Raw genomic sequence first — 123,264 nt, 5'->3', positions numbered from 1 at the left:
ATGAAATATGTGGTATGTATAATTATCATATGGTGAATTGGGGTGATAATACATAAAAAGATGAATCTGTTCAGAAGATGACAAGTTCCTCCCAACAGAGAAAATCAATAATTCACACAGAAAGTATGCTCAAGTGTATAAATCCATAAAAAAATTTTTTTATTATAATCCACATTTTATTGAAGTAAATACTACCATAAACTGTTCATTTGTGGTATTGTGAATACAGACAGATGGATTGATAGATGGATAAAACATAAAAAGACTCTGAGTTATTTCACACTTTTGTGTTCACTACACAATTTCATATGATGTAAAATCATTTAAATGTCTTCAGTGAGAAGCTCCAATGTAAACAGTCTTGAAAATAAAGAGAGAACATTGAATGGGAAGGTGTGTTCAAACCTTAGACTGGTAGTATAGGTCCTCTCAGTGAACGAACCTTGAAAGAAAGATAAATGTGCTTTATTGTTTTGCATTACATCATCCTCTGAGGTCGTTTGTGTGCAGATACATCAGTGAGCCACTAGGGGGAGACTGCTAATAACATACAGATTAAAACAATTCAAATGGCCTGAATTGAAATTAATTCATGGATCTAAATCATGTGTCTTTGCTGAGGAAAATGAGCGCTGCTTAACTGATCCTCGTGAGGCTGGAGATAAACGAGCGCATCTTTAAATCCTACACAAGGTTCACTGAAAGGTTGAAAACTGAGATACATGAAAATGATCTTGCTGTTTCCTTTTGCATTTCTGATTATCCTCTGTATCAAAAGAAACCAAGTAGATAAAACCACAGGCCAGCTTTCTGTTTTTGAACAAAAGCCTCAAAAGTATGAAGACCTCAGATATATATTTCTTTTTAATATGATTTCATATTGTTACAAGTCATTAAAGATGGCAACAAATCTTCTACAACAGAAGGTTCTGATTGGATGAGAGAGTTTCCAAGAGGACCAATATACAGCAAAAACAACCTGAAAAATCTCAGCTGTATCAATCCGTCTCATATCTACCTAAAATAAATAAATAAAATAAAAATAATGACACCAATAATACCAGTTCCCAAACACAAATGACATGTTTGTTTTCAATGGAGATAGAAACATGTGAGTGAATGTATCTCATCCAGAGCAGCAGAACCTATAGAGATGTGGAAATAAAGTCTTGTATGAGAAGATAAATGGTGATTTAAAGGGTGATGCCACAGTGAAAATACTTAACAAGTGGCAGGAAACTAAAGAAAAAAAACATGTTTGTTAGATCATCCAACCAAATGAAGTGTTTCTGCAACTAGTGTATGAAAACAATATCACACTTGAGGGCGTGCTGCTGTATGTATATATATCAACACTGCTCTTAACGTCTTCAGCACTGGTCTGGGGTTTTGCGTCGATGACTGGATAACAGCTGTGCTGATATTCGGTACATCAGCACTCACTTAGGTGCCAAATGAACATAAACTTAAAGAGACGATGGGGTAACTTGCGATGAACTATTTCAGGGTGCGTCTACTAATTTTACCTGCAGATGGTCAGCAAATTCACTTCTCCGCCTAATTTCCAAAGAGTGCTTATCATCACAATTCATTAGGAGAAGTATTCACACAACAATGGGGTTGTTAGTTGTCCCAGCAGGGCCTAACGAGGTGCTGACCTTTGCTGGAGGACCAGTAGTCGACGGGGATGAGTGAAACCAAATACCCACGGCCAGAGGGGAGCAACCGTACGTGTCTGCCATTACTGGCATAATTCATCACAGCTCTGCCTCTTGCATTGCTGTTTTTAGGCTAGAGTATCCTTAAACACTCTGGACGCGGGCAAGCTGACACCAGATGACGCACAGCAAACATCTCATTGCTATTTCTTTCTAGACAACCATCATGATGCGATTAAGGAGCAGCACAGATCTCACTTAAGTGAGAGTAAGCAGTGTAACTTTAGGTGTGTTTTTCATCTGTAACTATTCAGCACAACTAAGCTTCACAATAAAAGCAGTGAGCATCACCAGCAGAGAGTCAGTGTTTACATGAGGTTTATTGCCAAATATATTGTCACCAAGTAGATTAGCTCTTTTTACTTATTTCAATAACGAAGCCACTTTTGTTAAAAATATTTTATTGAGAAATAGTGTTTTCTTTCTTTATTATTCTTATTCTTATTCTTATTCTTATTCTTATTCTTATTCTTATTCTTATTCTTATCATAACAACACATTATTTTGTATATTCTAATGAATTTATTTAGCAAATTGCCAATCAGTTATTGCACTACATACATAATTATGATTGATTGTTAGAGAAATTTGCTAAAAGTCATACTTATTAAAACACATCCCCAGTAAATTCCTCTAAACTGACCTTTACTCTATGGGCTCACATTTGAGTTTCATTTTGAAAAAAATCAATATTCTCTTTTTGAAAGTAGAAAAAACACCAATTTAATGCTATGTTTTCTCATGTCATAAAATGCATGAGAAATTGAATCATTATCATGAATGAGGTTCTTTATTGTCAGCTTTATGACAATAAAGCTGACAATAAAGAACCTTCCCCAGGAGTTCACTGAAAATGACCTGAATACTCTGATGCTCATTAATCCTGCCTAAGTGAAATGTCATTATAAGTGTTTTAGGGAAACACTCTAATCCCTTATATCCACTGAACCAGCTCACATGCGACACTTTCAAATCCACAGGTGACCTTTGAACCATGAAATCGGTGAAAGATGTCGGGTAACCTGGAGAAGAGCGGTGTCTGGCTTCCTGTGACTGCTTCACAGCAGGTGTTCAGCCTCTCAAACTTCTCCAGTTCCCCCTCAGGAGCTGCAGAGAGCCCAGCGGTCAGTGTCAGGGAGTCACAACTGCTGCTGCATGGACGAGCAAACACATGTCAGCATGTTGTATAAGATTAATGACTTTGAAAAAGAAGCTGCAAAAAAATTATATCAATTTTCACACTCGAATTTTTAACCTTTATTTTCATTTCATTGGGTTCTTGTTTGTAGAGATACTCACGTTTTCGAAAAACATTCAAACCACTAATATGCTCCAGAGTAATTTGTGGTTTTAAGTTCGTCCTTTTTGTGTGTCTTTTATATATATATATATATATATATATATATATATATATATATATATATATATATATATATATATATGTATTGTTTATTAATGCCAACTTAACATGTCGATTGTATCTGAAGTCTGAGTTTTATCACTGCCTTCTCATGTGTTCTTATAGTTTTTAGGAATGTGCCTGTAGGTATTTCCTTTCTGATTGTAACTACTTACATTTTAAAGATTTAATACCAACTAAATTAATATTTTCTGTCTTGTTTATCTTGTGTTGCCAACATTGCATATTTTACATTGCAAACTGTCATTTTATGTTCACACTTAGCTTCATTTGCGCCATTTCGTCAGCTGTTATGTCTGGCAGAGGTTTAAAGTTTCAGCTGTACATATTAGTGAGATTCCAATGATTATTACTGCAAAGACCACGAACATCTACCCAAAATAAACATTTCAGGAAAAATCCATTGGCCACTTTCAGGGGTTCTTACAGAACTGTAGTGGACAGACAACCAACAACCCTGCAAGTCTGTCACTGTAAAATCAGCACTTGTTAACACATTAAATTTTTGTACATTCATGTTCAAACTATCCTTTACAGTTTATTTAGTGCATGGTGTGGTTCATTCCTTCCTGTTTTGCATCAACATCCTCCTGCGTGTGGCTGAGAGCGAGGGGGTTGAAAAGGTCTCTGCATGGTCTGTTCATAACTTTGATTAATGGTACCCATGATTTAACACCTGCTGTTTTAATGTAGCCACTCTAAGAAACTGATCTCAGCATGCTTGCGTGAGCGGTGTCCCTATTTTAAATAGATACCTAAATTTACCAGCTTTGTGTAGGTCAGTTCAACCTGTGTGCGGCGTGAAATTTTTAATAGCTCAGACTTGAGATGATTCGGGGGAAAAGAAGACCACAAGCTGCTTTTGCTGATCACTTTTAATAGGCTAATATAAACACCTTTCCAAAGGTTTATGGAGGTGATCGTCCAATAAGTTTAGATAATTCTGATTACTTCTGAAATTTGATTCAATGCTGTGGAGGTGTAATGATTCCTCAAAATCCAAACAAGGGAAAACAAAGAAAGTAAAGAAGAAAAGTACTCCAATCCTATCAGAATGTAATTTAAATAGTTTAAAAAATATTGAAAAATATTAACTGATACTGACACAAACTCGAAGAATCAACTGAATTTGTTCATTTTGCTTCTTGAAAAATTCTAACCAATCAGGAAATGGGTTCTCAAAGTGACATTTCAAAGTAAAATGCAAATGCATATGAGTGAGTTAAAGTTGAACCTCTGAAATCAAATAGAAGTATGAATCACATGTGAAGAATAGAAGTGCAAAGTGATATAAGTCGTGCTTCCAGTCTGCTTTCAGTGACAGCGACAGTAAAAGTGGGGTTTGAGGGTGACAAGAGCTTTATGCTGGTGGCCTCTGTCCTTGATAGGGCTGTCAGTGTGCCCTCCACACTGAGCAACTGTTGGCCCGCCCCCTCCCCGCTGCATACCACAAACCTGGGTGCCTGTCCAGAAACAACACTTGTGCCTTAAACACTTTGACAGACTTTTAATAACTAGATCATTATTATGCAAGACAGTTTTCTCCTGCTTGTCACAGGTGAGAAACTAACAACACAGGTATAAAATATAAACTATACATGTAAACACTGTTTCTGTTTTATCTACACAGTGTTAAAGTGTCATCAGATTTAAATTTGATTCTTTCTCTGAATATGACCTTCCATCCATTTTCACAAAACTACAAGCCTCTACAAGCTCTGGGCGGGAGGCTGGATGAGCTCAACACTTAGGACCAAAACAAATCTCACGCTGCGTCTGTGGATGAATGGATAAATTTAATTCTTTTAGCTGACTGGCACCAGCTGATGGTGACTATTTCTCCCCACTGACTACACAGCTGCTCCAGTGGGCGTACGAAGCAGTGACGCGGTTCTTGAGTCCACAAATGTTGGTGGAGGGAATGCGGCCTGCTTAATCTTCAACACAAACTAATGCAGCTGTGAAAAAATATGACTGATCTGTCCAGATGATCATCCATCTTTTATTTCTTTTGATGATATGTTGCCTTTTCATTATTTGACGACCAAAGTACCGACAATAATATTTATCATTCTGAGCAAACTGAGCTGTGTGGCTTATTTATAACTTGATCTAATCTCAGAGGGCCTCCTTATTCGTAGTAATTACGTAACAGCATTTATGAGGAAATGTGACCACTGACTTAAAAAGGAATGATGATTAAGCCTGAAGATGTTTTGTTGCATTGCATCATATTACTGACTTGCAAGTCTGAGCATTTCTCTAAGCTGTAGATTATATTAAAGTATTTGTGTTTTCATGCAAAATTACATACAAATTATATGTTTTAAATACTTTGTGAACTTTCACTGAGTTGGCTCAGTTTACTGGAATTTTAATTCAAATTCAGATTCACATATTGATGTATTATTATTATTATTATTATTATTATTATTATTTTTATTAGTAGTAGTAGTATTATAAAGGAAGGGGTGGAATCAAAACATTAAGCTATGTTTAGAATTTCTATTAATTTGTCATTTGCATCTGCATTAATGACTTTAGCTCAGTCCATCTTCTATGCCACTATATTCTGTCTGGGGTGGCAGACCAGTGGAGCCATCCCAACTGATTACAGGACAAATTACTGACAACACAGGACAGGTCACTGCGCCATTACAGGGCAGACACAGAAAAAGACACTGATAGGGTCACCAAATAAACCTGGAGACTGTATCCTGCCTGCATGTAAAGTCATCTCGCTTATTATTATATTGAATAAGATGAATGGAGATACAAAATTCAATGCATTTCTGTAAATTACGCAAAGAAATCAAAACAAATCAAATCGCCTTGTCTGTGTGCGTGCGTGTGTGGTGGAAAAAGTGACTTTACTGGAGAGGAGCTGTTCTCAGTGGAAAGGTGCTGAAATCTCACTTTTTGGGTTCAGGAGGGGAAAAACTGGAGAACGGAATGAACGCTGCAGTCTGACACACCGTGGTGGGATTTTCCCTGGGACTCCCCCGTCCGTCTCTCTCTCTCTCTCTCTCTCTCTCTCTCTCTCTCTCTCTCTCTCTCTCTCTCTCTCTCTCTCTCTCTCTCTCTCTCTCTCTCTCTCTCTCTCCTCTCTCTCTTCCCTCCTCGCGCTCACCGTGCGCCCTCGCGGCAGCCCGCAGAGTTTTCCGTCCCGTGTCAGGATAACATCGTAAAGAGGACCACCTGACGGTAAGACCGGACTAAATGGAAGCAGCGGAGAAAACTCTCACTTACCGAGATGACACCGGACTTCACGGGAAGCTGCTCACGGACGACAAGGAGAAGAAGCCGGCGGACAGTAAGGACCACCACCACCCCGCCGGGACGAACAGCGACGAGTCCAACTATGTGGACCTGGACATGAAACCCGAAGGCCCCAAGACCGTGAAGGTGTCTTTCACGGGCGAGGGGAACCAGCTGTCGGTGAAGAAGCAGGATGAGAGGGAGCGTCAGATCATCTCAGAGGAGTTTATTGAGGAGCAGGAGGAGCAGGAGGAGGAGGAGGAGGACCCCGGGCCCGTGTCGGGCGAGCCTCCCCTGGAGACCAAACTTTCCGGCTCCGATCAGGACTCTGAGACCGACAAGCAGCGGCGGGCCGAGCTCGAACCCAGCGACTGCAGCGAGCATGTGGGCACCGAGAGCGGGGACGAGCTCCGCTACACGGACATGTACCTCAACAGCAAGACGGAGTCGGACGACGGCGCCAGCGCGGTGCTGTCCGACCACTGCGGCTCCGACACCGTGGAGGACGAGTCGCACTATATCACCACGCACGAGATCCAGCTGACCGAGCTCGACCACGACGTGGACTACGACCTGGGCCGCGGGACCTGCTGGGAGTTCGAGGACGACAATCTGGTCTACTCCTTTGTGGATTACGCCTCTTTCGAAAGCGATGAAACCCAGGAGGGGACTCTGATACTGGAGGGCAGGAGCCAGGCGAAAGTGCAGTCTAATCTTGGTGGAGCGGTTGTCAGCACCGAGCAGGAGGAGAGTGATCTCTGCGACTCGGACAAATGCGCCAGCTCAGACGAAAGCGTCGGCAAAAACCAAGGCGAAGACCCCAAGTCGGGGAAAATTCACTTATCCATACAAACCTCCTCCAGGGCCGTGAACGACCTGGCCAGTGTTTTTGACAACGCCGCCTGTGAGTACGCGAAACACACGGCAGACAGCAGCCACTACTCCTTTGTGAGCTCTGGCGCCAGAGCGGGCCCCCTGTGCGACAGAGCCCAATATTTCATCCCTGCTCCGGGCCGTCAGCACCTCGCAACCAAACTGAGACGGAAAGATATTAATGAGTATTCCAGTGGAGCTTCCAGCTCCATCAGTGAATTGGACGACGCTGATAAAGAGGTGCGTAATTTGACCGCCAAGTCTTTCCGGAGCTTGGCGTGTCCATATTTCGATGCCATCAATCTTAGCACCTCCAGCGAATCCTCCGTGTCGGAATATGGGCTAAATAAATGGTCGGCTTATGTAGACTGGAACTATGGAAACATATCGCGGGGAGGAGAGCGCAGCGTAATTGCGCACAAGACTTCCAGCGCCACGCTGGAAATGAACAGGACGGTGGACAGTACGACGCACGGGCAGTCTATTACTGGAATAAAAGCGCCTCAAACCAAAATGTACGCCTTAAACAAGACGACTTCACAGCAGGCGACGTCGTCCAGTAAAAACATCCAGCTGAGAGATCCTGCTCAGACGGCGCAGCGCGGAGTCACCTTAAATTTCCGTTGTAATGTTGAAGAAGGAAGCAGGGGTCCAAAAGGCTCCAGGAAGGCACGGACTGGTGAGGTTGCGGGCACTTTTTTGGCCAGATCAGGGTGTGAAATGCAATATCACACAGACAGCATGGGAGACACTCACAAAAGGGCCATTTTTGCATCAAGTCTTCTGAAAAATGTTATTTCCAAAAAGATGCAGTTTGAGCAGGAGCGCAAAATGGAGAGAGGTGAAATCTGTGACACATATCCAGCAATCGGTCAAGGGAGAGGACTTCAGCGCCAAATCTCAGAATCGGGCTCGGGTTTCACAGTTAATTCTGCTGATGACCAGCGGCCGGAGGGGGGGAGACCTGGTTCCTCCGCCTCTGCAGAGGAGACAAAGCCCAGCAGGGTGCCCGAGGATTCAGAGAAGGGACAAGGTGAGCCTCAAAAAGCGCTGCTCGTCCACAGTGAAAGCAGTGCCTTCAATGCTTTGAAAGAAGACGGGCCGCAATCCGGAAAGGAGGCTGAGCTGACGCCCGGCGGTGACGTGCGGACTGCTGCAAAGGAGGGATTAGACACCAACAGCATGCTGACAAAACTGCTTTTTGTCCCAAGTTACCAGATTGTTCCCAAGGAAAAGGATTTTACAGAAGATCTAACTGCTGCTGGCTCCCAGAAGTGTGACAAGGATTTAAAATCAAACATCAATGGAAACGTAGTTGGCAAAGAGGGGATTGAGAAGGGAGGTAAAGCACCCGAGATTAAAATATGCCTGAGAAGCGTGAAAGAAAATAAAGGCTGTACACTTAACATTGCCAGCCTGCTGACCCCCAAAATAAGTTACAATGTCAACACTTTCAGGACACCAGACGAAACCAGGTGCCACATTTTGTCCGCAGCAGAAAGGGTTCCAAATTTCACCGTAAGAGATATCAGAGAAACTAAATGCAAGTTTCAGACACCAATTTATCATGTCAGGGACGTGCGGAAACTGGTCAAAAGCTCGTATCGCTTTGTCTCTTTGGATAACAGTGAGAATAAATGTTCAGCAACAGCTGATAAGCTTGAAGAAAAGGCTAAAATGGAACCCGTTAAACATGTTTTACCTTCTCCCATTGTGATTAAATGCAACTCTGTTAAAACCAAAAATAACTCACAGAAACAAGCAGAGGCCGACACTCCATCTGAAACTCCCCAGAGTGAGCATGCACCTTCACAGTGCCTGACTAGCAGGGTGCCGGCCGTCGCAGCCAAGCAGGGTCAGTCTGAGCAATCAGAAATCCAAGCCAACCTTGAGAGCAAACTTGCAAAACAGAGGCAGGAAAAGTTTGCAGGTGAGACGGCAGACAGGAGGAACGACCCTGCTATTCCAAAGCAGGATGCACTTGAGAAACTGAAAGCCGCAGTCAAAACAATGGAGCAGCTTTATGTTTTCGATAGAAATGAGTGGAAACGGAAAACTCAGGCTCCACACCCGATCACGGGCAGCCACGTCCTGTCACTCATTGCCAAGGAGGAGCAGGGAGCAGAGGAGCTGGAGGTGACAAACACTGACAGGATTCCTCAGTCTTTAACAAATACCACAGGCATCGGCAGACCGCAGGGAGACAAACAAGCAACTAATATCATACATGTTCCCTATAGCAGTGACACTTTTAAAATACAGTCTCAACAAGGTAAAACATTTACTAACAAAAGCGTCCTTCATTTCGGCAATAAAGCCCCCGTCAGTGTTAGTTCAGAGCACTCTGTTGCACAGAGCTCTGCGCTGCAGCCGTCATCGACCGTGAAAAGCTCTAAAGCGCCGCTGCCTCCTCTGTCAGTGAAAATAGAGCCACCAAAACATGGCCAGGTGGAGCAGGGAAAGGTCAAAATCAGTCCCACTAATCCCGCCGTCGCACAGGGCTGCCCAGACTCGGAGAACTACCTGACTATACCAGGCCTGGGCTACTCCAACGAAATCAAAGTGCTGCAGCGAGAGCCGGCGTCTCGGGAGGGAAGCTCGCATGTTAGTGAGGACAAAGCGGCCGACAGCAAAGGGCCTGAGCTGAAAAGATCCCCTGTAAGCGCGGAGTATCCAGCTACAACCATTTACCATCACTTGTCTGCAGCGGCAGGGCCTCCAAAACAACAGCAGGTGTTACGCTTCTCCCCCTCGGTCCCCTCCGTGTCCCCCACGTCCTCCTCTGGAGACACTGTCCTACAGATGCAGCGGAAGATGCTTTTAGACCCCACGACAGGACATTATTACCTGGTGGACACTCCGGTACAGGCCACCACCAAGAGACTGTTTGACCCTGAGACGGGCCAGTACGTGGACGTGCCCATGTCTCATTCACCGGTGGCTCCCGTCACTCCCATCACCCCCGTGACCCCCGTCACCCCCGTCACCCCGGTGCCTCTCTCTTTGTCCCCCCTGGCACTGAACCCCGGAGCGTACGCCCCCACCTACATGATCTACCCGGGCTTCATCACATCTCCCCCTTTAGCGGCCCAGCCGGTGCTACCGCCGTCGCCCTGTCACTTGGAGGAAAACGCCAAATTCACCAAAGGTGTGGAAAACAGCACGGCGGGAGCAGAAAGCGCTTATTACAGCGCGACGAGGGAAGCTCCGCCGGCGCCGCCGCCGAAGCTCCCCGTGAGCCTGGGTCACGTGACCGCCAGAGGAGGCGTGGCGGGCTCCGAGAGGAAGCCCGTCATCAGCATCACCACGCAACAAGGTCCAAGAATCATCGCCCCTCCCTCCTTCGACGGAACAACTATGAGCTTTGTGGTGGAGCATCGGTGACCAAGAGGACATCTTCATACATGTAAGTCTGCGCAAAACTCCACCCAACGATTCTGTGTGAAGTAAGGACATGCTGTCACAGTCCTCTTTGAAAGAAACATTTCTGTCCTTTATGCACTTTGGTTTTCTCTTCTTCTTTGTGTCTGTGAATGTAAATGCTCAACCTGGGAATTCATTAGTCTGTGAAGCAGATAAAATACAACTTCAGCTGACTGTCACAGTAATCTGAGCGCTCAGAAGTTGTTGTTTATGCCAATTACAATGCTGGTTTAGTTTACATCATCCTGAAGCAACCTGAAAATACCTTATTAGCCCGATATCTTTATTGAGATGTGTACTAACACAAACATCAGTCAAAATCTAGCTTCATTGCTTAATTTAGACAGAAACTCAGAGGAAGTGATTCAGCTGCTTTGGTTCATAAAAACATGAGAGTTGATGATACTAACACTTCATTATGACTGTATTTTATTATGTACGCAAGTTCAATTTGTCTGTTTTTAGTTGTCAAATGTGATGATTTGCTCATTTTCTTTGTTTGTGATAGTAAACAGAGTATCTCAAAGGTTTTCGCAGTGTTTCCTTTTTTTTTTTTTACAAAACATCATAACACATTTTTTAAACGATGCTCTGGGCATAATGTAGAATTTACAGTTCCAGGCACAAACAATTAATTATATCAACTCATCCATCAAGGAAAAATAATATTATAATGCAATCATGATATTGTACATGCTAGTAAACCACCGGCCTTCAGCTGCAAATTAACTTAATTTAATCAATTCTTGAATTTACTTAAGATCAATATATTGATTTAAATCAGGAGAATCTGTGTAATTTTAGAGAATTTTTTGGGAAAATCATTGGCTAAAGATTCTCAAACACAATATAAAGTCACAGAGAGCTGTTGTTAGAGGGGAGCCTAATCCACGAATCCACAATTAGGTTTTTCCAGTTCTATTTTCTCACAATTTTTCACTTAGAACAAAGTGAGCTATTGTCTAGAAGTCATCAGAATCAGTGTGAAATCTTCTTATTATTATTTTTTGGGTAAACACTGCTAAAAGAGGAGGCCTGCTAGGCTGCTCTCCTGGTGTCAAGTCAGTGTTAATAGACATGCAGTAGCTCCATGACAGGTAACCTGACTCGGCCGAGCTCGGCCGTGAGATTAGATTTTCAGCTCCGGCTCACAGCTTTTCTCTGCATTACACATCGTCGGGCTATTTTGATGGTGTGAGACGAGTTTGTTTACACGGTTTATTCTCAGGGTTGGAAAGTGCCACAGGAAACTGTTCCCGTTAGTGACACCTTACATTAAGTTATTCTTAATCACTTATACATGTTTTCATTGCTACTATAGTGTTGCAGTTCTTCAGTGTTGTTCGTACCTCATATGAACAAGAGCGAGATAGAAAAATATTGCTCAAATTTTTACAGTAATGATCGCAAATCTATGAAATTGATGAGCTGCAACAATTTGATTTCTGAAATGACAGAAGCTTATGAAAAAGCGAAGAAGCAAATGAAATCAAATTTTAGTTAGTAAAATATATTTTTATATATTTACTGTCAGTGATCCATGTTTTTGCTCTTTGCAAAAATCCAACAAGGACCATTTCAGCAGGATTGTGTAATGCGCTTTGAGTCATTTATTTAAATAACACAGGAAGAAACGTATGTGTGGCACACAAACTTGCATATAGTTTTGTGACTGGGGAAATGGGGCAAAAAAATGTTCGTTCAAATGCAAATTTCTACACCACTGCATCACCATAAACTAAGAAGAAGAACGTCTGCACCATGTTGGCAGCGTCTTTAGGACATGTCAGGCCTATAGTATGCCAAGCTCAGCTCTATGTTGTCAGATTTAACCGGCTGTACATTCTCATCATCCATCATCTTCAACTTCAGCTGCACTGTGTCATGTATTACTTACCATTAGCTTGTTAGCACAGATTCATCTGCAGCATCGCGGCGTTAATGGTGCTGTCTGACAGAGCTGCACTGACTGATCCACTGGCATTTCCTGCGATTTTCAACATGTGCAACCCAGACAAATAGATGCATTCTTTCAAAAACAGATGAATATGTGGATCAGGACACAGAATAAATAATACCAGAGTCTTTTCATTCGTTCATTCATTCATTCATTCATTCATTCATTCATTCATTCATTCATTCATCCTGCACAACTCAGGAGATTTAAGATTTTATTGGTCACTTGAATTTTCCTCATTTCTCACAAGAGGCCCTCACAGCACATCAGTGCAATAAAACAACATATTCAAGATAAATTGAAAGCATTTTCTATACAATAAAGATATATCAAATTAATAATAAAAAAAAATTCAAAAACAGATTCGAACAATTTTAACATCCCGATGAGCTGCAGCTCACTCTTTCATAGAGAAGAAAATGAAAGTTCATTCTTCAGTCCCGATGCAGTCACACACATGCGGACACGTACAACTAGCTCGAGTCAATTCTCAGCTAATGTGTCAAAGCAACGACACAACTGCATGAGCCTGAGGGATACATGTCAGCTGGGTGGGTGCGTGGCAGGCGGAGGTCTCACATAGGGTTTAGTAGTAGTGTGAAGAGAACACAGTGTGTGTGTGTGTGTGTGTGTGTGTGTGTGTGTGTGTGTGTGTGTGTGTGTGTGTGTGTGTGTGTGTGTGTGTGTGTGTGTGTGTGTCTTGGGGTGGAGGAACATAGGGGCATGGCTGGGATGGTGATGCAGGAGGAAAAGGTCAGGCAATGTAAAGTATTTGTTGTGCTGATGCAGGCGGAGGACAGCTGTTCGGAGAGATCAGATGCTGCTGCAGCTCCAGCTTGGAAGCAAGTCGGCGGGACTGAGACGGGGTCAACTTTTTATAGCCCCCTCCCCCCCCTCTGCTTATTCCTAAACGGGGAGAAGGAGGTGGAGAGCGCTGCCGACCTCCATAACTTCTATGTAAACAAAACGAGCAGCGTGGCTCTGGCGCCGATCTGGGTGAATTTGGTCAGCTGGTTCAGGACCAGGAAACTTCATGACTGAAACATTGATGCATTTCTAATGGAAGCTTCTGTCAAACTTTGAGCTCCGGTCCTCTCCAAACTCCTATTATTTACACCTGGTTTTCAGTGGGTTCACCAGTTTAACGCTCATGCTGTGTCTTCTTTGTCCCCTCCAGATATCTCTGCCGAGAAATCGGCCTTCGCCCACCCAGTTGTCCCTCCTCATCATCGACTCCCAGGACTTCCACCGACCCTCGCCGTCATCCTTCAACCCCTTCACTGTTAAGTTCTTCATCCTTGCAGCCGACATTACTGCAGTCTGTACATCATGGCACGATGTAGAGTTAACACGTCCATCCATGCTCTGCATAAATCAGCTTTGTTTTTTTTTTGTTTTTGTTTTTGTTTTTTCCATTCAGCTGTTGTCTAGATTTCCCATTTCTGTTTAGATGATGTATATGCCATGCAACATGTCTTTTCAAAAGGAAACAAGGCAGGCCACATGTTATTTATTATTGGTCAATCCCATTTTTACAAGGTTTAATTTACCAAATGTCTAAAATAACACTGTGTAACTTTTGCTCTTTTAAATAAAATATTTAATTAATAAGGAATAAAATGCAGCCGCACTAAAGGCAATGCGCTCAAAGGTTTCAACAAACTCTCAGGCCTAGTGGCTATTACTATGTAACTTATCCTCCTGGGCCTACTTTCTGGCATTATGACTTCAGTTGGGCTTCCATGTTATCCCTCCATCCATCCTCCTTCTATTCCTCTTTTTTTAACTTCACACTGGTGGCTGGAGCCATTCCCAGCTGACTCAGGGCAAAGGCAGGGTACACCCTGGACTGGTCACTTGTCCATCAAACACTAACGCTGAACATTAACGTCATGGAGGCGAAACTAAGACCTCAAAACGATACAAGTGTATTATATATCAGTGGCCCAAAACAGAAATCAAACAACAAATGGTTGAAGGCTAAAAATGAAAGTTTACTTCTTTTTGAGTCATGCTTTATGACCTGGATGGCAAGAATCTGGTCAATGTGACCTTTTATTGACCTGCTGAGACCAGCTGAGCTGCCCCCGTGTTTGAGTGGCCAATCGGGCCTTTTCCTCTGCAGCGTCTGAACCGGAGGTCTACTGTCAAGGCATCACTCAGCCTCTCTGGTAAACAGGACTCATGATGCTGGAAAGCTCACCCTGGAAAAATACACTCGCTGTTTCATTTTGCAGCAATGCCGGAGGGATCACGGGAGTTTGCCAATCCGGTCGTTAATAGCTCAGGGAATTAGAGCCAGCTTATGGTGTGGAGTATCTTGTGTTGTACGGTGGAGCACCGGGGCCAGTGTAATGAGCCTCCTAGTGCTTGTATAACTGCAGTGAAAGCAGGACATGAAGGATGCTCTTGGTCGGTTTTGGGCTCCTAAAACTTATTCAGTTTTCCATATTTTAAGTCACAGTGTTTGGGATGCAACCTGCATGGTTTGTTTGGATCATAGGTTTGTGTTTAGGTGCCGTTGTGTTGAAGTTCAGGACACACACTCATGGTTTCCTGTGCAAAGTGATGCAATTAATGTCAATCTGCAAAGACTTTCTACTCTTGATCTCTCATGTTGAAAAGAGTCAGCGGAGGAGGTTCGGACGTGTGATTTCTCTGGAGGTATTCCAGGCACATCCAACTGAGAGGAGATCACAGGGCAGACCAGAATACCCTGGAGGGATTACATACCCCTATCGGGCCTGGGAATGCCTCAGGGTCCTCCAGGAAAAATGGAGGATGTCTTTAAGTGCGGAAGACATGTGGACCACCTCGCTCAGTCTGGTCCCATGCAGCGGAAAGTGGATGGATGTCGGTAAAATAATCAACAAGATGCCAGAGGCAACATTTTTAGAGTGCTATAAGAAAATTTATGAGGACCGGTCGGGATGCTGCCTTTAAAGCAAGTGGCTGCAAATTTAAGAAAATGTATTTATTTTTATTTTTATTTTTTTTATCAAAAATGTGCTGTTCAACAAGAGTTACACAGTCTTAGCTTAAAACACACAATCCAGCTTTTATCTGAAATGTTTTTTCATGCAGTGTTACGCAGTGTTTCGGGGACAGGGACCATTTACGTGCACTGAAGTGAAAAAAATGTAAATGAAAGTTAAAACGTGAACCTTGAAAGAAATTGCAGTGAGAAGTAAGACTGCCTTCTTTGAAACCATCACTGAAAACATCTTCCTGTTATGATTTTTTTTTACCTTTGATAGCAGTTTTCCACATTCACTAACATTTTGCTGGTTTTGTACGCCGTTTAACATCTGTCACTCACATAAAAAGCTGCCGATGCCTGTAAAACTGATAGAGTGTGAAGTGCTGAATGTTCATGTTTTTAAAGTGTGCTCCTTCAGGAAAGAGAAACACACTGTGTGTGTTGCTCAGATAAAACAGAGCTGGGACTCGGGTTCAACACAGTACTTACGTCACTAAGTAGCGTTGGGCCTAATGAGTCGGACCCAGCCGAGACGTTTAGAGGATAACTTCCTCTATTTGCACAGGTTCATTTTACACATTTGTGTAATGAGATGGGAGCTGATGCGTGTGTGTCTGAATGTGTGTTTGAGGCCATGAGTTATGTCAGGCATTCGAGCATTTTGTGAGTACAACGAGGCGTTGTGTTACATCCCCGCGACGGGAGCGTACCGACTTAACACGTGCCCGGTGTGTCTTTACACCTCGCTGCAATTTCTCATATCAACGCAAACCGTCCGAAGTCAAGTTTTGTTATAGATGATAAACTAGTTTCACCTGATATATATTTGCTTGACTGTTTCTGCCTTGTTTCCATTTGAACATGCAGTCAGGCATCATGCGTTGTGTGTGATTTGGCTCAGCTGTTCCAGCAGTTGTGTAGAAATGATGCAAAGTGTAGGTGGCGATTTTTAGCACGTTTAAAACAGAAACATCCATTGAAGGTATTTGGAGCTGCTGGTCAGTCTATGTACCTTCCTGTAAAGTAAATATGTTGTATTAATTCTGGGACAACACACTTATTATGAACTGCCCCATGAACTGATTTCATTATATGCAAGCAATTCAATGTTGCAGATTTTTTTATGCAAATTGAGGTTAAAAGTAACTTAAATTTATAAATTCAGTACACTTTGTATTTTTTTTAAAGTAGCATCAACTGTTTTGTCCCTGAGTGAGCAATGCAAATAAAACTGATGCTTCAGAATTTTGATTTACTTTAAAATGTGCAACAACTAACTAGCAAAAAAAAATATTTTGTTTTGTCAATCGAATGGAGAAACATGTTGTGCTGCATAAAACTTTTGAAATATATCTTTGTGCAGCAGCTTGTCCAAAGGTGAAAGTTGACAGAATTCATATTTTCTATTTATGACTTTTTATTTTGTCTTATTTAAACTAACTAAAGGCCATAAGAAATTAAAATTTATTAAAAAAAAAAAAACACTTTAAAGTTCCATTTTACCAAAAAATATTTTGTTATTCATTTCATTTACATCTTTTTTGAATTTTATCTGTGAATAATTCTACTTAATGCACTTGGATTGTTGCTGTTTTCATCAACAAAGGCAGCAACAGCAGGCTGTACACACTGGGTGGTTGATGTTAACATGTTACCTTTCAAAGATTGAGGAATTCAGCCAAAAGTTGCACTGTAAACAAACAAGTTATTTAAAACATTCTTCAAGATGTCTTTCAGAAGCGAAAAGCAAAAAAAAAAAAACCTTGATTTTGAGGTTAAATATGGGAAACTGACTGAATCAGTGCTGAATTTTGTATGAAACGCGACGGATCGGGTCAAGTGTGATGAGAGGTCTGAGATAAGTGCTTACAGTAAGTGAATGGTTACTAAAAAGAGGGCACGCGTTCAGCTGCAACACGCCGTTGGCTCCAAAGACATCAGCTCATCTGTTTTCTGCATGATGTGAAGTGTGTTGCGTGGCTGCCCCAGAAAAAGCCAGAGGTCGGGATGACAGCAGAGGGATGCCTTGAAAGGAGAAGTGAGTGCTGTGTTTGCACTTACCGGCTTGAAAGTTTGGAATATGATGAATGAGTGTAATGTAGACCGAGGAGCCTACATACGTCTGCAATAAATTCAAAAATACAAGCGACTGAACATGAGTCTGTGTGTTTGAATCGCTTTAATGTCTTCTTATGGGTGACAGAAGCACGACTCGCCACTGTTTCTGGAAGGTGTGTGCTTTTCACTGACGAAAAACAAAAACAACGATGGACTGAAAACATTTTCTGCATTATAGACAAACTGCATCTGGAAATAATAATTGAATAATAAAAACAAATAAGAAGAAAAAGGAAGATTTTTTTCATGATATTCACATATTTGTTCTTTAAAGATTTTTACAGATCATCATTATCAACACTGTAAATTACTGTATATAAGACAAGATGCTACTATTCATCTTGTGGCTCCTGCAGCTGCCCAAAAACATTCACCTGAAGGTGTGTGCAGTGACAAATTGATATCCGTCTACATCGATCTACAATTCAAAATTCTTTATATATATAAGTGCAATGAAGAAATATTTGCATATGAAAGTATCTTTCAATTGTCCAAATACTACAGGCTGATCGAATTTTGAGTGATTTTTGCTCGTAAACCATCCAGTTAAGGAGAAGAAAAAGACTTTCTTTGACACGCCCTCACTAAAACTCACCAATACGATAATCAGAAAAAAAGACAGCAATCGAACAGATTTATGCCAACAGAAGTGCACATTTGGCATCTGTAAGCGTGCAAGATTAGCTTTCTGGTGACACTGAAACATCACCCGGCGAGGCTTAAGTTTAACCTGACAGTTTGCCGCGCTGTTTACTTGGTTGCCATGGACGCAGCGAGACTGGCAGACACTGGTTTGCCCACAGCTGTTCTCGGCGGTTCCTAAAGAATCTCCATTAAGGCCCAGTTGTTGTGTTTGAATGCCAGGAGCGGCTCTGATGTCACAGCTGCGACACAGGAAGACACAAGATTTATGGCCTCACCTGGATCAACAAGTGTGTGTGTATGTGTGTGTTGCATTTAAACAGCAAAACAGTAACGTGTGTGTGTGTGTCTCGTAGTGGAAAAACTGAAGTTTACAGGGCTCATTTATTGCATTTTAATTTCAAAGCCAACATCTTTTTTAACTCGGAAACAAAAAGTTCAGAGTTGTTTACCACCCATTTTTAGAAAAAAAAAAAAAAAAAACACAGCCATATACAAAAGCTCACATTCAAGTGTTGATGGATTGATTTTAAATTATCAGTTTAAAAGTACAAGGAAAGTACAAAGTAATAATGAACGCACACACTTTATTTTTTTTTTTTTCATTTTTGTAAGAGCAAAAACAGCTGAATTACTAAAAAAACAGAATTAACTTGGATTAGTTTCTGGACACACACGTCATTTGAAGTTGTTCTTCTTTTAAAGACACGTGAAATGCTGAAGTAAATCCCTGTGTCCATCCCCCAATGACTGTTTGCACTTCTGCAACGTTTGTGCACAATTTCCTTTAATGATGAAGCGGAGAATTCAGATCTTTTCAGGAGAAAAATGTGAATTCAGAGTATATTTCCAGTGTGGATATTTACATGTAAATGTACCAGGGAAAATTTACAGTGGTCCCACAAAGTATGACACATAGAGGAAAAAAAACAACATCTTGAATGTGCCCATCATAAATACATTTAAAAAGACAATGCAAGGATCCCTGATTTAAAGCAAAAAGTTGAGGAAGTGAAATGACTTAAATACTCTCAGGAATGTAAACATTGCATGTGTCGTTCAGAAAAAAACAAAAAAAGAAAACTAGAAATCTTCCACCACATGTTTTTGGGGGCCTTTCAGTGGTTGAGTATTGCAGACCTGCTTCTGTGCAGGTGAGGAGTTGGTATCTGTCCCTGGTTGCAGTGACCCCTCTAGGGTAGTTTGCCGTGTTTTCTCTACCAGCTGGAGTCGAAAACCCTCTTGCACATGTTTGAGTTCTCCTGATGAAGCGGGAACTCGGAGCCCGGGATCAGGAACTTTCTACCCTTACGAGACACGACGCTCTTTCCCGACGACAGGCTCTCGTATTTGGTCAGACGTTCACTGAAAGAAGAGAGAAACAAGGTGAAATTGAGATTTTGCTCGCGCTGAATAAGACCACAGTTTGATTTTATGAGACGAGTTTAAATAATACCTGACAGGGAAGGTGGTTTTGTCCATCTGCATGCACACTAGGAAGGGGTATTCGGAGAACTGGACGGTGGTGATGAAATCCAGGGACGACTCTGTTTCGAAGCTGACCTCCAAGCCTGCTTTCAAAAAGTCCATGTCCACGGTAACGTTACCGCTCACCACTAAAGCTCCCCTGAGAACACACACACACGCACGAAGCACCAGTTTAAGTCTCAAAGCTCAGCAGAAGCATGAAATTCAGGTGAATGAAAGCATCAATTGTTAAAAAAAAAAAAAAAAAGAAAGAAAGAAAATCCGTTGGGGATCCTTCACAACATCAGCCTCTTCCAGTCACGGTCCATTATGACTTGGGCATAAGTAAATGCGTGCTTGTATTACTCCACTGGGAGACATTTGCCGTGTGGAGGAAGTCAAACAAGAGACACTTTGCTGGTGAAATTGTCCTGGGGGTGTCAGAGTTCAAACGCATCCAGTAGCATGAAATCCCAGAGTCACAGCGACCCGCAGCAGCTGGCAGCTGCTGGATGTGGCAGCTCGCGCTGCTTCTGCTAACTCACCAGTCCAGAGTGAAAAAGTCCCCACAGCTGTGCTCTGCTAGCTGGTTCCACCACACTGCTGTAAACCCAGTACTTCATGGGATGTTTTTAAATTTAATGGCTGCCTCTGAGGACATTTAGTGACTAACACTGAGGCCGACAGGGAATAATGTGTTTTGCCTTGAACTGAGAGCCTCTCTGTTCCTGATTTGTTGCACTCTATTCCTGAACTGACCATTCAGTTTGTTGGAAATTCATCTTGAGTTCTTGCAGCCTTGGTGTGTTTTCTCTGTTTTCTTTAACCAGGTGAGATCCTACTGCGTAAACTGCCTGGCTGGATTTCAATGCTACGACTGCATCTGTAGCTTCAAGTTTGAAAATGTTGTCCAGGAAAAAAGGAGCATTTAATATGATAGGAAAATTATTCTCCCTGATTAGTTACTTCTGAGTTTCCAAAATCCTCTTTAATGTGAGGCACTGGTTCCTGTGTGTAAAATATGCACAAGAAATCTTAAAGGTGTAATACAACATTTTGATTTCCGGGTGGATCACCTAAATAATTGGTGGGTCCGTTTGTCAATCATTCTGACGAGCTGCTTTCGTAAGGCGGTTCTACGTGCTTGCGCCCAATCAGCTTCTCCCTTTTGCGCATGCGCATTCAGAGTGTTTATGTAGCCGGTGAGCTTCTGAGCTAGTACTTACCGATGGCGAGTCTGACATAATGAAACTGTAACTGTTTCGGAAAAAAAGCTTTATTTATGAGCGAGGCGGATCGCAGAAACTGTAAACAGAGCCGTGCACGCCGGAGAAGAGGAGATCGCGCTCGTACACTTCCGCGTTTCCTGGGAGAAGCAGGAGAGCCGGGCGGATGGTCTGGCGCATGCGCGTTGTTCAAAAAGTGAGTAACAGACTTGGGGCTTCGTCTTTTCGAGAAAAACGTGTATTTCACCTTTAAGAAACTACACAATTTCTTCGATTTCTCAGACTCATCCTCTGTCAGGCCTTGTGGACAAAAACTGAGGTTGTCAGTGTTAATCACGTTAATTGCAATTAATTGTGTGGTGCAGTGAAAGGAAAAATCTTTTTAATTGCAATTAATGGCAGAATTCTCTCTTTTTTTTCATTTTACTTTCATTGTTTTGGACATGGGTTTTTTCACTCCTGTGCAGTTCACTTGAATTATATATATTAGATTCTTCATATGCCACTTAAAATTGTTACAAATACATGTATGGCTGTCCATGTTCTATCACCAGATCACTTATTTCAGATTAGTGTGATTGTTTTGCTAATGGTGCAATTACTTATTTTTGAAGTAGCATAAGAGTGTGACCTGATATATTGAACTGATCTTCCCTCTAAGCCTTGGTTTCATGACCACACTGCTGTAGCATTTTGTTGAAGATGTATTTCTGAAGTAGACAAGTGGGTCTACATGGCACTTTTTACTCATTTGAATATGCGTTGATGCGGAGCGGTTCGTCCAGCGTCTCCGAAGCGAAGTAAAGCCGAGACGCCGGCAAGTGGAGCTCATCAGAGTGTAACAACTTCCCCTTAAGTTTCAAATCAAAAGTGAGTGCCAGCCAGCCGGTGCAGCGCTGCCCATGCAGACATGCCTTGGCAGAGATGCCAGTGTGGTTTGTTCTGCTGCTATAGATAGACCGCCTGTCTATTATCAGAGTGGACGAGGTACAACTATGCTGATCCATTCACCTGCCTCTGCCATTCCCCCCGCACACAAATAATCCTCAAGTTGTGACCCCCGATGGAGGTCTTGAGACTGGAGGATCATTTAAAAAAACAGAAATCCAACGGCTTTCACACCTGCTGCAGCCAGACTGTTTCTCACATTTCTGGGCATTAATGCTGGATCACTGTGTTGTAACTTTTCATCATGTAACGTCACCGATGCAGAAACTGCCCCGCTGAGGGCCACTAATGACTTGGAATTTAGGTACAACACTTGTGATTTTATATTTTTGGACATTTATTCAGGAAAGGAAGCCATATTGAGACGAAGTAAGATACTGTTCGAGAAGGGAATTAAACACTGAATAAGACTATTATTAAGAGGATTATTCTAACTGTTCATAGACACCGTCATCGCCTGTATGTATCTGTAGCAACATATTAGTTAGAATGAAGTCTACTACTTTATATTTTTCCATATTTATCATTGCTTTCTGCACTTCTGGTCCAGTGCGATGTTGCATTTGCTGCTTTATGTATTTGACACATGCAGTGGGAAATATAGCTTATTTAAATCTGAGGTGTTATATGTGTTACAGAGGGTGGGAAAGTAATTATCCAGATGGGCCACATGGGGATATTAAGACTCCTGGTGCAGGTCAAACAGCTCAATATGACTCAATGAAAAGTAGCTTGTTTTCAAAAATATTTATTCCTATTGTGCTTCAGTCTTGATTTTCTGTATGTTTTGTCTTTTAATGTCAACTTAGGATAGAATCCTTTGGCACTATGCTCTATCCATCTAAATTAGTTCTACTGGTCAAGGTTCCTGCAACCATCAAATTTGCAAATATATATATATATATATATATATATATATATATATAAAAAACAGACACCTTCAACATCAAATAAAAGCTGTTATTTTGCAAGTATGACGTACACTATCTTTGATTTGACTCTTAAAATGTTTTAACCTTCAGCAGGCCGGTCAGGGTCAACCAAAATCCAGGTTAAATAAAACATCTTACATTGTACCTTATTCTATATTTTTAACAATGTTTCACATCTATTAGACAGTGCTGCACTTACTTCATTAAATCATACGCACTTGTCACATTAAATGGCTTAACGTTATTGCTTCAGATATGAGAAAATGATATTTGGACTGAACTCAAACTGCATTTCAATGTTAAAAATCTGTGACATTACTCTTTAAACCTCATTTCATCACCGGATGCCGACAGCAAACCGACACCGGAGTGATGATGTGCTCTCTTTTCAGCCGCTACTGTTGACCATCAACTGCAGGATTTTAAAATAGAGCGCCAGACGGGTCTGATGTCACCTCCACACAAACAGACAAATGAGAAAGGTGTGAGGCACAATGCTGGACCCGGTCCAGACGGCCGCTGGAACAAATGAATCAGACGACGCTTATAGACCCTCTAAAGTTCATGTCAACCCAACATCAGCAGTGATCTATTTGTAATGGAGAAACATGGCTGAATTATGTAAATTTTCACAGTGATTGTTTTTACTGAGGGCTTTCTGTGCACTGGGAGTGTGTAGCATCACACTTTACCTCGAGTACTCTGCACACTACCACAGATAATTTATCATGTTCCGTGACTGTACTTAACCTGTGACCCACATACGCCCCGCATAACATGATGTAAAGAGACGCCCTGACTGATATTCATGAAACAAACCTGTTGTTGACACTGGTCTTGGACTCCCTGTACCACAAACTGATCTCCATTCCTCCCGAAATGTCGATGGCCAGTCCTCCCTGAAACTCGACGCTCGCCCTCAGACCAGACTGCAGCTGGATCACCTGCACAGGATCAGCAGACACAAAATAACAATGATTTTTATCACACAAAAAAATATACTTCTTTCAAAATAGAGAATGCATCAAAGGGATATCACTCCTAACATATCCTAAAGACCATTTCTTTAAAAGTATCTAGAGTGTAAGTACTTAAAAATACGAGATCCTTGTATCAGCTTCACACTTTTAGACAGTGCTGACATTCACCCTATTCTGGTCAACAAATAAAGGCATTGAATGTGATCACTGACTATCTGTGTGTGTGTGTGCACGCTCACTGTTTGCATGTCTGACCAAATACAGAGCGCACGTGGCAGCCATCATGACTCACATGACGTCTTCTGATCTGACTACTACATTGTAAATGTTTTATGATGATTATTTTCAAATGATCGGTGTGGTGTAGAGGGAGCTGCTGTCAGAGATAAAAATGTTCATTCTTATGTGTTTGTCCCTTATTACTGCAAAAAACAAACCCGTTTTTAATAAATAGTCTTAATGGAACAACAACCAGGCTCACCACTTCTTATCTATTAAATACGCATTTGTGTTTGTTGAAGCTGTTTTTATAATCTATGCTGTTTTCCTGAAGTAACCCTGAACTATTAAACTGTGTTTTAAAGAAAATAAATGGTTATAGGCCCAAGAACTCGAATGGATGGTGAAGGGAATGCTGAGTAGTATCATGTCTGGACGAACTGCTGGTGTGTCTGCGTACCTCGGAGTGATCAGACAGCAGGATGAGGCCCTTCACCACATTCATGGGCTCTCCAGTCATGGAGAACATTTTGGACATAAGATCACTGTAACCCTTGAAGAAGGTGACAGGTCGCAGCTGGACGTCAAACAGCAGCGCTGACATGCCAGCAAAGGACTCCAGGTCTTCCTCTCCTTCATCGGGCGTGGCTGCGATGAGGGACTCCAGTCCCTGGGCCTCGATTGCCACCTGAAATCCCACAGGACAATCCACATTCAGTTTTCGTTTCACGACAGCTACAGGGAAGCTTATGTAACTTTACAAATAGTCGTTAATGTCCTGTTTACCTGGAGTCCGTGGAGCACTGATCCTTTACTGGCACCATAAATATTCATGTTGCTTCTTCTCAGGATCCCAGAGCCTGAGTACAGGATGTCCAGACTGTATGTGGACGTCATGTCAGCCGATTCTGGACAGAGAATACAGAGAGGCATGAAATCACTGGCATGAAATACAAATTACATTTATATTAATAACCCGATTGCTCTGAATATTATGGAATTTTTTTTTTTTTTTTAATTTGTACTTACGTGCCATAAATCCTGAAAATGCAGATGAAGACCCAACTTTTGCAAAACGGTCATAGTTGTGGGAAATCATGTCTTTCATAGCTTGCTGCATTACTTTGCTGGAAAAAGTAAATCACACGAGGTTTAAATATACTTGATCAACCTAAAGATTGGAGACTTGACTGCACTGTCTGGCGTTTCCACGTTGACGCACCTGGCGGGCGTATTGAAGCGAATGATATCCTGGATCTTGGACAGCATGTACTTGTTCATCTCGTGGGGCAGGTGTCCGATGGACAGCAGCAGGTTCTTCACCTCCATGTAGGAGGGGTTGCTGCTGAGGATGACGTCGGCCGCAGCAGCTCTCACGTTCTTCTCATAGATTCGCAGATTCTGGTGGTAAACCCTGTTCACTGTCCGTTTCACCTGAAAACATCAGCGATGCTTTATGTCAGTCGACCCGCTTCGACATTTAGGTAACTATCAGGAAACAGGAAGTCCGTGCCGGCGTGTCTCACCTCGCTGGTCATGAGGCCGACGTCGTATCTCTGCAGGGCAGTGAGGGCGATGGTGCTGTAAGCTCCCACCTCCGACTCTGCATATTTGGTGAAAATGGGAATGGCCTCGGGGAGAAGAGAGTTCTTCAGAGCCAGGAGGTACATCTGAACCTCCGACTCCACTTTTGTGCTGTCGGGACCCTCGAGAATCATCTTCTTCACCTGCACCACGGTCTGAGGCAGGAACACACAGCAGGAGGGGGTTTTTATTTCAAACCATCTCCATACACAATTTCTTACTTTTATAAGCACTGTTCATTATTTAACTACAGCAGGTTGTTTATATCCACAGGAAGCAAATAAAGATTTTGCACTTTGTTACTTTTCTCTGTTGTTTGAATGTAAGTAATACAAAACATTAGTACCTTTTCCACTTCCATCTCACATCATTGTCCTGGAAACTCACCGGTAAGTCGCACTCTCCTTTCAGACACAGTTTATGTACCAGAGCCCCCATAATGATCACCACGGATTCCTTGATGTCAGTGCTGCCGATCTTTCCTTTATAAATATCCTGAAATCAAAACACCTTTCATCAGTGAGTCAAAAGGTCAATGCTGAAAGAGAATGCAGAGCGCAAAGTCGTTTTCTTTAAAACTGATTCAACAATGACGTGGCACTCAAAAAGCAAAAAGACACTCAAACTCATTTAACTCCATTTGAAGGTGCAGGAACTCTGTACTCACCAGCAGAGCCTGAAGCACTCGCTCACTGGGATGAGAGGCAAAGCCACACGCATAGAGAAATCTCTCCTGCAGGACCAAACCTTTGGCATCGGTGAAGTTAAGAAACTGAAGCATGGCATCCAGAGACGCAGGCGTCTGGGAGGAAGTCACAGCATCCACCACCTGAGGTCTGAAACCAGCAGAAGCAGGTCAAACACCTCAAGATTACACAATAAAAAATTCAACAAATCATCAATAGGTCAATGTAAAAAAAAAAAAAAAAAAGAAGAAAGTCTGATCTTATTTACAGAGATGTCTTGCTTGCACTCTTCAACACTTTGAGGATCTCATCCTTGGACGCCTTCCTAATGCTCTGGATGAGCGCCAGGAAGCTGCGAGGAGCCGTCGCCTTGGATAGGCTCGTTGGCTCCAGCTGCTTCTGCTCCGCCTGCCAATGTTCAAAAAGCTAAGAGGGAGAACAGGGGAGAAAAGATTAGACGGCAGATCATCTTCGGTCGGTAATTACTGTACAGAAATACACAGGATCTGTTTACGAATGCCGTGCTATCGAGAGTTGAGCTTTAATAAGGACTTGTACAACTCAACTTGGAAGGAGGTCATAAAGCATTTGAAGAGCAACGTGCATGATGTAATAATTTGTAAGAGTTCATATAAGGTACGGCGTGCTGGAAAGAGTCTGCCATGAAATGCACGGTAAAAAAATACATATGACAGAGAATTGTGATTTGATACATCAGGTTATACTGTGATACTGATTCAAGATTCAAATATTTATTGTACCCTTAGGTAAATTCAGTTTACAGTGAGTGAGTCTTCCCATTTTATACCACACACCTAAAAACAACACAAGACAAGACAAAGAGACGACAGTGCTACAGCTGTGGGACCATACTGCAACTTTTCCAGTAACCTACATTATGAAACTCATAATATAAATTTCCACCTGACAAAGAATAACTTACATTGTGTTTAAGGCAAACTGTAAAATGCTAAACGTAAACAATAATGTGCAAAAACAGCTGCCGATGAATTATCATGTATGAAATGCATGCATGAGTAGCAGGTACTCACTGATGGACAGCCTTTGCACTCGGATTTGACCTTCTCAGCTGCGATACCAACAGCTGCCAGTTTGGCATCAATTGATTTGACAACCGCGGAGACGTCTTTCCCCGCAGCCTCCGCCGGCCCGGACTCTTTCCCCAACAACGTGAGGGTTTGCCTGAAAGGAGAAGACGAGCGCACAGGTTTAAGACGTGCCACCATGACGTATGAAGCAACCAGTCGAATGCGAGTTTGGGTTTTCACCTGGACACGACTTTAGCAGCTGTGGAGCTCCGAGTGTTAACGGCCACCGAGTGTGACTCTTCAGCCACGGCCGAGCGGATGAAACCATCGTCGAGCGTGAACACCGTAACGGAGCTGGACTCCCTGCTCACACCCAGGACCTGGGGATCGATTCGCACGTAAACGTGGAAGCCACTAACAAGCATTCATGAGTTTTTGGATTTACCTTGCTGTGTGTGGTGAATCCAGGCTCTGCCGTCTGACATGTCTCCAGGATTTTGGTTCTGGTTACTTGACCTTTTACTGCTTTGTATTCCACCGTGCACCTTCCAGACACATCGTTCTGCGCAAAGCCAAGTTTGTGTTCGGTTAGCGCACAGCAGTAGTTCAATCCCTAAGTCAACCTGTTCATGTGCTGAAGAGTCCAAGGGCAATAAAACCTTCTTCATCACAGTGGTGTCTGAGTGTGTGTGTTGAGAGGTAGCTGTGACTGATCACACACTCTGAGATCACAACATTTAACGTACCTCTATAACCTTTCCAGTGTTGAGCTGCAGCTGCAGCAGGCTGGCCAGGCCTCTCTTCAGATTCTTAATGGTTGCCGGTTCGGCCCAGTAGGAATAAATCGCTTTCGTCTACGAAGGAATTGGGGAAAACAAAACATGTTCAAGCTCTTTTTTTTTTTTTTTTTTTGCTGTAAAAGTGTTTCTCAAGGTTTTGAGGGACAGATAAAGCAGCAATTGACAAAACAACCTTTGGAGCAGCAGGTCAAACAGGTTATCAAGGCGTCAGTTTGGCCTGCATGAACATGTGTGTATCGTCATGACATCAGGACTATTTAAGATGGACGCAGAAATAAATGTTATTCTATTAAGTGCAGGTCAAAAACAAACCTAGACTTCTTTGGCATTAGCGCATTAAATTTCCCAAAGTGTAAATCCCCTGCAGATATACTGTAACCGAGTGTGACTGAGACTACGTATTTATATTCTGAATGGTTTTTATGGTATATCGTTTAATAGAAACACAACCAATGTAAATAAAAGCTTCCCTGAATAAAAAAAAAAAAAAAAAAGCTGAGAAAGAAACCCGCCACGTCTGTTTTAAAATTACCTCAACTTATCGACTGACATACATGGTAAGCTGAAATATACTGCAGTCTGAGCTGAGGCGCGGTATCAGATGGACTTTATAGTAAATTGACTTCATTACATTCTCCGTTTACACGCTGAGCTGCATGAATAGTCCTTGACTGACATGTCAAACTGTTTCACTCTTATCATGTTTTATTTGCTTTTGGGTCATAATAACTGATGGATCCAAAGTTCAAATGTCAGCTTGGTCTGGACCGGTCCTGCGAAATATACCATCGCACCAGAAGCGGCTCGGCTCCACGGCGGCTCCGTGTCTCAGTCGGGAGTCTGGAAAGTGGTCTATTACATCACCCCACAGTGTCTCCAATACAGTATGTAAGTTATTTGTGGCACCCAACCACAATATCAGATAGGACCACCGTAAATAGACTGTCCACTGCGAGTCTGTGTATTTTTCCTGCCACGGCCTGCCATCGGTATAAATAATCCAACAACAACAGAGAAGGCACTATCCCGCTTGTGACTCTCCAAAATCTGAACATGAACATGATATGAACTTAAGCTCAAACGTTTATCAATGTGAGCTCTAATCAGTGGCTTTTACCAGCTAGTCGATAGTGCAGCAATCGCAGGTAGTTTTTAAATTACACCGTATTATTTAGAGGAAGCCATGTGATTGATCTATATCTACTTTGTTGTGTTGTAAAACATAAAGTATAAAAAAACCCTCTGAACTCTGACCGCACGCCACGCTGGCAATGAGAAATAAAAGGGCTGCTTTCTTAAAGACAATCCCTCTCAAGGTTGCAAACAGGGTAGTTAATGTCCAATTAAGGGCAATAAGAAATGCAATAAGCAAATAAACATGATTGTATATGATATAATGTATAAGGAGCGATGACAAAATAAGTCATTACTTGTTGTGAAAAACTGAACGGACCTGGATGTGTGCAGGGGTTATTTTCTAAACAAAGGCGTAAGAAATGTCATTTATTGTCAACTGGAAAAGTTTTTAAGTTCAGTTTTTAGCCACCTGGCAAATGCACTTATCTACTTTAAAGGATTCACAAATAATCGATGATCCACCTATAAAGTCACATGTCAAAACTTTCCCTTGGGCGCTTGTGAGCAATTTAATCACAAACGCCAAGCAATGTTTATAAATGAGACTTTGAGTGCAAGCTGTATACTACTGCAGAAACACCAAACTGTCAGAGCAGCCTTAATGAGGCAAGCAGTTTATCTACATTAATCTCATCCATTCATTCATTCATTGCCCCACAGAACGTGCTGACCTTTGTACTCTCACACATCTCGCTGGTATTTCCCCTGCCAGCATCACCACTCCGGCACATTCACAGTAACCTCAATGACCTTTTCGCTCAAGAAAATAAATGCAACACCAGAAGTAAAACTTGCGAACGCTACATGAATGGAATGAGTTATGCAGCATAACGCCATGAACTGGTTTTAATTGATGGAGAAAAATGTATTTTTCTTTCCCCTGTAATTCATAAAACTTCTTTAATTCAAAATAAAGAAGAGGAGAATGAAGAGACGTGCTCAGGTCCTACCTTTCCACTTTTCAGATGCAGGAAGAAAGGTTTAGTCAGGGCATCCAGGTTGTTTTTCCCCAAAATGCTTTCTGTTGTGGCTCCATGCAGGACATTCTTCTTCTCCGGTCTGTCAGACACGGGCTCAATCCTCACGTTTGAAACCTGTTGAAGAGAGATCTGTTAGCCTCAGGAACTGCAACTTGTAATAAAAGTCCTTTAAGTCTCCTCATGAATGTAATATGTGGAAATGTGTATTTTCTCACATACCGCCAGCTGAATCAGCTGGTCGTCCTTGTTGCTCGGATCTCTCCAGACCAGGTTGGCGTGGACGTCGCTGGAGATCCTGTAGCCAGCACTGCCCTCTTTTGACCCGCTGGGTTTGTCCAGCAGGACCTCGGTGGTGTAGCTGAATTTGTACAGCTGGTTGTTGTTCAGTCGGGGTCCGGCAGCAGCACCTGAAGAAACACAGGAGACGCAGCTGGTGATCAAACCACAGAGCGACCGGGATTGAGTGTCCGGCTTTTGATGCTTTGACTTTCTTTACGGCATGATCAAGTGAAAGATCACAGATTCTGTCTTTTGCCGCTCTCAGACGAGGATGGGAGAAACTCAGGTGAAGTGATTCAATCAGAGGCTGTCTACCTGGGCGTGTTTCAGCTGAGAGAAGATCCTAATCTCTCCTCTGCTCCAGTACGGAGAGGCTGGCTGTGAGATATGACATTAGGCCACGAGGGAGGACGTACTGACGTGTCAGTATCTGATTTCATCACTGCTCACTCTGTAGTGCAACACTCATCTTCACAGATAAAATAAGAAATCAGCTTTGATCGCTGTCTATGAAAACCTAGACATTTAACAAAATTAAAAACACAAGCACAGACTGAGAACATTTTTCCAGTGATATATTGGTTGAACTTCTTATCAGTGCTGTAACCAAAGCAGTCCTTTATGAAGCCACTCTACAATGGTAATGGATGTTTTTAGCTGTTTTCTGGGTTGCATTCATTCTGGAAACTCTAAATAACTGCATGTTTTTCTCAAACAGTGACACAGCGCTGAAAGATTATCCTCTGAATCTAGATCTTGTCGTCCAAACTGAAACTTCAGGACAATAAAATGTGGATTTTTTGTGTCACTCTGGAAGTATCAGTCTTCCTCTCTCCCAGGTAAAGGAATCCATCCTCCATTAAGCAACAGAAAGTGTGAGAACAGTTCAGAAGGAGGAGTGAACTCACCTTTAGCAGAGGCTGACCCCGAGCAGGCGGCGCAGAGAAGGAGCACAACGACAGGCAACATTATGAGTCCTCCGTCTGCGTCCAGAGGAACCAAACCGGGTTCTGGGGGGTCAAGAGGCTCCGATGGGCCACCGAAGAAAGGCAAAGCAAGCTCGGGCTTCTCCTGTTATGTTTTATCATCGGGGGAGGGCAGACTCCAAACTCCACGCTCAAGTACTAAGTACGAGATAACCTGCAAATCATTAACCTCCGAGGCAGAAGCGCTCAGGAAGCGCTCGTATTGATAGATGGAGCCACGGTGGCTCCGTTTTAAGGACGCTGTTGCGCGTCTGCGCACTAGTTTCTGATTGATTTATCAGGGAAACGAGATTATCTGATGGATTCAGTTCAGGTGAGTGAGGAACACCCCCTGCCTGTGCTGTTTCGCCGCTTTTCATTACACCGCACAATAGTTTCAAAATAAAGGCATGATTTTAAAGTGAAAAAAAGAAGAGGGAAAACAGCGTTTCTACTAACCGAGAGGGTGAAGAGAGAAGTCCTCATGCTGGAAACCTTTCACCTCGTTTTTCTCTGGTCATAAACAGTCGACACTTTGTGGCATGGCTGAGAGGAAATGAGCAGTCTGTGAGGGAGAACCAGTTTCTCTCACTTTGCAACATTTCAGTGAGCCTTTTGGAAGATCTCAGCTGTGGAGTCTGACTCACGTTTAAAAAGATGTCTTGACGACGCACTCAGTGTACCGGTATGTATCAAACATGAAGCTCGCAGGCCAAAAACTGGCCGCCCGGAGGCCAAATCTGGTCCACTGACGTTGCAAAATGTAAAAATGACAAGAAACTAATAAAAAATAAATCTCCTGTCTATTTACAAGATAATTGTAATTCTTGTGTGGATGAGCAGCCAAAACACAAGGGAGGTTTTCTCATTTCATTTGAAAATATTGTGCAAAATGATCTGAAACTCAGAACTGCACAACCAATCACAGCAACAGGCTGCTGTGTACTCTATTCAGCAACACCCAGTGGGTGTCAGTGTTTGTCTGCAAACCGTTTTCTCTCTTTCAGTTTGAGGCAGCTGCTGTGGAATGCAGCTGAAGATCACAACGTCGCCGATTGTAGCTCATTTTTCCTCTGTGAGGTAACGTTATGTAATCTTCCTTCAGTTCCGACATCAACTCCTTTTCTGATCATTCTCATCGTGTACAGAAGAAAAGCGTCACGAACAATTCAGAATCAGCTCTGTTGATATGTGGTATGGTAATAATTGACTATAGCAGTCAGCTGTGTCTTAGATAAAGTAACAAGAGCAATTTCTACATCAAAATCTATTGGAAACAAACAAACAGAACAGCTGTCAGTGCTGATCTTTGGATAATAAAAGGATACAGTTAGGTGCAAAGAGATGAATGAGATAGCCAAATCCCAGAGGGAAACAGGAAATAAAACTCTTTAAAGTGATTAAAACTAATAGAATTTTTACCAATTCTACCAATGATTCATAATATCAACTTGCTTTGTCACAGACATATATCAAATACACAAAAGTTAATGTGAATTATTTGCATTCTTGGATTGTGTGTGTATATGATGAAAGGCAGTTTGTATTTGAGAAGAGTTGATTGGATCAGTGATAACAATCAGGCTGTTGTTCCACTCTGTGTCAGAGAAACAGCAGAAGTAACACCAAGGTATTTGGCTCAAATACAAACACTTGGTTTCATCAGAGTTGAGTTTCTAAACCGAAAATGTTCCTGTTATGTTGAAATACAGGTTAGAGGATTTTGACATTCTGTGAACCAAATCAACAGCTGAACACACCCCAACACAGACAATAATGAACTGAAATGCTATCAAAATATCGCCTGAGCATCACCGGACTTGGATCACAAACTTCTCCACACACAAACTTGTACAAAGAACCACATTTATTCAGATATATATTTACATCTTGTCACAATTCCTTATTTTTTTCCTTCTTTTTTGTACAAGAATCAGGATCACACATGAAACAAAAGTGAAGTAATAATCAATAAAATGCAGATAGAAATCACAGATATGGCACTGAGTGGTAAGAGAAAAGTGTGATCAGTAAACACAGACAATCACATGAAGCTATTGGTGGGAAAGAGGGAAAATTTACGGTGAAAAGATGTCACAAGCAAAAAGTCTGGACATGTGAGGATACTGAAATCTAAGCTGCAGAATTTGTGAATCCTGCTTTCACCTTTACAGGGAATGACTGTTTGTACACTGCAGTAAATCAGCCGCTTCGTCCTGACGTCTACGGCAGCATTAAAAAAAATAATGCTGGTGACTCTAACTTCAAGAGACGTGCGCGTTAAAAGCAGTCATTTCTCTCATCGGTGAAGTGACACCGATCAGGACCAGCATGCCGTTCACCTTGACTCCTGAAAACAGTGCGTCTCCCCATTTTCCAGAGAAAGTCAAAACAGAAAATAAACATCAGTAAAAGATTTCAGGCCGATTTAGTTAAAAAAAAAAAAAAGTCATTAAAAAGACAAAAGGAAAACTAGCGAATGAACACTAACAAACAGTAAAATAATGTGCTGAAATATTTTCTGCCAAGCTGATTTTTTTTTTTTTTTTGGACAAAGAATCTGACTGCTGTGTGAAGCACCATGAAGTTATGGCTGCAGGTATTTTGTGGAAAGTGCGCCCTCTAGCGGCTTCTGCTTGACTACAATAACAGTCTGTCATGACCAAAGCTGCATGGCTGCAAATCAGCTTCATCGCTCCTTCATGAAGATTAAAGTGCTTAAGGCGGAGTTTTGATTTGACGCCGCATCTTTAGGGTTTCTTCTTTCAGTGAGGTTCAACTAGTTGTTCCTTCCCCCATGTCACTGCAAGACTCTTCAAAAAAAGAACGTTTACAAATCCCACTGTACCACATCCATCACGTCTCTTTAGGATACCACATGTCACTACAGTCCAGCGTAACTCTGCTGACAAACTGGGGTTTAAATGATCATCTCACAGAAGTAAATAAACCTGTAGCTTTAAGTAGATTTCGTTAAACATTCAACAAAGTGCTAACTTGCCAATCCACTCTAAACTAAGTGACTATTTTACAAATATTTTAAAATACTTAAAGTTAATGAAATACATTTAGAAGAGCCGATGTCTTATCAGTAGACAAGAGGCATGCAGTGCATTTTCAGAATCACCTTTTTTCTTTTTTGTTTGTACACAACCCTTGCATGCAGCTGTTTAAAACTGCAGCTGTGAGACATATAAAACCAAGGCCCTTATTCTAAATGAAGCAGCACCTCAGAGAAAAAGTCACTCTGTGCACAATAATGAATGTTCCCCTCTTCGCCGCGCTGGTACTGCCACTACACCTCATTTCAGAGCGTGCGCTTCATTTACAATAACTCTAAAAATAATTCTAAATTTACAATTTACATCCAGATAAGTCTTTGTGGACACATGAGCTGATTAATTTATTTCCCTTCATCACTTGCGTCCAAACTGCAGAGTCCTGTGGAAATAAGAAAAAAACAAAAACCCATTTGAGTAGAAATACAGCCCACGAGGGAGGAGGTGAGTCGATACCCATAATGCAGCAGTAATGATGAAATCAATTCAAGCTTACTTTGTACATCCTTCTTGCCTTTGAAAACCCCAGGGAGGGATTAGGTAAACAAACTGCAGAAAAACAGAGGGAGGGAACATTCATGAGATGATGCAAGTCAAGACGTTACATGAACCAGAAATAACAGGACTTGAAAGTCGTGTGTAAAAGATACACAGCAAGGTTATTTTGAATCTTTATACGTCCCTGCATATGGAGGGGTTTAAACTCACAATCTGTTTGTGAATTTCCCTGCAGGAATGAATAAAGTGTCTGTTTACCCTGATGTCTGAAAGTTGTTGGTTTGAAAGTTTGAAGTATTTTGTGGATGAAATGTCACATGTTGCACTACATTTGACTGAGATGAGTTCCAGTGACTCATCTGAATACAAGGGGAAATGACAACGGATGAATTACATATAAAGTTCAGATTAACCATTTTCTGTAATTCTACGCTGGAGTTTAGTCAGCTAAAATGTGGCTTTTCAGAATGAATAACAGCCGGCGTTATAGAAGAGCAAAATGGCCAATTGAGTAATTTCTGCAGTTTTTAACAGGGATGTTTAAACTAACCCTTCTGGTCTGGCTTTAAAGCTCACACTACATCTGCAGGAATCAAGAAACTCATGCTGATCTCTTGCTGGGAGCATTGCTGCCACCTCTTGTTGAGCTGTAGGTTTCACTGTTTTCTTTTATTTTTTGTATATAACAGTGTGACTCCAGTTCATGTGATTTTTATTATTAAAGAAAAAAAAAGTTCTTTGCAAAATGTTCTTGCAGCTTATCTAGAAGCTTCTTTCGCATGTCTGCATTGTCTGTGTCTGACATTCAGCCATCAAGCTTCATTCAAGGCGCTTTCAGTTAGAAGAAGTTCTGTTTGCATGGGGAAAATCATCTTTCTCTAAAGCTGCAGTCTGGCTTCAGGTCTGGACTCACTGCTGGGCAGAGTAAAATAGTATTCCACTTTAAAAAGTGTTTATCTAGATCATTCCTTTGCGCCGTTAGATATGAGCTTTGGCTCATTTTCCAGCTCAAACACTCAAAACTTTCCAGTCCTGTAAAATTTGTCTTTAGTTCTCATCATTACATTCAATGAGAGGCTGCAGGAGGTAGTTTTTCCATCTCAGTGCACAGAATTTATGGTGACTTTTAAATGCATCAGCTGCTGAGCAAAGAGAAAAATGTGCTTATAAGAAGGAACTGATACACACCAACTTTCTCTTACAGCCTCGATGTCGCTCACGAGATTCTGAGCTAAACAGATGCCAAAAATCTGAAAAAAGAGTGTGTGGAGGGGGAGGGGGGGGACATAAACATTAGTCGACATTAACAGATACAGTTGCAAGGTAAAGAACAACGGATGACAGAAGCCCACCTGCAATAATGCAATCCCGATAAAGATGCCCGCCACCACTGTCAGATTGTCCTGAAGCCACTTCTCAAACTGCGGCACGCAGCCTTTGATATAGATGAAAGACCGCTGCTCGGGGTCCTGACAAGACAAGAAATCAGCGCCGCGCTTTAATAATGAATCATGGATCACTTCGTTTGTCTCACATTTTCGTAGAGAAAACATGCTGGACGGGACTTTCTAGACTGGAGTTATTTTTATTGGCGGCACATGATTCCTCCTGTGATCTTGTGGTCTTCTCAATATCTCAGTGAAATCCCTTTGATCTAAAGTTACTCGGCTGTTAACACACACACACACACACACACACACGGGTCACTGTTTTCCTGCTCTGATTCGAGTTGAAGCTCCTTTTCCTCTGACTCACATGTGGAGCGTCATGAAAAGCGACTGAGCCTTTTCCTTACATTACGCTACCGTGGAGAAAGGCCAAGGCTAATGACAGAGGGGGGAGGGGGTCTAATTCCCACCGCATTTCTGCGGCATGAGTAATACCACACGGCCCAGAGGGCCGATGGAGAGCCAGCTGCCGCATTTTGAGGAGGAATATTCTGAAAGAGGAGTACTGTGTCCAGGGTGGAGTACCTGGTGATCTCATGCAGCCAAACGAACCCCAGAACAGTTCAGCTCATACTCTGAATGGATTCTGTTTTTTTATATGTATATGGCTCAGAGGCTTAGTGTAAAAGTAGAGTTTCTGCTTGAAGCTCACCGACTTGGCTCGAATGTCGTATCCACACTGAGTGTTGATGACGTCCTCCTGTGAAGACAAAATGGTTTGAGTGTTGGAAACAACTGTTTGTTGATGGACTGTCGATATGTAAAGTGTGTATCCCTGCTTGAACAAATAATCAGCTGGGTTCAGTTGTAGCACTGTATGAGCAGAAACAACAACAAAACAGAAACAACTGAGAAAATATTCACAAAAATAGTTATTTTTCATAGAAAATGTCAACAGTTTGTGTGTTTTTTTGCTTGCTTCAGGCCTTTAAAACTTTAAGTCTAATTTTGAAGCAGCTGCCGGGAGCGTTCTCAGTTTGATCTGTGTGTGTTGGACACCAGCATTTCCAATGAACCCCGCCCTCATAGCACAGGAACACAGTGTCAGAGGTGAGAACAGAAACTTGGACTTGAGTCAATGTTTCAAACAAAAAAACAACCTTGACCCGGACTACAGTGAGCATTAGATTTCATTCTAGTAAAACTTTTGAATCCGTCTATGAAAAAGAGGGGATCAGATCGTTCACAGTCACAATGAGGTATGAAAATTACATTACCAAGGACCAACTGGTAGCTCGTGTAAAACACAGATGACCACAGCTGAGAACGTGTTGCAAAGATAACTTTCTGAATATTATGTTTCTGCGCTGAAATGAAATTATCCTGGCCAGCTTGTGTACAGCAGCTCATTACAGTTCCTCAGAGACCTGGAGGAGTTCCACAGCAACAAACTACTGCACTAGGTCTAAAAACGACAGTTCTCACTTTATTCTGGAAAATATGTAGTAGTGAGTTTCCATTCAAGGATCTCTGTCCTTTGAGAATGACAAGCAAAGCATGTGTGTGTTTCCTGTTAAAACTAAAGAGCTTCTTTTTCCCATGATTACTTTGGCAAAATCATGACTTTTTTTTCCAGTCACATGTCTATAAATAAGTCACACAGTTGAAACGCGCTGAAATGGCTAAATTATGAAGAATGCACACATCACTCCAGGCCTTTACAGATGAAATTCAGACTTTGTTGTACATGTTATTGAAGCTGAAAGTCACAAACCAGCAGAAAAAGGCTAAAAGCATCCGATTGAGTCGATAACAAACTCCAGACCTAATTTTAGACTAAATTTAATAAGATATACTTAAACATGATCCGATATGAGCACAAAAACCTGTGTTTCTTTTTGATGCGATTAATGTTAAAAGTCTTCCTTCACACTGGATCAAGCCATTACCCAGTGTGAGTCAAGCTGGACGCCCTGCCGGGAGCTGCGCGTCGCTTGGTAAGAAATCGCTGTTATTAAAGTGAAATGAGTGTGATTTGCTGCCACTGCAGCACTCTGAGCAGCACGAGTTAAGTTACAGTATATTTCTGCCAAAAAAAAAAAAACAGCTGAGACAAGATCTCCTCCCATCCGCTGTCAAACTCTGCTCTGCTGGCGGAGTCAGACAGGACTAGACTCTGAGGCCCGAGCTTCCTGTTGGAGGCCCGCCATGACGGCTGATAGCGTCAGCCAGCCTTCTGGAGGACAGAGATAACCCAGCTATCTGTCACAGAGACGGCCTTCAGAAACAGTCACAACAGGACGGATTCGTAAGCGAGCCGCTCAGTTTAAATTCCACCTCTAAGACACTGAAACTCTCAATTATACCGGCTCGCCTCGCTTTGCCACAGTGGAAATCGAGTGGCGGCGAGACAGAGAGACGTACCGCGGGATCTTTGGTGCAGCAAGAGAAGGGAACGCCGCATTTCTCCCGACTTGGGTTGGAATCAGTGCAGTTGAAGTAGGCGTTCAAATTCCAGTCGTCAGCGCCGAAAGCTCCGCAGCACTCCCACTGCGAGGTCAAAAACACACAGAAACCCTCACAGACACAGGTCAGCAACGGACCGGAGAAACGAGCAGTGAGGATTTACACGACACAGGAGCTAAATCAGAATGGCAGATGGAAAAAGAAAAAGGTTCTCACATAAACTTGTGTGAAGTCAATGAGGTTCTGCAAGTCGATGTCGTCTCTGTAGGCTCGGATGTTGTTGTTAATGAAAAAGTTGAGCTGGTCCTTTATCCAGTCTTTGAAGACAAATGCCAAGACTCCTGCAGTCAGCTCCAGGAAGAAGATTATCCCCAGGAAAACGGAGAACTAAAACACACACACAACACTGAATTTAACAAACATTAATTTTAAAGCAGGAAAGATGGAAAAGTGGATGATGAGCGTACAAATTTAAGCAGGAAAGAGTTTTCTCGCAGCGCTCCGATGCATCCGGCGAATCCGAGGATGAACATCACGCCGCCCACCACGAGGAAGAGCCAGACGGGGTCGAAGCCCCCCAGATCAGTGATGTATGAGATGTTAGTGAGGACGCCCTGCAGAAAACACCACAGCAAGTCAGAGGACTGAGAAAGACCAAATGTCAGACTCAAGGCCGCCAATAAAAGCTCTTGAGAGTTTTTCTCAAGGTCAATGTGTCGGCATTACTTAAAATCTTTAATGATCATGTGAAGCACTGAATGAACTAGGCTGTTTAACATCGGCTCTACTAACTGGAAACTTAATGTGTATTTTATGTGTTGCTATTCTTGAGAAGCAAAAATTTGTATTTTTGCTGAATGCTAGCTGGTTAGCTTTGTTTGGCTATTGTTTAGGTGTTTAGAGATGTATGTTCTCTTTACTCTGAAATAATTCAGACGATCTTTAGTGAAAGCCAAAGCACTCCTGGCGTTTTTCGGTAGAAAGTGAATGAATCTGAACTGCATCTGATCCATTCAGTCCTTTGTTGAGGCGGGCGTCCCACAGGAAAGCATGGCATTCCTTTCTGATTCAGTAAAGCCAGCGCCACCACCAACAAATGGCTCCCAGAGACAAACGCTGAATGTAAAATATCTGGATTATTCACAGATGCTCACGTGGATCAGTGTAACTTCTCATCATGAAAACATTTGAATCCCACCTTTTCACTCCAAGCCCACAGCCCGATGCCGAGGAACGCCACGCCGAGGAACTGACAGGAGAAGAAGAAGAAGAAGACAGAGACAAGAGGGGAGGATCAGTGAGCTGTGCAGTGCAGCCTGTGGTCGTCACAGAGAGAGATTTTCCTGGCAGCGGCCCGCTACTAAACATCTCCCATGTCAGTCTGCAGATCCACCACACTGGGAAACATCTTCCAAACATCCTGAACTCGTTACGACTCAAAAACCATTTGCATTTCAAGAATACAAGTCGAAGAATTTAAAAGAGAAAATCAGCTGCTCATTGAAATCACATTTAGATGAGTCTATATTACAGTGGAAGATCTTAGCATGATTAGATCACATCAGCAAACAAAGCACTTTGGACCTGTTCCGCAAATCACTCGCATGGACTCATTCAGATGTGATTAATTGGTGGTCGATTTGCAATTTATAATCAGACTTTTCATACAGCGATCATTTGCAGACCTCACTAATCACAGAACGGTGGGCCGCAGGGGGGCATCGTGGTTAGCAGTCTCGCCTCACAGTGAGGAGATTTGGACTTTATTACCTTCAAGGGGCGGCAAGCAATAAAAACAAACAAAAAAGTAATTAACACAACAACCACTCAAGTTAACGGCCTAGCTATAAATCAGGTTGTAAGTAATAGACCAATGTCAGCAATTAAACAGACCTTTTAAACCCTGGTTATTCTGCATCGCAGCAGATTTCAGCTCCACACAGGATGAACTCCCTCCAAACTAAGATATGTCCGACAGGATAAAGGGCTGGTTCTGAACTGAGCACGTTGGATTTAAAACATACAGATGCAAGGGCAAAAGGAGCAGATGTTTTTGACAGAATTAATTGGCTCTGATGATATACTGTATGCGAGGTGAAGGGTTGGAGGTCACCGGCTGCATGGCTGGCTGAGCGCCTCTGCGGGGCCTGACAGATGGCCCTCCTCTTCATCACTCTGAGACCCGTGACGGCTCTCGGGCACAATGGCTCCACTCACGCCTCTGAAGTGTGAGGTGATATAACTGCGAGACAGAATCAGATCGGCCTTCAAAATAGTGTTTTTTCTTTTCTATTGGGAAAGTGGCCGTCTCCTTTTCACTGTCATGCAGGAGTCAATCAGGCATTTTCTCAGAGGACATTTCAAGATGTAAAGAAAGTTACAGACCTAAATGATATGAGGGAAGTGATTCTGCTGAACAGTCCTCGCTCACTGTGTCAATGGAACCACTACAAAGAATGTTTTGAATGCTAGTGACATCTCAGCTTTCACAACACGTCGCTAAATCAAATTTAAAAACAAAAAAGGAGATAAATAAAGAGGACAAAGCATCAGACAGATCACAGCTACCCATTCAATAAAGTAATTGTGGGCAGTGTTTCATATCCGAGAGCTTTTTACTGGATTAGAGAAAACTGACATTCCCATCTGCACATTTTATCCATTAATCTTTATCAAAGCAAAACAGTAAATTTGTTTTCAACCATCTGAGAGCTCAAATGATCACATGGCTGTGTTTCTTTTTCAGCTATGCTCAATTACATGTTTTTAAAAAGGGACACAATTTCACAGAGAAAACTAATGAAGACAAGGCTGCAGTCATCACTGGGGTTTTGTCTTTGAGTTTCTCTACCTGAATGTCTCAAACAACAAACAACTTTCTGCTGACAGCACTGTGTGGATCATGTGAAAACTGGTTCATTCATCAAATATTGCTGAACCATAGCAGCTACTTCACATACAGAAAAATGTTAATCTTTCATGTCGCAATAAAAAGGACTGAGTCAGCTAAGGATTGATGAATTCAGCAAAAACAATAACCATTAACTCAATGGTAAAGATTACAGCTGGCCTGTGCCTGTGAGCAGTATGGAGAGAGACAGCAGCTGTACAATGCTTCAAAATACAACCAATCCGAATGAACTCCCTCCTCCACGATTGTTTACTTACATGTGTTTTTTCTGTTTTTAAGAACAGGAGCAAAAACACAACTTAGACAAACAAAAAGCTAACATTTTGCAGTCTGTAAGAAAAACATCCACACTGTTTTCATGTAGAAAAAATATCTCACAAATTGCCAGTCACGGAGATCTCTCAGCATATGATTCAAAATAAACAAACCTAATTGCAGAAAAAGCAGTCCCAGAGGCAGGGATAACAGTATGCTGTAGATATGTTCATTTATGTTATGTTGAATATCTAAAATAATCTATCCACTTTTGGTAATTGACAACTTGCAAACACAGCCAATGGTACATGCAGCGTGTTTAAAGTGAAGGAAAATGCACCAAATATTATTACTAAAGTACATCCCTGTTTGCATTTGTTACAATACTGCATATATTATTGCTTAAATGTGAATCTGTGGGCGGTGGCAATTGAAGCAGATGGCAAGGTTAGAATTAGACTCCAGTGTGAATACAGTGACAACATCCTACAGGTACAGGTACTTCAACCTACTGGGCAGAGACAAAGCCCACTGCAGAGCTCACTGCTGTGACTGCACACAAACAAAGTTGCGATGCGCAGATTGAACAGCAGCAACAAAAACAAGAATCACAGTGATGAAACGATGCTCCTTCCAGCAGGAGGGGAGGTGTTCGTCTCTGTGTTTTCAGGGAGGATGACAGCTTCCATGTTAAGTTTCCCGAACCTGAGAGAGGCTCCAGTGAAACGAGCTGAGATGAAAGGTGGCTTGATGTTGATCAACAACAGAGAGAGAGAGAGAGAGAGAGAGAGAGAGAGAGACCGGCAGCAGCCGTGAGGAAAGCCCTCCATCATCAGGGATCCACACAAAAACAAAAGGAGGCAGCAAGTGCGCGCCCCGCGCGCGCACACAGACACACACACACTGCAGAAACGAACCCACCGAATCTTCTAAAAAAAAAACAAAAAAAAGAAAAAGAAAGAAAGAAAGACTCAGCCCTGACAGTATGCCCCAAACCACGGCAGGTGTATGAGAGATGGGGGCACCAGGCCCAGACTCACCCAGAAGATGATATTAAATCCGAAGATGAAATATTTGATGCAGCAGCTCACTTCGTGAGCCTTGAAATGCTTTCCGGACATCATTTGGATGGATTTAGTGATCAAACGCCGTCCCCAGAGAGAAAAAAATGAAAACTATCACATCTACAGCTCTGTTGTGGAAACACCCTTTCCTTTTTTTTTTTTAAGGTTCGACCACCGCGCCGTCAATTGTTTGCGCGTCCAATTATAAACACCATCCTGTGTTTGTGTCTGCGTGCGGGCGGAATGCGCAGACGAAGCCGTAGAGGAGCGCTCAGTCCCCCCGTTTCCCTCCGTGGACACCGGGCTGTGTGAGACACGGAGCTCCAGAGGTGTAACGGAGAAATAAATCCTCAGGAGCCAGCCACATTAACGCTGATGGTCGTCTATCTGACCCGTAATCCAGACATGGCTGTTAGTGAGTGACGCTGTGTGGGACCAATCCGCGTCTTCTGTCATCTGAGAGGGCGGGACTTCCGGTAGCGGACGCAACAGACGCAACACACAAACTACCTTATAACTGTGATTTAATAAAAATAATACTGATAATAATAATAATCCTAACTGTCCTGAAATATGAGGTATTTAAACTAGGGGCTTTAAGAATTGCAATTTTGAATATTTATTTGTTATTTTATAAATGTGGTATTAAGATTTCGTGCAGAATATTTTACACATCAAACATGCATTTTATTTGCAACAGATTAAAAATGAATTACTCTGTCTGGGGATTAAAAAAAATTGCGATCGTTGTGGGATTGGTTGAAAAAAAAATGAAAAAAAAAAAACCCCACATCTTTATAAATAACCAAATATTCTTAAATTTTGTGTTTTGATATTCATGATTTCTGAGCTAATATTATTAAGAGTGAAATTTAGAAAAGGTAAGGACTATGGGAAAGATACCTTTTGTTGGTTTGTTTTTCTGTTATTTCTGATATTGACATAACTAGATTCCAGTAATGGGTCCCCATATCATTTACTCTCTTCTGTCCAACAACGGAAGTATGGGAATTTCACTATTGATGTGTTTCGTTTTTGTCAGGTGGGTGTAGCTTTTCTCAACTTTTACTCACTTTTTTGTTAATAATATTCCTCCAAGTCAGGGCAACTCAAATATATCACTGCTTTGTGGACGTAACACCACAGTTATACCACTAGATGGTGCACTGAACTCCGTGTTGCGAGGTTTGGGCCACAAGCAGCCCCAAAGTTTTGTTTTGTTTTGTTTTGTTTTTTTTTTTTTTTTCATTTGTCATTCTTACAGTGTCACATGAAGAACATTTAAAAACGGAATAAACTCATATCAGTTTCATTTAAAAAAAAAAAAAATCACCATCTCTTGGTGTGGAAGCACCAGCTCAGCATTACACTTCCCCTGTGTGGGTCTCCAAGTGGGGATGCCACCTGTGTGGACTCTGACAGATCCTGACAATGGTGTTTTGAACCCCACTAGAGTCACAACGCTTCATGCAAATGAAATGTTTTAACAGAAAGTCGGGTTTTTGTGCCAAGTGCCAACATTGAGACGTTCACTGATATCAGTGAAAACATGTGTTTTGTTGTGACGTATAGTTTAAAAGCAACCTTTTTGCTATCTCCGACTCCCATCACCAACCAGAGACTTGGGTTGTTTTTTTTTTCAATCTTTCACTGTACTACATAGAAATAAACTGTGAAAATTTATTTTGTGCTTAACTTTTTGTCTGGAGTTATTTATTTAAGCAACAGGCAGCATCACATGTGTCTCCATCACCAATAACAACAATAACAAAGTGCACAGTACAATAGAACTGCAATAACGTGGCGGTGCGTGGTATTTGATCAAGGCAATGGATTTAAACTGCAGCACTCAGTTCAGGCTGTAGCGGAGCCAGAGTGGGATCAAGGGGACGGTCGCCCCAGGGCCCACAAAGTCATAGGGCCCCGTTTCATGTGATGTGTTCACATTTACTCGTAAATAGATTATTATAATAAAATGTGCAGTGTGTGCGAGAAGGTATACGCATCTGATTGTGGGCTCCAATTTGCCAATTCTTACATTATGACTGTCCATGAATGCATCAGAGCTGTAAGCAGCGCTGATTGGCTGTGCGGCATGAACGAGTTTTTTCTTTTGCGCTTGATCTGAACTCTTTGGAGGGAAGTTAAACAGTATGCTAAACACTATGCTAGCCGCTAGCAGTACTACCCAAAACCTGACATCGGAGCCACTGGTGAGTCAGTGAAACCTTCAAAAATATTATCTTGATCAGAATGCTGTGGTCTATGGTGCATTCACACCGGACGCGTCGCGGGCGTCGTCGAAGCTCGGGACGCCTCGAAGCTGACGCTTGTGACGCTTTAAACACAACGCTTGACACCGGGTGGTCACAAAGCTCGCGACGCTCGCGACGCTCTTGACGCACGTCAGTTAATTGGCGCGCTGGAGGCTGATTTCTGTTTCCAGCTATGGCGGATCGCATCAGGAGAGCGGCTTGGCTTTATTTGTTAAATAAAGCTAGACCGCGTCGTCGTCGGAAAAGTCGCTATTGGCTGCTCTGCTCCTCTCTGCTCTGACTGCAGCGGGGAGCGCTGCTGAGACTGACCACTTGTGAGCGCTTTGGGACGGGGAAGGGGCTCACGCAGCACCCGCTGCTCATTGACGACAGCAACGAGACGTCCTGTCACGTCTCCAGAGCACCAGAGAAGGTTGCTAGATTTGTCGCTAGTTGCTTTTGACAAAAAAACGTCGCAAAGAGGCTTTGGAAAGTCACCAGATTTAGCGAGAAAGTCGTCAAGTTAGCAACACTGGCCGGCCCGCATCGGTGCTCGGATCACTCATAGTGACGTAGCACCGGAGGGATCGTCTCTGATTGGTTGACGCTCAGCGGCAGCGCGTCGAAAGTTCAGTTTTCCCAACTCTCAAAAAGCGACGCTCACGACGCTCCTGACGCCGGGGACGAGCGTCGTGGGCGTCGACGCTCAAAACGCTAGAAAAGCGACGCTCATGACGCTCCTGATGCGCCGCCCCGCCGCCCGCCGCTCCACGACGCTCGTCCACCATAGACTTTGCATAGAAAAGCGCCGCTCACGACGCGTCCGGTGTGAATGCACCATACATTTTCAGCACCATGAACAGCGATGCTCTGAGATTGACACCTGTCAGGCTGCATTTGTGTGTGTGTGTGTGTGTGTGTGTGTGTGTGTGTGTGTGTGTGTGTGTGTGTGCACACGTGCGTATGTGCATTTGTTCTTCAGAACAAGTTTGTGAACTGGTTTGTGACTTAATTCTGCTTTCTGAGGCATATCGGTTTGCTTGGTTCAATAAAAGTGAGCATTAGTTTGTTGTTTGATGGTAGGATGAGGGATTGTTTGAATGGTAAAATTACTATCATAAGGGCCCGTAGAGAATGCTCCGTCCCCTCTGTACTGAGACCCACGCTCCGCCTCTGAGTTCAGGTGAGTCCAATCAGTTGTTTAGAATTTAATTAATTTATTAGGCAGACAGCTTCCTGGTGCACCAACAAATGCAAAACAAATGGCATAGCATGCCTCTGAATGGAAGAGTAACAACATACATAGTGAGGCACAGGGCTGTGGGTATTGATTCCGTCTGAATCACAATGACCAATATTTTCCCCCAGCAGAGAAGATTATTCACCCTTTGATGAGCAGTTGTTAACAATGAAAAACCAAAAGGGAAAAATGATGAATACAGTGAAGGTGCATGATTTGTTACATAAATATTGGGTCCTATTCATCATCATTGTTTGGACCCTAAAAATGTGCTTTGGTAGGTCACTGCAACACTCCTGATCTTATCAATTTAGAAGAATGACTCACCAAAGATGCCTTGTTTGAATTTTTTTTTCTATTCTCACTATAGGGAAGAGTTTTTGAAAAGCATCCATCGAGTTATCTTCTACACAGCTTTATCCTGCTCAGGGTCACAGGGTGCTGGAGCCATGGGCGAGGGCAGGTTACACCCTGGACAGCTCACCAGTTCACTACAGGGCAAACGCAGAAAGACAACTGTGGGATTAAACCAGAGAACCCGGGGAAAACTGACACACACACAGGGAAGGCCCAGCTGAAATTTAAACCCACAACTTTCTTGCTGTGAGATGAGAGAGCTAACCACTGCTCCACCATGCAGCCCCAGTATAAATCATGTTAAACGTTAAACATTTCCCGTTTTCGTCAGATATTGGGCCATTCAAAACTTATAAAGTGGAAGAAAGTGCTGGAAACCCAAGTAATAAGGATCAAAAAGTAGTTGAATGTTTATTTTCCCAAAATATAGATAGAAAAAAATAGAAAGGCATTTCAGCAGTTCACACCTTACAGCAACCATCTTGTGTGTGTGTGTGTGTGTGTGTGTGGGGATTGGGGGGAGGTTCATGCTACTCAGTGTTAAACTCTGCAAAATTGTGAAAAATAGTTAAATATCCAATCTCATAACTGTATAGTGTAGACATTAAGCTATGGCTCTGTGTTAAATGATAGCCATTGCATCTGTTTATTGTTTATTTCAAATTTTATTATTTCATCCTGACTCTTTAGAATCAGACTTTTAAAGGCAAAAATGTCTAATTCCAAAAATATACCCTCTAGTTATAAGAAGATAAAAAATAATTCTCAACAGGACTGTGTTCCCCCCCCCCCCGAGGGTTTTTTATTTTTAAAAGTATTTTTCCACAGTGGTTAAAATGCTAGTCGTTCATTATGGAATAAACAACTGAGTCACATTTATCCTTGTTTTACTTACTCCCATGCTACAACAGAACATTTTATCAAGTAGGTGTCTTTGTCCTTTTTACCTTAAGAAACCAGTAAATGTCACTCACAGTCAGAAAACTCAACTTAAATTCAGATTTTGAGTGGTTTCATTATGAGAAGATTCCATTGATTCTCATGTGAAGAAACATCGCCCCCTGCTGACGAAAACATGACATGAAAATAAAGACCAGCAGTCCCTTTGAGTATTGGCTTAGTTTATTGCATAAAATACTAATCTATTACAAATATTTGCTTACAAAAACAGGATATAATTTAGGAAAATAAATATTTCTGTGCAGCTTATCTATATTGTCGATGCAGGCAGAGAAACACTGAGATTTATATACATGTACGTCAATAGAGAGATTTTACTCCTTTAGTTGTTCACACAATCACACCACATGCCGGGACAAATGTCTGGATGCAGAGGGCAGCATTTAACCAGCAGCTCTGTGATTCTGATGCTGGTTCACTTTTAACCTCATCAAAATTGTAATTTTCTCTGCATCAAAACAAATAACCCATTATCATTTATCGCTTGCATAACTGAATTTGTAGCACAACGCAAATATTCTCAGAATTTGTTCACATTCTAAATTCGTTCCAGATGATACATTAAAAAAAAACTGTTTTGGCAATACAAAAGGTAGAAACAATGAATTAAAATCATCAACCCATTATTTTTGGCTGCATTTCACTTACAAAAATAGAAACTGTTTTCCATTTCAATAATGTAAAAAAAAAAAAAAAATCAGAATCATAATTTCAGTAAAATGGCATTCTAGTTTGTAAAGCAAGGTTCATTTCTCTGATTTTGATCCTTCATGAGTGCAAAGTTAATTTAGCAGTCTGAGTTCCCAGAAGCCTTTGCAGGAGAACAAGAATTTAACAGCTTGAGGCAGTTTTCAAAGAAAGAAGAAAAACAAAAACATGTCCAACAAGGGTTTCGCAAGAACCTGTTTTTTTTCTGATTTGTGTTTTGCCTTGTAATGCAGAGAAGTTTTCCCTTTCACCCTCCACATAACACATTGATCATCCTTTTTTGTCCTGTTAGTTCAATTTTTTTTCTTCAAATTTTGGTTTATGGATGAAACCATAGAGGGAAAAAGGCATTGCTTTGACTTCCAGGTCCACCGCACATTTGGAAATTCAGTGCTTTGAACTAAACTAACAGATCCCTTTGTTACTTTATTTCACTAATAAACAGTTTCTTCCTCTGCAGCTACAAAGCACACACGTCACAAACTGACACAGAGTGACTCTTCATTATTCGTTTCAATTACGGTATTTACTTGCTCTTTTTAAGGCTTTTGCAGCATTTCGTTATATTTAGGAAGGTGAGAAACTCTCAAACATAAATACCTCAAAGAGAAGTTAAATTGACGAATCGAGATAAAACATAAAATTAGGACCTTTTAGTATTAGAAGCTGAACATGAGCAAGTTAAATTTAGAGTGAATAAGTGTTATGTTTTAACACGTTACATGCACTTAGTCAAAGGTTATCCGTCCATCATTTCACATTCTTTGCAATTCCTTCAGTTAGTGGGAATGTCAGAGGGTACCGAGTCGATAAATATTATAAGAATTAGATTCTTTTACCTAAAGAAAATAACTGTTAAACATTGTTAGTTAAGAAAATCTGTACAGGAATATAACAGACACCGTTCTCATGAACTAATCCCATGAACAATCACAGTAGCATGCTGAAAGTACAACACAGAAAGAAGTCCGACAGTTTCCATCTCAAAGCCTGTGGTGGCAGAGGGCAGGCTGGTCAGCCTAAGGCTCGGTGTGAATCGTCTTCTCGTGACGCTTGGGTAAAGACGTTCTAAACGCCGGGTTCAGTCGGGCTGGCTAAGCGATATGGAGCTCTAATGCATTATGCATTAATCACAGTTTATGAATCCAGTGCTTTATTGTGGTTCCCAAATGACCAGAGAGCATCTATGAGATGCCGTATTTATGTATATAAAGGCAACACAACGCTTCAAAATGAGGTTTTCTGAAATACCACTGACTGTACAAAATATTTTCCCTCAAAAAGGTGCAATATGCAATACTGATCGATTCAAATATTCGGGAATGAGAAGCTGTGATGATTTCATTCCATTGATACCTTTGCTCTCTGATTGCAGGCATGGCTTCCATGCCACCTGTCTAGTGTTGTGCATCAGGCGCCTAGTCTCAACTCAAAAAACAGCCGATTTATTAGTAAACTTGTAACAACTACTATAAGAAAAAAAGAAGAAGAAAATATCTGGATTGAGCACAAACAGGCATCTAGAGTGACTCATTAATGCCACCTATTGCACAAAAGAGACGTTACTTAAATTCTGAAAAATGCACCTTTGAAGACGTCTCAAATGCGTATTGCTAATACTCTGACTCCGAGGAGATCACATGATCCTTCATCAAAAGCCTGAGATATGTTGGAAACACTGAATGTTTCTTGGCTTTGATACTGTGGTATTTAAAGATTAATCCTGTATCACAAACACAAAAAAAAAAAATTAAATAAAAGTAAAACACAATTTGTTCGATGACATAGTTGCATAAACACTGTTCTGTAACAAATACCAGATCCGGGCCTGAGCAAGGGAAAAGGAAAATCCGTGTGGTCAGTCTTCATGTGCAACACAGAGATCCTCCAGTCGCCAGGGCACCGCGGACGTGGGGCCGCCACATGCTGGTGTGAGCTGACAGAGCATGGGGCTCCGGCGCCGCTAAGTCACCTTGATGGTCGACTTTTTCACGCAGAGTAAAGAGACGTACGGCACTCCGATGAAGGCCCACTTCTCACTGGGCCAGAACATGATGACGGGGCCTCGCTCCGGGGCCTCGGTCGCCACGTCGAAGTAGGCGAAGCAGACGCAGCCCAGGTAGGAGGCCAGGCAGATGAGGATGTGCCTGTGAGAGCCAAAGACAGTTTGTGAAGGATTCTTATCAATTCTTTCAACGTTTTAGGAGAAAATAAGTCTAAAATCCAAACTGGGCCTTCCGGCAGACCGTATATTTGGCACCCCTGGCATAAACAGTCGTTAAATCATGAGACCACGGGGATTTCGGAGTAGACTTTGAGCTCACCAGGCGCAGTGGAGGTAGGGAAAGTTGACAGATGACCACATTTCACAGAATATCCTGTCGCTGATCCAGCAGAGCAGAGCCAGCGCCCACCAGATCCCTGAGATCAGGCCCAGCTTGAACACACGGGGGTTTTCACACCTGCGACCACAAAGTTCGGTAAACTGAGTCAACATGGAGTGAGAATACACACACACACACACACACACACACACACACACACACACACACACACACACACACACACACACACACACACACACACACACACACACACACACACACACACACACACACACCCACACACACACACACACACACACCACACACACACACACACACACACACACACACACACTATAATAATCCCTTCTCTATTGTATTTTTTCCCCAAGTATTTATGAGGTGAAAGAGAAAAATAAACCACGGCTCCGTTGGTCAATGGGAATAAAACGCTCTCTAAGAAACTCTTTCCTGAAGAGAGCGAGCCAACCCTCCCAGAGGAGCTGCATTCCACTCAGCGCAGGATTTCTGCCACCATCCACCACGTTCTGGTGACCGCTAGTAGTGAGTTTTTTCCACTAAGTTTCACCATCAGGAATGTCCACTGGAGCTATAAATACGAGCGTAACCATCTCCCAGCGACACCGCTGACCTCCACGCTAATCCAGAGTGCCACTGACGAACTATTCTTAGTCCTGTCCTTCACAGACATACCGGTCGCAGCTGAGGAACTGAGCGCTTAGACAAAGGCGGCGACAGGGAGAGCCTGAGCGGGACGGCCGCAGCTCCCATGATGCATCAGTGTTGGCATCGGCATTTCTCCTTTCAGTATAACGAAAGGATAACTGATGAGCTGAACTACCTCTATCTTACATAACTGATCCAGAAAGGGGAGGTGGAAAGAAAAAAAAAAAAAAACAATCCTGTGTCACTGCAACTCGGCCACAGGAAGTATAAGAATAGGCGGCCACCGCTGCGTCTTCCCAGAGGGAAGCAGACCATTAAACTGTCATCAGTGCCGCGTTCTGCTCGGAGAGTTACAATCGATTATATCCGCATGGATGAGAATCCTCGGCGGGCATCAGGTACGACGGCGGGACTCGGTATCCATCCCTACATCCGACCGTCCGCATGGGGAGGGCGATACGAGATCGAGACGTTCAGTAACTGTTCGACTGTTGAAGCAAAGACAGGCGAAGGACGGGCCGCCCGTTCTATCTGGGGTGGAGACGGTCTACAGTTTAGGAAGAAACTCCTCATTGATTTCAACACATGCGTCCTGAAGTTCAGAAACTTCCGGTTTATGATTGTATGGTATGGAAAACATGCATTCATCAGCCTTCATTATGTAATAAATAGATGTTTAGAACAGTTTTCAGTGCAGTGTTGTATTCCTTATCCGATGCTCAGTCGGAGAACAGATCACAGCTGAAAGATTGAAGATATTTTAACCAAATTCTATTGAATCACTGTGATGTTGTGTCTCAGTGACGACTGGTAGGATTGTTGGAGTCATGATACTTCTTGGAATACGTGAACAAGCTGTGGCTGCTTTGTTGTTTTTGTTCCACTGGAAGTTAGCAGAACGTGGGGTCAACAACTGTACTGTTTGAAGAAAAAAAGTGAGCAAACAATCAGAAAATAGTGAGTCCATCAGTCCCCCACTGAGCAGAAAGAAAAACAAACTACGGCAGCAGATGACTGGCAGCAACGGGCAGCAAAGTCAAGAATCGCCAACAGGTTGAACAATGGATGACTAAAGGTTTTGAAAGGTGGTGAGAAACGGCTGTGGGAAAAGGAAACAACAGAACATGCGCCCACACTGCGGTGACCGAGGAAAGCACTGGACACACACACACACACACACACACACCAAAGGTCACCAAAGGCTTGTTGTGTGTTTCAGGAACATTCTTGCCACACTGTAATTAACCCCAGAGCAGACGACATGCCATCAGATAGCACAGAGTACAAAAGGTCAAATGTGAAACGTTAATGTGCTTTACACTACAGACACACTCTCCACACTTTCCGACTGATTCTGTCAACAATCTGAACACACCGACAGACGCAGATAAACCCTGCTGACAGAGAGACAAACAAACACACACACACACACACTCACTCACACCTACAGGCCAAACACAATTTTGACCAGAGAGCCACTGCTTCTGCTGAACGTGAAAGGTGTGGATAGTGTGTGTGTGTTTGTGTGTGTTGCAGAAGCCCTTCAGGCGTTCCCTTGCAAATTTTCTACACTCCGTTGTTTTAGTCCTACAAAACTTTAAAGAGGGCTGCGTTTGATCTGCTAACTTCTTAAATGACGTTCTCCATCTCTGTCCAGCCGTGATTCTCCTGGGACAAACTACAGCAGGACTATAAATAACAGTGTGGTTTCTTTTTTTAATCTACTGTATTCAGATTTGTACTTTATATGAGTTAGGCATTGGATTTCTGGATGGAGGGATGAAAAATGACACAAAATTCATGGATTTCTAAAGTATCTGCGAGAACGCGTGCCAGTGGGAAATGCTCCGTAGCTTGTATTTACAGGCAACAATCAAACAGCCGTCCATCATCACTGTGAATAAGACGAGCCGTACTGTGAGTCACTGAGAGGAGAGCAGGGGAAGAGGGCGGCTGAGTCACACAGCGACTCAACAAACACACCAACAACATCTGAGGCCGGGAGAAGGTTCTCAGCGCGGTTAGTGCACAGGAGTTTGTGAATGAGGATGTAGTAAATATCCTGTCCTTTGTATGACATGCACCGATTTGTAGATGCTTGTTTTTAAATGAATTTGCAGCTGTCTTACATTTCTTAAGTCCCCCAAAAACTTCCTGCGTTTCTAAGGCATGGAGAGAAATGTTGTAAAGCGATTTTTATTGTGATAAATTCATTTGTTAGTATGCATATCTCGCAGGACAGTGTGTGTTCTGGTAGAAATGCCTTTTATCAGATGAGTGTTATTAGATTATTATCAGATGTGACAAGACGCATGCTAGTCCATAAATGTTTCATATTTAAGCTATGTTATGTAGGACAGCAGCAGTGAGTACGGTATGGGATGTACAGACAGCAAGCAGAAATCAAGACACAAATGAACGCCACTAATAAAAATGTTAAGTTTTAATTGTGGTAATGCATATGTTTGATCCTGCTCAGTTTTTCACTTTGCAATGAATTTGACTGAATAGAAAAGGGATTATTTTTTGCATGCGGCATTGTGTTTTTGGAAAACAAAGAAAAAAACAAATATCCCCTCCTTTTCTTCTAACCTTTTGAGCTCAGTGATGAGCAGCGCCGTGCAGGGGATGCCCAGGGTCATGAGTGACAGCGAGTTGACGACGGGTTTAACGAAGGCCAGGCCAGTGGTGATCCCTGACAAGATGCCGATGACCACTTTGAACCTCGACCTGCAAAAACAAGCCACGTCAGCAGGATTCGCTGCAAAATTTCTACTCGTGAAACACTGAAACAATCCTTGCACGATTCACGTAAGAAGCGCTCTGCTGCAGATAAGCAAAGGCTGTGGAAAATATCAGGCGGCAGGCTGAAGTGCCCGAGCGGCCGCGACAGGTCTGTGACAATGGAAAGAGAAGTGAAGCCATGTGATGCAGTTTTTACTGGCGTCAGCGATCGCAGACAGGCCTATTATTAAACCGGAGTAGTGGCAGTGAACACATCATGTGACATGTCAGAGTCTGAGACAGAGCTTCACTGATGAACACAAAATACAGCATAAACACAAGGATCCGACGTGGCTCATTGTTTGACATAATTAAACCCCCCCCATCCCAAAAAAGGAGTTTTTGTTTTTTTTTATGATGAAGAACGGGCCGTACCGATCCCTCCGGAACATCCTGGGTAGGTATCTCTTTGGAAACCACATGGCAATGGCGCACATGAGCACCCACAGAATGGCCAGCTCGTCCAGCATCTGGCCCAGAAAGCTGAGGGTGGCGTGAAAATACGTCGATCCAATACCTGAAACAGAGAAGAAGACCCAGAGCAGCTCCGTTATACCATAGACATGTTTAGAAGGTGTTACATTAAAGATTAAAAAAAAATGTCTTGATACTCTACAATTTTCCTCTCAGATATATATTTATCATCCTCCCACACTGAAATCCTCTCATTCCAACACCATCAGAAATGCTCTCATTTACATTCAACAGAGCCAAATAAATGCAGTAAAACCATCAGATGCATGATATTCTGTACTAACCTTCCACTGTTTCACACAATCACAAGCTAAAAAGAGTCACCAGTGCAAAAAGCGCTGAACGGTGTCGAGTCCCGTGAAGCGATGCAACATCTGGTGGAACTAGAAAGTCCTTTCAATATGAGAGGACGTCATGCACAACAAGAATCACTTTTTGGGCTTACTTGCAGGTTGAAATGATTCTTAAATGAAAAGAAATACAGACAATATTTGCAAAGTTTTACAAAAGGAAACTTTTCATGACTTTAATTTTATGCCATTTTGGCTGCAAATGTTGAGAGTTACGATGCAGCATTCTGAATATTGAACTGGAGAATCAACAGTTGGAAAGCCGCGTTCCTCTGCGTTTCGCAGTAATGCGGGGGCTTGGGTCAGTCGGTGCCTCCTTGTTATCACTGCCCAACAGACCTCACAATATCAGAGTAATCTGTTGTCATAACAGGCGCTGTGGGAGATTCCAACATTTCAACAGACTTTCTATGCTAAAGCTCGAAAAAAAGCTCCCAGTCAGAGGTTACTGATCACTGGCAACCAAAAAAAGGAAACTGTAGAATGAAAGGTCATTTCATTTAGTGAACATTTCGACCGTCATTGACAAACATCCCGTATCCTGATCATCATATCATCTGCAAGCTTTGCAGACCAATTAATCTATTAACCATAAAACCTTAACATTTCTAGAAACAAAGGCGTAGTTCAATTAAGATTTACAGCCCTGACTGAAACAGATCACATCTGACTTATTAGGGATTGTAGACGGCATTCCTCCGAAATTCCCCACATTTCAGGCAGAAGACTAAACTCTGTGTGTTTTGGCATTGAACGTAATCGGGCCAGACTGTGCAGCACGGAGGCCACAGAGGAGCAGCTGGACGCTGCTTTCACACTGAAACGTATGGACTTGTTTTCCCTCTGAAGTCAAAGATCATCAGGAAGAGGGCTGGGCCCACGTGACGCCCACCAAAGCACTGTTTTCATGTTTCAACAGTCTCCAGATTCCTAGAAAAGGATGCAATCAGAGCTCCATGGAGCGCAGCCGGCGGTATGAAGCAGGAGATGCTATCTGCCAAACAAGACCTAAACAGGAGGCTGCTTCCATGTTCCTCTAAAATTGCTTGGAGACATGCAAGAGATTTTAACTACGTGACCTCTGGCAGATCAGGCTCTAGGACGACCACGAGCCCAGTGCCGACAGTTTTTTTTTTTTTTTTTCACCTCTCAGGAATAGACGGGGCTCAGTCAGGTTGTCTGCGCTGACAATGCAACCTGAGTGTTTCCAGCACAGCTGGAAGGGAGCAGAGCGGAGCTGCCATTTCTACACAGTGGCACCATTTAAGGCTGGAATACTGCCGCCGATGAAAGGAAACAAGTCAAAGGTTGCAGGGTTATTCGTGCCAACCTGGTGTTTTTTCAAAAAACACGGGGCTGCAAGATTCAGGAAGAGCAAAGCCTTGGCTGAGAACAGTGAAACACCCAGCGCTCTTTCACTTTCAGCGCCTGCAGCTCCTGAATGAACCAGTCACTCTTAAAAAGAGCCCGACAATATTCCTCCCTTTTCCTGGTTGTACTTGTTGCATCATGTAAAGTTATTAAAGTTACCCTGCATTACATGTACATGACAAACAATCAAGAACTTCGTTATTTGAATATTTTGTTAAGATATGACCGTCTTTAGCACAAAACCTTCACAACATTATGACCAGAAGTTTATTTATAGCCACTGGCCTTGTTAAGCAGCACAGTGCTGAACATATTTGATCTACATTGTGCTCCCCAACTTCACGTCACTCACAGTAGTTATTCTTGGCTGAAAGACAGACCGACTGATGGTTTTCACATTGTACTTAATCATGACTGTTGGGATCCACAGATGATAAAAGGCCTCTGGTCAGTATCTGCAGTCTAAAACTGTTGTAGTTGTTACATTCATGATAAAAATGAAATGGGGAAACAATAATCCTGGTTAAAGATCTGCTCTCAATGATTGATCAAACAGCCTGAATTTGAAGTAAAATGTATGTAACCACTGGAATGACAATCATCACTGTGGACTTTGACAATATTATGACTGATTATCTATCAAGGAGGCTTTTTAATTATTTTTGAAGACCTCAACAGTCATCTTTGTTGACATTAGCATATCCAATGTCAACTTGTGTGCAACGGTTAACCATGCAATAAATTAGCAGAGTACAGAACTTCTGACAAAAACTCAACTGTCCGGAGTCAGAAAGATCTGTTATCTTCGACAGCGAGCCAGACAAAGACCAAGAGATGGCCCGATATGAACATCACACAGTCAAAAAACACTCAGAACACGAGAGGAAATTTATAAACAAGACATTTGGAATATTTTAAGAAACACAGTCACCAAGAAGCAACTTTCAAAAGATGTGTGCAATGGTAAAAACGTGCTTGAAATACTTTTTTGTGCAGTTAGTGTGAAGTCGATGAGTTAAACTACTGACTGTTTAGGATTTGATGAATTGCATCTCCATGCTCTGTGTGAATAAACCCATGTGAAGAATGAAGGAAGGGTCAGGAGGTCATCGTGCAGCCAACTTACCAACCACAACCAGCAGAATCCATATGAGGTAAATCCCGCTGTTGAAATGTGTTGCATATTGGCGGAACAAGCACATTAATATCGGCGGCAAAACGAAAAATAAAATGTTGCTGATCTGAAATGATAAACAAAAGGACACAGCCATGAGCAAAAAGGAGGATTTCCGTCAGGTTTGAGCTGATCAGGCAGCAAAAATGACAACATGCCGGTCAGAAGTTGATCAGGCCTCAGAGTCAAACTGTCAGGCAGCTGAGATGGACAAAATGAACATTTCTATGATGCTAACAATAAACATCAAGATGCTGCAGCTAAGAAGTGGCCAAACAGTTTAAAGTCAGAGTAAGCGACAGCTAGCTGTAGCTGACCCGGGGATCATATGGAAAGCTAGAAGAAAGCAGTGCATTACGAAAGAAATCAGAAGCAGAAAAGCTGTAAACAAAAAAAGAACAGTATTATGCAAAACAACAGAAAAAGCACACATCGTTAGCTACAGATCCAGCGACTGAAAACCGACCGTGTTGTAAAATTCAGCGATGCTGGGGTAAATTAGGTAATTGCCTTCACACCAGTCCACCTCGGAGCTGCCAGCCTGCAACTGGTCCCAAAAAATCAGATTAACGTTACTCATGTCTGGACTAGTTGTGTCGGATGGACCGAGCGCAGCAAACAGCAGTCCGGCTCCTCAGACAAAAACAAGCGGACCAAAGTCGCTGTCTGTCGACTCCGTCGCCACAAGCTACACACTAAAGCCGGAATCCTGACACGTAGGGTGCATCCGAGTTGGTGATATACTATAGAAACCGCTGCAGAGCTGCATTTTCCAGGCTGTCCTTCGTCCGTCCACAAAGCCTCCGGCTCGTCGTGACGCTCAGCCTCGTCCACTGACAGCAGCTGCTCGATCCGGAGCAGAGAGTCCTCACACACTGCAAGATGGTTCCCCCTTCTGCAGCCTCGTCCACTATCAGTGGCTGACTCTTGAGCAGAGAGTCCTCAAACGCTGCAAGAGTATTCCCCTCATCCAGCTCCAGTCCCCTCCTTCGGTCTCGGGTTAGACCAGACGGGGCACACACAGCGTTTTTTCGCTTTCACACTTGCATGTGTTTTTCAGTCGCGACGAGGGATCGTGTTTCATCAGTAGTTTGTGTCCTCTTCCTTCTTGGTGTCTTATGGTAAAGTGAGCGCGCTCTATGTTTTCTGCTGGATTGACTGCACCACAGTACAAGACGGGCTGTTGAACCCGTCTTGGCTCAACAGGTTTTTGATTCGATTTTTCCTTGGAGACTGTGAGTATTGCGTGAATAACTGTAAGACGATTTAGATGTTATGGTTATGGTTATGGTTACTTTTTTTGTGAGGGCTAGCTATTGTTTATTCAGAGGTGAGTCGGGGAAGGTTTTCAGGATGGACACAATAGAAGTGGATGGTATTTTTGTTCCCCCCTGTCAAACTCATCAAATACAAAATCCAACAACCCCCAAACACTTTGGTGGGCACGTTATAATCCGCACATTCACTACGCTGTGGAACACAAACAAATAATATTGTAGCGTTACGACACTGAAGCAAATGCTGGGAACTACTTTTTCTTTTGAAATCACTACGCCCAGACGCCATGTTTAGTAAGTAGTTCCGTCTTAGCAATCTTCGCATAAATAGCTCAATCTCGTAATTTTGCATTAATATTTCACAGCGTAGTGAATGTGCGGATTATAACGTGTCCACCAAAGTGTTTTGGGGTTGTTGGATTGTGTATTTGATGAGTTTGACGAGGGGGAACAAAAATACCGTTCACCTCCATTGTGTCCATCCCGAAAACCTTCCTCGACTCACCTCTGAATAAACAACAGCTCGCCCTCACAAAAAAAGTAAGTATGCTGTTCGAAATGACTAAGGAATTGCGCTAAATGGGCCAATTTGCCAAAAAGTTGAAGTATCGCTTTAAAAAGCATTCTCACTCAGATACTTTGATGTTTTTTTTTTTTTTTGTTTCTTTTTTGGTTAACATGTGAGTGTGTCTGGAACCCACTGAGTGTGAATACCCCTGTGAGTCTTAAGTAAGGCATCTTTGGGTGTCCAAATGATGGAAACATTCTCTTCATATTACAGATTACACCAGAGCATCCAAAAGCTTCAAACACTGTTGCTTCTTTGAGTGACTTAATGCACCACTTTGTGGTGCAAATGTGTATTACAAGGTTAGTCTGTTTGGGGGAAGTTGGATTACGGTGTGTGCTATTGAACAGACACAAACCCAAAGCCTTGTCCTTGTCAAAGATCCCAAAAGTGATACAAAAAAGTCACAAAATGTCTGTAAAGAATTACCAGACTAAATAAAGTATTCACAGACATTGAAATAACACAAGGGGGAAAAAAGTGCCTAACAAACTAACTACTGAAACACAAAAATACAAAATGTTGCCGAAGTACAGCACAGGGAAAGGGAAACTGAACAAGGTGCACATTAAATCAATGACAAAATGTGACAAAATGTCATGACCCCCCCCCCCCCACACGCGCGCACACACACACACACACACACACACACACACACACACACACACACACACACACACACACACACACATACACACACAAAATCATACTACAAAACATAGGGTGCTTCTACTCACAATCATTACAAAAAAATAACTGTAAAGAGATACCACTTACTGTCATAAATAACATAACAATCATCCTGCATAATATGGGGAGATAATTATTTTAATGTCATAATTTATTATCACAGTAGGCACGCTCAATGACGATGATGTTTTTGCAATTATTAATTATTCATAAATTGTTCTTTGAAATATTCCCTGTGTATCGTATATGATGCATATATCATCTCTGATAATTATTGGAAATTGTTATTATTGGGAGAAAAAAAATCCATAAAAACGCATGTTTGAATTTGGAACATGAATGAATAAACGAATGATCAACCATGTTTGATGTAGTAAAAGTGCGCTTCTTCGCTCTGTGTTATTTATGTAAATGTGTACTTGTAATATCTTCATAGTTCCGCGCTCCAGTTCTCGCGATAACTCGCGGGCCTATGTGAGATCACGGGGCGGATATCCGGCCTCTTTCCCGTGGCGGACCGTCGTTGGGTCGGTTTGGCAAAATGAAGGTACAAACATCTGTCAAACTGTATTTCTTCACGTACACACGTTTCACTGAAAATATGCAGTTGAGATTGTAGCTATGACTCTGAACTTTAAATCGCTGCAGTCAGATGATGTTAAAGTCGTCTTGCCGGCCCGGATGAGCTTAGATTGCGGGTATGGTTAGCCTGGAAGGGTAGAATCATGGCGGCGCACTGAGCGAAATGTGACCCGGTATTCAGTTTGTAGTGTTGGTGTTGGAAACTGAACATTTTCCTTTTCAGGCTCGAAGGTTCTCTGTGTTTCGTAATGGCGGTGTTTATTAAAAGTGTGACGATGAGTAGTAAATGAAGCTAATGTTAGCCGACAGTGGAGTAATGAAGAAGGCCTCAGAGCTTCATCACTGCTCTGAGATCAAGCTCAGACTGATTAATATTCATTTTAACACCACGTTTTGGTGATATGTATGTTTTCATGTAGGCAGGTACAGCGAAAGAAGTTCTATTGACATCTACATTGAAGTTCTAAAGTTGCATGGGAATCAGTGGCAACTCTTTCATACTCACCTGCCATGATTCCTCTCCACAGCTGAACATCTCCTTTCCCGCTACCGGCTGCCAGAAGCTGATTGAAGTTGATGATGAGCGCAAACTGCGCACTTTCTATGAGAAGCGTATGGCCACAGAGGTGGCTGCTGACCCTCTGGGCGATGAGTGGAAGGTAAGCATACTTTGCTTCAGCGTGATCCAAGCCAACATGTTGGATTTATGTTGTTGCAATGAGACTTTGATGGATGTGGTAACATCTGCAGGTTTGGTCTGAATAAAGAAATTGATGACCATCAAATAAGTCATTAATGGTTCTGTAATCTTTCACAGTTCTAATTCTCCTAAATTCTGGAGACTCGTTAAATCCAGCAGTCTTTGAACTGCATGGATGCCAGTTGTTTAATGAGCATTTGTTTTATATCATTCACCAAGTCAGCCGTGCAATTGCATCCACATTTGCTTTAATCTGACCAAACCTGTCAAAACGTTGGCACACCATAAACCATCCTGCTCTCATTGTGGCCTAGATTATGGAATAATGATAAAGACGACTTCTACTATGACATTTAAGCAGCTTGAAGTAATGCACACAATGATAGCCTTCATGACTGACCTGTAGTCACTGAGGGAGAAAAAGTGATTTGCTAAAGAAACTGTGGAGCTGCGTCCAGATACAATCAGACCCTGACCCGTGGCTGGTTGAAACTGCATCACTCTCTCAGTTCTATTCAAGCTGCTGCTTATAAATGATGTGTTAACTGTGGATGTGTTTTAACGTGCTGGTTGTGCAAGGCCGCCCATAATCCACTGCGTCTGCTCCTGCAGGGTTATGTGGTGCGCATCAGCGGAGGCAATGACAAGCAGGGCTTCCCCATGAAGCAGGGTGTGCTGACCCACGGTCGCGTTCGCCTGCTGCTCAGCAAGGGTCACTCCTGCTACCGTCCTCGCAGGACTGGCGAGCGCAAGCGCAAGTCTGTCCGTGGTTGCATCGTTGATGCCAACCTCAGCGTCCTCAACTTGGTCATCGTCAAGAAGGGTACCGTGTCTCTTATTTTGCTTCCTTGAAACTATTTACAGGGAATAGTAAACAAAGCTGTTGATGGAGTGAATGACGGCACACCTGTGGACCTTTTCTGATTGATCAGTAATCATTAAGGGGGGACATGGTGTTGCCATAGTAACCGTAGAGCTGCTAACCAGATAGCAACCAGACCTGATGGTGGCTGGTTGAACTGCTTTGCTCTCCCATTGTTTCCTGATGTTAGGACAGTTGATGCCTTTCTCCTGAAAATGTATTGATTTGAGTTGCCAATGGGTGGGTTGTGGGCCTCACTCAGCTCTGCTTCGCTCATCGTGTGGATGTGTTCATTTTCAGGTGAGAAGGACATTCCCGGGCTGACCGACAGCACCGTCCCTCGCCGTCTGGGTCCCAAGAGGGCCAGCAAGATTCGCAAGCTCTTCAACCTGGCCAAGGAGGACGACGTCAGGCAGTACGTTGTGAGGAGACCTTTGACTAAAGAAGGTAAATCTCTTCATTGCTGGCAACTTAGCTGAAGGTTTCCGACATTAAAGGGCCTCCAGATGAGACGTGATTAAATCTGGAGACGGTGACATTTTATTTCTCAATTTGCCAAAGTGGTGCAGGAGGATCCAGACACTGCTCAGCTTTGAAATGCTCACTCTTAGGATGTTTTTCTCTCAAAGTGACTTACTTTCTTTGGGTAACAAACGATGGCCAGAGCCTGAGCCATTTGATTGGTGTGGTCTCCCAGGGGATCCTTGGTTATCTGGGGAAATCTGCTTGTTTTTATTTAAGGTTAATTTTCCATCGTTTTTGGTGAAGTGGTGCAGCTTGTATGTTGTCATAGCCAGACGCGTTTGAGTTTGATGTCGGATGCATTAGTGAGCAGTAGTTTTACCTCCAGTGCTTGTTGAGTCTGCACATTTACTTTCAACTAAAGATTTTAAGCTGCTAAAAATTCAACCAAAGGTCACGTGAACTGTGGCGCTCTCCTGTTCTATGCATAAAGCCAACAACAGCTTGATTATGACCACAAAACCAAAACATTTTGAGAGTTTTCTGCTTCTGCCGTTAAAATGTAGCCATGGCTCTTTGAGTTCTGGGTTCAGAAGTTCAGCTCAAAAAACGTAGCAGGTGATGCATGCAAAGGTGAGATTTGTGAATGACGGCACACCTGTGGACCTTTTCTGATTGATCAGTAATCATTAAGGGGGGACATGGTGTTGCCACATTAACTGTAGAGCTGCTAACCAGATAGCAACCAGACCTGACTGTGGCTGGTTGAACTGCTTTGCTCTCCCATTGTTTACTAAAGAGATAAATACATTTTTAATATTTTGATTTGATTGTACAACTGTTGTGATGCAGTAGGAGTGTGTTTTGTGTTCACCTCTATAAGCGCACCCTGCGTTTCTCCTCTCCGACAGGCAAGAAACCCAGAACCAAGGCTCCCAAGATCCAGAGACTGGTGACTCCTCGTGTGCTGCAGCACAAGCGCCGCCGCATCGCCCTCAAGAGACAGCGCACCCAGAAGAACAAGGAGGAGGCCTCTGAGTACGCCAAGCTGCTGGCTAAGAGGATGAAGGTCTGCAGAATCTGCCTTCTTTTGATCATTGTTGTGCTTGACCACTTTGTAAAAGAAGTAAAGACAAACTGTTTGCAAGTGATTAAAAACACTTTGTGTGGGAGATTAAGGGAACAGCTTATGATTTTTAACTGGAATAGTTTGGAAATTAAAAACAAAATCCACTTAATTGTGAGTGAAGCTATTCAAATTCATTCGATTTCTCTAGACCAGGCTCAAGACTGTTTTACATTGTGGGAATAGATAGTGAATTTCTGAGTTTACTTGAAAATGAACATTGCTGCACACCGTCGTTTCGACATTAGCTTTATGGTGCAGTCCTGGGCCGATTTTAAACTTTCACATTGAAAGTGGCTTATTTGGACAGGATATTAAAAATGGGGGAAATCACTTTATTGGGATTTAAAGAGCATGTTAATGTTTGACACCGTTACCCCCTCTCTCGTCAACAGGAGGCCAAGGAGAAGCGCCAGGAACAGATTGCCAAGAGGCGCCGCCTTTCTTCTCTGAGAGCTTCCACATCCAAGTCAGAGTCCAGCCAAAAGTGAAATCCAAAAGTCAAATAAAATGTTTTGCTGAAAAAAAAAGTTGTGGCTATTTATTAAATTGGATAATTATTTTCAGTTTTACTGACGCTGCCTAATTCTGAGGTTCAACATGAAACCGGTTTTTCTGGACTTGCAGTAGTTTGTGGGTATCCTGTTGATGTAGATTGGAGTTTAAATTTCCTGGTGTGGGTCATTGTTTCCACTTCTGCCTTTTTGCAGAAGGCAGTGCCATGTAAGTTCGAAGTAAATCTACTTAAAACTAAATCTGGCCTCCAGGCCTTACACTCAGAAGTAACTGTGGGGAAGCCAATGAAATTACATTGTTTACTTTTGCTAGTAGAGACACGCAGTTTCCCAAGGGAGTATTTTTTAATAAAATCTATTAAGTGTTTCCTGGTGTTAATCTGAAATCATCTAAAATGTTGATTTACATAGACTGGGAAAGAAGCATTAGCTTTGGTAGGGAAAGAAAGCATGAAATAAAGGTTCAGCTACAAGGATAACACTTTTGCAAAAGATTTATTCCCTGTCAGACAACTGAAGGTGCACGAATTCAAGTTGAGCTCTCCCAACATCAGTGGTTCAGACGTCGTTCAAAGTTGCAGCCATCTTCAGTCGTGGACAGCCTGGTGTGTCTCGGCCGCGGGGCAGTGGGAGGCGGTCCCCGTCCACGCACCGGGTTTGATGCAGGCGAGGGCGTCTCAGCGTTCAGGTGACTTCTGGCTTTGGATTGAACCTGCTGGGCTGAAAAGATCAAGTGATACATGTGGAAGACAAAGCAAGTCACGTCCAGTGCCTGGCGTTGCAGGTACTCCGGAAGGCCCCGAAGTTTCCGCATCCAAGTCAAGCAGCTGGCCTGAGGGACCTGCATCAGAGCAGGAGGACTGGGTAATCCCCCATTGATCTGTTTAGGAAGACAATACAGAGGTACTCAGCCACAAGCAAACAGATGAGAAAAATGTACACAGGAAAGGAACGTTTTCAGTATCTAAGAGAAATGAGCATCACTATTATAGTTTAAAGTCACTTGACTGCTTCAGACAGAAAAGATTAAATGAAATAAACTCAATTAATTCCTTTAAAAACATGTTTTTTTTTTGGGATTAGCCATTTATTGGAAGATGGTTATGAAAGATTAAACTATTTCAGTAAAAGGTAGACTTGGAATTTTCTTGTTACTGATAAACTCAGATGCAACTTTAAGACAGAGAGTACAAATAATACCACAGTGGACAGGTTTACCAAAATCAAACACTTCTACTGTTCTAACAGACGTAGAGTGCTAGACTTTCAGGATGGAACAAAATTACCATTAAGTATTCTCACTTATTATTACACCACCTGTCCTTTCTAACTCACCTGAGCAGACTGAACCTTGGCTCCAACCACACTGTAGGTTCTCCTGCACAGCTTGACAGCGAGAGTCACAACTCGCTCAGGGTAACATTTTTGGACTTTGGCAGCCTCAAAACCTTCCACAGATGATTTGTCTGCTCCTATAAAACAAAGATAAATGGTATCAAATCTGTTTTCACAGCAGATACTCAAAAAATAACTAGAACACTACCTTCATCTTCCTCAGGGGGAAAGACCTGGTCTAACAGGGTCTCTGAGAAGTTCAGAGCAGAGTCCAGGCTCACATCGGCCACAGACACGGCTCTCTCCACCAGCGACAGCTTTGCCCCGTCGTGTTTCCCAGTCGTCACCCACATGAGGCCGTGCTGCACTGCAGCTTGAATGTCATGCAACTTGTTCTTGGCAGAGGCAACAATCTAAGTGAGGAATTATGAGTTGGTCCTTTTGGGAGAAAATGTGCCGGATTGGGATGTTTGCTGGAATTTAAAAAGAAGAACTCACCTCATCTGTGGGTGCAAGGAGCACAGGGAATGAAGCCTCCAGCCAGTCAAGACTCCTGCAAGCAACAGCGTTTGCAATGGAAACTGTGGAAAACATACAGCAGAGTGTGGTGTGTTCAAACTGCCTCAGGAAAATCATCAAGCAAATTCACATTCTTAATTTGACATTTTATTAAATTAATCATTTTTGGATTGATGCTGCTAAGACAAAGTACTTACTGGTATAACATGTATTTTTAAGACTGATGTGGTTTGATCAGTAAGCAAAATATTTGCTTCTCTGTTTTATATGAAATCAATTTCAATGTGATAGGATTACAAATGAGTGCATCATCATAAATCAGTTATAGTTTTTCTTGTCTCAAACGTTCAGAGTTTGTGGGACTCACTGTGCGGCTCCAGTTTCTCGATCACCGGTGTCACCGTGACACGGGCGGCCGTCACGCTGCTCTCCAGCACGTCGCACACCGACGTGAGGCCGGGATGGGAGCGCTTGGTGTCGGTGTACAGGACGGACAGTCCGGCGCAGGCCGAGCGGACCAGCGGCAGCTGAGCCAGCCGGGCAGCGGCGCTCAGCAGGACCACCTTCTGCAGGAACACACACCGATAATGCAACGTTAATCCTGCAGGGAATTCAGAATGAAGTGAGATTAATTAATTAATTAACCTCCAGTGCGTAGACTCACCTGATTGTTGTTGTTGTTAAGAAACATCTTTGCATCTGTCTGACAAAGAACAGAAGGTGAATATGAAAGGAAATACTGAAGAAAAAAAACAGTCCAAAAAAAAAGAAAAACAGCGACTCCGGTGAGATCTTTATGAGGCGTGGTCACGTGCTCAATTAGCGCACACCTGTGATGAACGAGACTTCAAATCTCGCGATACCTCAAAAGAGTGGAGAAACAGATCTCACCGGACCTATTGAGTGAACAAAAAAACATATTTTAGAAATTGATATATGGTTAGAAAATTGTGTTTTAAGCCACCTCAAAAAAAAAAAAAAAAAAAAGAAAGAAAGAAAGAAAGAAAGAAAGAAAGAAAGAATCTGCATGACTGATGCCTGTTTGTTTCTGAAACCAGCCATTCCGAAGTGGATAAATCAGCAGTTATAGAAGCTGGATGGATATCTCTTTATAATGGTAAAGCTTAGAACTGCATCAATAATGAATCAATATACAGTATGGGTTAGATTTGACGATTTGAGCCATTTGTTCACTGTATCACAGCACGCAGAGGATAATCACAACAGCACAGCAAATCTTTGACTGCCTTCTCCCCTCCCTGATGGACATTTACACCTCCTGATGCCACAGCAGAGCACAGAACACCATCAATCACAGCTCAGCTTGTTTGACCTGTTGCCCTCTGGTAAGTCTACAGATGCAACAAGTCAGAGACAAACAGACCCAGAAACAGCTTCAGAACCACCTTTAATTCACACATCGGTTGATTCACATATTCTGCACATCACACTTAAACATCTGTGAAGCAACTGTGAAGCCATATTGCTGTTTTCTTTGTTTTATTGTACTATTTCTGCTTGTTACATTTTGTTCATTGTATATTGGGAGATATGTGCCACAAAGCACTTTTGTAAAGGAATCCACACTGACATGTGATGCTACTGCAGCCTTAATTCCTTTCATCTGTGACCCAAAGACATGAACATCTGCAGATATTCATAACATCTTGGACTGTAGTGGAGCCAGAGTGGGGGCAAGGGGGCGGTCGCCCCAGGGCCCACAAGGTCATAGGGCCCCGTTTCATGTGATGTGTTCACATTTACTCGTAAATAAATTATTAAAATAAAATGTGCAGTGTGTGTGAGAAGGTATACGCATATGATTGTGGGCTGCCATTTGCCAATTCTTACATTACGACTGTCCATGAATGCATCAGAGCTGTAAGCCAGCGCTGATTGGCTGTGCGGCATGAACGAGTTTTTTCTTTTGCACTTGATCTGAACTCTTTGGAGGGAAGTTAAACAGTATGCTAAACACTATGCTAGCCACTAGCGGTACTACCCAAAACCTAACATCGGAGCCACTGGTGAGTCAGTGAAACCTTCAAAAATATTATCTTTATCAGAATGCTGTGGTCTTAAACACCTGCCTATTTGAATGTGCCTTGTGTTGCTCTCAACTATAAGAGGCCGCTGAGTCTATTTTTTTTCTAATATACATGAATTCCAATAGACATAGATAGCTGTGTCTATATCTATCTGAATACATTGTGTAATTTTAGACCAGCTGTGTTCATTTTATATTTAAGCTGTATCAAAGATGGTACAGATTTAGCCAGTGAGGTTTTATCTAAGTTTTCAGCACCATGGACAGCGGACGCTCTGAGATTGACAGCTGTCAGGCTGCATTTGTGTGTATGTGTGCGTGCGTGTGTGTGTGAGCGTGCTCGTGTGTGTGCGTGCATAAGTGTATTTGTTCTTTAGAACAAGTTTGTGAACTGGTTTGTGACTTTATTCTGCTTTCTGAGGCATGTAGGTTTGCTTGGCTCAATAAAAGTGAGCATTAGTGTGTTGTTTGATGGTAGGATGAGGTATTGTTTGAATGGTAAAATTACTATCATAAGGGCCCGTAGAGAATGCTCCGCCCCCTCTGTACTGAGACCCACGCTCAGCCTCTGATCTTGGATCATCTGCGACAGTCATGTTACAAGGAGACATGTATCTTGCTTTTCAAATGCATATCTTTAAAAGCTTTTCATCAGCTAATTGCTCCAACAGGAGGCTGATATTCTTGTCAGGACTAGAAATCGTGACTTAACGAGAAGCAAAAGCAGGCGGATTGAAAAAAAAACCTTCAGTGAAGTGGCTCATTAACACTCGGAGTGCGCGAGAGCATTAAACGGCATGTGTAATTAGAGACAAATGTGGTAATGGTCTTTAATCACCGTGCGTACAGGGACTGATAGACTCGGTGATCATGAGGCCCAGACGCATCCAGCTCTGCGTCTGCATGTTGATGAGCAGGGCGACCACCAGAACTCTCCCTGCTCCTGAGCGAGGAGAAGCACGCTCTGAGCCACGAGGTTCTGGTGCTGATGTTGCGTTGGTGGGTGTGTGTACCCTGAAAGTGCCGCTGCAGCATCGCGCAACGTGCCCGGGAACATCTCCGCGTCTCCGGATCCCGCCTGCGTCAGGAGGAGGAGGAGGAGGAGGAGGAGGAGGAAGGAGGTGCAGCTGCAAAACGCCAGTCACAGGGTTTAGGGACTGCTGAAAAAAAAAAGCGGCGAGACACAAGAGGAGCACGTGTAGTGGGTGGTCCTCTGCAAGCAGCCTTCACGTGGCTCTAGCGAGCGCCGAGCCGCCACACCGTCAGTCCAGTGCGGCAGCGGCAGGAGGCAGCAGCAGCATGACCGTGGAGATGGAGCCTGCGGAGTAAGTGCGCACTCTGTTTTCTTCTCTCTGACTTTTAGTTGATTATTTTAAATGGAAAGTTATTATTGCTTATGTTTTTTTAAGGCCACCTGTGTGATCATGCAAAAAGAAAACACTGTTTTCTTTAAACCCATGTGGGTTTGCTACGCATCACAAACTGGGATGCAAATTGTCTCCTTTTGGATATTTAATAGAAAATCATAATGTTGATGTGATGTTTATATGTCTATAAATAGTTCATGCATCTGTCTTTTTGCTCTGATGCTGTTTTCGACGCGCACACCCATGTGGGGTTAGGTTGGGGACACTCCCACCCAGTCACACAGACCTTTTAATATTAATACCTGCCATTATTGTGGTCAGTAAAGCATGCAATAGAATTTCTCTCAAGCAAGGAGGCTCAGAATGGTACATTGAGTCACTTTATTTTGAACAAAAAGAAGGTCCAGACCTCAGACTTCTTTCATCCAAGCAAATACACAATGTACTTCAGAGTCAGGATCACAATTGTTTGTCATTAATACAACATATAATGAACTTTCACATATGTGCCTGTAGATCTAATGTGTTTACCTGTCGCACGATAACATATGGGTGCTTCTCTTATTGGACTGTTTTCATGGAGAAGAAAAGTGCCTGTATTGTGAAAACAAAGAGTATTGTGGGGAAAATAATGCAAAGATAATCTCAGTGCAACAGTGGGTGATGTTGATTCAGAGAGCAGATGCTTAAAATTGTGTGTGTGTGTGTGTGTGTGTGTGTGTGTGTGTGTGTGTGTGTGTGTGTGTGTGTGCGTGTGTGTCTGTGAGCTAAAATTGATACATGGAGAGCCATAAAATTTAATGTCCTGCAGAAATGAGAGACAAGGTTGAAAATAATTGCTCAAACGTGTTCAGTATCGGACACGATGAAATTCCATGAAAGGCAGGATTCTCTGTCCTCCAGAGGAGCAAGCTGCAAATGTAATCCTTTGTTTTGATTTCGGTTTGGAGCCGCATGTGACCATTTCTAACAGTGAGATGATCAGTCTGTGTTCCCAGTGAGCCCTTGTTGACACCTTTCCTTCCTTTCTGTAGCGTGATCCGTCTGATCATGCAGTACCTGAAGGAGAACAACCTCTACCGAACACTGACAACCCTACAGGAGGAAACCACAGTCTCCCTGAACACAGTGGAAAGCATTGACAGCTTTATTGCAGATATAAACAGAGGCCACTGGGATTCTGTCCTGCTGGCCATTGAGTCTCTCAAGCTGCCTGACAACACACTGATTGATCTTTACGAGCAGGTACATTTTTATGCTCATTCTTGTCTTGGTTATATTCTGTAAATTAGCAGCTTTTGATCAGCACCGTTTCCTTCGAAAGGTTGTGATGGAGCTTATTGAAATGCGGGAAGTTGGCGCCGCTCGGTCCCTCCTCAGACAGACGGACCCGATGATCATGTTGAAGCAGACCCAGCCGGACCGCTACAGGCATTTGGAGAGCTTGCTGACATGCACCTACTTTGACCCTCGTGAGGTGAGAAAAAAAAAAAAAAAGCACGTCTTCCCTCAGGACGTGGGACTGGAGTGAACTTCTTCAATTAAGACTGTCATCGCTCTCACTGCAGGCGTACCCAAAAGGCAGCAGCAAGGAGAAGCGGCGCAGAGCGATAGCCGAGGCTCTGGTGAGCGAGGTCAGTGTGGTTCCTCCTTCTCGCCTCATCGGCCTCCTGGAACAAGTCGGCGTGAGTATACCGATCGATAGTCTTCTCAATACTCACTGTAATTGCATGGCCAAGGAAGCAACTGAATCAATACTCAAATGGCTCTCAGCCGGTGAAATAAAGATACTAAACAAACTCCTTCTTTCTGCTTTTTTTTTCCTCACTCTTGTTATTGCACAAACTTATTATAAGGTCTACAAATCATTTGTTTTCAAAGACTCCTAACTTTGAGCAATGAGTGTCTACATGAAGATGAAATTTTTTCCAAAACTGTAGATGTTTTCAAGTCACAACTGAGACTTTTAAGCAATATTACACCAACCACAGTTCAGCAAAATGAAACAAGCATAATAGATCATTTGATTTGTTAATCTGCAGAGGGAATTCAATCACACCCCCACAGTTTCATAGAAAGCTCTCTGGGACATGGATAACAAATAAGAGCTTTCTGAGGAATAAAACTGAGAACGTTCAACATTTGGTTGTAATTGTTTAATGAAATAATTGTACATTGCGGTTTGAATTTGAGTGGCTGCTATTATGAATGATTTACTGAAGCAATACTTTATTATAGAAAGCAGTGATTTAAGAGGCAGAAATATTCAAAAGATCAGTTTTTTTGGTGTGCTTCTTGGTTTTATCCTTTATTTTGGGTTTTTGACTGTGATACTTAAGTATCACACAAGTGTTGTGTGTGACTACTGTTCTTCCACTTTATTGCAGTCGTTGAGACTGCAGCAGTATCCAGGCCATCTCTCCCCTGACATAAACATCAACACATCTGGCAGCAAAGAGCGGCTGGTGGAGAAAGAAAGCTACCCGACGCAGCTGTACCGCCACATCAAGGTAAACACACGTCACCTCACATTCTTCTGTCTTTTCTGTGAGTTTGAATGCATTTTGTAGCTGTTATGGTAATCAACAGCTTTACACATGGGGCCCATTCATTTGAATAAAGCATTCCCTCATCTGTGACTCTAACCTTCACCATTACAACCGGATGATTACCCACAATGAAGCATTAACGCTTGGAGGACACGCCAACCCGGAAAAAAAAAGGAAAATATGTTGTGGTTGAGCATTTTAATCACTACTAGGTCAGTCAGAGGTCAGTCCACAACTGCATAAGGCTGTCATGACACCAGAAATAAATTAAAGCAAGGACACACACAAACACCGACACACACACACACACATACACACACATACACACACAAAAATTAATTGCATTTTTCACCTCAAGGGCCTTCTTTTAGCCTCATGCGGTGTTCTCATCACTTACATCCAGATGGAGCTGCAGAGGGTCACACTGAGAGTGGTCAGCCCACACCTGTTAGAGGACTTCATGTTACCTGAAGGTCAAATGACGCTTCCATGCATCCATCTTCTATCCCACTTTGTCCAAACTAAGATCACAGGGTGCTGGAGCAGATCTCGACTGACTACGGCAGAATGAAGGGGATTCTCACCTTAGACAGGTCTCCGGTCTATCACAGTGAACACAGGGACACACAGTGCTAACCACTGCTCCACTGCACCGCCCACATGAATGGAAAGTTGCAAATAAAATCACGGAGCTTGATGTTTTCTGTGTGTGATTTAAATCCGCAGTTTGGTCGACGGTCACATGTTGAATGTGCTCGTTTCTCACCCGACGGAAAGTATTTGGTGACTGGATCAGTTGATGGTTTTATTGAGGTCTGGAACTTCTACACGGGAAAAATCAGCAAGGTGAACGCCGTGATGGATTATATATCGTACTGTGCATGTTTGCTCGTGTAGCTGTTGTGTTTCATGCATTGAATGCTCTGTTTACGTCGATGAATCAGGATTTAAAGTATCAGGCCCAGGACAGCTTCATGATGATGGACGATGCGGTGCTGTGCATGTGCTTCAGTCAGGACACAGATCTGCTGGCCACTGGAGCGCAGAATGGCAAAATAAAGGTGGGATTGCTTTTCATTTAATTTGTTCATTTAATCTCATAATGTCAGCACAAATCTGATCATATGTGTTATTGATGTTGTGCAGATCATTTTTTCATGGTGTGTGTGTGTGTTATTGGGACAGGTGTGGAAAATCCAGAGTGGCCTGTGCCTGCGCAGGTTTGAGCACGCTCACAGCAAAGGCGTGACTTGTCTGAGCTTCACGAAAGACAGCAGCCAGATCCTCAGTGCCTCTTTTGACCAGACCATCAGGTGGGGTTCGATGCTGTGGTGTTTATATTTGTTCAGTGAGTCAGCAACCTGCAGCTTCTGTTTCCCAGTAGGGATCAGAAGCTGCAGGTTGCTTTAGGATCCTTTAGGATGTGTGGGTATTGTGGCTCTCAGAGCACTGATGAAGGATGGCAGATGCTCACTGTCCAGTGGTTAAAATTTCTCATTTAATGATGTTCAAACTAACTATAAGCACATTGTGATCTTTGGTAACACTTTACTTGAAGCCCCTCTTTATAACACAATGTAAGTAGTTATAAACACTAATACATGATCACAATGCTTTATAACTCACTATACAGCAGTATACAGCATAGGATTAAGGTTAGGGTTAGGGTTAGGGTTAGGGTTAGGGTTTGGTCCTGGCATTGTGATCATCTATGAATGTTTATAACTACAGCTACACATGTTATAATGGCATTATAATGCTTTATGAATGTACTTATAATGTGTTATGCAGGGCGGCTTCAAGTAAAGTGTTACCTGATCTTTTGTTTAATATACACAGGATTTGGAAAGCTTTGCAAACCATTAGCATTATGCTGGATAGGGATTCAGACAGGAATTAAAAGTTTACAGTGATAAACAATAAAAGCAAATTAAAGTAAAATGAAAATCCTTACTTGAGCCTACTGTTGTCAAGACTCCAGTATCTCGCACTGATCTTAGGAAAAACGTGAGCTCTTTGTTGAAGCTCTGACTTGTCTGCTGTGGGCGGGAAGCGAGAGAGATGACTTTCCTCAAACATGATTCATAAAAGTTTTGAAGGAGCACACATGGGCGCCAGCTCAGCTGAGAAAACACAGTAAGCTTTTCTTACATCCCACAGAAGATGAACAGAGTGTGGAAGAGAGTAGAACAAAACAAACACAGGATTACAAAACAGAAGCAGGCGTGTCTTCTTGAGTTAAGTTGTCAAGTTTAGTTTTTTTTTTGTTTTTTTTGAAGAATATCATATTTACTCCACTTTTATCAGTTTATTATGTTTTTGCCATGACATGATATTTATATCGACTATTAAAACATTCTCAACATTAACGTAGGATGTTTATGACTATGTTTAAACCTTTATAACATCAGTAAAGGTTTATACAGGTATCATCTGTTCTTCACATACAGAGTCCCCCTCAGTGTGACGACGCTCTGAAGTGTGTGGGTGTTTAGTTTCTGATTTCCTGTCCATAATGCATATCTTCTTCATAGCCGAGGAGTTTTAATGTTATTTCTGACTGCTGGAGGGTGTGGGCTGAGCCTCTGCACATGTGCTGTGTGGGTGTAGCGCAGAAACCATGTGCTGAGGCACAAAGCTGCAACGTGTTCCTCCGCTCGCCGCTCCACGAGCCTGGAGAATTGTTTACAATGGTAAATCTTCTGTCGGGAGACGCAGTGAATCCGTGGGCATGAGGCAGTTTGTCACGGTTTTGCTAATCGGCACCCAGTCACTCAACTGGAGCTAAAAATAAACACATCAGCAGCTCAGCGGCGCGTCTTTGTCTGCTCTCGAGCGAAATCCGCTTTTGGAGTTTAATAGCGGGTTGCTGAAACGTTGAAATGAGTCAGCACTGCTTTGATTTCAGTCTCTTTCAAACGCTCACTTTTCTAACAATGTTGCTTTCAGGATCCATGAGCTGAGGTCAGGCAAGACACTAAAGGAGCTAAACGGCCATTCATCATTTGTAAACGATGCGTCTTTCACTGGGGACGGATCTCACATCATCAGCGCTTCATCTGACGGCACGGTTAAGGTATTAATGGGATTATTATTGTGACACACTATTAAAGGATTTGCACGGAATGAAACATCGGATTGTTTTTTTTTCTGTGTGATTTTCAGATCTGGGATGCTAAATCCTGTGAATGTATCCACACCTTCAAGTCTCTGTCGAGAACATCAGATGTCCCGGTCAACAATGTGATTCCCATCCCCCAAAACCCAGAGCACTTTGTGATCTGCAACCACTCCAACACAGTGTTCATCATGAGCATGCACGGTCAGGTGAGCGCTCTGCCGATCACCTCATATCATCCACTCTCTTAATTTGCCAATATTCAGGTTACTTCTTTAATTCATCATTTTTCTATTGAATATTAGAAAATACCTGCAGCAGAAATCAATGCCAAGAAGTTCAGACCCTGTTTTAAAAAAGTTATGATGAGGAATTGAATTGAGTTTTAAAGTCCTCATCCAAATCATATTAAATGTTTTCTTTGTTTAGATACAGGTGTTTTAGGCTTGAAAACCTGTGAAACTAAAATCGTGCACCTGTGTGACATCTGAGTGTGTGGAGGAGTGATGTTTTCTCTTCCCCCTCCTCAGAGTGTGAAAACCTTCAGCTCAGACAGAAAGGAGGGAGCAGACTTCGTGTGCTGCACACTGTCGCCCCGCGGGGAATGGATTTACTGTGTGGGGGAGGATTTAGTGCTGTACTGCTTCAACTACACGACAGGGAAGCTGGAGAAAACGCTGACGGTAAGCTCTGTTGCTAATATTCACAAATGATCAGAGTCTCACTGGATTCTTGGCGTCAGTGAGGGCCAGACTGATGTGTGCGTAGTGACCCGTGCTCGTCTGCGCCCACAGGTTCATGAGAAAGACGTAATCGGCATCGCTCACCACCCACATGAGAATCTGATCGCCACGTACAGCGAGGACGGCCTGCTGAGGCTATGGAAACCCTGAGCTGGCGGCTCCATCGTCACGCTGAGGACCCAGAAGGACGCTCACATGGTTATGAAGCACTTTGTTCGGTTCTTTTTTCAGTATGCAATAGCAAATATCAATCAATACATCTATTACTTGATCATATTCTTCGTCATTAATATGATAATTTTTTTCATTTATTTCAATGAGATGGTTATTGTGTTGCCCTCTACTTAAACAAATAGTTATCCTTCGTAAGGCCAACCAAACCGCTGCATTGTTTTAACCATGAGGTTTTTGTAAAGATAACTAACTTATGTTGAGATTTACCTCAAACCAAATGGGAATATATTGACCATGATAACCTACTGTCACATGTCACGTGAAGTCCCCTCTTTAAAAGGTGAGACTGACACTGAAAAAAATTAAAGCAAAAGAGAGCTCATCTCATTTCAGCAGCAAAAAAAATATATAAAACATGCAGACTGAAAAAGGAAAAATATAAAGTCATATAAATGCACTGAAGGTACAAAATAATGAGGAAAAAATATCCCTGTGATTGTAAAATTTACCAGATACGACAAAGTTACCCTCTACACAAGCCACAAAAATTTAATTCAAACAGTTCAACAACAGAGAACGAGATCAGAACCTGAGGTCTTCTTTTGTTCAGGGAGCTGGAGGATGTTTGGTTTCCATGGTAACTGCAGTAGCAGCTTCCTCAGGACAGGTAATGAGGGGTTCTTAGACCGTCCAATGACCACACAGATCAATGTGATTCTAAGGCGGTGTCAAACTACACGACGACGTGTATTTTCTGGTTTGTACATTTTTGTTTCATTTTTCTGACCACTTTTTAATCAAGTCGCTCCTTACCGATGATATTCATGAACTCAGGCTGATTTTATTTCATCTTCCAATAGGACTTCCATTCAAAATGCAAACTTCTTCCTGTAAAACAGACATAAATTTGCGGTAGCTTCAGTAACGTTTGTAGCGTTCTCTGGGTCCTTCATACTGTACACACTTCTTCCTCATGGATCCAACTTCACCTGTGCAGTTTTAAATCCCCATTTTCATCTCTTCTGTCTTGATTAGACATGAAAATGCATGATGGTGAACTGTCGTGAAAATATTTATACTAGCAACCGCCTCTTGTTTGGGCACAAACAAACAATATCAGGTATATGATTTGTCAGCTCCGGTTTATAAAAATGATGCTTTTGTAACTTCGAATTGAAGAATCTGTTTCAGGTGTACCGATTTGTTTTGTCGTCTGTGCGCCCCTTGCATGCTACCTCAGTACTGTATAAATGTGGTTCTGCCATACTTTTAGTACTTCAAAAATATGCATGAAGCCTACGAATAACCCTCGACAGAGGTCCAGTGACACAATCTGTATCTTGTGTGTTTAAATGTTCCTGGTCACATTGGTGTTCCTGTGCAGCTCCTCAGGCATGTGTGAAACAACAGCTCCCTCTACCAGTGACGCGCCGTCATCTGTCCCTGTACCATCCGTGTTCTCTATTTTCTGTGTATTCATTATCATATAATGGATACGTAATTATCGAATAAATTCAGACTTCTGCCAACGGTTCGTGTTTGTGTGCTTTTTTTCCTCTAAATTTATCCGAGTATCACGTTAGGCGTCTTTTAGCTGCCAGGCAGGCAGTGAACAGGAAGAGCTTGGTGAGGATTCATGGATGTACATAGTTCAGAATTACATGGAGATGCTTCCTTGTTATAAAACAAACAAAAAAAAAACTCAACCATAACACTAATTCAAAATTTGAAATAACATTTAATTAGAAAACATGACCACAAACAGGTAGATCCTTGGTCCTGACACAGATAAAGTTAAATTAAGACCTCAATGACAAGTATTATAGGTGAATTTTGCACTGGATTCCCCTGATGTCATTAAGACTTAAATATTTGCATCATTTCACAAGAACTGTCTCTTTAACTCCTCCGACGTGAGCGTGGTTAAATTCTGCATTATCAAAGGCAACAAGAAATTAAAATCAAAACTGCATTAAAAAGTCACTTCAAGTCATGGTAAGACCTTGAAAACAGGCAGACACTTCAATGAGGTATGAAGTTTGCTGATCTTCACCCCTACAGCCCATTTGGCATTTGAAGGGACAAATATGAAAAGTAGACACTTATTGATTGCCAACAACAGTGTAATACAACAAAATGAAAAAAAAAAGTTCTTAAAAGGAAAAACCCCTAAAGTTGTACTGATTTTAAAATTACTTGACTACAATGAATTCAAAAACCATCTACAACCGATTCTCTTCACTGAAAATAGGTGCAACATTGCACTTCATAGGCCAGGAGGATATTTTCAACTTAAAACATCACAAGGCAGAACAGCGTCACACTTAATCAGCCCCGGTGTGTTGCCAATAATTAAGACTTCCTTATGCAGGGCATTTTACCCCACGTTGACTCCAATAATAAAACATTCCCAGCAGGGATGTGAGACACAAATCATGCCAAAATGGAAGATGCTCATCTGTCCATGTGACATGACACCCGGCGTTTCCACACACCAAGGACTGCAGTAAACGTGAAGCTTAAATATTAGTTGGAATAATTCTGCTGTTTAGTGGAATGAACCCAAACGTTTTCCCTGCCAAAGGGTCAAATGGCTTGAATGCCGTCGCTCAGGGTTCACGTAACGCCACCCTTGACCAATGAAAAAGTGGTTCACAAGACTATTTTGGGAAAAAAAAAAGAAAAAGAAAAAAAAAAGGTACCTTGACTCAGTCATTGTTGGCATTACGCTGGCAGTCAGGGATTAGACTAACATTTTTCACCCTCAGTGAAACCAGCCCCGATCTCTACTCACAGTGGAAATGGATATAAGAAAGAAAAAAAAAGAAATTAGCAGATCAAAATAAGGTGCTGGAGATGACAAGGAATCCAATTCAGCAGGATCTGACTTCAAGCCCTGGAACTTGAACACACTTCCATCTGGAGAATATCTAACCAGGGCCGAGGCACAGTTAGAACTGAGCTTGACTTTAAAGAAACGAAATCATTTTAAGGAATGTGACAAAAAAAGAAAAACAAAGTGCACAAAATTTAAAATGCACACACAGAGGGAACAAAAAGGTGCTTCGTATTAGAGATGAAGACTTGGGTCTCTCGTACAAGCAGTAGTGGGCTGTGGTTTATGACGTCTGGCACTGAACGTCGCCGGCACTGGCGTAGTCGTCTTCATCCACGCAGTAATACTGAGGCCTGCGCCTCCGCCTCCTCTCCAGGTCGCAGTCCTCCAGGTCGGCGTAGATGTAGAGGTCGTCGTCCATACTCTCCGCCTGCTCTGCGTTCAGCTTTTCGGGGAGGTAGCGCTCCAGCTCTTTCAGCTTGTTCTTGGGGAGGAAGTTGGCTTTTGGGAACACCACCTGGCGGCAACAACCATCCACAGACTGAGGACACACTTAATGCAACATGTATGGATTTAGCAGAGCTGTCAGGTTGGACTTTTTTTTTCCAATTAGTGAATGGACTGTGGCCCAGATGGTAAGGTGTTGCAAACAGGCATTAATGAGTGTGTGTGTTAGCTTCTGCAAAACAAGAGATCTCAAGCATGTGTGCTGCTTCGCCGCTTTCATATGAGAAGCACAACATAACCGAGACATAGAAGGGGTTAGGAGATTGTAGTAAGTGGATACTGATGGAGTTCTTACTGAAAAGTGAATGATGAGGCGTCCTTTTTCGAACGGCCTGCGATACGTGGGCATCCCTTCATTCAGGACACACTTAGTATCTCCAGGTTTGATCAATTCCCCTGTGATTAGAACACAGTGGTTGAGTTAGTGATGTGAGAACTTATTATATACATCCTCTGTTGTATTCCACCCTCTGCTGATGCCTGGCAGATGAACATGAGTTCAAATTCTAATTTATTCATAGTCGAAGGATTTATAAACAGACCACGAAATACTATTAAATTCAACAAATAGTAAAACGTTAATCTGTTAATCACTTTTGAAGTTGTGTACACAAATGCTTGTATCTTTTAAAGGAAGACTAAACTCAACCCTCAATGTACGGAGCCAAAACAAAAGAAAAACCTGATTAGAGCATTGCCATGGATTAGTCTGAATGCCAATGGAAATCGGCATTCAAATAAATGTTAAGTGGCAGCAGATCTACCTGGATGGGATGTGATGAGAAGAGTTCTGTTGTCCAGTGTTGTGACGGGTTTTTTGAAGCCACACAAAGCTTCAACGAGCTGCAACTCCATGGACATGATGAGGTCCTGTCCCTTCCTGACAGCAACAAAGACAACAACAACATCCCGGAAATGTTATTAAGGAGTGAGAACAAGTGCCGCTGCTGCAGTATCTGGTGTAAAAGCAGTTGAGTTGAAAATCAAACATGTTCCACAGAAGACACAAACTAAAAGAAATGTCAATTCACACTCTTACAAACCAAAGCTTAAGTATTAAACTAGGGATGCACATTTTATATCTTTTCTATGACCGATAACCGACGCCCTTTAATGCGTTGCGCATTGGTCTGCACGGACCGATCTGCGGACGTCCGCGCAGCAGTCAGAATTTGTGACCGCGTTGCGCGCAGGTCGCGCATCGCCAGAGCGCCACAGCAAACAAAACATGATGGTAAAAGTGACGGCAGCCGGAGCTCCAGCCTGATCGCTCCACACACCAAAGTGAAAATCTCGTGGACGGAGACAGCAGACTGTCTGGAGGGAGGAGAAGGTCTGCCGACAGAATCGCTCTGGTGCCGCCCCCGCGATTCAGAAAAAAAAAAAAAAAAAAAAAGACTAAATAAACTTTAATATTAAATGATAACATACTGACAATGTATGTGCTTAATTTTCTCTAAATAATCTGTGATAAAGGAGCAGAGAAACAGTCTGTAGTGCCGGAAAAGCTTCTCAAGGATGTGTGGAACACTGCGCCTGCGGAACGCACACAGGAAGAGTGTGCGCATCGGTGGAGCGCTGAGGCTCCAAAGCGACGCATGGATGACTTTTGAACGCCCTGTTGAGTGGTTACACACCACCATTTAGAACAGGGGTGGGGAACCCTGGTCCTGGAGGGCCGCAAACCTGCATGTTTTCCATGTCTCCCTGCTTCAACACAGCTGATTGCAATGAGGCTCGTTATCTGGCTTTCTGCTGGACTTGGCCATGAATCTTGATTCGATTCAGGTGTGTTGAAGCAGGGAGACATGGAAAACATGCAGGTTTGCGGCCCTCCAGGACCAGGGTTCCCCACCCCTGATTTAGACAGATCACCATTCCGAAATACCGCTATTCCGACACGCAAACGTCCCACTATTCCGACACGGAAATGTGCGCTCCGAGTGAGTGACTGACTCGGCACAGTCTGGTGCTTAACTGCAGATTTACAATAACAGCAAATTCTCATCTAAAATGTAAAAAAAAAAAATAAAAAAAGCTACAAGATTTAGATATAATTAACAGTACTTTAGGCTTCAATCATCTCCTATTGTTTTTTAAATTATGTCGAGAGTGAGCGCGCTGGTGATCTGTGTTCTGATTAATTTCCAAAATAAAGTTTTAGCTTCTGAAATCCGATTTTTAAACAGTTTTGATGGAGCTTAATATTTATCTGGATGATGCGGCTTCATACCGAACCATTTCACTGTGAATCTGGACGACCCGCGGCGTCTGGAGATAAAAAATAATATTCAATGTAACGCCGGTTTTGTGCCACATGCGTCAATGCACACAAAGATACACACCCTCCCCTACTGTATAACATGAAGGCAACTGGAATTAATCAGTGAATTAAGGTGTCATCTGCAGTGCAGTCATTGATATCTGTCGTATAATGCCAGCGTGCATAAACACACGGCTCTGTGGAGAGCTCCGCTCCAGCTGGGGCTTAAAAAAAAATAACCGATAGTATTAACCGGTCAAAGTTCCAGTCATCGGTTAACGATTAAACGGTTAACCATGTGCATCCCTACATTAAACCAGAACATTTTAAGCAAAAAATATGTCACGCTAATATGACATGATTACCTGGTGAAAAGTGGGTGTTCTCGCATGTCCAGAACAATGACGATGTCGCCTGGTTCCAGTCCCGGCTCCTGGTCTCCCTCTCCATGGAAGACAATCTTCTGGCCATCTCTCATTCCTGCAGCAAAGAAGTCACCACTTCATGACAGGAATTGCAAAAAAAAAAAAAAAAAAAAAAAAAAACACTGATGGACTTCGCTTTTTGTGGTCTCCTTTTATCCCCCCTCACCTTTGTCGATGTGCACCTCTAGGATTTTCTTCTGTCGCAGGATCTTGCGGCCGGCACACGCCTTGCAGCGGTCCTTGTGGCTGATTCTCTGGCCCTGCCCCTGGCAGCCCTGGCACACCGTGGACACCTGCTGCACCATTCCCAGGACTAACTGGTGAACGCGGATCTGGACTCCTGTGCCGTGGCACGACATGCACATCTGCGCGGCTCCTTTACGACTCCCGTGACCTGCAGACGGAGAACGCCTGTCAACGCGCTGGATTACAAAGTTCAGGACTATTTATGACGGATGTTTGATTTGGCGATAAAGCGATTGTCTTTGCAAGGCTGTCGCTGAAGGAAAAGTCAAAGCAAATACGTAACGACGCAGACGAACCTTCACATCGTTCACAAATGGCGTTCTTCTGGACAGAAAGTTTTCTTGTTGCTCCGTTATAAAGCTCATCCAGTGAGACTGAAATCTGATGAACAATATTCTTTCCTGTGATGGAAGGAAGCAGAAAACTGTCACAAAATGTTTTTTTCTATGAAAGAAACAAGGAAACATTTCAAAGGTATCAGTTTTCAATACCCTCAGTTATATTTCATTGTGGTATACACATAGCGACATTTTAGAGAAGTCACAATCTTTTTATGAAGAGAAGTCGACTCACTGACCGGGTTCATACTATTTCACACTATACCAATACTTCACCAGCCTAATCACTACTGAAGCTCCTGAATCAAAGTAACCTAAAACCCATAAAGCCAAAGCCCACTGCTTCTCCTGTGTGGGCTGAAAGTAGAGGACCAAGATCCCAATGTGTACATCTGATAAAATTACTCATTTAGATTCTTTTTGTAGTTTGAAAACATCACAATTTTGTATCCAAATAGAAATCTCAATAAACACTTCCTTATGGACCCGTGCAGGCCTGTGAAGATATATTCTGACATCTGTATCGCAGTCAGACACACTCAACTCCACTCTTGACTCTTGATGGTTATTTACTCCAACATCTTTGTACCTTTGCGCTCTCTGTGCATCCGGCTGCCTCCACCGAAAAACAGGTCAAAGATGTCCATGGGTGACGCAAAGCTCCCACCGCCTCCGCCGGTCCCTCCTTCCTTTATGGCCTTTTCGCCTCCGCGGTCGTACACCTCTCTTTTCTTAGCGTCTGACAGCACCTCATAGGCCTGTGAGATCTGCTTGAACTTTGAATAAACAGGAGAATCACAAATTAAAAACAGTGCTCCGTGAATGCTGGACAATCGTCTAGAGACGATAACGGCGGCACTTACTTTCTCTCCTTCGGTCGGGTTTTTGTCAGGGTGGTATTTTAAGGCAAGTTTGCGATAGGCTCTTTTCAACTCATCGGGAGTAGCGGAGGGCTTCACGCCCAGAGTGTCGTAAAAAGCAGTTTCCTTCACCATGTTTGCCTTAGATCAACTGTCCTGGGAAAGGAATAAAGAAATATTTAGAAAACACTGAAACTCTTTCATTCTGACATGTTCGTGAATGCAGGAAAACAAAAAGCAAACAGGATGAATTCAAACGCTTAAACTAAATTCTGCCTATCGTTTAATAAGATTTGCATTTAGTTTGCATGTTCACCCTGTGCATGTCTTGGCTGTCTCAGAGTGTTTTGGTTTCCCCGTCAGTACAAATCATGCATTTATTGAAGTCATTATCTCCTTTGGCAACTGCTATTGTCAGAGTTGTTTCCTGATCAATTACCAGTAATTTTCACTACATTTTCACTGTTAAGAGTTTAGTTTATTTATCATGCCATAAAATACTGGTTTGTCACTAGAAATTCTGAATAAAAACCATACTTTTCAGTATTTATAATATTCATATTATTTACTGTTTAACGTTCTTTTAATTCTTGGACAATGCAGTGCTGATGTGATGACTGAATTCCTCCAGAAGGGATGGATTAAGTCTTACATCCCAAAACATTATGGTATCGTATCAAGGGGTGTCCTCAGATAGTCGACGATTCGATGATTCGTTCGAAGGGGCCTGATTCGACTGCCAATCACGCAGTCGAAGCATCGAAAAAATGTGGTTATTAAACGAGGACCATTCCATTACAGCTGTATGGGGGTGCTGAATGACTGATTTTACATAGAATTGCTTGTTTTTTCCCCCAAATAAACGTGATATAAAGCCTATTTGATATACATGTTAGCCTATCAAATACACTGTGGAAAAATTTACTTAACTTGTAGTTTTATTCAATATTCTATCTATTTACTGTTTGTGAATGAACCACCATGGTGAGTGGCACAATCCGATTTTGCGCAGAGCTCCGTCACCGAGCAGCATCTCGGTGGTGATATGGCTTAAAGGTGCTGTAGGCAGGATTCCGCATCTCCGCCTTTGACCCATCTAAGATGGCAATTTGAAACCCAGCACAGCCAATCCTGTTCTGTTTTCTCTGACATCACGCCCTTACGCAAGTTAAGCCCCTCCCACAAGAACGTGCGACCAACACCCCTCGCCCAATCACGGTTTAGAGCCTCAGGGGCTCTTCTGATTGGTCAAAGATACCTGGAGCTGTCGAGATTCCTTTTCAGCTCAGAACAGAGACAGATGGAAACGCTGCGCCCTCGCGGGAGTGCAATTATGCTACACTCCTAAAGGATTATCAATGGATACTCGAACATTTAATCCAAAGAAAACACAGAAAAATTAGCATTGACTAGCAAAATCCTGCCTACAGCACCTTTAACTTTAAAAGGCTCAAAATGTCGGAAAAAAAACAAAACAAAACAAAACTTCAGACCAAGTCAAAGATGATCCAAAAAAAAGTCAAGTACAAGTTGTGTCCTTTCATATCACACCACAACAACATGGCTTTCCACCTTAAACGGGTAAGTTGCCAGATAATTGGGCTACTAAAAGACGGTTCTGTTACTCAATTCTCATTTTTAATGCTGACTTTTATTTCGTTTAATTGTAATATTTTAGCTTTTCATTATATTACTATTATTTATCTAAAAGGCGAATTCTATTTAATTTAGTGTTTGTTTTTGCATGGATGTTGCGCTGCGAAACGGACCAACACAGCTCAATTAAGCCTACTTCATTTAATTTGAGCAGATAACGTGAGAAACTGTTTAGCCAAAAAATGTGAGCTTATCTGCAGAGATTATAGACACAAATTACATGCTTTAGCCCGTTTGTTAGAAGTGAGTTTGGTTATAGTCATTTGAACTATACTTCATTTGTTTGATGTTTAGAGTTACTGACGCTTTGTTCCAGTCTGTGTTTCAGTGTGTAGGAAAAAAATAAGTGTTGTTTTACCTGCCTGCGCTGTTTATTTATTTATTTTTTTATTATTATTAGTGCAATCAGGGCCGGCTGTAGGCATAGGCGCCCCGACGCTCCGTGTGCCGTGTGAGCACCGCTCTGCACTGTGCTGCGCTGCTCCGACGCCCTGTGTAGGCATGCTCCGCCAAACAAGATGATAGATTCGACTATCAGTCGTCTACTGGCAGGATCCGACTAATCAGATTCGACTATGGAAATTCTTAGTCAGGGACACCTCTAATCATATCACTTTAACACTATTTTTCTAATCATTTCATAATCTTACCATTTAGTAGGCTAAAAACCAGATATTAGAAATTAAGATTTTTTTCTCTTCATTTTGCTGGTTCACCTTTGAAATGTCCCTTTTCTTAACTGTTGTTCGTGTTCCTGTTTTTTTTTTTTGCCCTTGCTCATTTAGTCTTGCTGTCGTATCAATCTTCAAGTGAAACACTCTGACTTCCATCAAACATACATGACATATGTTATAATCATCACAAACAGAAACCCCCTCCTCCCCTTCCCTTTATCAAACAAAGATGCGTTTCGAGCCAGCCGCAATCTTTCTGCTGATTGCTGCTTATTTTGTGAGCGTAACACTGGACTACAGCCTGTAATGTGGGTGGGAGGAGTTTCCTCGGGGGAAAGACAAGATTACCATTTTTGAGCTTCGATAAATATTTGTCATTTTGTGCACTTTCTCACAGAAACGTTGGAAACTTATGCAACACAGGTTCAATAAATTCTGTTAGTGTGAATGTGCATGCAGGTATATGGTTTTTATTTATTTATTTTTAATAAAAACATATTAGTTGTGGTATAACTTTTAGGTCTCACATTGCACCTTCTTCTCCTGCCAGGGCAAGTTGGCCTGAAGAACGTGTGTCAAACACTATTTTGGTGAGGGAACCTGTTAGATGAGTATTTTATCAAGTGCACTCTTATCACACTGAATGAGCTCAGCCAGGCAGGATTCTTCCTCCCTTGTTTTCTTTGATGAAGGTCAGTTTGTCCTGCAGCAGCTTGAGAAACTGCTTGAGATGAGAATAAGTCAAATATTAACTCAGTACTTTCGGGGGTGTTTTTAAGTCTGGGGTTGAAGGAATTGCTTGCATTACCGAGGCGTAAGATTCATCTTAGTTCAGAGGCCACACCTACGTCAACTGGAGCACAGCTGGGTTTGACCAGTAAAACCTTCAAAGCGAAAAACTGTTTGAAACAGACTTGATGTTTCTGGGGGATGCTCAATGCATTACTGAGGAACAGTTGACACTGATCATAAGGATGGGTCACTCCTTTTCGGTTGTTAAGTAGAGAGCATGACTGTATAACAATGGGCCCGAGCAGTGCTACCTTAGCACCAGTTTAGAGGGCCTGGAGCCGGGGCTGAGGAGGTGGAAAAGCAAAGAACCGGGGATCAGTCTGGCTCTGGTTCTAACCTAGCACTGGAACCAGCTGGGTGGAAAAGAGCCACCTGTAAGCTAAATATTGTGATGGTGGAAAGAAATACTGCAGCTGAAGATGACCATACAATCAATGACAGAGGCTCACATCACCCCAGGAAAAGAAGCAACAAATGTAAAGTTATTGGAGGAAAACCGTCGTGAAGTAAATAAATGGATTAAGTCAGTCCATTAACCACAATCCATAGAGACAAGTAAATCTAGCATATCTTCTGTCCTCACCTCCCAAAAAAACAAATTGACAACTGAAACAAAGTTCTAAAGAGCAGTCTTGGTCTCATTGGGTGATCTTTCTACTTCATTGAATAGAAAAGTCAACCAAGGCTGCAGCCGCAGGAGGACTGACCAAACTCCAGAGATAAATTAAACTGGTGCGTCACGACTGCCTTATTCTACAAAGCGCAACAATGTAAAACGCTTATATAGTTTTAAACTGTGAAAAACTTTCTAAAACTGGCACACATTCGTCTACTTCTATCTAAATTAATCAGTCCGTGATTTATTTAACGAAACCGATCCAAATAAAATCTATTTGATTTGAATAATTGAATCGGTGAAATATGTGGGTATTACCGATCAATGGCTTCCAACAGCGTCTCCCTTACAGCTCACGGTGAAAAATGAAACACCGCTGCTGTGATTGGAAACGAAAGTCATCAGCACAACAAACGGGACTTTCACTTTCCAGGAACCTGTTGTCTGTCTCTCACAAGTTTAACAACACGTCGAAAATTATGTAGAAAAATAATGTGTGCGCAACATTTCCTAATTAACCGTGAAGTTTTGGGTCAATATTCTAGAGAAAACAAATCTCGTTGAATTTTTTTTTCATGTTTTCTCCAGACTTGTCCGGTTTTTTAGCCGGTTAACGGGAGCTTAGGCAGAAATACATAACACACGAGGGGCTCGGACTGGGGGAGCTAACAGGCCCGTCGGAGATATACTTTAGATACGCGGGCTAAATCCGAGCCACGGGCCTCCCGCAGCAGAAAACCAAAACCATCAGACGGGGCACAGAGTTTGTGGATATGAAGACATTTTCCAACCTTGCGTGAAGTCTTTCGGTCCCTGGAGAGCTCGGGGATCTTCCACAGCTTCCAGAATCTTCTCCGTCTCCAACACGCCAAAACAGTCGCGCGCAATGACGTCACATGTCTGCGACGCGGCAGGACTGGTCAACAAATCGAGCGTGGGCTACGTGCAGCTCCAATGTAGCTTTGAAGAAAGAACTCCGTTCTTAAAAATGATAAAATGCCCACCTGCTATCTCATCAGCGAGGAGGGCGCTCACAGACCCATCAGGCTGCCTCATTTACAGACGGTGGTCTTGGGTCGAGGACCCGAAACGACCATTAAGGACAAGAAATGCTCTCGGCAGCAAGGTAACTTAGGTTTATCTCTTTAGCTACTTTAGCAGGTAGCTTATTGACCCTGACAAAGATTCTAAAATTAAAATAAACTTTACGTTCAATGTTTTACATGTTCCCACATGACTGTGTACACCTCATACATATTTTACAAATTTGAGCTTTGAAAATGTTCAGTTTTCCACAGTTCAGTACACATCTATCTATCTATCTATCTATCTATCTATCTATCTATCTATCTATCTATCTATCTATCTAGTATTCTGCAAGAGTAGTTTTTTTTCTAATTCTTAATATTAGTTCATAATTCTCCCATCAACATTATCGAAATGTGCAATAATTGACTGTTGTGTGCAGTTTGAGTGTTTTTCATACCTGAGTGCTTTTTTTTAGGAATTTTATTGTTCTCTTTTAAACGTTCTACTTTCTTTACGGCCTGGTCACAATCAACATTGACTCCAGGTGGACAGCAGACTAAAAAATTCAGCCTCAACAAACTGTGCCAATTTTTATTTTCACTACACTACAGTTTTCGAGCAATCATATGCAAAAAAATTAATCCAGTAATCTTATTTGGTAGTAAAATGGTGATCAGTTAAAGATGTCGAGGTAAAATGGGGTATGGACTCTACATTAGCATGACTTGGATAGCATAACAAGAGTTAAAACAGATGAAGAGCATCACTACAACTTAATAAACTCAGTTGTTTGTTTAATTTAGTAAAATATAAGAACAGAACTCTGCTTTATTGCCCATCAAATGACCACAAAAGACTCTATAACATGCAAATGTGATGAAATATGTGGAAAATAAATAATCTTTTCTGCAAACTTAATATAAATGTCTGCACATACAATTTGCACATTGCTGGATTGCTGTAATTTATGTTTCTTAACTGATTTGTATCAAATGAACAACAACAACTGCATTATTTCTGAAATCTGGAAACTCAGAAGTTTGTAAAATGTCCTATCGGGCCGATGAATCGGCCAATCCGATGAATCGGTCGACCTCTAAGTGCAGTGAAATAACATAAAGTCACTGAAATTGTTGTTTAAATTATCTGGCAATTACCATTACCAAATTTACCAAATGAGAATTTTCCCGTAGCATTATGCGAGTTATTCAAAAAGAGGAATTTTGGAATTCAAAGTCCTTGCTTCGATTCTCTGCGTTAGTTTTCTGTGGGTAAAAGATGTACTTTTAGGCAAATATGTTGTCTTGAGAGTTGTAGATAAATACACCCCTTTTCAACATGCTCACATGTTCCAATAATATCAAGAATTTCAACTTCTAAGTGGAATAACAAAATGCGAGGGTATGGACACTACATGGGGTACGGACACTACAATTGCAAACAACAGATCCCATTTGCAACTATTGTAATATTAATTGTGTATCCACACAACATATCATCATTCAAATAGTGCTACCCAGGTATATAAAATAGAACATTCAGCTCAAGCCAAATACATAGTAGTAATGAGGAACTGGATAGGGGTACGGACACTACCGGAAATTCTGGACATCAAGATACTATATTAGTTCAGCCTTTGTAACTTCATAGATAGTATATTGCTGATGCTATTTTTGGTCAGAAACTGATCCAATACCATAATAGATATATTTTAGACATGGCCTTGGCTTATATTGTGCTTATTTAAAAAAATAAGTCTCCATTAAGTCAAAAATCAGCTGAAATAGAGAAATATATAACGAGTTGAGCTTCCAGCTTCGCGGAACACAGCTCGGCTCCCACAGCTCGAATTTGCACGAAACAACCTGCAAAATAAAAGTAATCACATCCATTATCAAAAAACATCACAGTATTTCAATATATTTCTGATTTCCTTTGAAAATGAAGCTCCTAAAATTCAAACAGTCTTGTTTTGACCAGATATAACGCCCTTTTTCCTACAAAAAACCTTACATCAAATCGTCTTGGCGAAGATGATCAATGAAACATGCAGAAATAAATGCATGTTGTTGTTTCAGTAAGCCATTGGCTGTCCAAACACACTCTCAAATGCATTCAAACATTAGCCTACACCACATTAGAAGACAATAACAACACACACAATACATTTCACAGGAAGATTGTGACCAGGCCGTCTAATATACTTACACCGTGGCACACGTAAAGACTGTACTTACAGTATTGTTGCAACAGCAAACATTGTTCCAAATCTGATCCAAACTCTTTGGAATGTTTTAGCTGATTTGAATGTAGAAATAAGAGATTTGAGAGCACCTGTAAATTGGTGTTCATGATGTACTTTCATCAACACTTTCCTCTCCCAACCAGTGGAACTGAAAGCAGAATGCAACAAGGGCTACGTCAAAGTTAAACAGGTAAGATTAACAGAATCACAGAATTTTAACTTGAAACGAATATAAATATTATATGAAGGTTTAAACAGGATTGTTATTTGAATGACTGACAGGTTTTCTTACTAATTATTAATTACTCTGCCTCCCTTCTTCCATCTCTGTACTAAAGCTGGGTCCAAACCCGACCTCAGTTGATTCTGTGGTGGTGGGTAAAGGCAATGAAGTGAAAATCAAGCCTGGACAGCAACTCCACATTGTCAATCAGCTTTACCCATACACGGTACAGTTCAAAGAGGACTTTAGTGGCAACAACGGTGGAACCAAGAGACCACGAGAGCAAGCGTCAGAGGACAAAGAGAGCCAAAGAGAGACTCAGAGTATGAAAGCAGCCAAACACGCAGAAAACAGTCCTGTGTCAGTGAGTCCGGAAAAAGTCACAAAAATGAATGTGAGAAAAAAGAAAAGATAATCCTGTTTTTGAAGTGTTGATTTTATTTATTTTTGTATTTTATGAATCATTTTTATGGATGGTGTAGAAGAAACATGTCGCCTGATCTTTGTTTCAGGAAAATGTTGGACATTGGAGCCAAGGCCTGAAGGCTTCAATGCAAGACCCCAAGATGCAGGTAGCTATCGTCATTACAAATATTAAAGTTTCGTTTAGAAACTTCAAGGTACTAGGAATTTCATTGTGCAGTTCATTTGACAATGTTTCAGTTTCCATCAATAATCTTTTCATTTTTCTAGGTATATAAGGATGACAAAGTAGTAGTGATTAAGGATAAATATCCCAAAGCACGCCACCACTGGCTTGTCCTCCCATGGCAGTCGATTCCCAGCCTGAAGGCACTGCGTGCTGAGCACTGCGATCTAGTGAAACACATGCATCAAGTGGCTGACCGGATGATTCAGCAGTGCCCTGATAAAAGCTCGCTGCGCTTCCGCACAGGTTACCATGCCATCCCAAGTATGAGGTATGTATAAAGAATGAATAGACACAACATGACCTGATATGCAAATATTATGAATCCGTATTTTATTTACAGTACAAAAGGGACATCTTATCAGTGTTTAATGTGAAATATTTTACTATCTTGGAAGATAATTGCTCATAGCTACATCTAAATACTAAAAAATTATATGTGAAAAGTATTCAAATATGAAGATAAGGACAAACATATGACCTTCAGGTGATACAGACATACAGGGTATCTGATGCTGGTTATGCTCTCTTCCAGCCATGTTCACCTCCATGTGATCAGCCAAGACTTCGACTCTCCGTGTTTAAAGAACAAGAAGCACTGGAACTCCTTCACAACTGAGTATTTCATTGATTCTCAGGGTAAGAGCAAATGTGTCCAGTTATATTTTGTCCCTTGTAATTCCTACAACCTTCTTCCAATCTGGGTGTGAAATTTTTAACGCAATCAAAACTGAGACACTGCACTTAAAGTCCATTTTCATTCACATCTTGAATATGTTTTGGTGAACAGCATCGTCATATAGATGGACCCAACCGTTACTGGTTGAGGGCTGTTATAATTTGGTCATTACAGCAACTTAGCCTTTCTATGCACTGATCGCATGCCCTGTTTTTCCTCCGACAGATGTCATTCGAATGCTTGACATGAACGGTAAAGTCACTGTTAAAGAAGGCACCAGTGAGCTGTTGAAACTACCTCTCCGCTGCCACGAGTGCCACAAAGAGGCTTCCACGATCCCAGCTCTCAAAGAGCACTTGAAGTCACATTTTCCTTGATGAGAACACGAGTTCAAACAAAATTCAGCGCTTCAAATGTTGAATATTTGAATAATAGTACATTTTTTGACGGTTGACTACAAATTTGTTTTGTGAATTGATTTTGATAACATATTAGACTATATCAGGGTTTACATTTAAAGATGTAGTCACGCTTTCAGTTGAGATTTGTTGATACGTTGAAGATAGATGTCAGTTTGTAGATATCTTTTATGTTGGACTTTTCCTGTTTCATACCAAGACAGCCATTCTAAGATTGGATCATTTCATTCACTGTCTTTGAATTTTTATGTTAAAATGAAAATTTTCGAAGAAATAAGTATTGTTTTGTTCAATAAAAAAAGTGAATAATGGTTTGTTTTAATTTCTTATAAGTGAAAATAATGAAACAGCACCAGATTCCTTACACAAAACACCAGAAGATACTGGGATAATTTTTGTAAACTGTTGTTTTAGACATTGAGTGCTTGAATCACATTTTTCATTCTGATCAACCAGTATGAAGTGGACATCATAGATGAGTTTAAATAACACAGTGGGGACCTTTGTCGCCATCTAGTGGTATTTTATGTGTAATTCATAAGAATAAGAAACAAAAGGGCATTAAAGGGCTTTAAATTAAAGACTGACAATGATCAGACGGTGTATAGTATTGATTGCCCATTTTAATGTATTTAATAAACGCAAACATTTCCTTGCGCGGAGGAAAAGCTGTGATGGCCCGTACGGGGATCGAACCCGCGACCTTGGCGTTATTAGCACCACGCTCTAACCAACTGAGCTAACCGGCCATGCTTTCTGGGCAGATAACCTGTGTTTTTCAATAGGGTGTGGGGATATATTAGGAACGCTTCCTGTTTTCTGTAAAATATTAAAGATTTCAGGACAATATGCCTCTCCAACAGCGTAATATATGAAAACTTTGCTTTTGGGAAATTCATTCTGCAACTGAGGCGCTAAGCAGTGCTTATTTATGGGACGAGACCCCTGCCAGAGAAAACCAAACACAGGAAGACTGGAAGAACATGCAAACTCCACACAGAATTACAGCGGTAATTATAGAAATTATGTGAGCCACATCATTTTGGTAAAAAAGAAAAAAAAAGTTTATTATTTATCAAAACAAAGTAAATACAGAGGACATATCTTCACAATAGATTTCACTTTCAAAAATATATTAGCTGAGAACTGCAAAAAAAAAAAAAAAAAAAATGTACGAACAATAGTGCTGTGGCTTATAGAGGACATCAATGCTGGCCAAGCGCAGACGATCATCTCAGAATGAACTCCCTTTCATCCTCTACTGGCATCATCAGATTGTCCACAGAGAAATGAGCATCGTCTCCAACACTCTGGAAGAAATACTCTTCACTTTCACAGCTCTGCGTGCCGTTCACACAGCCGTTGTCTCGCTCCAGCTCAGCACTGTCGCTGGCTTTACTCTCCTCTGTGCTGTTGCTGGCATCCCTGCTTTCGCTGGCGTTGCTGGAGTCTTTGCTCTCATTACTTTCACTGCTGGTGCTCTCGCTGCTGTCCACCACAGCTGGAGCAGCAGTTTCATCGCTGCTGTCGCTGCTGTCCGAGGGGTTTCCCCTGCTGCCGGAGGTGTGTGTGGGCTCGCTCAGCTCATTGCTCAGGCTTTCCGATTGACCCGTGACCTCTGTGCTGTTGTCCACTCTGCGCAGGACTTTGACCACACTTGCGAAGACTCGCACCCAGCTCTAAAGCAGAGGAAAATCAGAACCTTGTGTTATTCTCTTTGCTAGAACAGGACACAGCTTCGAATCAAACATTTAACCCCACCTTTCGAACGTTCTCCTCACTGCCCATGCTGTCGTCTCTTGTCTCATCCTGAGAGTCCAGCTGTGGAGAGTCAGCAGGCCAAGTGAACCAAAGCGATACCAGAATAATTCAAAACAATACATCAATAGTAGGCCCTTCACAGATAAAAAAATAATGATGTAGCCACCGGTTTCACAAAATATCAAATTTTACCTTGTCATTCTCATCTGATTGGCTGTCACTCCCCTCTGAAGTCTGTTAAGGAGAAATCACATTTTAGCGAGCAGTGCCAGTCAGAAACCATATTTAACCTAACATGTAACTAGTTTGTATACTAAGTAACAGATTGCTTATTGTTTCAAAAAGACGTGTCTTTCATTTAACATGAAATGAAATGTAACAAAAATGTTTGTTACATGTTTCAAAATGTAACAAATGTGAAATCATCCAATTCTTTGAGGTTATAGGCCCACCTTGTCTTCTGATGAGGTTTCATTTGATTCAGACTCTGAGCTCTGTACAAAAAAAAAAAGAGAAACAGTTACAGGATGTGAACAGTTTTTTTTTTTTTTAATGTAATGAGTTTTTTACATCTATTTGATAGATAAATGAACTCACTTGACTTGAGGTGACTTCCTCAGAGCTCTGCAACACATGCACATACAAAAGTTTCAGATTAAGTGAAATTCCTCTTTCTAAGAAGAAAATCCATTAGGCTCTACACGTAGAATAAATGTGTGTATTACCTGAAGCTCTGAGGTGTCGTTTTCCACCGATTGTGAAACAGAGATACTTTCTGTCTGGAAAAGCAAAACAAAGTGAGCAAACACCATCTTGTGTCTGATTATACCTTACAACTGCAGTCGCAACAATTTGAGCATTCATTTAAAATCCATCGTTCATGTCAAGCACTGCTCGGGCAAGCCGTTGCTCCACGGAGCAAAAAAACTGAAGTAAACAATAGTTTCTGATGAAGCACTTGTCTTGGTGTGAAGAAACACCTATTGTGTCTGTGGACTTCAGCTTCAGTGCTTTTAAGAAAATTAATGTGCAGCATATATATATATATATATATATATATATATATATATATATATATATATATATATATATATATATATATATATATATATATATATATATATATATATACATACATATATATATATATATATATATATATATATATATACACACATATATACATATATATATATATATATATATATATATATATATATATATATATATATATATATATATATATATATATATATATATATATATTGTCATCTATAAAGACTGTAGTGTGGTGCAGTGTAGGCACAAAACAGGATGCTGCGGAGGACTTACAGAGTTCGAGTTCTGTTCACTTGATTCTGAAACAGCACTGTGAAAGATCTGCCATGAAGAAAAAACATATACATCATTACAAAGAAATAGTAGAAAAAATAATTTATCCATTTGTTATTTTGTCAGGTGGGCATGTGAGATTAATCAATGAAATAGTTGAGGATCATTCCAAGAAAATTCATTGCAAAAATAAAGAAACTCCTGCACATAAGATTCAGGTTCACTTTTCTTCTACATACTTACCGGATTGGCAAAAACTGCTCCAATCAGGCAAAAAGTTATGATGGTCAACTTCATTCTATAGCAGGAATAAATATAAACATCATTATTGTTGTCAGTTTTTAAAAGCATAAAATAGTCTGTTTATTGCATTAAAAAAATCAAAACTAAATTTATAGAGTATATAGTATCGTAAAACTATCAGATAACATTGCTTGAAAATGTCAATGATACTCAGATTTTACTGCCTTCAGATCATAAATCAACACAAATGCTCAATATGACGAAGTGAAGGAGCATCAGTAAAGGTTCAGAGATATCGCACATGCAAGAAGAACTAATGGGACACTTTTAAAATCAGCAAGACAAATGAAATCATGCAGATGAATTACCTTTCTGCCTGTTAGACTCAGAGTTAGTGAGGGAGACTAGTTGGTTCTTGTCTAATGTACAACAGCAAGGAGGAGAATCCAGTGCCTGTTCTGAGCCGTATAGACGCTGGTGGCTGAAGCACTAAAATGTGTGGATATGCAGAAGGAAACTCCAGGAGTCCCATATATAAGTAAGTAATCTTAATTAAGGTGGTTACATCACTTCCTTCCGGACCTCTCTCCCTCCCTCTCTCTCTCTCTCTCTACATATGAAGGTATATGTGTTCCTGCAGAAGAGCGGGAAAAAAAAGAAAAGAAAAAACACTCACATGCATGCACACAGATTCATTGAGTCACTGAATTTCCTCCGCCCCCTCTCCAGTCTTTAGTGAAATATAGCTTAGCGTAGTAAAACATAGGGTTTGTGGTCTGCTGAGAAAACAAACTCACCCACACAGGGAGGAAGAGAGGGCCAGACGAGGTCTGCTTGTTTCCAGTGAAATGGATGTTTTGGACATGTAATTGTGGTCTAATAATGAAATTATGAAGAGCATGTTGGGGTTCTGTGAGGACGACTTCTAGACACTTTGGCTTTGATACGAAAACATAAGAAAAATAGTTAACTAATGTCTCCCTAGTAAAGTGAATAGACCTGCTCAAACATCAGAGTTTGTCACAAACACACATTAATGTTTAAGCGCACAGTGAATTTAATGTAAAAAAACAAAACAAAACAATGCGAAACCCTATTTTGCAACCATTGGCCGTCAGTGTTACATGAGGTTTCTGAAAAATGCGGTCGTTCTTGGAAATAGGGCAAGTACAGTAGAAATCCTAAAAACAGCCTCATGTATTTCCGACCTAAGGCTCATAACTGCTTCCTGGATATCCTTATATGGCCAAGCCCGAAAACAGGATCACAGAATTCCTTGTTTAACCTCACGCTGGATTTCGACTGTGCAAAAGGAACTTGTAATTAGACTGGATGTTCACCAGTCCTGAATTATCCTCTAAAGCCACAGGGGAGGAGTGTGGAGAAGTTGATTGATGCTTGTTATTGCACACAGACAGTCAACAAAATCTGTGCTTTCACCCAAAGGTTACTTAAGTTTTGACTCCATATTACGGCTCCTTGTTGTCTGTATATAACTGATATTAGTGATGGAACTGACACTGTTACTGCAGATCAGTCATCAATGATTACAACTACTATGATGGTGCAAAAAGCCACATCATGCCAACGAATCCACGAGAAGCAGCTGCTATTCAGAGGTGCATTCACATGGAAAATGACTGTAGATCTATTATGCATCTGTCATTTATAGCTTTTGATTTTTAAAAGTGTTCTTTTGCTGCCATTCCCAGTGAGGAAAACTTCCCGGGACCTTGATGTAGAAATGTAAACTTTGGGACTCAGACGCACTCATACAAATTCCACTCAGGTGACCCTGAACCATCTTTCACTTATATTGCAATGAGTTTAGGATGTTGACCCTTCTGAAATCACTGAGTACTTCATATTTCAAATTTTATTCTTCTCTGTTTAATCATAAGTCACTGTATGTTATAGTTTATCCTTCAGTTTGTGATTCTTCCATCTATTATGTCTTGGTCTCCATAAATTCCTGTGGGTGATTTCAAGTCAAGGACAACAACTTCACCTCTAACTGGCTCTTTTGATATATATATATATATATATATATATACATGTTTAAAATGATGCAGTGTTCTCTCTTTTTGCTCTTTTCCTGTCTCGATCTTCTAACCTCAGCCAACAATGGCAGGTCACTGCTCACGCTTGTATCAACTGTAGGCAGTTTGTTATGCGTGCATGTTGTTTTTAATGTTGTCATTGATTAAATTTAACCGAGCTGCTGCATTAAAATTACCTTGTGAAGCAAGATCAATAGTCTGTCCAAAGGTGAACATCCCATGCTGATTGTGTTGTGAAAAGCTTATCAATGGATATTAAAAGAATTCTATGACAAATATTTGTCACTGATTTCAAAGGAAAAGATCTGTTAATCTAGTGACATCTAGCGGTCAAGGCTGTGCATGATTTCTAAATCAAGGCAACATGCTCACAATGGTTTGAATTGGCTTCATCCAGACACTAGAGACACTTTCACAAATAGATACAGAAATTCACTCTAGCACAGGAATTTAAGATGACAAGAATCAACGGCAACAACAATGATAAAAATCCACAAATTCCTCTTTTGCGATGATGATAATAAAGATAACATTGATAATAATAAGGATGGATTTATGAGATGCTCAGTTTTATATTGTAATAGGTCACCTTTTATCATGTGTGACTTACAGTGTGGATTTTTGGACTAAATTAAAGTTTAATGTGGGACCTTCCTCTCTCCCTTTCTCTCTCTCCATATCCCTGTCACCCAAAAGCCCTCCCAAAGTTACCAATGGAGTCCTGGAGTGTGTGTGTGTGTGTGTGTGTGTGTGTGTGTGTGTGCGTGTGTGTGTGTGCGTGTGCGTGAGTCTCTCATCCAGTTTGTGTGGACAATGTGTGTGCTGTCTTGAATACAAAAGGCGGTCTTCACAGGTTCAACGCAGCCACATACTGGTGTTTGTGCAGGAATCCCATTTTTGTTTCCACTGCCAGCCTCAGGTAAAATGTTTATTGTATATTTATTACCGATTATTGATCATTATTATTTTTTATTATTTTTATATTATTTTGTCATGCAATTTATCAGTAATCGAACCAAAGTGTGTTTGTTGTTTACTTATAAGTTCTGACGGCAGTAATTATTGTTGACTACATATTAACTTTAAATATTCTGTCAATACTGTGATCTGCAGGTAAGCACATGTAAAATATTATTTTCTATGTGGAAAAGAAGCAACAGTGCAAAACTCTGAGTGTTAAAATGAAAAGCAGATAAGAGTGAAGACACAACTAGCTGTCCTTCCAAGGTCACGAGTCACTCGGTCAGGGTGAAAGGTGCAAAAATTTCTGTCAGAAGATGTTATTATGACTATAAAAAGAGTACTTGCTTCAGTACTTCAAAAATAATGTGGAGCTGCAAGGATGCATTCCATTCATGTGTAGTAAGAGATACTGCTGAGCATTACAAGTGATGGGAAGTCAGAAAAATAAAGTCTCGCAAAGTTTTTCCAGTTTGTTTTCTTCTATATTGTACTTCTTACTGCTAAATGTTTTTCTAAAAGTCTGTGGAGGTTGTTTTTGTTTTGCAACCCTTCCAGAACTAATTTACACTACACAAAGTATGGACAACTTTATTGCTGTACTTATTTCAGTTTGAATAAAATACATACAGCATTTACAACTATCATAAGTATTAACATAAAATTGTGTGTGCTCACTATACAATGTCACATTTAAACTGTAAAAATGCTACTGCTACTGCTTTCACTTGTTGCTATATTTCTATATGCACGGTGACCGCGGCTGCATCTTTCTCATGTTTATGGCGCTGAAACATGGAGCCATCATTCCGCTGGACAGACTCCCTAATGTCTGTTTTGTTTCCGCTCACAGAGACAAAAAGTTTGTGGACTTAGTCAACTTTTTCCAGTCTGGTAGCTTCTGATGTTTACTTTAGCGCTGAATGTGACTTTGGAGAGCGAGGCGCATCTCGGAGGCCTGTCGCCTTGACAACAGTGGAGGCCGGTCCCACAGCCCTGCTCGTGATGAATGTGCTGGCAGCATACAGATGCATTCATCTGCTTCAACTTTGAAAGATGTGCCAAGTTCATGTCTTTGTCTGTGTGTGTTAGAAGTCCAGATATAATGCACTGATTGTTTGTCTTTCTCATGTTTGCCTAATACGTTTCTCAGAAATGCAAACTTGCAGGGACTTTACAATGCTGTCATGTTTGAATGAATTTCACCAGATGTTGTAAACATTCATTTTATTTTGACAGGTATGAGGGCCTGCTTAGTATTCCTTTGCTTACTGGCAACAGCACTTCCCTTGACTGTGAGTAGAATATATATCTGTGCACATATCTTTATATCAAAAGTCTGTTTAATTAAATATTGTGGTTTATTTCATGCAGATGAATTTCAATAACTATTGTCATAATGTTCAGGTAACAAGTAAACCTCATGGAAAGCACCATGGATTGCATAAAGCGCTACAAACAGCCAAGGAAAAGGTAAAGAAGTAGATTAAAGTGCTTGAAACACTGTGGATGATTGTACATGATGGAGCCAATGTTTTTCGTCTATCTTGGTTCAGGATTTAATCACAGAAGAGACCAACAAGCCCCAGATTCTCCCCACTGTGATCACATTTGAAGCCAGCAGCCAGGAGCAGGAGGATGAAGAGCTGAGCTCCCAGGACAACGCCAACAAGGAGGAGGAGAAGTCGACAGAAAAAAGAGGGAAAAGCACAGCGGTTCTGTTGAGTGAGGAGGAACTGGTGGACCTCCTGCAGGGAGAGGAGGAAGAAGAGGATGCAGAGAGAGAACAGGAGGAAGAGGGGCGTGAAGGAGAGGACGCCGGGAAGGAGGTGACTGAAGATGACAAGACTGAGGCAGAAGAAAAGCTGGATGAGAGCTCAGAAACAGATGAGGAGGTGATGGAGGAGGCAGAAGAGGAAAGAGCTGTGGAAGATGTGATAGAGGAGGAGGTGGAGAAGATATCCAGTGAGGAAAGGATGGAAGAACCAGCTGGGAAAGATGAGCAGGTGACACCGTTTGAGGACATGGATGGCAGTGCAGAATCAGAGATTCCTGTTAATCTTGATTATGCTGCTGATAGTGGCATTCTGCAGCCTCTACACAAAACCCACACCGAGACCCTAAAGTCTACTCCAGAAATAGGTATTTCAGAGACTGAAGAGAAGAAATCCAATGAAAAACAACCAGCCGACATGGACAGTGACCATGAGCAAAACATGCAACAGACAGAGGCGGCCGACAGCGAGGAAGTGTTGGACCAGAACAAAGACAAGGAGCAACCAAACAAACAGGCAGAATTAAATGTCAAGAAGAAAGAACCCGAAACAAATGTGGACCCTCAAGAACCAAAGAGCAACGCAGAGCTCGAATCGAAGTCCCGGCCATCTGGAAAAGAGGAGGAGAAGAGTAAGAATGAGAGTGGAAGTCACACAAAGGGAAAGGGCAAGAAGCAAAAGAAAAACCAGAGGGCGAGGAAGCACTCGGTACAAAGAGATGAAGCACAGCAAGGAGTCATCCAGAGCCAACAGGACGCCCCACAGTCTGATGGGAGCAGCACCGACAACACCGTCCACAAGGCAAAGAGGAGGAGGGCTGGAAAATGGGTAAATGCTACGGATCACACGATCATGATGAAGCCGTGAAATGTGTTTCTTTTAGTGATGAACTCACACTTACGTCAGGGTTTTTGTTTCACAGCTGCTAATGATCAGTTATTAACATAAAGTAACTTTTCAGTGTGAAGCAAATGCAGTTCATGGTAAAAAATAATAATAATAAAAAAAACTCTGTAAACCAGCATCATTAAAAATACAAGAGTCTGTAAAGTTCAACAGTACAAGTGCAATATAAGACAAAAATGTCTTGTGAGAAGACAAAAATGTGAAGAAATGCAAAAATAAGACCAGCACACGATGAAAATGAACAAAAAGTTGTAATACAAACCATTTCTAACTGCCCCCAAGTGGCAGAGAAGTAACATGTGGTTATTTTGTCTGGGATTCAGTTTTGCTATCATGAGCAATTATCTAATCTCTGTGTTTTTTCTCCTCCCCATTCCTCGTTGATTATATGTTTTCTAGGGTCCTTTGGTAGGTGTGAACCCAGTGCAGATTAGAGCGACAGTGGAACTGTTCCCCCGGTCCAGGCCTTCTCTTGGTGGAGGAGCACATCTCTCTGAAGCCCCCGCTGGTTGGTGTTTATTTCTGTTCACTTATCATTTGAAACGTCCTCATCAGCGTCCTCTGAATAAACTATTTTATCGGAACCTCAGAATACAATGGAGATGTTTATTCTAGATATAATAAAGGAAGCAAACAAAGACAGGTAGCTCTTGGCAAAGAAGAACCAGGAGTCAAAATGCACTGAAGAAAATGTCAAATCTTGCAGAGTCAAAGAAGCATCGAGCTTGAAATCAAGGCATTGGTATTCAGAAAAACACTGCTGTGATGTTCACATTAGTTAGCTGAAATCTGAGAATCAGTGTCAGTTTTTATCCTCAATACTTTTTTCATTCTGTGCTTAAAGGTCAAAGAAAGACTGGAGCCAAAATCCTCATTTATTTGAAAAATCTATACAAATGAAGATCAATCTTCTGAAAATAAGCTTGGGAATTGTTCTACTATCAAAATGTTTTTTACGTGAAACATATTTCTAGAACTGTCTGCAGGGTTTAGGTGACAGAAGGCCTTTTAGTGTCTGGTCAGCAGCCGCAGCAGACTTTATACCACATACGGTATGATGCACTATCCCAACAGTCTTACAGGGGAATCTGCTGACGGGATCATTTTGCTCAAACTTCCGCATGACTAGTGACCCTGGGCTTCACGGTCACTACCAAAACACAGGCCCCGCAGGCTTAAGGAGAGAATAAGTGAGATCAAGTTGAATTTAATCACTGTGCCAACTCTAATGACAGAGGAATGTAGAGGATGGAGTAATGTGGTTACAGCTTGTTGGTTTAAAGTCGGATGAAACTAAATCACAGCATTTTATCATTAATATCACAGTTTTTTTTTTAAAAAGGTGGATAACTTTGCTGTGTTTTTCTTTTTTTCAAGATCCATGTGACAACTTTCGGTGCAAGCGTGGGAAAACATGCAAACTTGACGAGGACAATAAGCCAGGCTGTGTGTGTCAGCAACCGTCAGAGTGCCCTCCCAGTGTCAATGAGTTTGATCATGTAAGTCCTCAACATCTGCTGATGAAAAACTATGAAGTTTGGCTTCTGACTACACCAGTATTGTAACATTTTTATTTTTTTCTAAAGGTTTGTGGAACAGACAATAAAACATATGACACATCCTGTGAGCTCTTTGCTACTAAATGTAACCTGGAGGGGACTAAGAAAGGACACAGACTTCACCTGGACTACACTGGCTCATGCAAAGGTCAGTTCAAATAACACAAATATCATAGCAACTGAATGGTTTAAGCAACAAAACATACAACCAACAACAACATCTTCTCCTGTCTTTCAGTGATCCCTTCATGTGAGGACTCTGAGCTGGTCCAGTTTCCACTACGAATGAGGGACTGGCTGAAAAATGTGCTGCTGCAGCTGTATGAACATGACGTGGTGACTCCCGGATTCCTCACTCCGAAACAGCATTTCAGAGTAAGAAGCGTCACTAAATGTTTTCTATCCCACAGATAGAAACTGCATTTAAAACAATCCCTATATGACTTTGGACTTACTGTTTTTCTTAAAGAAATATAATCCCAAAAAGCAGAGGCGGAGCGTGGGTCTCAGTACAGAGGGGGCAGAGCATTCTCGACTGGCCATTATGATCGTAATTTTACCATTCAAACAATACCTCATGCTACCATCAAACAACACACTAATGCTCACTTTTATTGAGCCAAGCAAACCTATATGCCTCAGAAAGCAGAACAAAGTCACAAACCAGTTCACAAACTTGTTCTAAACAACAAATACACATAGGCACGCACACACACACGCACACAAATACAGCCTGGCAGCTGTCAATCTCAGAGCGTCCGCTGTCCATGGTGCTGAAAACTCAGATAAAAACTCACGGGTTAGATCTGTACCATCTTTGATACAGCTTAAATATAAAATGAACACAGCTGGTCAAAAATTACACAACCTATTCAGATAGATATAGACACAGCTATCTATATCTTTTGGAATTCACGTATATTAGAAAAAAAAAATAGACTCTGCGGTCTTTTATAGTTGAGAGCAACACAAAGCACATTCAAATAGGCAGGTGTTTAAGACCACAGCATTCTGATAAAGATAATATTTTTGAAGGTTTCACTGACTCACCAATGGCTCCGATGTTAGGTTTTGGGTAGTACCGCTAGCGGCTAGCATAGTGTTTAGCATACTGTTTAGCTTCCCTCCAAAGAGTTCAGATCAAGTGCAAAAGAAAGAACTTGTTCATGCTGCACAGCCAATCAGCGCTGGCTTACAGCTCTGATACATTCATGGACAGTCGTAATGTAAGAATTGGCAAATTGTAGCCCACACTCATATGCGTATACCTTCTAGCACACATCGCACATTTTATTATAATAATTTATTTACGAGTAAATGTGAACACATCACATGAAAAAGGGCCCTATGACCTTGTGGGCCCTGGGGCGACCACCCCTTTGCCCTCACTCTGGCTCCGCTACAGCCAAAAAGAGAATGCAAATTTTATGCGACCATTCCTTAAAAAACAGGATTTCCCATGAGATGTCAGAAAAATACTACCTTTGATAAATCTATAAACTACTGTTTACTACAAGTTAAGCCAAGCTGTAAGATGTACGCTAGCATTTTTCTTCAGTAAAGATGCTAAACTGTGGTTTTCTGTGTTTTTCAGGTGAAGAAAATCTTCGAGAGTGAACGGCGCCTCCATGCTGGTGATCACTCTGTTGAGCTGCTCGCACAGGACTTTGAGAAGAACTATAACATGTACATCTACCCTGTACACTGGCAGTTTGCTCAGCTGGACCAGCACCCTTCTGACAGGTACATTACACTTCTAACTTTTTAATCGTTTTGTGACGGACTGCTGGCTGGGATCAAATTCTGACTCCTAAAATCTAAGTCAAATAAAGGGACGATAGGCAATAGTTGGATGAATATAGATGCTCATTTGGATCAAATATGTCTATAGGGTGTTTACTGCGTTTCACAGGATATTCGTATATGAAGTCAGTGTATGTTGAAACTAAATCCACCTATTGCTACATCTCTTCTATACATATTATGTCCAGACTCGGGTTCAAGCTGGAGCCTTTTTTAGTCTACAAAAACAGAGTGAAGCCAAAGAAAGGCTTCATTAACCCAATTTGGTAACTGTTCTCTCAATCTCTCAATCATGACATGCTTTAGTGAAAGTTAATTTTCTGTTCACTTCATGCAGGTTCTTGTCCCACTCAGAGCTGGCCCCCCTCAGGGTCCCTCTAGTGCCGATGGAGCACTGCACTTCACGCTTTTTCCAAGAATGTGATGCCGATAAAGACAAACAGGTGTCCTTCAAAGAATGGACCTCCTGTTTTGGTATCAAGAATGGTGAGTGCAACTTTCTGTCTGTCACTGAAACAATGACCGAAAGAGTGTTTTTCAACTGAGTTACAAAACTACCTTCATAGCCTATTGTTATAAAATAAACTATATGATGATTTCAAAAGCAGCAAGTTAATTATTTAGGTGCAAATCCAAGTTTTGGTTATTTATTATCACATTAATGAAGCTGAAAAATTGCAAAATTCTACTCCTGTAATATGTAACCTCTTCTTCATGATTGTCTGTATGCCAAAACTACTTAACTTTTTATCTCCACAGAGGATATGGATGCCAATCTACTCTTCTGAGCTTTGTTTCCAAGAGTATCTCCAACCAGTGGTTGTGGAAGCTGCTTTATTACACAGCCAGATTGGCCTCCACGAGCCGTTCGGCTCCTGATATTCTGCTTCAGACCAATCTGAAAAATCCATCTGAAGGCACTCATATAACTCCTGCTTCAAACAAATGTAGGTAACATTCGTCACTTTTTCTCTACATGGATTATAAAAAAATGTTTTTCTGTGATTTAGAATAATGTGTTAGAATTATTCATTAGAATATATATTTTCATTTTAGCCACATTTACCCAGAATCTGTTTTCCGATGTGCTGAAAACAGGAAGGACGTTTACAAAAGTTTGGTTGAGATAAAAGGCATTATACAGTAATCTGTGATTTGTATGCTATATTCATGTACCGCGGAACTTTTGAGAGAATAAAGTTTTTGTAGACGACTGCACAACTTCATGTTTTACTAATAAATGTCAATCAGTTGCTGTGTTACTTATTTCGGTAGCAAATGCTGTAAATGTTTTTTGATTTTCTGTGCTGTCATGGCTCTGACTCAAGCCTCATGGAGAACAAACACGCAGTATTCACAAGATATTTCAGTGTCAGTGATGTTGTCTGTTTCTTTTGAGTCGACAAATAAAGGAATTTTATCAGACAGGTTAATTCCTGTGGATCTACAGTAAGATCATTTTATGCTGTTATACCACTCTGAATTTAATAGCCTATTTCTCTGTCACTGTATGATATAAATACAAGTTCTTTACAACAATGGGTGTGAGAATGCAAGTCACTGATGCCTGGTTTTGGTTTGCCACTTAATCCTCAATAATGGTTCTCTGGAAGGCAACAAAGCAAAAATAGCCACCAGCTTGGTCATGATGATTATAGCGGACTGCTGTTTGGAGATAAAGAGCTGGACTCTGATTGGACCTTTCTCGGTGATCACAGAATCAGTCGTTTTCTATATAAGCAAAGACAGGCGTACCTGCTCACCTGTCGACTGTCTGCTGTCGCTGAGGCAAAACATGTTCTGCATACTGTGGGTGATCTTTCAGGCCCTGGCTGTTGTGGTGGAGGGCGGTGTGTCTTCAGGCAGTGCCGAGGCGCTGGCCAAAGGGGGAGTTATGAACAATGGAGGCGCAGCAGCCGGCAATGGCGCCAAAGCTGGGGCTCAAAATGGAGTTCCACTGAATGGCGAACCCATCGTGGGGCGCCTAGTCCAACTCGGAGGGTCACTTTTTCTTCAGCCACTGGGCAACACTGTGATTCAGGCTTCCCTGCAGCAGCTCATTCCCATTACGGCTCTCCAGCAAGGCGGAGCCACGGTGAATCTACAAGGGCAGATGGCTCAGCAGGCTGGCGGCGGCCCCGTTGTGCTCTACACAGTGCTGCCTGGAGGAGACCCTGGACAGGTGCAGCTGATCTCTGTGCCGGGGATGAACGCCCAGCAGCAGCCTGGAGGTGCTGCTCCTGGTGCTGGTGGTGGGATCTCGAAGCGCCGTGCAAGGTTTCAGCGATCAGCAGCAGCTCGCCTCAGGAGGACTCAGGCTCCTGTGGTGAAGGAAACGGCAGTAGAAGAGGAGGAAGAGGAGGAAGAGTGCTCCGGGAACGGAGTGGAGGAGAAAGAAATTCAATGAACCACGCAGATTTTGCTGATGTTTTCATGATTTGTTTCTACATTCCTGATTACAGACTGTCCAAACACTCATACAAATCAACGTCATTTTCAACTAATGATCAATAAATGGCTGAAGTCTCATCTTGGGTTTATTCCTTTATTTCAACATGATCTGGAGTCAGAAATATCAAACTGTGGCAGAACACAACTCCTCCGTGGCATCAACCAACTTCATGGGTGGGGCTCCTCTGCCAGCTGTTATTTTTGTGTAGGCGCCTGGTAAAATAAACACACACTACTATTTAGAGTTACAACATGCAACGTGGTGATTTGGGTTTCTAAATCTCAAAAAACATCCCCGCTTAATTACTGATATTATCATTAAATTTCTTTGTGATATAGAGCTGAATAATGGAAATGAGTTCATAAAATAATGTAATTATGGTTTAATCTAAAAATCTAATTTGTCACAATAAAAAGTGCGTACAAACAGGAAGAAACAGCTTCCTAATTGGATGTGCATGACAGTGTTTAATCAGTGTGTAAAGCTCCAGACCAGACTACAGGGTGTTTACCTGAGCTGCCCAGTCAGCAGGATAAAAAAACCTCAGACAGCCTCAGCAAGTCACTAAATTACTTACCAACCACACAGGGAACGAATGCAGCAGTTCAAAACATTGTGGTAAAATTTACTCCTAGAATATAACATGTCATATGTTTTGGTTTTCTATATAAATTTCACATATTGTTGTGTTGAGAGACTTTTTTGAATTGTTGATCACCAGGGTTCAGTCTGCAGCAACGGAAATGTTTTTGTTTTAAATCTCTTGCGAGCAAAATTCTTCCCCGTGCAGTTATGCTTTAAATGTATCACAAATTATACAGAGAGCAATGTTTTAACATTACATCATGATGAAACAGTCAGGAACATGAAATTTGGCCCTTCAGACGTACGGCAGAGTGGAAGACGCTATTTATGCTCAGCTGTTTCTCCATAAACAGTCTGAGGTGAATTGTCTCTCTATTATACACACACATGCACACAAACAGACAAGTGTGTGTGGAAGGAGGGTGGAGTGTGTGTTGGGAGTTTGATGCTTGGGACAGAAGCAATATTTTATTCTGTTTTTCTGTCTGCAACAGCAAAAATAGGGTCTCCCACTTGAAAAACTTTACTGAGTGTCTGACCCAATCCGTAATCTTAACCTAATTGCAACTTACGTAAGAAGTTTATTTGCAACCCGTAGTAAGCGACCAGGTCAGAGGTCAGGCCCCTCAGTTGTAGTGCACTCTCAGTTTTTTTTTTTCAGCCCCACTAGAGAGAAATACAAGTCGGGACACGTTTGTCAAGGTCTGATCAACAAAAGCTCCCGGCGGTGACGTCGGTTGTTTGGCTGCTGCTGTCACAACCCGCAACATTTAAAAAGGTTCAAACGGGTTTAAGTCAGAAGCTTCCTGAAACCTCCAGAAAGCCGCCCTAAGGACATTGAATCACTGTGTTTTTCGCGGTCACTCCACTGTATCGAGAACAATGTCGAATGGCAAAACACAGACGGGTATCTCTGAAAGACGGCCACACACAACTCACATTTGTGAAACTTTGTATTGTAAAAAAAAAAATGAAGGTGTCACAGCGCATGTTACGATGACACACAGGTGACAAATATAGTGAGTGAACAAGTCAGTGTTCTCCTCTCTAATTGGCTCATAATAATCCCTGAGACTGATAAAAACCTGTTCTAAATGGAGACTCGTATTGTTATTCTGGTTGGCACATACCACTTGAAGCAAGAGCAAAAATATCCTGCTTGTGCCTTTTTTTTGTGCAAATTTTGAGGCGAAAAATGAAGTTTGGTCTCCTGATAGTAATTTTTGCAGCCATCTGCTGTTGCTACGTGAGTGAAATCTATCTATCCATCTATCCATCTGTCTGTCTATCTATCTATATGCTAATATGTCTTATCTTTAATTCTTTCAGGCTGATGGAGGAAAGGTGAGATACATATGCTTGTTTTAGGATAATTATCTAAATCAGGCCATTGTCAATAAGATGCATTTCCTGTCACATGCAGACGAAGTTGCTGCTTGCAGCTTTGAACGGACAAATGCTGCCAAACGTGAACGGAGGACAAAGGAATGGAGCAAACCCCGTGCTGCTGGTTGGAGGTCTGAATCCTCCCATGGTAGCTGGTGGTGGAGCAGGACTCGTCGGGCAGCCCCAGTTCATTCAGGTCAGTGAAGCGCTTCATACAGAGTTTAATCATCACTGTGATACAGTGGAACTTTCATAGTAAAACTTTATTTGCCTTTACACAGTTTGTTCCTGCTTTTGTTGCCCCGAATCCAATCCCTAATATGTATCCTGCTCCCGCAGTCAATGCTGTAAGTACTGAAAGCCACAGTGGTAGAAACAACACAGTGTCAGCTGGCATTGTGAAAACCTCAAATGTTCCGTTCTGTTCTCTCTTTCTCCTTAAAACCAGGTTCCTTTCATGGGAGTTCCTCAAATGGCTCCAATGAATCTTCCCCAGCAGCCCATGATGGTAAACACAGCTTCATTACACTCATTCCATCAGTTGTGGAAAATCATCACTAGAGTGACTTCTCCTCCTCTTGTTTTTCCTCAGGCGTTCGCAGGTGGCGCAGTGCCACAGCAGCCTCCCACTCAGACTCAGCCAAACCTTCTCAGGAGATTCAGGGTAAGAAACAATAGGTCTGTTTTTAATTCAGCTGAGCACTGCATGAATGGTCACTGCACAAGCTAAATGTTGCTCTTTGACTCTCCAGCGTCAGGTTGAGGGACCTGACAGAACCTCGGAGGAAAATGTGGATACTCAGGTGAGACAATATCAATTACGGTTAGAGAAAAAAATTTCACTTACAATGCCATCTTATGCGCTGTGTTTCTTAGTCTTGGTCTTAGATACCTGCTGCCTTTAAGATCTTAAAGATATCTATAGCGTGGGACTGCCTCCTCTGATGGGTGCCAGAGCTTCAGGGAAGGGGTGGGCAGAGCACAAGTCTGGGGGTCAGAGATCTCTTTTCACAGCACAACTTTTTTCTTTTTATCACGCTAATGATGAAATCACAATGAAAAAATAAAAACTATTCCTAAATGTATTCTTAGTGTAATTGTTTCAGACTGTACCTAAAGTCATACCAGATGTTATATTTGTAGTATCTCACTAGAAATACCTTTTATTTCCCATAAAGCCTACCAACCAGTAACAGTTGTATCTTATCTTGTGAAATAGATGTTTAAATCTGTCATTCATAAATAAATCAACTCTTTTCATGAGACAAATGCTGGGAGTATTTCTGGGCTTGGTTTGGCAAGGTGGAAATCTAACAGTGTCAGTTTTTAGGTTTTCTATTTTCGTTGTCTAACCTTTGGAGAATTACATTTTTCATTTTAATCATTTAATAATTGCTCTTCTAGACCAAGACTGAGAAATACTATTCCTTGGGTTTATATGAAAATTAACATTATCATTCTTGTTTCTATCAGATCCCAGCTCCGACTGAGTCCACAACCACGAGCGCCCCCTGTGATGAACATCGTGAAAACAATTAAGTTCCCTCTAAACATGAAAAACGTGATGATTTCAAACTCTTCACTGTCTTCTTAATGAAAGCTGATTTTTGTGATTTTCTTGATATCCATGAAAAATGTGAAGCATGCCACAGTATTTGATTTAATTTTTTGAGACGTGTATAAGTTCTCCACTCAGAATAAAACTAATGAATCTGTTTACATGATTGCTTTCTAATAAATGAATTATGCTCATGTTCAAGTCTGTTTTTCTTACTTTCACATATTTAGAATATTTCAGTTATTAACTGGAACGTGAATATAATCTCACTCGCCAGTTCTTCATGTGAAGTGATGAAGGCCAGTGGGGCATTTTGCAGAAATTCATATCACAAGAAATATAAAATGGCCAGTCAGTTCACTTTGGAGGGTATCCGAAGTATCACATGTCTAAATTATATTCATTTGTTTGTTTATGTGGGTGTTTATATTTTTGGCATTCCTACCATCATACAGGAGGAATAGAATTATAAAAGAAGACCCTTTCACTTTCATGTTGTTTTGGTCCATGTTGTTTTTTTATTGTTGATAATCAAACTAAAGTTAAGTCATCAGCGTTCTGACAGAGTTAACATAAACGAAATAACTGAATGCTTTTTTAAATGTCAACATTTTGTTAGAACTGTTGCATTAGACGGAATAACCTCAGCAGAACAATTTGCCCTCAGAAATCAGATTTTCTAGATTCATCTTGAAGAGTGGGAGGCAGAGCTTTCTCTTATCATGACCCTGTTATGTGAAACTTGCTCCCAGCTTCAAGATTAGGCTCAAACTTCCCTATAAAACAACTCTTACACTTACGGCTGGCTTAGATGATCACCCTGGACCATTTTCTATTTTAGCCGCTATTTAGATTGCTCCAAATCGTGATATTTCACCATTACATGTGGCTAACATTCTGTTCTCCCTGCAGCCCATGCTCTCTCTGCCCTCTATCACTGAATCTTCTAGTAGAGCTGGATGTTTGTAATCTGGGCATCCTGCCTCCATCATGTCTGCAGCTACAGTGAATTAGCTTGCCTTCTTTTGGCAGCGAGTGTATGGTTCAGAATCAGCAGCAGTTTCTTCCAGTCAAAATGGTCAATGCTTGCTCAAATACTTATTTTTGTTTTTAAAGTGTCTTGAGATAATTTGTTATTGCTGCTATTTAAATTAAATTGAACTGGACAGAATAACATTGCACTGTAAAGGGGCCAGTCAGTGAATGTAAAAAACAGTGGATCTCTACTGCCATCTGAAGGAAAAACAGCACAATATGTCGAGTAAATCCTGAGCTGAGAGCCTCTGTGTTTTGCTTAATGTCACAGCCTCTTGAAACAATGCAGTGTCTTATTAACAACAGGAGTTTCACAATTTTAAACATATATTTTTACAGTGACAAACCACTAAGAGAAAATACCCACTCCTTCAGTAGATGCTGCCATCACATGCTCCAGTTGGAAAAAAAACAAAACAAAAAAAAAAACAACATAAAAGGAGTCTACAATAAAACTTAGGGCATTTTAAATCAGTTTAACCAGTCTATCACAGGGCAAATTCAGAGGCAGTTACAGCTACAGGCAAGTTGGTGTCACCAAATCAGCTCAAACATATTTTTCCAGAATCCAGGCATGCACAGGATAACTACACGCTGAAATGCCATGAAACCCCGACTCCATTGGGGGATTTTCTCGCATTGAAGTGAGAGCTCTACCCACTATTAAAATGTGTGGCCGTAACAAAAAAAGTCAGGCCATTTACTCTCCAGAGCACACGTTTAAAGTGAGGTTTCCATGGTTAACCTGTACTGCTGATGATTAGTCAATTAGATGTCAACATCAGTCTAAGTGGGCTGTGCAACATGTGACAAATGTCTGGTGATAATAACCTTTTTTTTTTCTCTTTTGCAGTTTTTTTCATGACATGCCAGAATTTCCTTTGGAGCTAATGTCCATAATTACACACTGAAGTGCTCCACCTTGACATATGCATATGAACTTTACTCACATAATAATCAGATTGTGTAAACTAAACCTCTTAAGGGAGCATTTCTGTCTCATAAGAGAAAAACTGTGACAGTTTGGTGAATTCTCAATCTCTATAATGTGAAAAGTGCACATAAACATTTTCACATTAAGCTTCTTGGGAGAATCGCTCCCAGCTTGGACACGGGCCATGTCATGGCGTTTAGAGACATGACTTACATCTAATGACATACTTTGCTGGCCTGTGTTGTAAGAGTCTGAGTCGGATGCCATGAGAAACGTCTGTCACCCTGACCACACGTTGTCTGGGTGGGTTGGTGGTGCACCGTAACAGTCTGCATGGAGAGAATTTATAAGGCAAGGTGAGGAGGCAGACACAGTGAGGAAGAGCACATTCAGAGAAACGGTAAGGAGAGTTCGCAGTGCTCAAGATTTCTGTGAATATCTTCTGCTTCTGTAAAGAAAGGGGACATTAGTATTTTATAGGGCTGCACATAAGATTGTTGCAGTTCGGACTTTACTCATGTTTTCAAATCCTGCAGGACATCATGCAGCTGCAAACCACACTCCTGGTCATCTGTCTGCTGAGCACCAGCTTCGCTCTGCCAGTGAGTTTTTTCCTGATATATATCTGTATGCTACATGTACACATTGCGTGATCTGAACTTGACATTTTCTGTCCATTTTGTACAGGTGCAGATTGGAATTATTGCAAGCAATAGCAATGAGGTAGATACATGTCAAATGTATGCATGTCTGAGTGATTTAGGATGCAATATTTGAGCTAATTCAGCTTTTTTGTGTGTTTAGATCCTGAGACTCAATGGATTAACTCTTGCAGCTCTTGCACAAGCACAGGTACAGACTGGTGGGCCAAAACCTGCGTTTTAAGACAATTGTTTTCCCTATTTGGTCAAGTTGAACGAACCACATGTTTAATTTGGGAAATATCTTGCAAACTTACATGAAACTTCCCTTTTTCGCAGGCCTCATCGTTACTACCACAGTACGTGCTGCAGCAGCAACAGCCTGAGGTGCTGCTCACCCCACAGGTGCTGAACCTGAACCCCCAGGTGGCAGGTCCTTTTGGTCCCCAGGGGCCCCAGCTGCTTCTCCCGAACCAAGGCAACCAGCTGACACCTATGATTGTCCCCAATGGCCAACAAGAGCAGCTTGGGCCTGCACAGGACCCCAACGCGCCGACCATCCCCCAGCAGGGCCAAAACCCCATGCAGGTACAAGAGAGCAGCCTGGAGGCACATCGTGTGTTGTAGAACTACTTTTCTTTATTCTATGGAGCGTTTGCATGTTTCCTCACACTCCTGAAGAATAACAACTGTTTTAATTATCTTGTAGATGTTTCCCCAGTTTCAGTATCCGTCTTATGGATTTCCCCAGCTTCACAGGCAGCAGGTATTAGGCTCAACTTACATATGTGAAAATGTTGTCTGTATTTAAAGGATCAACAGCTGATTTCATGTATTTTCTTCATTACAGGGTTTCCCTTACTTCATGCCCCCGTATGGCTACCCCCAGCAGAGGAACACGGCTGTGCTGCAGCCGAACAATGGCCAGCAGAACCTGGAAAAAACCACTCAGAGGCCACAGCTTCCTCTGCAGGTCAGACATCAAATAATAAATGAAACTTGAAGGGAGGAGGGAAATATCCATGGTGAACAAATATTTAGATCTCCTTGAGACAAAGGTGACTCACAGACAAAACGTTCTGATAATAACATAGCTGCTGATGTTGAGTCATTACTGTGGGGATGTCTCGAACGTGGTGCAATGAGAACTGTCTTTCTTTCAAACCACACAGACTTAGCTGTGATTTGCTCAAAGTGCTGAGTGATACTTGTTGTAACGTAGGTATGATGTGCAGTTTTTATTTATTTGCTCTATTCATGATCGTGCTCATAAAGGCCTGATTTACTATTTGATGTCATTTGAGCCTTTTGCAAAAGTGCACTTCCATATTGTTGTATTTACTGTTCCTTCTAACTTTCCTGTATTTCCTTTAATTTTAGCAGGCCTCCAAGCCAAAGCCCCAGACAGAGCGGGTAAGCCACCCCAGAAACGACCAAAGCTTTTAGTTCAGGTTATTTACTGTCTAATTTTGTAATGCCGCCTCTCTGTGCTTTATTTCAGACATGGCCACTCGAGACTCAAAAAGAATCCACAACAATTCCGCCTGATCCTCGTGGTGATGCATCTGGCCCTGGGATTGATGAGGTGTATTTCCTTTACCAGTGCATTCAGAACTTTATTTTATTGTGGTGTTGCATACACAGCTGTTGGTTTATATACAGTATTTAATTTTAAATGGCTCAACTGAATTTTCTTTTTCTCTACAGGGTCAGTCCAACTTCCCCTTCCTGTTTGAGCCTTAGATGTCTCCTGGGAAATAACAACAAAGTCATCAGGATTTAAATAATTATCCTTGTATTTGGCCACATTTACAATGACTTGTCTTCATTTGCTCCCTCTCCCAGCTTCTATAACAATTTATCGAGTTGTTTTCCAAATCTGCCAAATAATAATAAAAACTACTGAAGCCAAATGATCCAGAGTGTGCTTTCTTTATTCCGATACATATTCAAGACAAATACATGGATTCAAAGCAAAATTCTGACTACATTCTTGGATATTCCACTGAAATCATGAATCTCATAATTCCAAATTCTGGGTGCCAGTTTATATTTTATATAAAGTCACTCAACACAAGAAAAAATGCGCTTAGGTTTAGTACAATAATGAGGATTGAAAAAATAACTATGGCATAAGATGACACATGTGGTGTTCAAAGACTTGAAGCTAAAGGCTGAATGAGAGAATAGAAAACTATTCAATAAAGATTTGGGAAATGCTTGAAAACACTCACAGACTTAATAAGCAGACTTTACTAGTTTCACAACTCCATACTCAAAGGAGACAGTTCCCGAAAAATATAACAAAATACAATGAGAATCTTTCATCATCATCATCTTCGGCCAATTAGGAATGCACAGCTACACAAGCTTAGACATCATCTGTATCTTGTGAAGATTTAAGGAGATTACAGCAGTGTCGTGTTGAGATTGAGCTCCACATATTGCTGAAATAAGGATGAAGTCTGATGTATCACGATGCGTTCACAGGAGATCAGATCAAGCTATAAGCTACAAGTAGATCCAGTTGTTAAATTATTTAACAACAAGTCTAACAAAGCTAAATATAAACTGTGGCTGCATATGTGGCTGTAGTGTCATTTTCTGTTCAGATCCATGTTGTCTTTTTCTCTTTAAAGGTTTTAAGTATTATTAAGAGAATAAATAAAATTTTTACCCAATAAGAGTGAGAAACCTTTACCCATCGCTTTACAACTGAATCAGCAGTTATCAGTATAATAAACATGAAAAACATGTTCCCCTGCAAGAGTTACCAGAAGTAACTTAATTTCACATCATGATGCAATGCATAGCATAAATCGAAGAACTCACGCATATATTTGACAATGAGCTTATATTATTGACCACCTTTAACATCACATTTTATACATTTAGATCTCCGGTTTCTGTTATCTTGCAGTTTCACTTCTATCAGGCCTGTTTGGAAACCAAAAGGGCATCTCATGTATCTTTACCTGAAAAGAAAAGACAATTTCTGATCATTGCTATCATCATCTTCATCATCATCATCTTCATCATCACAAATTACAGCAGGTAGAAGTGTTACTCCACAATTTGCTCAAAACAACAGTAAAGAGTGACTCACCAAGGAATATTGTGCCACAGACTTTAAACTGTCCTTAAATTAGGATATTTTATTTAATGTTCAGCTAGCTGTATTATGGTCAGTTTGATGATTGATTGACTCGTTGAGTTCAGCCAAAATTACATCAGTTTGATGAAAGTAATATTGATCTTTTTTGGCAGTTGTGCAGAACTTTTCATCACAAGCCACTGTTCAAATCAGCATACTTATAAATCCAAGACAGTGACAATAAGTAAAAACAAAACTACTCAGCTAACAAATCCACGGGCAGACATCAGGGGGGAGGTTTAATTCAGGCAGCTTAATGTTTATTAAGGACCACAGATACATTACTGAAACTGTGAAATAAAAACGTGTCGGTGATGCTGGATCCTGTTCGCCGCTGTCTCTATTCTACCAGCTTTGACAGTCTGTGTCATCAACTGGGAAAACATGATTAAATGTGCAAGAGATAGCTAATTTTCTTGGAGTAGAACTTGTTCACAGAACAGAGCTGTGATGCAAAGAATCTGCATCTGAAGAATCATGAAAGTCACTCACTATGTATCACTTTACTACTTTACTACTTTAACGATCTCCTGCACGATTCCAGAATAAATACTGATAGGACATACAGATATTTATTTACAACAGACAACACATCTTGAGACACACAAGATATTAGAATAACACATCTGAGTCATCGTCAGATATGTGCAAAACATGTTTCTTCACAAACTGTTTGGCAACATTTTCTTAATCAATTTTTTCAGCAACACAAAATCCTCTAATCATATGGTTCACATATTGTGTAAATGCTTGCCTAAGTCAGAGCAGCAACTGGGTTTATTCCAGTGGCAGAACACTGGGTTCATTTTGTGGAATCTCCCGAAACTGATCTAATCACTTTACACTCTGTTGGTGCCCTGATTAAGTATATTGATTTAAATTATTAAATTGAGTGATTAGAGATGCCTTAAAAGTCAGTCCAAACTCCTCTGAAAGTAAATATCGAGGATAGAGGCACTGATTTGTGTTTGGCTCCATTTTCCAACAAGATGCTGCTACGGCTCCCCAGCAAGGCCCCTGAACTCATAGCACTGTGGCAGCCCACTACTCCCACTCCCATCTCCGCATGGGAAGCACTGGAGTAACCGAACCAGAGTGAAATTCAATTGTGAGAATCAGTGATTCTCACAGTGAATCTCTTAACTCACCTTGTGCAGTTAAAAGCTGTCAGCCGTAAGACACAGCGGTTCAAAGTTTACACTAAGTTGATATTGGGAGAACCGTGATTCCTGATACAGCGCCAATATTTGAATATCAAATCCATCCAAATTCAATTTAAGCAGGTAAGAGTGCAAGAGCAAGAACCAATATGGCAAGGCTATAATGTGAAGAGCCACAAAACTGCAGTAGGCTACTACTAATTGTTCTCTGACTGCAATATAATCATTTCTGAGTTTCAGATCAATCAAATTAACAATATATTGTTTTCAAATGGGCTAAAATGTGTGTGCAACATGTCCAAGAAGACTTAACCAGATGTGGTTTCTGTTCAGTGTTTCCACATTAGTCACACCTTTAAATGTGGTCAAGGGAGATTTCTTAGCGAGTGCAATTTCCCAACAAAGCCTCTCCTGAAACTGTATATAAGAAAAGTTCACCACGAAGAGAGACCAGAAAATCTCCTGGATCCTGTGAGACAGTGTTCGCCAACTCAAATAAATCTGACGGTAAATATAAGGCTCTTATTTTTTTTTAATTGTTGTTGGGAAATGTTTATTAATGACTTATAAAGCTTGAACACATTGTTTTCATTGAGGATAAGTTTGTAAGAATATTTATTCTTGGTTTCAACAGGTATAGCCACTAACACCATGCTGAAGGTTATCTTTGTACTTGGATGCCTCCTGAGCACCATCCTGGCTAATCCTGTAAGTGTGAAAAATGTTTGATTAATCAGAATCAGAATCATTTTTATTGGACAAGTACGGCTGCCCATACAAGTAATTTGATGTGGTGGAGAGACACCAAGCCAGCCATTTGCGGCACCTGGATAAATAAAATAATATTTCAAAGATTTTTTTACACGTAGGTGAGATCTGTTTTGTAATAATGCATGTTTTCCTCAGATGGATGAGGTGCACAAGCGAGTCGCTCGCTCCAGTAGCTCTGAAGAGGTGAGTTCCTTTGTTAATTTTGGATACCTTTACATGCAGTATCAGTTGTGAAGTTCCTGGGTGTGAACTATCAGTGTCGTTATGAGTACCGACTCAAATACCATCATGTCAAATTTCAGCAGATTTGATTGAAAATCTGTTTCAGACAATTCTTCAGAAATGTGCAATCATAACTGAATCTGATTTGCTTCTTTTTTTTTTTTTTTTTCCAAACAGTCTGGGAGCGCCAGCACTAGTACCAGCACCAGTACCGGCACCACTACCAGCACCATCACTAACCAAAACCTACTCCAGCTTCTCACTCTGCTCGTCCAAGCACTGGCAACTACTGCAGCACCAACAACTACCACAGTTGCAACAACTACCACTGCTGCAGCCACTACAGTCTGATCACGAAGAAGTCTGAAACTGAACCTGAGATGAAAAGGTTGATGAAGTGCTGAATGGATTTTTGACCACTTTTGTGTCTGATTGTCACATTGGGGAGAGAATCCATGACTCTGCAGTTGATTACTTTTTTGTCTCTTAGTTTAGTGAAATATGCAGATCAAAGTTATTTGTCCTCTGTAGTTTTTGTCAAATAAACTTCAACAATTCTATGTATGTGGACTCAGTATTCTTATTCAGTGTAGTGATATGTTTCTATTACATGGTGATGGAAATTATTGAAATGAATAATGGTTAAACTGAACTTCCAGTGAAAGCTTTAAGAGCAGGGAGTGTCATCAACACCTTTAGGAGCAATTACAGCCTTAAGTCTTCTTGGGTGTGACACTACAAGCTTGGCATAGCTACATTTGGCGTATTTTTCCCCAATTCTTCCCTGCGGGTCATCTCAAGCTCTGTCTGGTTAGATGGGGCGTGGCATCTGGTATACTCTGGATGGGTGAAGTTATGTCTTTTTTAAGACTAGAGAAAACAAGGTACTCCAGACAAGGCAATTTAAGAAAATTCAACTTAAAGTGGCAATCATTCATATCATTTTTCAGTACTAACTCGCCCATCACTCCTTCAAAAAATACCCCTGTGTGATTTAATTATTAGTATTGTTACTTTTTTTTTCTTTTTCTTGTTTTGTATTTTCTCTCTCTTTTTTTATCTCTCTTTTACTGTATGGTATTCTTAGTTTATAAAAACTTTTTTTTTTTTTTTGCAGTGAGGGGACTTAAAAAAATGGAAAAAGACGTGCACAAACAAGATGATCATTGGCACTAAAACGTAGTCATTGATGTTAATAAACATATGAAACTGAAACAATATTATATCATGATGTGACGCATGCCATAAAGCAGTCTGCACATTTGGAGTTTTTTAGTGTGCAGGGCTCCTACCACCCTCCTCACAGCTGCTTAGTCCAAGTGAGAGCAATACTGACGCCCTCAGGCCGTGACAGAGGGGTCATTCAACCAGTTGTAAGTCGATGTATGAATGAATGAATGAATGAATGAATGAATGAATGAAATTATTTTTCGAACTTGTAAAAACCTATGCAGCTAATTTGTACATACAAAAGAAAAAATTATAAAAAAAAAAGTTAATACAAATCAAAGAAAACAAAAGAAAACATCAACATAGTTCGAAAAAAGGAGTAGGAGAAAGTAAAGACTTTTTTTTAAAGATTCCGACCCCTTTTTAAGTTTTAAAGTCATACTTCAAAGAGCATCCTGTAATATAATGACATAATATGACCAAATATAATATGCATAAACCGTGCAGATATCCCTATAAATACACAAAATACGCCCCCACATACCACAGAGTCATCCCCATAAATATATACTATACAATAACATAGCTACAGTATAACAACAGTATATCAGTTTACACCACATGCATAACACAAAACACAATTCCCCCCCCCCCCCCCCCCCCCCCCCCCAATCATCCACAGTTACTGGCTTCCTCTTCCATATACTTATTATGAAATATTTCTTTGTACCTTTTTTTAAACAAATTTTTGTTGCTACTTTGTTTTATTTCTGTCTCCAAATTGTTCCACAGAGCCACCCCACAGCTTGACATGCACATACTTTTCAGAGTAGTTCGAACCTTGTATCGTCACAAAGGATATTAAAATGTTTTATTAAGGTTGAAAAATTCCTTAGTGTCACTTTAAAGTGTCTCAAACTAGCAACCTGCGACAAGGTGGGGGGGGGGGGGGGGGTTACATGATGTGACAAATACTACTTTTTGCACCTTTAAATGTTTTGAATGTGTTAGTGTGAGGAAAAAGATACAGCTACTCCTGTTACTCTTGTCTTTTCAATAAACATGATCTGACACAGTCTGTATTTCATGCAGCAGTTAAAGTATTCCTAAAACACAGCTGAACGATATCAGGGCAGGGAAACAGTTGTTGAAATGTATATTTTCACACATTTTCAATTCAACTTCATTCCGTCAAATTTCTTTTAAAGACTAAACAGTATTTGTTATGTAAATGTTTCTTTTGTTAGTGTTTCTTTTTTCCCAAAGATTAGCCTTCATCTTATAGTCGTTGTTGTCTTCTGTACATATGGAGCAATATGGTATTCTCATGTTGAAAAACCTCTTTTAAAAACCAAACTTTGTTATCAGTTCTCACGGGGTAAGATGCAAAGGGCCAATTTCTGGTCGACGGAAGAAAGAAATGACAGGTGAGAGAGATGGAATAACGGTACAGGGCCTGAGACAAAGGAGACTCAGCTCACACTGCGCAAGCAAGGTCCGTATTGACAAAGCATTGTGAAGTCAATACTGTGAAGAAAGTACATCTTTTAATGCCAAGTCTTTAGTGTACTCTGCTGCACCTGGAAGTTGAAGCAAATGTAGTGTGAGAAGTGGTTTGGTTAAAGCTAGAAGTAGAAATAAAGACTCACATCTCATAATCTGTCTTGCTTCATCTGGCCTGACTGTCTCAAACTGTGCTTAAAGTGACAGTACAGTCGACAGTGGATTTATAAAGGACATAAAATCAATAAATACAGGGATATATAAGTGGCTCAATAAATAAACCAAATCATACTACATAAAATGCAAATACAGACAGATACACCAGACACCAGATCGCTCATGACAAGTCCCGGTGGCAGCAGACCCACCGGGTCGTCCCTCTTCACTTACCACAAATGAGGGATTCCTTTGTTTATTTTCCTCTTCTCATTATACGCTTAAATTCAGCAGGTCCCCACATCTGAAAGGATTAATTTTGCTGGATAGTGAAGCAACATATGAGTCAATTTGGCAGCTGTTGGAAAATCAATGTGGAGGACCATTCACAATCAGAACGTTCTCAGAGACAAGATGCATGGATGACCAAGGAGACCAAAGACTGTAGGACTGACATCTCTGACGAAAAATGACAATTTAAAGAATGTGTTTTAATCCATTTGCAATAGACATGGGGTCTTGTATTTCTTTCTTTTTTGTTTCCCAAGCCTAAATCATCTTACATTTCAACGTTCACACATAGACTAAAGTTTATTGAAGCTGATGACACAGGGGTGAATCAGTGTCTTTGACCTTTACACCCCCACAGCATTTTTGAGCAGTCTGGAGGACCAAATCCTTGTTCTGTTATTTGTATTTGGGCCACATACGCCAAACATTATGCACCTAATCTAAAAAAGCCTGTGCTGTGAATTTCAGCCATCTTAGTGCTCAGAGGCCCGAGCGCTGTCCCAGACAAAGCACTAACCCAACCCTACTGAGCAGCTCCTCAAAGCCTGGCTGGGTTAAAAGTGTTCTTTTAAACTCCCTTCCTAAAATTTAAATTTTAGGTCGAAGGTAACACTTTATATCACAGTCGGGATTCGATCCTCCGTACTGCTCACAAGGCTCTGAGAGACCAAAGGTCGCATACCCTGATTCCCCGAGAGTCATCAGCTGATGAAGTTTTTCAAAATAGCAAAATTGTTTATAATTTCTCTGTCCACCTGATGATATCCCACTCATCAAACTTATACAAATT

The 123,264-nt window shown here is 41.6% G+C and overlaps 11 protein-coding genes, 1 long non-coding RNA gene and 1 other non-coding gene across 16 annotated transcripts; 6 read left to right on the top strand and 7 right to left on the bottom strand.

The window, feature by feature from the left end:
- The first annotated feature begins 6,357 nt into the window (after positions 1–6,357).
- On the top strand, positions 6,358–17,400 carry LOC115389762 (uncharacterized protein C4orf54-like). The gene is made up of 2 exons (XM_030093341.1): positions 6,358–10,675; positions 13,827–17,400. The coding sequence occupies exon 1, from the start codon at positions 6,358–6,360 to the stop codon at positions 10,651–10,653; it is 4,296 nt and encodes a 1,431-aa protein (XP_029949201.1). The 3' UTR covers positions 10,654–10,675; positions 13,827–17,400.
- A 478-nt stretch (positions 17,401–17,878) lies between these two features.
- On the bottom strand, positions 17,879–32,257 carry LOC115390010 (microsomal triglyceride transfer protein-like). Of its 3 annotated transcripts, none has more exons than XM_030093661.1 (19): positions 32,101–32,257; positions 31,585–31,686; positions 30,617–30,804; positions 30,368–30,511; positions 28,227–28,334; positions 27,926–28,042; positions 27,721–27,860; positions 27,484–27,634; positions 26,700–26,857; positions 26,413–26,581; positions 26,133–26,240; positions 25,688–25,900; positions 25,384–25,595; positions 25,191–25,288; positions 24,948–25,069; positions 24,622–24,849; positions 23,782–23,906; positions 19,846–20,016; positions 17,880–19,754 (listed from the first exon to the last, which is right to left on the bottom strand). In XM_030093661.1, the coding sequence occupies exons 2-19, from the start codon at positions 31,643–31,645 to the stop codon at positions 19,607–19,609; spliced, it is 2,661 nt and encodes an 886-aa protein (XP_029949521.1). In that variant the 5' UTR covers positions 31,646–31,686; positions 32,101–32,257; the 3' UTR covers positions 17,880–19,606. The 3 variants fall into 3 exon arrangements, with proteins under 3 accessions (XP_029949522.1, XP_029949521.1, XP_029949520.1); XM_030093660.1 differs by having other exon boundaries at positions 31,585–31,800; positions 32,101–32,256; XM_030093662.1 differs by lacking the exon at positions 32,101–32,257 and having other exon boundaries at positions 17,879–19,754; positions 30,617–30,827; positions 31,581–32,037.
- Positions 32,258–34,438: 2,181 nt separating this feature from the next.
- Positions 34,439–43,699, bottom strand: LOC115390062 (tetraspanin-5). The gene is made up of 10 exons (XM_030093723.1): positions 43,259–43,699; positions 40,251–40,301; positions 39,520–39,666; positions 39,269–39,439; positions 39,011–39,136; positions 37,299–37,346; positions 36,551–36,667; positions 36,387–36,448; positions 35,197–35,249; positions 34,439–35,082 (listed from the first exon to the last, which is right to left on the bottom strand). The coding sequence occupies exons 1-9, from the start codon at positions 43,340–43,342 to the stop codon at positions 35,237–35,239; spliced, it is 819 nt and encodes a 272-aa protein (XP_029949583.1). The 5' UTR covers positions 43,343–43,699; the 3' UTR covers positions 34,439–35,082; positions 35,197–35,236.
- A 4,539-nt stretch (positions 43,700–48,238) lies between these two features.
- Positions 48,239–58,808, bottom strand: LOC115390061 (alkaline ceramidase 2-like). Its single transcript, XM_030093722.1, has 6 exons — positions 58,433–58,808; positions 57,919–58,033; positions 54,973–55,114; positions 54,406–54,543; positions 51,127–51,264; positions 48,239–50,949 (listed from the first exon to the last, which is right to left on the bottom strand). The coding sequence occupies exons 1-6, from the start codon at positions 58,544–58,546 to the stop codon at positions 50,766–50,768; spliced, it is 831 nt and encodes a 276-aa protein (XP_029949582.1). The 5' UTR covers positions 58,547–58,808; the 3' UTR covers positions 48,239–50,765.
- Positions 48,239–62,205, bottom strand: LOC115390080 (uncharacterized). The gene is made up of 3 exons (XR_003931639.1): positions 62,194–62,205; positions 60,607–60,613; positions 48,239–49,634 (listed from the first exon to the last, which is right to left on the bottom strand). It is a non-coding gene; the product is annotated as an uncharacterized LOC115390080 (long non-coding RNA).
- Positions 60,938–64,763, top strand: LOC115390064 (40S ribosomal protein S6). The gene is made up of 6 exons (XM_030093725.1): positions 60,938–61,048; positions 61,611–61,742; positions 62,396–62,606; positions 62,946–63,092; positions 64,019–64,176; positions 64,629–64,763. The coding sequence occupies exons 1-6, from the start codon at positions 61,043–61,045 to the stop codon at positions 64,722–64,724; spliced, it is 750 nt and encodes a 249-aa protein (XP_029949585.1). The 5' UTR covers positions 60,938–61,042; the 3' UTR covers positions 64,725–64,763.
- A 5,085-nt stretch (positions 64,764–69,848) lies between these two features.
- Positions 69,849–76,641, top strand: LOC115390033 (WD40 repeat-containing protein SMU1-like). Its single transcript, XM_030093689.1, has 12 exons — positions 69,849–69,974; positions 71,051–71,261; positions 71,341–71,493; positions 71,585–71,701; positions 72,404–72,526; positions 73,292–73,411; positions 73,510–73,626; positions 73,751–73,878; positions 75,515–75,641; positions 75,731–75,892; positions 76,214–76,366; positions 76,478–76,641. The coding sequence occupies exons 1-12, from the start codon at positions 69,949–69,951 to the stop codon at positions 76,574–76,576; spliced, it is 1,536 nt and encodes a 511-aa protein (XP_029949549.1). The 5' UTR covers positions 69,849–69,948; the 3' UTR covers positions 76,577–76,641.
- Positions 76,642–78,318: 1,677 nt separating this feature from the next.
- LOC115390046 (dnaJ homolog subfamily A member 1-like) lies at positions 78,319–95,052 on the bottom strand. Of its 2 annotated transcripts, none has more exons than XM_030093705.1 (9): positions 95,040–95,052; positions 84,079–84,226; positions 83,805–83,991; positions 83,174–83,278; positions 82,798–83,025; positions 82,572–82,686; positions 80,708–80,823; positions 80,239–80,339; positions 78,319–79,953 (listed from the first exon to the last, which is right to left on the bottom strand). In XM_030093705.1, exons 2-9 carry the CDS (start codon positions 84,208–84,210, stop codon positions 79,720–79,722), a joined length of 1,218 nt encoding a protein of 405 aa, XP_029949565.1. In that variant the 5' UTR covers positions 84,211–84,226; positions 95,040–95,052; the 3' UTR covers positions 78,319–79,719. The 2 variants fall into 2 exon arrangements, with proteins under 2 accessions (XP_029949565.1, XP_029949564.1); XM_030093704.1 differs by lacking the exon at positions 95,040–95,052 and adding an exon at positions 88,605–88,705 and having other exon boundaries at positions 84,079–84,231.
- On the top strand, positions 88,748–93,368 carry LOC115390047 (aprataxin-like). The gene is made up of 7 exons (XM_030093706.1): positions 88,748–88,939; positions 91,231–91,277; positions 91,426–91,704; positions 91,823–91,882; positions 92,004–92,230; positions 92,495–92,598; positions 92,864–93,368. The coding sequence occupies exons 1-7, from the start codon at positions 88,810–88,812 to the stop codon at positions 93,013–93,015; spliced, it is 999 nt and encodes a 332-aa protein (XP_029949566.1). The 5' UTR covers positions 88,748–88,809; the 3' UTR covers positions 93,016–93,368.
- On the bottom strand, positions 93,733–93,806 carry trnai-aau (transfer RNA isoleucine (anticodon AAU)). Its single transcript has one exon. It is a non-coding gene; the product is annotated as a tRNA-Ile (tRNA).
- LOC115390063 (dentin sialophosphoprotein-like) lies at positions 94,160–96,892 on the bottom strand. The gene is made up of 9 exons (XM_030093724.1): positions 96,762–96,892; positions 96,394–96,448; positions 96,151–96,198; positions 95,544–95,597; positions 95,416–95,442; positions 95,271–95,312; positions 95,011–95,052; positions 94,819–94,878; positions 94,160–94,736 (listed from the first exon to the last, which is right to left on the bottom strand). The coding sequence occupies exons 2-9, from the start codon at positions 96,445–96,447 to the stop codon at positions 94,287–94,289; spliced, it is 777 nt and encodes a 258-aa protein (XP_029949584.1). The 5' UTR covers position 96,448; positions 96,762–96,892; the 3' UTR covers positions 94,160–94,286.
- A 3,762-nt stretch (positions 96,893–100,654) lies between these two features.
- On the top strand, positions 100,655–106,304 carry LOC115390024 (SPARC-like protein 1). Its single transcript, XM_030093677.1, has 10 exons — positions 100,655–100,708; positions 100,821–100,886; positions 100,970–102,016; positions 102,494–102,602; positions 103,472–103,593; positions 103,681–103,801; positions 103,892–104,028; positions 105,248–105,396; positions 105,794–105,942; positions 106,216–106,304. The coding sequence occupies exons 1-10, from the start codon at positions 100,655–100,657 to the stop codon at positions 106,242–106,244; spliced, it is 1,983 nt and encodes a 660-aa protein (XP_029949537.1). The 3' UTR covers positions 106,245–106,304.
- Positions 106,305–113,948: 7,644 nt separating this feature from the next.
- Positions 113,949–115,790, top strand: LOC115389761 (RNA polymerase II degradation factor 1-like). Its single transcript, XM_030093340.1, has 9 exons — positions 113,949–114,008; positions 114,094–114,129; positions 114,211–114,258; positions 114,387–114,635; positions 114,757–114,813; positions 114,898–115,020; positions 115,428–115,460; positions 115,549–115,632; positions 115,755–115,790. The coding sequence occupies exons 1-9, from the start codon at positions 113,949–113,951 to the stop codon at positions 115,788–115,790; spliced, it is 726 nt and encodes a 241-aa protein (XP_029949200.1).
- Positions 115,791–123,264: the final 7,474 nt, after the last annotated feature.

Source organism: Salarias fasciatus, chromosome 6 (assembly GCF_902148845.1).
Source record: "Salarias fasciatus chromosome 6, fSalaFa1.1, whole genome shotgun sequence".
NCBI lineage: Eukaryota > Metazoa > Chordata > Actinopteri > Blenniiformes > Blenniidae > Salarias > Salarias fasciatus.
This window is presented reverse-complemented; position numbering and strand designations above follow the sequence as displayed.

Bases quoted from the DNA above. Each gene is read 5' to 3' on its own strand.
- LOC115389762 (XM_030093341.1), top strand. From the start codon at position 6,358: ATGGAAGCAGCGGAGAAAACTCTCACTTACCGAGATGACACCGGACTT.
- LOC115390010 (XM_030093662.1), bottom strand. From the start codon at position 31,645: ATGTTGCCTGTCGTTGTGCTCCTTCTCTGCGCCGCCTGCTCGGGGTCA. The intron at 20,017-23,781 runs GTTTGTTTCATG...GTGTGTTCTCAG, and splicing joins AAGACCAGTGTCAACAACAG to GGGAGCTTTAGTGGTGAGCG. The intron at 19,755-19,845 runs GTATTATTTAAA...CTCTTCTTTCAG, and splicing joins AAAACCACCTTCCCTGTCAG to TGAACGTCTGACCAAATACG.
- LOC115390062 (XM_030093723.1), bottom strand. From the start codon at position 43,342: ATGATGTCCGGAAAGCATTTCAAGGCTCACGAAGTGAGCTGCTGCATC. The intron at 37,347-39,010 runs GTACGTCTCTCT...TTGTCTTCACAG, and splicing joins GCTGCACCAAAGATCCCGCG to GAGGACGTCATCAACACTCA. The intron at 36,668-37,298 runs GTGAGCTTCAAG...TTGTCTTGTCAG, and splicing joins ACGACATTCGAGCCAAGTCG to GACCCCGAGCAGCGGTCTTT.
- LOC115390061 (XM_030093722.1), bottom strand. From the start codon at position 58,546: ATGAGTAACGTTAATCTGATTTTTTGGGACCAGTTGCAGGCTGGCAGC. The intron at 55,115-57,918 runs GTAAGTTGGCTG...TCTCTGTTTCAG, and splicing joins GATTCTGCTGGTTGTGGTTG to GTATTGGATCGACGTATTTT. The intron at 54,544-54,972 runs GTACGGCCCGTT...TTGTTTTTGCAG, and splicing joins AGGATGTTCCGGAGGGATCG to GTCGAGGTTCAAAGTGGTCA.
- LOC115390064 (XM_030093725.1), top strand. The intron at 63,093-64,018 runs GTAAATCTCTTC...CCTCTCCGACAG, and splicing joins GAGACCTTTGACTAAAGAAG to GCAAGAAACCCAGAACCAAG. The intron at 64,177-64,628 runs GTCTGCAGAATC...TCTCGTCAACAG, and splicing joins TGCTGGCTAAGAGGATGAAG to GAGGCCAAGGAGAAGCGCCA.
- LOC115390033 (XM_030093689.1), top strand. From the start codon at position 69,949: ATGACCGTGGAGATGGAGCCTGCGGA. The intron at 69,975-71,050 runs GTAAGTGCGCAC...TCCTTTCTGTAG, and splicing joins GTGGAGATGGAGCCTGCGGA to CGTGATCCGTCTGATCATGC. The intron at 72,527-73,291 runs GTAAACACACGT...TTAAATCCGCAG, and splicing joins AGCTGTACCGCCACATCAAG to TTTGGTCGACGGTCACATGT.
- LOC115390046 (XM_030093705.1), bottom strand. From the start codon at position 84,210: ATGGTGAAGGAAACTGCTTTTTACGACACTCTGGGCGTGAAGCCCTCC. The intron at 83,279-83,804 runs GTACAAAGATGT...CTTCCATCACAG, and splicing joins GATGCACAGAGAGCGCAAAG to GAAAGAATATTGTTCATCAG. The intron at 83,026-83,173 runs GTTCGTCTGCGT...CTCCGTCTGCAG, and splicing joins CATTTGTGAACGATGTGAAG to GTCACGGGAGTCGTAAAGGA.
- LOC115390047 (XM_030093706.1), top strand. From the start codon at position 88,810: ATGCCCACCTGCTATCTCATCAGCGAGGAGGGCGCTCACAGACCCATC. The intron at 91,278-91,425 runs GTAAGATTAACA...TCTGTACTAAAG, and splicing joins GCTACGTCAAAGTTAAACAG to CTGGGTCCAAACCCGACCTC. The intron at 91,883-92,003 runs GTAGCTATCGTC...TCATTTTTCTAG, and splicing joins TGCAAGACCCCAAGATGCAG to GTATATAAGGATGACAAAGT.
- LOC115390063 (XM_030093724.1), bottom strand. From the start codon at position 96,447: ATGAAGTTGACCATCATAACTTTTTGCCTGATTGGAGCAGTTTTTGCC. The intron at 95,598-96,150 runs GTAAGTCCTCCG...TTGCTTTTCCAG, and splicing joins GTGAACAGAACTCGAACTCT to ACAGAAAGTATCTCTGTTTC. The intron at 95,053-95,270 runs GTGGGCCTATAA...TCTCCTTAACAG, and splicing joins AAACCTCATCAGAAGACAAG to ACTTCAGAGGGGAGTGACAG.
- LOC115390024 (XM_030093677.1), top strand. From the start codon at position 100,655: ATGAGGGCCTGCTTAGTATTCCTTTGCTTACTGGCAACAGCACTTCCC. The intron at 100,887-100,969 runs GTAAAGAAGTAG...ATCTTGGTTCAG, and splicing joins TACAAACAGCCAAGGAAAAG to GATTTAATCACAGAAGAGAC. The intron at 105,943-106,215 runs GTGAGTGCAACT...TTATCTCCACAG, and splicing joins CTGTTTTGGTATCAAGAATG to AGGATATGGATGCCAATCTA.
- LOC115389761 (XM_030093340.1), top strand. From the start codon at position 113,949: ATGCAGCTGCAAACCACACTCCTGGTCATCTGTCTGCTGAGCACCAGC. The intron at 114,130-114,210 runs GTAGATACATGT...TTGTGTGTTTAG, and splicing joins TTGCAAGCAATAGCAATGAG to ATCCTGAGACTCAATGGATT. The intron at 114,636-114,756 runs GTACAAGAGAGC...ATTATCTTGTAG, and splicing joins AGGGCCAAAACCCCATGCAG to ATGTTTCCCCAGTTTCAGTA.